This window comes from Carcharodon carcharias, chromosome 29 (assembly GCF_017639515.1).
Source record: "Carcharodon carcharias isolate sCarCar2 chromosome 29, sCarCar2.pri, whole genome shotgun sequence".
NCBI classification, from domain to species: Eukaryota; Metazoa; Chordata; class Chondrichthyes; order Lamniformes; family Lamnidae; genus Carcharodon; species Carcharodon carcharias.
In genome coordinates, this window is record NC_054495.1 from 11,888,867 (window position 1) to 12,033,045 (window position 144,179).

Here is a 144,179-nt window from a genome sequence, read left to right on the forward strand (position 1 = left end):
GCATCTGCGATTGCAATTGCGTTTTGAGTCGTGCGTCAAAACTTAATGCACAAGGAAGGTGCATGCACAACATGGCCAAACAGGTTGAGCATAAAACTCCAAATCTTTCCAAAACACGCCAATGCCTGGCAATGCGATCCAGGCCCAGGGTCAGCCATGCGAAACAAGGAAAGCTGGAACTTTTGCTATAACCATCCATAGTTCCAGAATATAGAATGCGAGTAATAGTGCATTTTGACAGAGCAACTCAAATTCCTGTGTGGAAAGTGACATAGCACCGTCCACTCTGTCCACATCCCTCACTGATTTATACATCTCAATTAAACCTGTTCCCCTGCAACCATTGCCTATCGAAACTTCGCTAAATGTTAAAATTATCTACTCCATGAAAACGTAAATCTCCCTCTTACCATTTCTTGCTGATATTGCCCTTCATCTAATGGAGCTGCAAGTTCCAGGAAAAAAAATCTCCTTGCTTTTATACTCTTAGTTTATGCACGAAATTTATGTTTTTCCGAGGATATATTTAGGTATTTAACCATATGGATCTCAAAGAACCCTAACGTTTGGCAAATTGCTCAACACATTCTCGGTAATATCATTGTTGTTAATATTTTCTTTTGAATTAGCAGGATATACTTAATTGCAATTGGTTACTATAGGCTTATTTCCAACACTGCTTTTGATAGTCCATGGAATTCCTGAACATTACTTTATAGGTGGACTATAATGGCGGAAGGGAAAATTTCTACCGTCCTGCTTTGAATGAAATAAATAGATAAAATTCCAACAGGCTGTAAAGCACGCGCAGATCTTCAATGGGCGAGTCTATTTATGATCAGCTGGAATCATAGCATTGGAAATAATTTGTAGCATAGAGGAAGGGCAATTCATCCCACTTCATCCATCCCAATGTTTACGGAGACTCCTTTCTGTTCAACCAACTGTACAAACATAACTTTCAATCACATATCAGAAGCACATGAAAAAAACACATTGCAGAAAAGATCAGACACTCAAGAATGCAGCAATCTGTAAAATCTCTGAGAGCAAACATATTCAAACCAACTTACCGACTCTTCGACCAAGTGTCATAGAGGGAATATGATAGTGGCTAAATTGGAAATCCGATAAATTAACAGCCCGCAAAACATTACAATGTGACCTCTTACCTTTCTGTTTCTGTCGTAGTTTTTCTTCTGTTAGCAATGGATTAAGAGGATATGTTAATGGAAGAGAAAGAAAGAAATTAATGGGATCTTACCACAAATGTTTAAGGGATATTTCTTATCACTTCAATGCTGCATTTTTGAACTACACTCTCTTACCTGTTCTTTCTCCATTTTCGAACTATTCAATTACTTATCCAAATACCTTTTAATATGTTCTATTAAATCTGCTTACATCAGCATTTCAGTTAGATCTTCTTAGGTTATACTGCTTATGTTTTAAAAGAAAATCTAACCTAGAAAATAAAAGTCTCACAACAAGGGGATGAAAGGGGACCTCACCAAGGTGAATGAGAGAATTAAACGCAAGCGGAAAATAAAAGCGTAGGAAAACCTGTCTTGTTACAGAAGGCGATGCTCAATGGAGAGGCTAGGTACATTCCAATGAAGAGTAGAAATTTATGGGCCTCCTTGGGTGACGATTCGGATAGAGAATATGATGAAATGAGTTAAGAGGATGTTGCATAATACATGTCAGGAAATATTCAGTCTTAACATGCACCAAATACAGTTGAAAAAAAGTAAGAGAAGAAAAAACTGGGACTTGGTCACCCCACGCTCCTACCCATACACTCGTCTTACCTCTCCTCCTGCCTAACCACTGTCCAAATTACGAACCTAATTAGATTACCCATCCCACATAACTACTGCCTCTACGCACCTACGCATTCTACATTATAATCTTCCAACCCACCGTAGTCACCAACCCACTTATCCACACCATCCCCCTACCCACTTAACCACAGAACTACCTCGCTCACCTCTCCACCCAACTACGCAAGCATTCACCACTCCACCATCCAACTATGCAAGCACCCAAATACCGATTCACTCACATGCAGACTGTTGTGATATCCCTTTAGGAGAATATGCAAATAACGTGCATGTGGCATAGGGGTAACATGATGTAAAACCGTGACCATAATTCTGTTAGTGCATAGTTCTGAGTTGCAGCCACTGCTGTCGCTGTGAGTAATGAAGTTTGCTGAGTCCATAGACTAGAGTAGTTGGTTAGGTATCTTGTAACACAGAAAGGATTTGGCACAATATGCCCTTTGTTCTTTGATTTTCGGAAAGCAGAGTCCCTTTTCAGAGAGTGCTTTACAAATCTGGGAATACCTGATTTGTGGGAGAACAGGATTGGCAATGAAAGGAAGTGACGAGTTTGTTCAGAGCCGTGTTGTGCATCGGTTTTCAATCGAGCAGGAAAGCTGGAAGACCATTGAAATATTCTTGGCTGCCATTCACATGAAGAGGTTAAAAAAACAAAGAGCAGGAAAAAAGCGGCATTTGAAAATGAATGGCAAAAGCCTGAACTACAGCCAGCAATGAGGGAGGAGGAAATATTATCACAGTCACTGCATTTCTGAACCCTCGGTGAAATAGAGAGGTCAGAAATAGCCTATGAGGCGTGACCACCTGTAAAGTACAGACAAAATCAGGAAGATGGTGACGAGATGTCCCAGGATGCTTGGGGAGGCCACAGATGTACAGTTGAATTTGGGCTATTTAAACAAGCGTTGGAATAATGTTTTTTTTTTAGGTTTATCCAGCACGTAACCCAATAAATAAAAACAAATAAAGGAAACTAAATAAGGATAACTGTTTGTAATGAGAGGTTGCAAATTGTTAACATTTTGCTCTTGCTTGCGGAGGACCAGAAAAACCCTGTGAAGCTGCTTACATGCTGGAGGACCAGCTTCATGTAAAAATGAATTTTGGAATACACAGATTAGAGTTGAGAGTTTAAAGACAACAGCTGCAATAATCGATTGATCAGCTTACCACCTACTAGGGTGAGGGCAAGAATTTTACCTTTTAGTAATTTGAATTGTTTAAACAGATATTGGAGCTAGATATAGCGTCAATGTGAATTGGACTCCCCCAGAAAGAGCATTATGAGAAAATAAAAGAATATAAACATGTTAACATGCTAAAAACCAACAGAAAATGTGACGCCTTTTTGGCTGGCGAAGGACACGTGCAAGCATTCGATGCACAGACCACTGTTGGTCCAGTAGCAAAGAAGCAGAATACAAGCAAGCCATGTAAGAAGCTTAGACTCCTGCACCTACTTGCATCCTGCCTTCCAAATTCTTCCCAAAGGTTTTGCTAGAATCAGCCACTGGGCTCTCAAATGCAGGAAATATGGTTGCTCAGTCGTGACCAGAGTTCGCAATAAAAAGAAAGCAAGCAAAAATTATTTGCAGCATTCTGAAAGAAGAACTATGGAGTGTCTGAGAGACTTACATAAGGAAACATCGAATCACCAACTTAGTGGCCAGGGTGAAGATGAACTTTGTAGATGCCTTCATCTAGAAAGCTAACAAGAAAGCCAAACTAATTACGAATAATGACACAGACCTTTTATTAATTTGGGACATTAGGAGTGAAATGCAATTAAGTGAGTCCACAGGCGAACCACAAGTAATCTTCCTGTTGCCAGGGGCAGCGTGGCTGTAGCAGGGTTAATGGTGTCCATGGAACTAAATGCTGTGATAATGAACGAGATCACCAATGCAAAATGTACGCAGGACATTGATACTGGGTCAGTTCATTAGGTACAAAATTATACCTAGGCAGGTTTGAAACTATGGGGAATTTCAGAAGTAATTCTGTTACACAGTTCAGGATAGATGCATTCCTGTCGATTGACCGTATTTGAAAATGCACTTTGCACTCAAAGGAGAAGGAACACAGGAACCTTAATGAAAGGGGGTGAAATGGCTTCAGCTCTCGAGTCAGCACACCGACGGGGGAAGCTCTGTCAATAGGATGGCTAATCCAGGTATGCTTGCCCCCAAGACGTCTAAACCTTGCTCTGAAGAGCTGGTCTTATAGGAATTGAATTCCAAATTCGAAGCACAAAACTTTATCCAAGGTGAGCATCAAAATCAGGCAATTGTTAGTTCATCTGGAAGAGGGACGCCAATAAATCTTTGCTTTCTGAAAACCTTTCCGAAAATGCTGCTTCCAGAGTTATATTTTTCTTATCCAAATTTAGGATCTCTTCCAGCAGCATGTGAAGAAATGTAGAGAAAATGTTACGGGATACCAATCAAAGGGCGATTATTTTGTGGTAATTGGCAAAATCGAAGCAGAGAATGGACAACATTTATGGTCAAGAACGATGGCAGCTTTACCTCGAAGTACACAGATTCAACAGCAAGAGAGGCCTGGTTGACAGAGGCAAGCTCCAAGGTGTAAAACACATGTCTCTATCGCTGGGCAGAGAAATTTCTTTTTAAGATTCATTTCAGGGATATGGGCATCGCTGGGTAGGCCAGCATTTATTGTCAAACCCTAATTGCTCTTGAGAAGGTGGTGGTGAGCTGCCTTCTTGATCTCTGAAGGTCATGCGGTGTAGATACATAGAAACATAGAAAATAAGACCAAGAGTAGGCCATTCGGCCCTTCGAGCCTGCTCCGTGGTTAATTCTGATCATGGCTGATCATCCAACTCAATAGACTGCTGCAGATTTCTCCCCATACCCTTTGTTCCCTTTTGCCAGAAGAACTATATCTAACCCCTTCTTGAAAACATACAATGTTTTGGTCAAAGCTACTTTCAGTGGTAAGGAATTCCGCAGGCTCACCACTGTCTGGGTGAAGACATTTCTCCTCATCTCAGTCTTAAATGGTCTATCCCATATCCTTAGAATGTGACCCTTCGTTCTGGACTCCCCCATCATCTGGAACATTCTTCCTGCATCTACCCTGTCTAGATATGTTAGCGTTTCATAGGTTTCTATTAAATCCCCTCTCATTCATCTGAACTCCAGCGAATATAATCCTAATCGACTCATTCTCTCCTCATATGTCAGTCCCGCCATCTCAAAAATCAAACTGGTAAACCTTCGCTGCACTCTCTCCATAGCAAATATATCCTTCCTCAGCATTAAGGAGATCAAACCTGCGCACAATATACTAGGTATGACCTCTGCAAGGCCCTGTAGAATTGCAGCAAGACATCCTTGTTCCTGTATTCGAATCCTCTGGCAATGAAGGGCAACATACCAAATGCCTTCTTTACCACCTGCTGCACCTGCATGCTTTCCTTCAGCGACTGGAGTACAAGGACAACCACGTATCGTTGCACATTCCCCTCTCTCAAATCATAGCCATTCAGATAATAATCTGCCTTCCTGATTTTGGTTCCAAAATGGATAATCTCTCATTTATCTACATTATACTGCAACTGCCATACAGTTGCCTATGCACTTAGCTGTCCAAATTATGCTGAAGCATCTCTGCATCTTCCTCACAGAAAATATCCAGTAGATTTGTCAAGCATGATTTCCTTTTCATAAATCCGTGATGACTCTCTCCGATTGTGCCACTGTTTTCCACGTGCTCAGCAATTCAATCTTTTATAATGGACTCTAGATTTTTCCCCACGTCAGGCTGACCGGTCTATAATTCCTTGCTTTCTCTCTGCCTCCCTTTTTAAATAGTGGGGTTACATTAGTTAAGCGCCAATCTGTAGGAATTATTCCAGAGTATATAGAATCTCGGAGGATGACCATCAACGCATCCACTATTTCTAGGGCCACTTCCTTAAGTGCACTAGGATGTAGATTATCAGGCCTTGGGGATTTATCGGCCTTCAGTCCCATTAATTTCCCTAACACCATTTTGTTACCAATATTGATTTCTTTCAGTTCCTCCCTCTCACTAAACTCTGTGTCCCCCAACGTTTCTGCAACATTATTAGTGTCCTTCTTTGTGAAGACAGAAGCAAAGTATGTATTTTTTTGGTCAGCCAAATCTTGTATTTATGTCCCTTGTTTCTGACTGTAATGGTTTAATATTAGTCTTCTCCAAATTTCTTCTCTTAACCTACCAATGGAAATGTTTACAGTCAGTTATAATGCTCCCTGCGGGGTTATTCTGGTAAACTATTTCCCCCTTCTGAATTAACCCCTTAGCCTTCCTTTGTTGAATTCTTAACTGCTCCCAATCCTCTCGCCTGTTGTTTTTAGTTGGCCAATTTGTGTGCCTCTCCCTTGCATCTAGTACTATCTCTAATATCCCTGATAATCCATGGTTTGGCCAACTTTCCTGTTTTACTTTGGCACCAGGCAGGAATAAACACTTGTTGCAGTTCACTCCTGCACTCTTTGAATGCTTGCCATTGCCTTTCCACCCTCATCCCTCTAAGTAACGTTTCCCAATCCATCATAGCCAACTCGTGCCTCATAACATTGAAGTTTCCATTATTAAGATTGAGGATGAAAGCCTCAGAATCAATTACGTCACACTCCATCTCGATAAGGAATTCTATCACCCTTAACAGTCAGCACGAATAATTTCCCAAATATATAACAACCAACACTCTAACTGCATCTTGAATATAACCAAGGATGAACCCGCAAAGTGGAAGCGTGCGAGACAATCAGAACTCTGCCAATACACACAATGTAAATGTTCCCATGAGTAAAGAACATTGGTATGATCCACATTGATTTGAGGAAAGTTGTACCGTTAGGAGATCCAGGACAGTCATTAAACCATACTTATATTGCAAGGACACTTAGAACCTCAAATGATAAACAGAGATGAGTCTTTTGTGTAATATGTTGTAGCAAACGCCCTGTATATATTTATTTACTCTTAATGTTTGCTCCATAATCCATTAAGAAGCAGATGTTAATAATATCTTAAACAGATACAAATGGTGCACACATGTATTCGAAGGACAATAAAGCAGCATGTAACCAGCAGCCTGTGTGGAAGTTTTTAATTCCACTGGGAATAATGGCGCTTGCAGAATCCATATAATAGGGTTGTTTGGTGAGATATCCAGCATTTAGCAACCAGTATTAATCACAACATCAGCTGCTTTGAGGTTGCATTAAAAGATTGCTGGTCGCGTGTGGCTTTGTATCCCGGTCTCTAGATTGCATGTGTACATCATTTGGATATGTAAACAAAATTAACATCACAACATTCCATATTTGCAGCCTTCGAATATATGAAACCTTCTTGCAGCTTACCAAACCTGTATGTTGATTGGTCACTTTGTGTAAGGAAACTCAACACTTTAACTCACTCGGCCATTCACCCATTCGCCCACACGTCCATTCCCTTATTCACTAACAATCCAAGACCAGACCTTTAAACTTACCACAGTCAGCTCGTGTCATATAAAGGGCGGTGCCCGATCTTTGTCCGAGTCTACTGGGCTCTGTCGGAGTTGGGACTTTGGACTGGGCATTTCTGTGGATGCAGCATGTCATGTCGGGGGAGTTTTCGAGTGCAGAGGAAATCCAACTACCGCTGCTGCTACTGTGAAGATCCGGGCTATTGATAATTGATATTGCTTCCATTTATATACTGAAGGTGTATGATGAAGTGTCACATTTGGGATTGTTAGCAACAACTGAAACTCATGGTATTCAGGACAATCCATTGGCTGGGCTAGAAAACGGGCTGAACGTTAAAAAGAACAGCGATGTTAAAATTGGCAACACGTGACGATTCATGCATTCACAAGCATCTTGCACGGCATAATGAGTAGACAGAAGGGCAATTTTGCTGGTGGCACGCAGTTTGCAAGTAAAATAAGCAACATGGATGGAGACATGAGATCAGAAATAGATGTTGATAATTAAAGTAAGTAGGAATATATCATCAAAGATTTTTCAGTGCATAGGCGTGAGGTAACCCACTTCCGATGAATAATGTATCATTTGCGGTACGTTTTAACTGGTTAACAACTTAAAAAATCTGGAATCCCAGTTGCCATATTGGCGCATATACATAGATCATTGAAAGGTCACCAGTAGTTGCGTAAAATTATCAACGAGACAAATGAAATATTTTTGTCTTGCTATCTGATTGGCAAGCTAATAAGGAGCTGAAAATCATACCCGAGCTATACAAGTTTCAGTTACAGCACAGTTGATTGATCTGGCCAGTTCTGAAAATAGCACTTTCAGAATGGCCTGTTGTATTGGGAGGGAGTTCAAAGTACGCTGAGCAGAATTATAGCTGGACTCCAAAGTTAGAGAATAGTTTCGAGGAACTGCTATTATATCCTCTGCAAATTAATAAGTTGAAGTTTGATTTGATCAAAGTTTCCAGATTTTCGGAAAGCTGATGGAGTAGATAGGCACAAATTAGTTTCCCTGGTTGGTGAGCGTAGGAGAAGGGTAGTTGGGTCAATAACAGAGTCGGACAGTTTCAAATTGAAATTAGGAAGCAATTCAGCATGCAGAGGTGTCTACGTTTTGTAATTTCTTTTGACAACGGCTTGGCTGCAGAGCGGGCAAAGAGAGTTTGATGACAGTTCACATGTGCTCGCACGGAAAGGTAGATTAAGGGTTGGGTCAAATGACCAATGCTCTTCGTTTTTATTACTTAATTATTCTTCTCACCTGCGTCTTGTAGGTTTTTATTCAAAGCTGTTATTTCTGTGATGAATAAATGAAAATAAAATCGATTGTTTGCATCTCAGCTGGAATTGTAAATGCATTACCTTATTCCTGCTGTAATATACCAATGTTTGCAAATTTGAAGAAGGCGCGGTGAATACATTGGCGACTGATGTCTGTAGACCTTTTCATTAGGAAGAGTTAATTATGTGAAGTGTGGTCCACCCAAGCCATGGAATTACAGTGGGATTCCCGTGTCACGCTTTTCCTGATGAGCTGCACTATTTCAAAAATAATACAGAACTAAACTAGGCAGAGCCAGGCCTACATTCATATTAAGCCATAAGCAAATGGAAGTAGCACCCATTTCCCCCATACTTCCTGAGTTGTGCTAACCAATCCGAGACAGGCAGCCCTCCAGTGCCATCAGCACGAGCTCTGGCAGGCTTGGCATTGCCACCATGCACCTTCACCAGGGATCCCCGCAGGAACCCTGCAGCAAGGGTAAGTCTGAACGAGATAGGGGTAGCGGATATTGACGACATGTATGAAGATTGCAACGCAGTACATACCCCCTCCCCTCCAACCTCCCCGCTAACAACCACCACCACCTCCACTTCCAGTGCCGATTCTCTCGATCTGATTTCCTGAAATCGATGGAGTGCCACACTCCCTTTAAGTTACAGTTAAACCCAATGGGTGTTTCTGGACGTCTTTGCAGAATGGCTATTTGCCTACCCACTGCTGGATGAAAACATGCCGTGGCAGCCTTGGAACATTAGATGGTTTTAGCTGACTACATAATGACCTCGATAGGACTTCACGTGGGAAGCCCTCCCTCCCTCTTTCCCTCCCAGAACTTGATGCGGTGTGTGGGGCGGGGGTAAATGGGAAGGCAAGGGATCACCAGATGCACTCTTCCATCTGATTATATAGCACTACACACCACCCAATCCTCCACCTCCATAAGGAGGGTACATTAAATTACAACCATGCTAATCACTGCACGTTATGTAGCCTCAGAATGGGAAGGCCGTAGGCTCAAATCCCACTCCCTCGATTCAACATCAATATTGATGATGAAACATCGTTCCATACTGAAGGAGTGAGAGACTGTCAGAAATGCCATATTTCAAATGGGTCACTAGGCCAAAGTCTCAACTACCTTAATTTCTATGGATACAAAGCCTAGCCCTACGAATTTACGTCACGGGAAATATTGTATCCTCATTGACTTTCATGGGACATTGCAGTGCATACTTGCGTGACAACCCTCCCTCACTTAAACAGTGACTACACTTCAAAAGCACTCTGATGCCAATCAGTCAGTTTGTAACCTGCTGAATTCATGGATCCCACCCCATGTAATAAAATAACTCTCTATCCCTCAAATGAAGTGAGACGACGAAAGGAGGCAGGACTCACATTCAGTAAATCAGTTGCTATGATTACATAAATTTACCTGAGTCTTTTTCCCGTGATTCCTCATCTGTAAGTTAAAAGAGGTTGGGTGGGGGGGGCGGGGGGGGGGGGGGGGGGGGGGGGGGGGGGGTGGGGGGAGGAGGTGATGTTGGGGTTGGGGGTTGGCGGGGCGGCAGGAATGAATGCAAGTATCAACGATTCGTTTTTGAATCGCAACATTGAAGTGGCAAAACAATGTAAGGCTCATCACAGAGACATCATCAAATACATTTTGATTATGGCCCACAGTGTTATTAGGATTGGCTTTCTCAGAATCTGCCTTTGGGTTTTGTCAGCACGAGCGGCTTAAACAGGAGATATTGGAAATAATGAGGGCCCAGTCACCACCTTCAAAATCCATTCGCCCCAGCATTGGCGCATAGTGGCAGGAGCGCGGATCATCTTTAAGATGACCCTGGAGAGGGTCACGAGAATGAGCCCAGGAATGAAAGGCTAAAAAAATGAGAAACGTTTGAGGACTCCTCGTCTATACTCGATGGAATTTAGAAGGATGAGGGAGATCTCATTGAAACTTACTGAATAATGAAAGGCCTGGATAGAGTGGACGTGGGGAAGATGATTCCATTAGCAGGAGAGACTAGGACTCGAGTGTTTAGCCTCACAGTAAAGGCAAGACCTTTTAGAAAAGAGATGAGGAGAAACGTCTTATGCCAGAGAGTTGTGAGTCTATGGAATTCATTGCCACAGAAGGATGTTGAGGCCAGGATATTGAATGCATTTAAGACCAAGATAGATAAGTTCTGGATTGATAAGGTGATCAAAGGTTATGGGAAGACGGTGGGAGAATGGAGTTGCGAAACTTATCAGCCATGATTGAATGGCAGAACGGAATTGATGCACCGAATGGCCTAATTTATGCTTTTATGTCTAATGATCTTATGGTCTTATGTAGTGCAGCATATCACCAATGTTCCTTTGACAGCATCTTCCAAACCCACGACCAAAACCAACCAGATGAATAAGGACAGCAGGCACCCACAAACAGCATCACCTGCAAGTACCTCTCCAAATCAAACATCATCCTCAGTTCGAACAGTATCGCTATTCCTTCACTGTGGCTGGGTCAATAAGGTGGAGGGTACTCCCTAAAACATTCTGGGTGCAGTTGCACCAATGGACTACAGCTGTTCAAAAAGGTGGCTTCCTACTCAAGGGCTATTAGGCATGGGTAATAAATTCTGGCCGAGCCAGGGATGCCTACATCCCATGAAAGAATAAGAAGAAAATAAAAATCTGATATTGGATGCATGAGAATGGGAGACGTGGAGTAGGGCAGAATTGAAGGTCAACCGAGACTGAGGATCAAATGAGATAAGTCCGGGAGTCGACAGCAGGTTTGCACTCGGACGTTTGCGGCATTTCAATATGTGGGCTGGCAGAAACGCTCGACTGATTATATGATAATTGCCGTAAATTAATGATGGGGGCGTGTTGTCGACCCCTGTTCCTCCAAATAAGTGATGGAGAGCCGAAAGGCCACTCTGAGTGGCTGCAGGCCATGACCGTAATAAGATCATGAGCAGCACACACAAGGTCTTCCAGGCACGGCACTGTGTCAGGTGTTCCATCAGATCAATCTCGTGGATTTACAAAGCAGAGAGAAGAATTATACATTTTCCTTTCTGGCCTGTGAAGTGTATTTATATTTTCCTAATCTTTGTAAAGCATGTCAATATTAACAATGGAAGAAATTTGAATATAATACGGCATTTCCCCCAACATTTGGCACTGAGGAATTGTACATTTTCTACCATTTTCCATATCGCTCTTTTCCAATGGAGCGAGCGGAGAGGTCTTCCAGATGGACCAAACAAGCCCCCAGATTAAGTGAAGCCGCGGTGGTGCCCCACAGCATGCACTTTCTGAGCAACGTGACCAGGTCATGTCAACTGCAGGCAAAAGGAGAGAAGCAACTAGATTCAAGCTAGATGGGAGGAAAAGACTGAAGAAGTCACCAGTGTGGTTGTGGCGAGAAGGAGTTAGTCGCAGTGCAACACAAAGCTGATTGACGTCATGATTTCGGCCAGGCTGCGTTGGTATCAGTATAATCATTCCTAGCCTCGTGTGCTAAAGGTCACGGTAGCGAATGCAGGAGATAACTGAAGTTTGCTGCACAGCAAATGCACCATGTTTCCACAGGAACAGACCTCACCTAGAACATTGTAAATTTCAAGAAATGGTCTTGTTATACACTGCTGGTTCGAAGGTTCATGGTGTGAAACATGACACTAAGCTACATTGAGGCTCCATCAACTTCACTCTGAATAACCAGCGTGATTAGGAAGTCATTCCCTGCTCTCCATAACATTGCATCTGTTAATGTCTTTCAGAAATGGTGCGCAGCATGCTGTGCTATCCCACTAAGATCTACTCAGGTTCTGTGACTGAGCCTGTTGTGAAGGCGTTCAGTTTCAATGTGACCTTCAATGGGACAGGCATCTGCTGGGCTTTAACCCTGTTGGATTAGATCGCATCTGCAAGGATGTCATAAAGTGAGGTTACAGTAGCCCGTGAAATCTCGCGCCTTCTCCAGCAGAGCAGAATCTCTGCCTTTGAATGCTTTGGGCAGCATAGGATCTTCTGCGCATCCATTGTGCATATGTAGGTTTCCCCTCCTCCCCTGTTGTCTTCCTTCAAGATTGCAGCACACTGGGCTGCCCTGTGTCCTTTTCTTCTTCACACCCTTCACGTGCACGTAATTCTCTCTCTTCTTCGGTAGATGTTATATCTCCAACTGAGACCATAATATCCACCCATCTCAGAGACTTCACAGCCCCGTTTAACGGAATGGAAGATGATCAACCATAAGATCACTGTTATTCACAGGAGAGTCCTCGTAATGAAACAATGTCCCAAAATGCCCCTCTCCTCAATCATATGAACAGTCCTGCAGCCAATAAAATATGACATTTTGGGATGGATTTCTACAGCCCTCTCGAGGCGGGGGCGGGGTTGGAAAATGCTGCGAGCTGTTCAAATGTCCATTGACCTCGATGTGAATGTAAAACCCTAGGAGTGTAAAATTCCATTCGTGGGGCTGAACAATACTGTGGGTATATGAAGGCGGATTCTACACCCGAAAGGTGGCGGCTTTTACAGCTTCTGGGCTCGCCACGCTTGCACGCCCAATAATAAACTCTGCTGTGAAATAGCGACAAAGGTGACTTATATAGATTATTTCTGCCTAAAAAGCGATGGAGTGTCGGGTGTTCAGTCTTGGAGGCTGCAGGCAGCTGGAACAACACAAATGTCAGCATTTTAAAGCTCCCCCTCCCACCTCACGGCATACTTCGCAGTGTCAGGTGACACATCGGATGATCACTTGAGTGTAGTTATTATGCAAAGTGAAGATTTGTGCATCAATCCGTCTGCTCAGGCAAGTCTATTTAAATTTTAGCTCAAATAAATGCAAAAGACTATGGATGCTGGAAATCATAAATAAAGACATAAAATGCTGGAAAAATTCTCAGCTGTGCTGGCGGCATCTGTGAAGGGACACAGTTAACGTTTCCAATTCGTATGCTCTTGCTCAGTGCAGAACAGATGTAGTATTGGCATGGGTTTTATATTGTTGAAAAAAGGTTGGGAAACAGGTGGAGCAAAGTAGAAGGTCAGGAATAGGTGGGAGCTCAGGAGAGATTTGACAAGGATCTCAGGATACAAGACAAAGGGAGTGGTAATGATAGGGTTAAAGACTAAGGAAGGTTCTGAGAGTGACATAGAGGTCAGACAGCGGAACGTGTTAATGGTGGAACAAGGATCTTGGCTCCCTTGTTATGTAAGATTCTGACACTTAAGAATGAGTTACTGACTGGCCTTGGTTGCTAGGTGGGCTGGGGTGGGGTGTGATCGGGGGGTGTGGGGTTGTGGGGGTCTGGTTGCGGTGGTTGTGGAGCGGGTGCAGCTGGAGTGTGGGGGGTGGGGTGGGAAGCTGGGGTGAAAGTATCAACATGGAGGGCAGAGTTCATGACCTGAAGTTGTTGAGATCAATGTTAAGTGCAGAAGGCTGCAAAATACCCATTCAGAAGATGAGGTGTTGTTCTTCCTGTTCCCCATAACAAACGAGAGGAACATCACGTCATCATCTGATTCGGCACTTCACAGGCTTCTGCACATAATAATGAGTTCAACAAACGCAGGCAATTAACTCTCGCATCCATGTTGATATTTTCCCAATCTCACTCCCTCCACAAGGTCACTCTGTAACTTGTTCTTATGTTTTGCTTTGAGAGAGCGGTGAGCCTTGCTCTGCTACCTCTTCATGCAAAGAATAACAAATGTCTGAGTCTTTAACTCTATCATCATCACGCCCTGATTCTTGTCCCCATTATAACTTTGTCAAATCTCTGCTGAGCTGCCCCTATCCCTGATCCATTATGTTGCTCCACCTGCTCCATCCCTTCTCTTCGTCAGTGTAAATCAATTACATTTCTACGTCTCGTCAGCTCTGAAGAAGAGTCATATAGACTCGAAACGATAACCCTTTTCCACTTTCCACAGATGGTGCCAGGCTTGCTGTGTATCCAACATCACTTCAGGTCTTCAGTTGAAACTTTAGCTACAATTTCACAGCTATGTCAAACTTCATAGGTGGCAGAAGCATTAACACTCAGCAAATTTCCACGCTTTTGGCATTGAGAAGTTGCACAGCTTTTGCATGCTGTGATGCATCGATATCTTCGCTATCAGAGTCAGGGAGGAGGCATTCTCCATTGGGCAAATCTGCCTCCAGATTCAATGAGGTCGCCTGTGGTTCCATACACGATGCAAAATATGATAGACACCACCATGTCATTCCAAACACTGGGAAGTGGAGGAAGACAAGGCAGTTTCGCTTTACCTGGGAGGAGGTGGCCAAAGAGTTTAAAAGTGTTGATGCCTTGAGGAGAGCTTGGTGCCAGTGCCAAGAAAGGCTCACTTACTCATAATGTCAGCTTCATGTAGATAGATCACTGCCTGTATACCATTGGTTGAGCATAAATTCGCCTGCACCTCCGCTGAGGATTTCTGGATTTCTCCTGATCCAGAGGGTCTGGGACTGCTCTGTCCCCTTCCCGAGGAACCATAGCTTCCTGAGCCGGACTATGTGCTCTTCTTCCTCTCATCCTTCTCCTCCTCCTTCTAATCCTTCTCTCCTCACTGGAAGCTATGCCTGTAAAAGAGACAGAGCTCCCATCTGTCTAAGACACTTTGCACCCGTCATCCCTATTGAGAAAAACGTTCCATGAAAAGTGCCGTCTGAATCCGAGGGGACTGCTCCTCATGAAAAATATCCACAAGGTTCCCGTGTCCACTCAATTTATCAGTCACTGCAGTCAATAGAATTTCAATTGCAAAGCTGAGTTTTTGGTTACAATTGCAGATCTAAAACCCGCCAAACAAGCTTGCCATGTAAAAAATGATGAAATCTCGACCTGTCCTAAATCGAGTCCTCGCCTCTTTCTGTTTATTGCAGTCAGATGGGAGCTAATTAGTTGAATTGCCTCTAATTTGATATTTAAATAGCTTGAGTGGCTTGCCGACTTCTTGTTCCCCCCACCTGCTGTATTCAGTGAAACTGGGGTGATGGCATCGTAAAATGAGCTCGAGGTCATCGCACCCAATAATGCGCTCCGCAAAGCCGGAAACTCTCCCAATTTTGCAGCGTAAAATTTAGCCGATGGTCTCAGCTGTACATTTAAAACTTGCCCTTTATCAAACTGAATTATCTGTCTGAATGCATATTATTGCATTCTGAATGTAATATAGCACCAAGGATTGCCCTTAGTTGTCCTCTGAATTGTAAGTTAATAACGCAGGGGTGGCATCGTAAATTGCTCCTGAAATCATGCACTCCATAGGCACTATTCTGGACAGGCACTATTCAGCCCCATGTGTCAGTGCTACGTTCATGGGATGAAGTGAAAGCAAAGGTAAGAATTGTAACATAACGCCCTCCCTTGTTGGGACAGAATGTAGACAGCCAAGTTCGGCGGAACTTCACTTGATTATCCTGCAATTTGGGCTAATGTCACGCTGTACATCACATCCTGTATTCTGTTTCATTGGTAAATTAATCACAAGCGACACATAAATGACGAGCCCTGTTTGGCTATTTCCCTCTGTTTGAGTTCGCTATTGATAAGTTGGAATAAAGTATCGACTATATTCAATGAATCATAAGGGAATGTTGAACTGGCAAATAAATATTCATGAAGATCAATGAGCGAATTTCTCATTTCATGGAAAAAGTCAGCAGGTCTAGCAGCATCGGTGGAGAAGAAAAGAGTTGACGTTTTGAGTCCTCATCACCCTTCAACAGAACTGTTTTGTTGAAGGGTCATGAGGACTCGAAATGTCAACTCTTTTCTTCTCCGCCAATGCTGCCAGACCTGCTGAGTTTTTCCAGGTAATTATGTTTTTGTTTTGGATTTCCAGCATCCGCAGTTTTCTGTTTTTATCTCATTTTATGGTTGCTTTCCATTACTTTTCAGTACAATTCGAAGCCTCGTATTGGGCCATGTCTTTTCTCACCGTCAAATTTTTCCCTTGCTTTGCATTCTGGAACAATAACAGCAGCCACAATAATTATAAGGTAAGTTATTCAACACATGTGTCATTTGAAATAGTGTCACTTTAGCACATTTAACCAATGCGACCGCTTCATTCCGATTAGTGAGTGAAGAGGTTCGAATTTAAAACAGTTCTCTGATAGAATGTATAACCAAGTCAGTATAAAAGAAAGAGAAGGCATTGATTGCAAAGGGAGAAGAATAAATCATGAAGGACAATATTTTTTAGATATGCTAGTACACCACTGAACGGCACATCGTATGGAATATTCTGCTTTCCTTTCATGTTCCATCGTTCTATTAGGGATACATTCAGGTTAGCATTCCGTAGCCAACTGCGTTCAATGCCCCGTAGAAGAAGGGCCGAGTAAAAATCTATCAGTCACATTTTGATTCCGATTGAACATTATTCAGAACACCGTTTTGGTGAATTTCAAGATTTTCACTATTTTTTATGCGATGAGGTGCTCTTTACTTCACCAACGAACAACCTAGCTCTGAATTTAACATTATAACCTGCCTTCCCAATATATTAAAATAGGCTATGCATGTGTGTGAACAGATTTGTAGATACACCTTATAAATTCAAGGATTAAGCCAAGGAGAGTGATTTTGGAGTGGTAGATTTCTATTAACTATGTAAATAGAGAAAAATAAAACTGTGGAATTAGGATGTTATGAGAATCGCACCGGTGAAGAAAAAAGTGAATAGATCTTCAGATAGACTTAATACCGAATGGGAGACAGGTTTATCATTGTCAGGTGACGAGATTTGAGATTTGAAGTGACCTTGTACATAAAGGAACTTACAAAATGAAAAGGAGTAAACGATTAGTTTCTGTGTAAATCAGGAACATATGAATAGGAAAACGGAGGTTTTTTGGGCTGCAAGAGGAACTCAAGGATGGAAGGGGAACAACTGAAAATTTACACCATAGCTGTTACCATAAAAACGATGACATTTTACCAAACAATCCTCATTCCTCCGGCTCAAAAATTAACACTGCTATCTTTAAGAGAAACACATATCGACCGGCTGGATCCTCTGATGCTGCTACCATTCTGCTCGAGCCGTCTTGTTCCATCAATATCATATTTCTGTATTTAGAATTCAAGTTTCCACGAATTGTACATCCTTACCATTTACTGTTTTTTCTGTGAATCAGTTCAGGAACATGGAAGGAGAGGTAAGTTTGCAGACTGTTCAATGCAACAGTGATCGTTATCAAAACTGTTGTCAGCATTTAAGCTAAACACAAGCATTGAGTGCAGCTCGCAATTAAGTATATAAAAGTAAATGATTTACTCCTGGAACCTGATCCTAAAATAATGAGATCATGGCTGTTCCGTTATCCAACATTATATTCCAGCTTTTGGTCCATACCCATTAATACCATGGATTGCCATGAAAAAATTCTATCAATTACAAGTAGAATCAAAACAGTTAGCCTGAATTGAATGGTCATTTCGGAAAAGGTGTTCCAAAATTCTACTATGTGTTCCGTGTAGAAATGTTCGCTAATGTCACTCCTGAAAGCTGTCCATTTATTTTTTCAATGGTTCCCGTAATGCAGTGGTAGCAGCTTAGCTTTATCAGCCTTTTCTGCCCTCCTTGATGTGTTCAATACCTAGGTGACATCAGACCTGGAGCAATTCAAAGTAACAGTAATTAACTGGGGGTTGAAACGACTTCAGTGATGCAAAAATGGATCTGGTCAAAAAAAATAATGATTCAAAGATTAGCAGGTGAAAATGTTATTATTTGATCGGTTGTTTTTAAATAATATGAGCTTTTTAAATAATATAGAGTACAGTCAACGTCTATTCCCTCGAAGGGGAAAGTTAGATCTAAATAGTCTAGATCTCCATGAGAAATGGAAAAAGTAGAGCTTAGGACGAATCAGAAAAAAAAAGATTAAAGCCGAGGTCAGGCGAAGGATACAGTTGAAAACTCGGCCGAATATAAAAAATTCAGAGGGAGGTTGGAAAAATATGAAAACAAAGAAGTAAAGCATAGGTATAAGAAGTGTTTGCCCGCTAACCTACAAGGTAAGCCAAGTTTCTTCCATTGACTAATAACGAATTATTTTTACCTGCCTTTATCCAGGACGAGGATGATTGGAAGTTTATTGTGAAGAAAATTATATTTCAGAGAACTGGAATGTTTTAAATCGATAAGGTACAATCTTTTGCTCAAATTGAACAAGGGCCCATGAACAGTTGAGATGATAAAAATTAAACTGAAGGAAGTAAAATGGTAATTACAGACGCAGGAGCAAAAAAATTGAAATCATCTTTTGACTCAGGGATAGTGCCAGCAAACTGAATAACTGCAAGTGATTTTTAAGTGAGCTGAAGGTCAGCTCAAATAATTAAACGATTGTCAGTTTAACCTCGATGTCAGAAATAATAATTCGTGCTTAAATTGATATTCACTTGGGAAAATGGGTGAATGAAGGGAAAATAACGTGGATTGTTAATGGTGAAATCGTGTTTCACTTACTTCGTTGAGGCTACTGATGAGGTGAAAAAATGTTGATGAGGGTAATGCTGTCAATGTGCTGTACATTGACTTCCAAAAGCCATTTGATAAAGTACACGACAAAAAACATGTGAGCTAAGTTAGAGCTCATTGCCTAAAGGGGACAGTAGTAACATGGATACGAAGTTTGAAAATAAACAATGTGCAGGTTTAGGGGGAGAATGGCGTTAGACAAAAGGATCAGAGTGGAGACCTTATAGAGCTGCCTGGAGCCCAAGCCATGCCTGTCGCGTTGAAAGTCAGGGTTGTGCTGAACTGAAGTAAGATTGCACATACTGACGTGGTGCCGACCGATGCCTAGGGCATGAGGACATTTCGTGTTTAGTGGCATTGGAACCAAATCTTCCTCACTACATCCACACTGTTGACCTCTTCAGCCACCTCCTTCCACGCAGAACGATTCTGGTTTGCCTCCTGCATTTGCCAAGTTGGTATGAGTTGTTGACACTATGCAGAACCTTGGCTCAGTCAACTAAACGTCTCACTATGGATTGTTGGGGTAATTGCAATTTACTGTCCATCAAATGTACCATAATCCCACCTTGACACAGCTGAACTGGACAATGGAATTGAGAATTCCAAGCAGCCGTCTATTACACGGCGAGTCATTGTCATTATTACCTTATGATGAAAGAACATCGGCTCTGCATATTGACACTGAACATCCTCCTTGAATTAGATATTATTGCCAGCCCTTTGGAAACTTGCATCTGTGAGCCACAGGACGTAATCTTGTGCAGCAGGGCAGGTTATCCACCACGGACTTCATAGCATGGCGGGAATAAACCTGCTGTGATAAGGTTCAGTTTCACTTTGGTCTTTTATGTGGCAGGCATGGGGTGGTTCCCAAAACATTTGGCGAATATCATTCTTGCGATCAACTCACACACTCATGTTATACTGGCTCTTCAAAGCCTGAGTTTTCTCCTGCACTTGTCGATAGCTAAAGCTCTGCCTGTATACTACTGGCACTTCTGCGCCTCCACCTAGTGTCTCTGGCTTCTTCCTGACCCGCAGACCTCATCTTACAAAGCCTCAGCAACCTGAGCCTTCCTGTATTCCTTTCTGCCTCTCACTCTTCTCCTCCTCTTCCGCATCCTTCTCTCCGCATTGAAAGCTGTGCCTGCAGCTGACAACAGAGTGTCGATCTGCCCCACCGAATCCACACCCCTCAGGCAATGGGCAGGGGAGAAAAAAAAAAGTGCTTCTGAACAGAGTACTCCTGATGAAAGGATCGGCAAAGGTTTCATATGTATATTCACATAAGAAGCATCTGCAGACAATGAACTGTTAACATCAAAGCTGTGATTTTCGTGTCAGCTGTAGTTTTAATACCCACCCTAATAAACTTGTCAATTAAAAAAAAAACGTATTTCCCATCTGCCATGAATCTCAGACTAAAGGTATATAGTTGGTTTCAGGATGTGCAAATGCCGCAAGTTTGCTCATTAATGATTTTAATTGTCTCATTAATTCCTGTTTGAATAATGCACACAGTTTTCCATCTTTTTGAGCCGCTAGCATATCCCATTAGCACAAACCAGCGTGGTGATGCCATAAGTGGCGCCCAACGTCATCACGCACAGTAATATGGTCCGAGAAGTGGTGAACGGTCATAATCTGTGCACGCATTATCCAGCCTACGTTTGATTGTTGTTTCCATAACGCCGGTGATGTTCCGACTTTTCAGTTCATCCGTTGCCACAGTATACAAATCTGGTGTGATGATGTCGGAAACACAGCCCGACATCACCATTCCCAGTAAATACATCCAGAAATGCGTGGGATGCTGCTGAGCTGGGAGTGGATTTTTCTGCCCCAGAGGTCGAAAGCCCCAGCGCTTCAGGCTGTCAAACCCACCTTCAGCACCCCAGCATTTTATTGAACCCAAAGAGCGAAAATCGCAAAACAAACCCGAACATTCTACTTCAGGTAAGGTGAAAGTAGGATCTTTTCCAAGACAGAGTAGCACGTCTCATCTTATTGTAAACTATATTACGAATGCCTCGATGTACCTTGTTTGCTCCCACTATGACGTCAGTGCATTGCAAGATATCTTTAGCGACATGTGCAATAGAATGATTAGATATCTCCCTCTATTTCATCTACGCATACAAGGATTTGTTGGAAGTTCCTGCAAACTCGGTCGTGTGTCTATTCACAGCCAAGGACTTGTTTACCGTTTGTGATGTTCTCATTCATTCCGAATACTGGTGCACCTGCTACATGACCTGTAAACCATGCACCATTTTACACATAGCCATCCTCAAGCATGCTCGATCTTAACCATAACAGATCTGACCAATATCAGAATGCACACGCAAAGCCAACCTCACTCCACCATATCTCATGTACACCCGATCTGATCAATACACTTACTGGTCTCTGATGCAGCAGACGCCAGATTCAATCAAATCCGCAATCAATATCACGCATTCCCAAAAGCAGCTCTTGGAGATGTCAGTGATGCATGATAAGGATCTTGCCATGAATAGAAAGTATCAGTTAGGATGAAAGTTTGGATAGGCTTGGATTGTTCATCTATGAACAAGGAAGGCTGATGGGAAATTTGATTGCGAGCCACAAAACAATCAGGTGCTTGAATATAGCGGATATGAGGGCCTATTTACCTTAGCAGGGAATTCAGTGACTAGGGGGTGAAGACTTACAATGATTTAGGGCAGTTATTAATTTTGCAGCTGAAACCAGTCAAAGCTTTGAAATTAACATTTCATTGAATGCAGAGATTTTTTATGTGAATGTATAGATGAAACATTTGCAGATTCTTTCATCGGGAGTACTCTCTTCAGAGTCTCGGGGTTATTTTGATTCATTTTTTGCCCCTGTCCATTGCATGGAGGAGAGATGTGGAAACAACTCTTTACCCAGTGAAGCTTTGGAACTCACCGCGAGAAAGGTAGTAGAGGCAGGAAACCTCATAGCAGTTAAACGTTGCATGGAAGTGCTTCTAAAGTGCTGCAAACTCCAGGGCTATGGATCAAATTCTGGAAGTGGGGTTAAGCTGGGTGGCATGTCCCTTCGGCCAGAACAGAAACAATGGTCCAAGTGGCCTGCTTCTGTGCCATAATATTCCATGACTCAACACTTAATGACTCCTACACGATTTCAGGCCCAACCAAATCGTTTTCACGCACTGTCTCACGATTAGAAAAAAAAACAACAGTCCTTAAATGTTCGCAGCAAAAGCTGTCCTAACTCCCTCCGAGCCTTACCCCTGTCCGCGCCTTCAAGCTAACACTCCTTAACCAATCATATAATTAAACCATAACTGATCCTTCTCAACGCCTGTCACACCCCTATTTCAACACACCCCTATATGTTAACACCCACTGTGTGGCTTCAACTGTATGGAACCCAGCTATATTGTACATCAACATTTCTTGAACTGAAACGTGCACAACAACAAATATTCCAGATCCAAACCCTGTTTAATGTTATTCATAAGTATGATGAGCAATACGGAATCCAATTCTATTCCAAACTTGCCATTGGCCTATTTCAGCTTTAATTTATCAACCCATAAGCCATTTCACCCATAACTAATCTCAGCCATATTTAATCTCCCTCATGACATTTCACATCCACGCATGCTGTCATGCTTTTCCACAAACAGTAACAATCAGTCTGACCCATCAATGAGATTTAGGATGTCCGGTCTCCTCTGAACTGGCCACGTCATTACAGGACATCATTTTTGCTGAAAACCTTAGCAACTCGAAATCGAAATCAAAGTGAAGTATCGCAGTTACAGCACTCACCGTAGTGGCTTTAACCACAAGATTAATTTAAAAAAAAATACTTAAAGTTACATATAAATCCAACTTCCGACCAATGTGTTCTCTAACTTTTGAAGAGTATTTTGCTCACCTAATTCTTGAATTTTGTTATTGAGGACCTTTATTTCTGAATAGCAGAACAAAACATAATTTATCGATCATATGGCAGTATTTGTTCTCGAAACCATCTTGGAAATTGTACAGTTTATGTGTGACTGTGTGTGTGGTGGGTGGAGGGGGGTGTTGTTCGCGGTGTGAAGGGGTGGGGGCGGGGTTGCGGAGATTGTATTGAACCAGAAGAGACACTCTCACAATAAAATGCAGACCATTTAGGGCTGAAATGAGGAAGGATTCTTCAATCAGAGTTTGGTGAATCTTTTGGTTTGTCTACCCTTGCAGAGGCTCATTTGTTGAATATGTTCGTGGTGGGGATTGATGGATTTTTAAATATATAAAAGGGATCAAGGAACACTGATGTAGCACAGGAACATGGCGTTGAATTATAAGATCAATCTTGATGTCATTGGATGCTGGAGCGGCCTCGAGAGGCTGGATGGATCTGACGTTGTTCCTGCTTCTTATCTTCTTGTGTAGTTGAAAAATAATCCTTGCTGTCACACACAAAAATGTCAACTATCCCATTGTCCTGGTCCGGCAACTTGATAATTCATGGAATATCCGATTCTAACAAATCTTTCAGGACCTCACGACGTTCAGAAGCATCGAATATATAAATTGATGATTGATTATACCCCAGTTTTCATTGCACGTTGACGAAGGATGCAGCTAATTTTCACTCAATTGGCTACCTGAAACAACAGCCTTTTTCATCCAGGTACACTGCCCCTCATTTATTTGTTGATGGGTACATATTAACAAAGGGCAGCACGCTGATCTACGCATGTCTTTATTAAAGCTAGATGAAAGAGGGGGATATTTTACATCCATCTGAGAGAGCAGGTAATCTGACATACTATGCACCGCGACAATGTAGCGATTCATCTGTATTGTTCCTGAAATTTACCTGAATCCTTTTGTTCCAGATCAGCTTCTGAAAGAGAAGGAAAGGAAAGGGTCTGTCACCCGTAACTTGCCATGATGCCAATGGACGTGTCTACCTCATGTGTCCCCTAGGCAAGTTTGGTGTCACTCAATGCAGTACCACTGGCTATTTCAGGTCAGGAAGACAAAGAATTGATCTTCAAAAAGTGACTGGACAAACTTTACCCATTATGACCTGCATTTGCCTGCTTTCCCATGCAATATCGTTAACTTTATGAAGTGGCATTCGTTGCATACAAATATTCAGAAATACCTGTTCTTTGCCAGTGCTGAGGCCACGGATGATGCTCTCTCCTCTCTCGCTCATGATGTTCGCATTATTTTGTATGCAAGTGCCATCCGCCTTAGCCAGGTCTTACTTCAATGCATCTATGTCATTCACCTAAACGATTGTTATGTTAGAACATTTATCATTTTAACGATGATATGAGGAGGAATTCAAACATTGGGTGAAAATCAATTCCTATTTGGCTTATTAGTGAATTAAACTGTTAAACTCCATAATAAGTGAAAATTCCTTCTTTAGATTTAATCTATACAACAATTACATTACTTCAAATAATACTGACAGTTCACCTTTCAGCATTCTCAATTCTAGAGTAACGAGGCCCAGCGTGTTCAGACTTTCCAGTTAGTTATAATCTCTCAGATACGTCTTCCCATTTAGCTTCACTGCACTTGCAGCACTGTCCATATCTCCTTTTTGTCATATGCAGAACGGGACTGTACAATTTACTCTAAGCCAGATTGACCAAGGGAACTGGAGATCACAACTGTCCCCAGGGCAGCGAGTGTGATTTGAGGAAGCCATATAGCGATCAGAACTACTCCCAGTTCACCACATGTGGACTGCCAAAGCATAAAGAAAGTAGAACCAAAAGAAAATCATCCTGCAAATGCTGTAAAGGCAGAATAATATTTGAAATACAAAAGCAGAAAATACTAAAAGCAGAAAAGAACGATAACACCAGCAAGTCAGGCAGAAAATGTGGGGAGAGAATATTAGTTAACCTTTCAAATCGGTGAACTTTGATAAATCTGTTGTAAACTAATGGTCCTGAAACTTTATCTGTGTTTCACTCTTCATTGATGATTCGTTACCAGGTGAATATTTCCAGCATTTTCTGCTTCTGCTAGGTATGAGGATTAGTTATATGCATAACACAATTGTGCTCTAACCAATGCACATGGAGACTAGGACGATATGTGGCTTTCGTTCAATATCACAAATAATAAATGGATTTCCTCTAGCTGAGAATGCTAAAGTCTAGAAACATGTATAGGCTCTTGGATAAGCAGAGATGCCCACCATTTCTACTTGGAGTATTCAGTCTCTAGTAAGAGTGATTTCTTCAGTGGTTTTGCTCCAATATTCCCTCAGGGTCACAGTTTACTCCAGTTTAACCAAATCATTTCTACCAGAAAACTGGCACCCAGGAAAGTCCGCCGTTCCTAATGTTACATTCCGAGAGCTGCAGAGTCAGCTACTACTTACTGCACTTCTTCTGAAAGTCCCCAATTTCTAAACAGAAAACAAAGGAAACGCGTGCTTTAGAAATTCAAGAGTCAACAATGACAAAATTACCGAAATACCTTGGCGACTTTACAGAAAAGCTGAATTGTCCCTCGCCAGAAAAGTGATGCTTAGATAATTGGCTTTTCCCATCATGCCTGCAAAACACAAGGTTGCAAATGCCTGGGATGGAGTTTATGCAAATGGTTTGCAGTAAGTCAGTATCATTTAACCTCTATTTTTGCTTATATTTCAATCATTCTTTTTATGGAAGTGCCAAAGCCAAAATTCGATTTTATTGTCCACACCCAATTAACGTCTTGAAAGTAGTGGCAATACGGCATCTTGAATAGTTGTAGTTAATATGGTGTAGGCACACCTTGAGTTTGTTAGGGTGGGAGATCCATCGTTTTGACTCAGCAACTGTGAAGGACAGATATACAGATGGCATGATCTGAAGAGAAAATTGTGGTCAGTAGCATGCCCATTGATCTACTGCCTTTTTATTCGTCATGGGAGTGTTTGCGAGTTCTGAATGTGCTATTGCACGAGGTTTGTCAAACAACTGCATTGTACATTGTATATGGTGCATGGTGCTACTCTGGTGTACTGGAGGTTGGGGCAGCGTCTGTTTACGATGTTAAAAACGGTGCATATGATTAGAGATTTTTTTGTGGATGGTGTTAAGGTCTTTTTCATTGTTGTTGAAGGTGCATTCAAGAAAGCAGGCACAGAGAACGCTATTACTTTCCTGAATTGTCCATTCTGAAGGACAGATAATCGCTGGCAGAATCTCCAAAAACTTTCATTGCAGCCACAAAATTTTTATGGCTAATCCAGTTAATTTTCTGGTCAATAGTGATGTTGATGGTAAGGGGCCATACAATAGGAATGACTTTAAATTTCAACAAGGGCGATTAGAACCTCTTTTGTTGAGGCTGGTCGTTTCCTGGCACTTTTGGTGCACAAAGGTTACTTGTCACTATTGAGCTGAAGTCCGAATGCTGTCCATTTTTGTTGCTTGTGAGCACCAGACGCTTCCGTATCCAATGAGCCCCCAATGCAACTGAGAGCTATGTAATTCTCACAAAACACCCGCAGTCCCTCATCTTATGTGAAAGTGAAGATGTTTGATGAAACAATTCAAGATGCTTGATGGTGGGGGACTAGTCAAAGGATCCCTATACAAATGACCTGAAGATGAGTCAATCGGCTTTTAACAACCACCAACATCTTCCTTTGTGCCAGGCATGACTGCAAACCATATGAGATTTTCCCATTCATTCCCATTGATTTCAATTATGCTCAGGGTCCTCATGCCACTTTCGGTCAGACTCTGCCCTGATTTCAAGGCAGGAAACATCACCACGACTCTGGAGATAATTTATTTTATCTATCTTTGTATCAGCATTGCTGTGAAATCTGGACCGGGGGGAAGTCAAAATGAAAATCACTGAGTAGTTAGTTCCTAATTGCACCTTGGTCACAGAGTCAGTGACATCATCTGTCAATTAGCTGATAACTGAGGCTAGACGATGGGATGGATTGGATTTGCCTTCTTTTGTGAACAAGGACATTTTATTTCCTACATTTTCAGACGTGCATCATTTTGGTTTAATAGCGTTAGCATTGTGTCAGGCCTGCTGCAAACCTAACACGACATCAAATCCGATGCTTGACAATTTGTAACCAGTATCCTGACAGAGTGCTTGTCATGGACTGATACAATGGTGCCAAATGACACTTAATCCCAGGATGGCCTTGAAAATATCTGGTACATATTGAGGGATAACTCCAGATTTCAATTTAGTAGCAATGTAGGGCCAAGGTTACGTGTTACCTTCCTGAAAGGCAACGTCCATTAAATTTGTTGATGTTGGAGTTCATGCATCCATGTTACTCCAGCAGTAAGTAGAAAACGATTAGTAACCATTTTTGCACCAACAAGATGTTGTCCAAGCGGTGATGTTGATGGGCCGCTCGCAACTTGTCATGTCTGTTACATAATTGAATTTATCTTTGATGGAACAATTAAGGACAATGCCAGAGGATAAAATTATACGCAGTTTATACGGTTCAGCTCAAATGGGCATCTGCGGAAATTTCGTAAAGTTTACTGGATGGAAACAGCTCGGTATGTCCCTCAGGTAAATGTCCTTTTCTCGGCCCAACATGAGTGCTCTCATACCCTAATTAATCTGAACCTATCAGATTGCCTTTCAGGCTCCTCCACGTTTCTTTAAAAAAACTTTCCCATTATAAGCAGCATTACTACTGACATCAACGGAGATCATTTGATCACTTTGTCCTTCGAAAAATAAAAGTGTGTATTTTTTCTTCAGTTTTCTAACAATGTCAGAAGGTATACCTAATCCATTACTTCCATTGTTGAAAATGTTAAAGACGCAAATAAGACTACACGAGAGGGCAATTAAATGTTTTGTTATGGGTTTGTAGTAACACAGTGGTCAAATCAGGTAAGGACAACCCACCTGTCTGCCAATGGGACATTTGTGGACCAAATGGATTTTACAAACGACAAAAAAGTATTTTTTTTTAGATTTCTTTAAATTTCTGCAATTGCCATTCTCATATTTGCAAATTATTAGCATAAACACTTCATTTTCTATCCAGTGTCATGACCACCAAGCTTCTGTTAGAGTTTGTCCATATCTTATTGAACAAACTAATGGCCTTGTTATATAAATGGGAACTATTGTGTTTAGTCCCACAACCAGAAACACCTAGAATCTAAGACTACACTATCGAGGCCAAATTGGAATTGTTCCCCTGCTAACAGTGACTAGATATCTTGAGAATACAAAGGTGAACAAGCTTTAAATGCTTAGCGCTCTGAAGCAGTTAATTGTTAAAGTAGTCACCTGTTTCTTTTCCTTTCAGCTTATCTTCTGTCAAGGAGTAAAATTATGTAAAATAAATAATTGAAATAATTTTGTGTTCTGTGGGCACTTTCTTCCAGAAGACAGACCGAAGGCAAAAGGGTCTCAAAATGATATCAAATGATATAAAAATGAAACATTTCACGAGGTTCATTACTATTCTAAGAATATGGCACACACGGCGCAAAACAACTGTCTTGTTTGGCGCTGCCAAATGATTGACGCCCCCAATTGCCATTTTTTGATCCATGCATTGTATTGAAAAATGTGGAAACAATGGTTTGCCTGGTGTCATAAAAGAAGGGTCGTTGTATATATTTTGTCCTCGCCACCATCCAAGATCGATTTCTTTCTGTACTCTAGCACTCTGGAAAGCACCATGAGAGAGAAAAAAAAAACTTAATGTATTGCTGATTAAGCCTCAGCAAGTGCAATGTGTCTAATTCAGCAGAGCAGCGTTTTGGAAGGATATGGAGGGGTTGAAAAGGATGCAGAGTAGTTTTAACGCAACGGCCTTAGGATGGAGTGATTTTAGGAATTTGAAGAGATAAAGAAAAGCTGTGACCATTCTCTTTACAGTGGAAAAGATTAAAAACATGAACATTTTTTCATAAAAAACATATATGAGCGGAATTTTATGCCAGTGGGATTTTGTGGTCCAATAGGAGTCAATGGGCTTCTGAAAGGCTCGCTGAGTTTTCCGGAAGTTCCTCCCTATGTTAATGGGCGAGGTCCTTTGGTCCATCATGGCTCTGCAGGCTTTAAAAAAAGCAGCTTAATCCCATGCATCCATAATGCATTAGGTCCCAGAACTTGAGGTGAACAATCAGATTATTTCGGGAGGGATGGATGAGGGATTGGGTGTTGAGGATGAGAGGCTGCGTGCTTGTGATCTGGTCTGGTGAGGATAGTGGTTAATATGAGATAAATGTTGAATATAATGATAGAATTTGAATACATTCGCCAGTGGTTCGATAACCAAGCTTCACAGAGATTAGCCAATTGGCCAATTAAACAGATAGGTGGGAATAAATTACGGTGCTGTAAAGTACCATGATTAGCTATGCAAGCCCGGCCATAAAAAGGCCATTGGAAGGAAATTCAATACTAACATTTCAAAGACCATTCGATAAATACTTGAAGGGGAAGACTATAGTCGTGTTTTTTATAGAAACTGCAATCATGTTTGAAGAGGTGGATAGCTCTCGCAATAAGTTGGCAAAGGCACTATGATCCCTCCTATGATAGGAAATTCTATATTTCTGGACTCGCGTTCACCGTTGGGTTGGGCCACTTCTTCCGTGCAAAATGCCCCAAATCATTTAATTTAATGTAATTTATTGACAAGTATCCAGTGTAAATTGTATCCAGTGCTGAATTAATTATTTACCATATTTTGTGCTGGTTTAAACATTCCTGTTAAATGCCCCATCCAAATCAAAGTGTATCCATTTGCCAGTTTACTCTCTTAGGTGGCTTTGACGATTTTACGAATAAAATTGTTTCTTTGTGGCGCAAATGCCTTATTGACACGTTTGAAAAGCTGTAGAGCAGGATTTTGATTTGAATGTCTAAGCAGCCAACATTTATCTTTCAATATCATTCTTTTTTCATGGTACATGGGCGTCGCTAGCAAGGCCATCATTTGTTGCCTATCCCTAATTGACCTTGAACTAAATGGATTGCAAGGCCACTTCAGGTGACAGTGAAGAGTCAATCACATTGCTGTGGGTCAGCAGTCAGATGTCGGTCAGGCCAGCCAAGAATGGTAGATTAATCTCCCTAAATGACCAGCTGAAGTTCAATGACAGCATATAACAGTTTTATGGTCTATCATTTTAAATTCTATTCTTATTTAATTATTGATTTTAAATTATGTTAGCCACTATTGGAGATTTGACCACAAGTTCCCAAGCAATAAGTGTGAGACGCCGTTTACAAACCAATAATAGCCCCACTACTCCATCTCAGACAACGTTCTTTAACAGATATTCTGCTCAGTTTCAGCTATTTGTTTGATTAGGGAGTTTGACTGATCATGCTCAGGAGAATGATTTTTTCTTTGGGATTATAGTCATAGAGGCGTGGAGTCATATCTGCAAAAAAACATATCAGACTAAGCACACTAATTCAATGGTCAGACACTTTTGAATTTGAATGTGTCATGCTTATTTTTTAGAATACAATATAGCTTCATTATTTAAGTTCCAGAATGCTGCTCGTTTATTCATGTCGATGACAACTTCTGCATTTGGTGGCATGCAATTTTTAAATATATTCGTACATGGGATTTGGGCGTCGCTGGATAGGCCAGAATTTATGGCTCATCCCTAAATGCCTCGCAATGATTTTGGGCTGGCAATTAAGTTAGAAAATCTGCAAAAAAGTAAAAACATAGAATATGCTGGTGGCTATTTGCTCCTTGATAGCCAAAGCAGCTTTTTTAGGCAAACAGGTTTATGTGAACACAGATAAAAAAAAAAAGTTTTATTTTTGCTCATGCTGTTGGAGTAATGTATGCCTATCTTTACTGGCAATAGCATGTTAAACAAAGAAATAACAAAAGCCTCACCTAATTCCTTTAAAGCCTCTTGGCATTTAAACAGCTCTGCAATATTATAAAAAATAATTTTCAGGATTTTTTGACATTTTAGAGAAAGTTGCTGCCTCTTATCGAAACTAAGACGCAGAATTTACAGAAAATAAAATGCATATTTTAGCTGAATGGATGCATAGCGGTGTTTGAGCCCCACAATATCCACCTCCACCCACCCTACATGCTCATAGGAACAGTTCCTTTTATCCTTTACATACTTTCTCTAGTGTTTATTTAAATGTGACTACACTATCCATTGCAACTATCATTTGTTCGAACGGGTTTCTCACTTTTCCACTCCGTGAGATGAATTTTTTGCTGAATTCCTTATTGACTATCTGTCGTCAATATTTTATTGCCGAGGAACCACATATTTCCTGGAGCTATTTCTTCTTGCGCTCTTCAGAGCAATTTTCAAGGATTCCAAATTGTGACGGGAACAGCAATTTACATTGGATGAAAGAGACTTCTGATCGGTTGGCAAGTGGATTCTCATTTCTGGACATGTTGCCATGGAGAATACACTAGTTAACAGACAAACAATTTAATGTCCAGCATTGTTTATGTTCAAATCAGTCAGGTTGACTCTGATTTTTCAAAGCGTTGCCCTGGGAAAAGGACCATTATCCTGGGAAATGAGCACTTTAGAATTTGGTATGTTTTTTTTTCAAATTTAAGTGCAAGTCGACAGCAAGTCCCACATTCCAGCAATTTTGTCCGCATTTTCTAGCATTCCCAATTTCTCTTTAGATGTCTGTGCTGAATTATGTTCCTGGTTTGTTGTAATCTTTGCGCTGTCCATGCTTCCATAATGCTGTTAGGTAGGATTTTCTGGAATTTTCATGCACCAGCGATGATAGAAATGTGATATACTTCGAAACAAGAATGGTGTGTGACTTGCAAAAGGCCTTGCGTGTATCAGCTCTATGTGTCTGCAGGTATTATTCTTCTTTGACATCGATGTTAAAGGTTTGGACCATGTAACTGAAGGAGCCTTGGCGAGATTATGCCGTGTATTTTGTAGATGGTACGAAATTCTGCAACTGAGCGGCGGTGTTAGAGCAACTGAATTTAGTTACAGGTCTGCTAAGGTGCAAGGAAAAGAGCTTTTCTTGTCTTAGATGGCGTCAAGTATTTAAGTGCTGTTGAAGCTATACGAATTCAGGCAATTGGAATGTATTCCATCACATGAATATTTTGAAATGCTTTACACGGGAGGAAGCCTTCAGGTGACTTATTTACCATGGAATTGCAATACTCTGACCTACACTTATAGCCACAATATTTTCGTGCCTTCTCTGGTTAATTTTATTGTCAAAAGCACTAGCCGAAGCATGATTTTGGTGGGGTATTCGGAGATGGAAATGCTGGTGAACATGAAGCGAAGAAGGTCATGACCTCTCAGGTAGGATATAAATATTTCTTGGCATTTGTAAAGCACGAACGTTAAGCTTACAGTCTGAATCCTGCAGATACTTAAAGTCATCTCACACTGCCAACATAATATTCTACAGTTTAATCTTGTGTTTACCCGACTTCCCTGTAAACATATCTTTTCCATTCGCCTGACCAAATCCTTACACAGCGAATTTCACATTGTCACCATTGTCTTAAGGAACTCCTTATAAATTGCACAGTGATTATCATATATTTTACTATGTTGCATTTTTTTTTTCGTGACAAAGAGGACTATTTTCTTACTTCTATCCTACGGAAATAAAAAATAAACAATGGTGTCCTTGCACATCATCACCAAGAGCAATTTCTTGCATGTTACTTTGTGAAGCTGTAGGCAAATTACAGTTTTAAAAATTGAAGCTATAAAAGACTAATAATGAAAAGTTAGTCACGTACTTCATTGTCAAAGAATAAGCATTAAAGTAGCTACCTGTCCCCTTCACTTTTAGCTTTTCTTCTGTTAAGGCACACAATATAAAGCAATTAAATTAACTTAATGGAAGGAAATTGTTGACAGCGCTGAGGATGCAGCAAATGCTGTGCTGGGACGTCGCCCTCATAATGCCTGATTGTGCAACAGATTAGTCTATGACATACTCTCTGGTTTAGACATTAGTGAGAATGCAGTGAGAGGACGGTTACAGGCATGAGGAACTTAAATTACGTGAGTAGGCTGGAAAAGGTTGGTTGTTCTCCCTGGATGTTTTGCTATATTGATTATTTCAAGTGATGTGGATCCTGTGCCAAGCGCAGGATTTGTTTCTGCATCCCTAATTCCCATTGAAATGACTTGCTAGGCTGTTTCCGAGAGCACTCACCAATCAACCACATTGATATGGGACTGGAGTCACATTTATGCAAAACATGGTAAGGATGAATGATTCCATTCCCTACAGTGCATTAAAGAGCCAGATCTTGTTTTTTTTTAAATGAGACCAGGCTTCAACTTCAGGATCTCTTAATTTAATTGAAATTCAACTAGCTTTCGTGATAGTACTTAGACACGCTCGCTGGGCATAATTCTGGAATTCTGTGTTATGAGTCTACTAGAATTAGAACGACGCCACAGGCTCCTTCCGAGAGAGGAGATGATTAAGTGACTTGAGGACAGTGTTCAAAATCATGAAGGGTCAGGACAGAGTAGATGGAGAGAAACTGTTGACAGTGTCAGAAGTATGCCTGAAATAAAGCAAATGGCTTTGAAATGATTGGTTAATTTATAAACAACGGCAAGGGGGAACACTATTTTTAAAGCAAATGTAGTTACAAACTGAAAGTAAATGCCTGCGAATAAAAAGGAGGCAAATTTAATCATGAACTGAACAAAAATGCCTGAAGATTGCCTGTGGAAAAAAAAACAAAAGCCAAAGTTCATGGCTCTTGCGTAAAGCCTGGGTAGTGGGACCAGGTGAGTTAGTGTACAGAAAGCTGACAAGAAAGTGATGGATCGATTGGTTCCTTACTGTGTTGTAATTATGCTACAATTCTATGATTTTATATAGATTTTTCCGTTTATCTTCAGTGGTCGCACAAAATAGGGTCGTTATTCATCCAGCCCGATATTCAGTTCCATGGAATTATTTACACCGAATATAGGAATGGTGGATTGAAGTGTTCTATTTATCACATGCGCTTGAATTCAGTGAAGTGTTCAGAAAGTTACTTCATTTCAGAAATTATTAGATAGGTCCTGACAGCGGTTCCCTCCAGAAATGTCTTATCTCTCGCTGCTACGTATTTTATATCATAGATTTCGAAATTCTACTTGGTGAAAATTATCTTCAGAAACAGGACGACATTCATCATTTTCTATTGAATTTCGATCCAAAGCTTTCAAATAATCTTTGAATCTTAGCTTTCTGTAGGGTGAAATATCATTACTTTTGGTTGAAACATCCACAGGCATGAACGTGTTCTACCCACCTAAGTCTTTTGCAATTTCCAGGCAGTGGCTTACTTCTGTAATATAAAGAAAGAAAGACAAGGTCAGCACTGTCATTTTGACGCAACTGCATTGGACTTAAGGTCTTTTATGTGGCGCTGCAAAATCTGTTATTTTTACTCGTTGAGATGAGGTCGCTTTGATTCATGTTATTTATTGAAATGGTGAACAGCAAATCAAAACGGGAAAGTGGAATTATTAGAGAGAGAGAGGGAGAGAGAGAGAGAGACCGAGAGAGAGAGAGAACTACAGAAGCCATCGTTAGCAACAAGGTATCAAAGCACTTCGGCAGATTGGAGCTATTAACAATAGTATGGGAAATTTGGCAATGGAAACGGTAGAATATTAAATCACAACCATAGAAAGTGAAAACAAAAACAGAATTAACTGGAAAAACTCAGCAGGTCTGGCAGCATCGGTGGAGAAGAAAAAAGTAGACGTTTCGAGTCCTCATGACCCTTCGACAGAACTTGAGTTCGAGTCCAAGAAAGAGTTGAAATATAAGCTGGTTTAAGGTGTGTGTGTAGGGGGCGTAGAAAGAGAGAGAGAGAGAAGTGGAGTGGGGGTGTGATTGTAGGCACAAACAAGAAGTGATAGAAGCAGATCATCAAAAGATGTAAACAATATTAGAACAAAAGAACACATAGGTGTTAAAGTTGGTGATAGTATCTAAACGAATGTGTTAATTAAGAATGGATGGTAGGGCATTCAAGGTATAGCTCTAGTGGGGGTGGGGAGATCATAAAGTATATTAAAAAAAATAAAAATAATGGAAATAGGTGGGAAAAGGAAAATCTATATAATTTATTGGAAAAAAAAGGAAGGGGGAAATAGAAACGGTGTGGGGATGGGGGAGGGAGCTCACGACCTAAAGTTGTTGAAATCAATATTCAGTCCGGAAGGCTGTAAAGTGCCTAGTCGGAAGATGAGGTGTTGTTTCTCCAATTTGCGTTGGGCTTCACTGGAACAATGCAGCAAGCCAAGGACAGGCATGTGGGCAAGAGAGCAGGGTGGAGTGTTAAAATGGCAAGCAACAGGGAGGTTTGGGTCATTCTTGCGGACAGACCACAGGTGTTCTGCAAAGAGGTCGCCCAGTTTACGTTTGGTATCTCCAATGTAGAGGAGACCACATTGGGAACAACAAATGCAGTAGACTAAGTTGGGGGAAATGCAAGTGAAATGCTGCTTCACTTGAAAGGAATGTTTGGGTCCTTGGACGGTGAGGAGAGAGGAAGTGAAGGGGCAGGTGTTGCATCTTTTGCGTGGGCATGGGGTGGTGCGATAGGCGGGGGTTGAGGAGAAGGGGGTGATGGAAGAGTGGACCAGGGTGTCCCGGAGGGAGCGATCCCTACGGAATGCCAATAGGGGGGACGAAAGGAAGGTGTGTTTGGTCGTGGCATCATGCTGGAGTTGGCGGAAATGGCGGAGGATGATACTTTGAATGCGGAGGCTTGTGGGGTGATAAGTGAGGACAAGGGGGACCCTATCATGTTTTTGGCAGGGAGGAGAAGGTGTGAGGGCGGATGTGTGGGAGATGGGCCGGACACGGTTGAGGGCCCTGTCAACGATCATGGGTGGAAAACCTCGGTTAAGGAAGAAGGAGGACATGTCAGAGGAACTGTTTTTGAAGGTAGCATCATCGGAACAGATGTGACGGAGGTGACAGAACTGAGAGAATGGGATGGAGTCCTTACAGGAAGCGGGTGTGATGAGCTGTAATCGAGATAGCTGTGGGAGTCGGTGGGTTTGTAATGGATATTTGTGGACAGTCTATCACCAGAGATTAAGACAGAGAGGTCAAGGAAGGGAAGGGAAGTGTCAGAGATGGACCACTTGAAAATGATGGAGGGGTGGAGATTGGAAGCAAAATTAATAATTTTTTCCAAGTCCCGACGAGAGCACGAAGCGGCACCGAAGTAATCATTGATGTACCGGAGAAAGAGTTGTGGAAGGGGGCCGGAGTAGGACTGGAACAAGGAATGTTCCACATACCCCATAAAGAGACAGGCATAACTGGGGCCCATGCGGGTACCCATAGCCACACTTTTTATTTGGAGGAAGTGAGAGGAATTGAAGGAGAAATTGTTCAGCGTGAGAACAAGTTCAGCCAGACGGAGGAGAGTAGTGGTGGATGGGGATTGTTCGGGCCTCTGTTCGAAGAAGAAGTTAAGGGCCCTCAGACCATCCTGGTGGGGGATGGAGGTGTAGAGGGTTTGGACGTCCATCGTGAAGAGGAAGCGGTTGGGGCCAGGGAACAGGAAATTTGTTGATGTGACGTAAGGTGCCAGAGGAATCATGGATGTAGGTGGGAAGGGACTGGACAAGAGGAGAGAGAAGGGAGTCAAGATAACGAGAAATGAGTTCTGTGGGGCAGGAGCAAGCTGAGACGATCGGTCTACCGGGGCAGTTCTGTTTATGGACTTTGGGTAGGAGATAGAAGCGGGCTGTCCGAGGTTGGGCGGCTATCAGGTTGGAAGCTGTGGGAGGGAGATCCCCAGAGGAGATGAGGTCAGTGACAGTTCTGGAAGCAATGGCTTGATGATCAGTGGTGGGGTCATGGTCCAGGGAGAGGTAGGAGGAAGTGTCTGCGAGTTGACGCTCAGCCTCCGCGAGGTAGAGGTCAGTGAGCCAGACAACAACAGCACCACCCTTGTCAGCGGGTTTGATGACAATGTCAGGGTTGGACCTGAGTGAATAGAGTGCAGTAAGTTCAGAGAGAGACAGGTTAGAATGGGTGAGAGGGGCAGAGAAATTGAGACGACTAATGTCGCGCCGACAGTTCTCAATGAAAAGATCAAGAGAAGGTAAGAATCCAAAGGGAAGGGTCCAGGTGGAGGGAGAATATTGGAGATGGGTAAAAGGATCCGTTGAACTGGGAGAGGACTCCTGCCCAAAGAAGTGAGCCTGGAGATGAAGACGGGGGAAGAAGAGTTCAGCATAATGCTGAGCCCGAAATTCATTGAGGTGAGGGCGTAAGGGTATGAAACTAAATCCTTTGCTGAGCACTGAACGTTCAGCAGCGGAGAGGGGAATGTCAGGGGGTATAGTGAATACACAGCTGGGGTTGGGATTGGAAGATGGGGTGGGGACGGAGGGACAGGCAGGGGTGGAGGGTCCTAGATGGGTGTTGGTGTCGATGAGCTGTTGGAGCTTGCATTCCTTAGCACTTGAGAGAAAGAGAAAAAGTTTCTTGTTGAGGCGTCGGATGAGCCGAAGGATAAAATGAAACTGGGGGCAAGTGCAGCTTTGAAAAAGGATATAGCGGTGCTGCTGGAGGGAGAGGTCGAGTGTGTTCATCTGGCGGCGCATGGCACTGAGTGTGGGTTTCTGAATGTGACGGGAACAGCAGTCCGTGAAACGTTTTATGTCCCGGAGATACATGTAGTCCTGGGTGGGTTCGAAACATGAGGGGTGGAATTTCAAATGAATTCCACGTGGGGTAAGTCAGAGATGGAGACAGTCACTGAGAAAGGAGATATGGCTGTGAAAGCGGGTTTTAGTAAACACCTTGTCAAACACCAGGAGGGAAATGGAAAGCAAGGAAGGTGAGCAAGGCAAAAGAGAAGATCGGAAATCTTGTCGCAGAAAAGAACAGAACTTCTTCAAGGAGGTAGGTATTTCTTGAAGAGCACTGGCAGTCAATTAAACACAGAGATAAAAAACTAAAAAACTGCGGATGCTGGAAATCCAAAACAAAAAGAAAAACAGAATTACCTGGAAAAATTCAGCAGGTCTGGCATCATCGGTGGAGAAGAAAAGAATTGACGTTTCGAGTCCTCATGACCCTTCGACAGAACTTGAGTTCGAGTCCAAGAAAGAGTTGAAATATAAGCTGGTTTAAGGTGTGTGTGTGGGGGGCGGAGTGAGACAGAGAGAGAGAGAAGTGGAGTGGGGGTGTGGTTGTAGGGACAAACAAGCAGTGATAGAAGCAGATCATCAAAAGATGTCAACAAGAATAGAACAAAGAAAATACATACTTGTTATCTAAGGATCATCCTCCACCATTTCCGCCAACATTGGAGAGACCAAAGGTAAACTGGGCGACTTATTTGCAGAACACCTGTGGTCTGTCCGCAAGAATGACCCAAACCTCCCTGTCGCTTGCCATTTTAACACTCCACCCTGCTCTCTTGCCCACATGTCTGTCCTTGGCTTGCTGCATTGTTCCAGTGAAGCCCAAAGCAAACTGGAGGAACAACCCCTTAACTTTCTACTAGGCACTTTACAACCTTCCATACTGAATATTGAATTCAACAACTTGAGGTCGTGAGCTCCCTCCCCCATCTCCACCCCCTTTCTGTTTCCCCCTTCCTTTCCTTTTCCTTTTCCTACCTATTTCCATTTTTTTTAGATTTTTAAAAAATCCTTTATGCTTCCCCACCCCCCACTAGAGTTATGCCTAGAGTGCCCTATCATCCATTCTTAATTAGCACATTTGTTTAGATAATATCACCAACTTTAACACCTATGTGTTCTTTTGTTCTATTGTTGTTGACATCTTTTGATGATCTGCTTCTATCACTGCTTCTTTGTCCATACAACCACACCCCCACTCCACTTCTCTCTCTCTCTCCCTCTCCGCCCCCAACACACACACCTTAAACCAGCTTATATTTCAACTCTTTCTTGGACTCGAACTCAAGTCCTGTTGAAGGGTCATGAGGACTCGAAACGTCAACTCTTTACTTCTCCACCGATGCTGCCAGACCTGCTGAGTTTTTCCAGGTAATTTTGTTTTTGTTTTTGTTTTGGATTTCCAGCATTTGCAGTTTTTTTTTGTTTTTACCATAGAAAGTAGACGTCCAAAAAATCTCGAATTGCTGGCAGTGGCGGAGCGGCAAAATTAAAGGGGAGAGAAGAACAGCGGCCGGTGAAAGCTGAGCGCTACATTTACGTCACCTTATTACACTATTAATCATTTTTAAAAAAATAGCTTAATGAACTGTACAGCAAGCCAAGACAAATCAGTTACGCAAAAGCGAAAACTAACTTGAAAATATATCCCATAGTGGCAGTCAGCGTTCAATTAATTGACCGACCTACAATAACGTTAAAATTTAATAGATGGGTATACCTGCACTTACAAACTCTAATTCATAAAATACATAAAATGTTGACGATAGAAGTAATAATATTTTCTTATTTTTGTAATGTTTGCATAAGAATTCTTATTTATTCTTTCATTGGATTTGGGTGTCACTGGCAAGGGCAAAATTTGTAGTCCATCTCTAATTGCCCTTGAACTGAATGGCTTGCTGGGTCATTTCACAGGGCAATGAAGAGCCAAACTCAACCCTGCATGCCTGGAGTAACGAGTAAGCCAGACTACATATTAATTACTTTTCAGTCCCTAAAGGGCATTGTAGCAGATGGGGTTTTTCCAACGATAGCTAAATGTTTCTTGCACATATTTACTGAAAACAATGTTATACTCTAGATTTATTTTTTGAATTGAAAATACAACAGTGACTATGGCGGGATTCTGACCCATTGCCCCAGAGCAATATCTTAGGCCTGCTGGCAACTGGTACATTGAAAGCACAGCTATACCACTACACTGTGCTCATCCCCAACCTGAACCCCCCACGTGTTTGTGACATCAGGTCAAATAAATGTAACCTCATTGGTGAGTAGTTGATGAGCCTTCCTTTACTGATATCATAAGTAGATCTGTGTGAAGTCAGTTAAAAGATGAATGAAAAAAGGATAGTCAGGAAATTTGTGTTCCATGTTTTGCACACATCCTCCATGTGGGAACTTTACGTCTGTTTTCATTTCTTGGATCAGTCAATTTGAAATGGATGTTCCATGGATAGCAGGTGTCTGGATGTGTTTGCTCTGCAACTTAAGGTCATGCAGCAGCGACTGAATGTGTGACAGCGAGGTAGCCACGGAAAGCAAGGCAGGTAGAGCAGTAATTCACTGAATGCATCGTGTTCCCCTTATGTGCAGTCCCAGTTAAACCTGGTTCAGCTGTACATTGCAGACAGGAAATAAACAGTTCAGGGGGGCCTGACATTAAGGGAACAAACTGGCGTACATGCACCTGGGGACTGTAAGGTGATATGTCAAACCCATGGCCAGTGTCAAGCATATCACCAAGCAGCTGTAAAACTCCTTATGGATGATAGCCAGGATTCGATGTTTATACAGGAATGGACGCCAGCGAATTAAAATGTGATGTGAACTAAGAGCAAAGTTTAAGAGAGACATGCAAAGAACCTTGGAGATAGTAAACTCTGGATTCATTGCCGTGGTGTGTGCCAGTGAGTATTGAAGTAATCGGATGAAAAAAAAAGAATTGATGGCAGAAAAAAGTTGTGCACGAACAAGATATTTAGATTTATGTGACACTAAAAGCATTTGTGGAAGGGAGGGACCAGTACAGGTCGAAAACACATGACATCAACGTGGAGCTGTCAGAAATGTTCACGTGGAGTGGCTTTCCAAAGTTGTTCAGGCGAATTTAAGCTAACTCAGCATGGTCATGGGAAACAGAGGAAAACACATGAGTGGATGAAAAATGTGCACAAAAATAGGGAGAAATGCTGCACTGGACTAAGTTCGACTCTCTTTTTCAGAATTCGGGATGATACAATTAGATCTAAATTTGTTTCACAGTGCATGAGTGTGAATGCCCTCATTATTGTGAATACAATTAGCGTGCTGCAGGCAAGATCAAACAAGGGCAAATTGCTGTGGTGATAATGGACACCTAGCTCAACCAGGGGCAGTTGGTAAATATTCCTGAATAAAAATTATTTCAAATTATTTCAATGGGTGTGGGCATAGCTGCCTGTGCTAACATTTTTAACTGTCCATCCATAATTCCCCTTGAGAAGCTGATGCCGAGCCACCTTCTTGGACTGTCAAAGTCCTTCTTGGACTGTCAAAGTCCATGTGGTGTAGGTGTACCAACAATTCTGTTAGGAAGGGGGTTTCCAGGTGTTTGACCCAGCGATATTGAATAAACAGGCAGTTCCAAGTTAGGATGGTGTGGAATTTGGAGTTGCCCGATTTGAAGATGCTCTCGAAGAACTATTATGATTTCCTGTAATGCAGAATGCAGATGACACAAATTGAAACCTCGGTGGGTCGATGCTGCAGAAAAAAGAATTTAGAAAGTGTATCCGTGTCGCTGTCCTTATTCAGGTGGTATGTGAAAGTAGACAATGTTGCTGTCGGTCCAGAATCACACGTAGGCCAGACCAGATAAGGTCATCAAGTGAACCAGATGTTTTTTTTTATGACAACGGTTCCATGGTCATCAGCAGACTTTCAATTCCAGGTTTTATTTTTTCTGCATCAAGCAGACTGACGTGTTGAGATTCGGACCCAGAGCATATCCATGGGTTCCTTTATTACTAGCCCAGTGACTATACCACTATACTGATTGGTCAGGAAAGGTCGGCTGCTGGAAAATGGGGGAAGGAGATAAATATTGACTTAACAGACTTTGGTGCGAGCTGATAATTTGGAAGGGTCCATGACACAATATATTTAGTTCGACAATAGTGGTAATGTTAGTTTTGTTGGCATCAAACTAAGTGGCAAGTATACAGGTCTAGAGTTGAAAGTAAATAGCAGTTATAGTGAGTGGAAACAGAATTGTCTATCAATGTTATCACTATAGACTGAGCTGCTAATAATGTAAAGGAAAAAGTGGAAAAAACTGTTTCTAAAGTGTTTCCCTGCCCAGCATCCCAGGGACCCTGGGTTCGAATCCTACCAAGGAGGGTGAAAAAATAAAAATCGAAAAGTTCTTACCTGGTCTGGCGTCTATATCACACCAGACCCACAGCAATGTGGTTGAATCTTAAATGTTCTCTCAACAAGGACAATTAGAGGTTGGCAATGAATGCAGGCCAAGAAAAAAAAAAATAAACAACCACAAGTTTTGCGGTAGCAAACAATCGACGGAAAAAATAAACAGTTTAGAAAAAATAGTTAATTATCAGGGACTGTAAATCACACTGAGGTGTGAACGATTTTCCCTCCGGAAAATTTGTATAGATGCTTAGCATTTAAAAATTCAGTTGAAGAAGGGTCGCATATAAGCAAGTAATGGTTCCTGTACATTCGAGGTGCATTTAGGACGAGAAAATTGTAGGACTAACAAATCCAGGGTTCATTGGATTGTGGAAAACATAGAATTTTGTGAAATATGCAGATAAATATATGACAGATGACAGGTTTAAAAGAAAATTGAGAATCAAGCTGATTGTAAATAATCCAGAGGGGAATTGGCACGAATGTAAGAACATCAAGAGACATCATTTAATGAAATAGGCACCAAATCCACAAGCGATTCGATAAATCTTCTTTGGCATAAACGTAGCAAGATGAACAACATGTGTGATTTAGGAAACCAATGAATTTTACTCTTTGAGGCAGTATGGAAGTATTGATGTAAATATAATCGCTACTGTGTACGTGGCTTTACCAGGACTGAAGGCACGGCCAAAGTGCTGGTGAAAAGTGAGACATGGAGACTTTAGTTGGGGATAACAATGATAAAGAAAAACAACATTAGAAGACTCTCGGTACTTAAAGTTGATATGCCATCAGGACTAGATCATTTGCATCTCAACGTACTGATAGAGTTAAGGGCGGAATTTGCCGAGGTGTTGGCCATAATTTTCCATTCTATTTCAGAAACAGAGTTACTTCAAAAGGACTGGTGTATTGAAAATGTTGCACGTCGAATTAAAAAGAAAATCTTGCGTAAGGATAAACCCACTAACTTCATGTCAGCCAGTTCAGCCTTGTTGGTAGCATTTATTAATGGTAATCCTGGACATACATGATCGTCACTTGGACAAACGCAGATTAATTGAGAAACATAAACACGTTTTCTTTATAAAGAACAGTCCGTGTATTAGAAATGCTATTAACGATTTTCCTAAAGTAATAAATATGATTGATAGGATTATGCTGTAGATGTGTCGTTGGTCGTTGTGGACATCCAAAAAAAAAACGTTGTGAGCAATGACGAATCCATTGGTGCCAAAGGAATTTCCCGAAATCTGCTGAGTGGTAGGAAGCAGAATAATGTTGCTGAAGAAAGAGACACCCTGCCAAGGTATCCGCCTTGCACTCAGGAGGGCAGATGCAAGAATGCCAAATTGCAAAGGGAGCAACAATATCTACTCTATGAGGAAATGTCACAGCTTAACAAGTCAAATTTGATTACTCGCAGTTTTAACGTAAATAATGTATACTGAAACATTTTACACCGCTCTTGTGTTTAATTCAAGATATGCACAATGTCTGGATATGTTCCTTTTGCTTACAGAGGGCAGCTCCCAGTTTCTGAATATATGCAACTTTTAGTTACTGTAAGGGAGCCGCATTGCATGTTTGAACAACAATACTAATTGGTTGTTAACGTAAACCTTAGCACAGTCGGTGTTCTACAACTGTGATTTCCAAATCACAGAATCACATCTAGAGTTGGAGATTATGTTCTGAGATTTGAAAGAACGGTTTGGCTGCGGAGATTCAGTACTCGGCTTATTAAAAATTGCCAAGTATACCAGCTGTTTGATACAATCCGTTATGCCATTGGAAGTAGATACATAGCTGGCATGTCACCGATACTTACATTCATATACAACACTCTGTTGCAGGTAGAACAGCCTTTAGCTAGGCGGCAGCATTCTGTCATCAGAGAAGAGGAGTAGCATTGCAATTGCATAGAAACGACTGGCAACATCTGTTGCTCATTTTATTTCCAGGCGCTTCACGCTTTCTGGTTAATTTGAAGAAGATTTCACATTTCTCATGGATGAAAGTGTTGGCCTTATGCACAATCATGAATGCACACTTTACATAAGGAGCAATGTGCGTTCGGAGTGGCCATGATCTCTTAGGATAGCTTTCCTGTGTCTCATTTTGGTGTCATATTTGCACACTGAGAAAATGGCTGGGGCCCTATTCACAAGATGGCTTTAAGAGGTGAATCGTATAGAGTGGAAGTATCCCAATTTGACCAGTGAAGGTAGGCTTACAGTATGTTCCATTTAATTAATGGGGCCAAATCATTTTACAGGGCGTGCTGCAGCAGAAGTTGACTTCCATACATTGAGGGAGATTTTAGAATAGGCAGTAAATTAGGAAAGGTGACATTGAGTCATGCATATAGATAAACTATATGGTACAACCTAAATTTGGAGATGGAGAGGTGGAGGGAACTAAATAACTCAAGCCTTAAGCTGATGAACTCAAGAAAATTCAGAGAGTAACGACCGGCTGCCAGACCAGAAAATTCAAGGCGCCCAGGCTAATTTTTTGGGAACAAACGTTTAAATCCCACCTCGGCAGCTGGCAGAACTAAAATACAATTAATATATTCTGGAATTGAAAGCTGGTCTCCTCAATGGTGTCAATGAAACAACCATGAATATTTACAACAGTGATATTGTAAATTTGATTTTGCTCATGAAAGCCCTTTAAAGAAGTTATAAAAGCAAAAAAAAAAAAACTGCGGATGCTGGAAATCCGAAACAAAAACAGAATTACCTGGATAAACTCATCAGGTCTGGCAGCATCGGCGGAGAAGAAAACAGTTGACGTTTTGGGTCCTCACGACCCTTCGGCAGAACTTGAGTGAGTCCAAGAAAGAGTTGAAATATAAGCTGGTTTAAGGTGTGTGTGTGTGTGTGTGTGTGTGTGTGTGTGTGGGGGGGGGGGGGGGGGGGGGGGGGGGGGGGGTGGGGGGGGGGGGGGTGTAGAGAGAGAGAGAGAGAGAGATGTGGAGGGGGTTGGTGTGGTTGTAGGGAGAAACAAGCAGTGATAGAAGCAGATCATCAAAAGATGTAACAAAAGAACACATAGGTATTCAAACACCAGGAGAGACATAGAAGGAAATGAAGGTGAGCAAGGCAAAAGAGAGATACAGAAACAATTTAACTGACTGCCACTGCTCTTCAAGAAATGCCTACCTCCTTGAAGAAGTTCTGTTCGTCTCTGCGACAAGATTTCCATATCTCTCTTTTGCCTTTCTCACCTTCATTGCTTTCCAAATCTCTCCTGGTGTTTGAACATCTATGTGTTACTTTGTTACATCTTTTGATGATCTGCTTCCAACACTGCTTGTTTGTCCCTACAACCACACCAACCCCCTCCATTTCTCTCTCTCTCTCTCTCTGCCCCCCCCCCCCACCCCGCCCCCCGCCACACACCTTAAACCAGCTTACATTTCAACTCTTTCTTGGACTCACTCAAGTTCTGGTGAAGGGTCATGAGGACTCGAAACGTCAAACCTTTAGAGAAGTTAACTTGCCAACCTTTCCTAATCATACCTACACGTGACTGTAGCTCCACAGTAATGCCATGTATTGTAAACCACCGTCAGAAATGTTCACTCCTGGGATAAGCAACAAATGTTGTCCCTGTCTGCGCCACCCACATCACATGAAAGATAAATAATAAAACATACGGACGTCAATAATGAGACTAAATAACAGGGATTGTCCAAGAGGTCAGAGTTTTCAAGCTTTGTGAGCTGGAAGAAGTTCTAAAGCCGCCGAAGTGCGGATCTGAACAGAAGAGTTAGACATTTAAAGTCGATATCAAGATGGGCAGTTAAAGGTTTGAGCATGTTCTTCCACACCACATGTTTTACTTTACATTTACAAGTTCAGTCTCAATAGCATGAACTCACTTACCTTTCTTCAGTTTTTCTGCAATGAGATCAGAAAGATGAAACAGGCATTTAGCGCGTGTTACAGAGTGTATTCGGGAAAGCCCAAATCTATCCTCCAATTTGATAAAGGTGCACAGCACTGGTAACTAAATTTCATTTTATCTTTCATTGATGTATTTATCTATGCCGCATTTGAAAGTTCGATTCAATCCCTCCGACAAGCATGCAGAAATATTTCAGACCCACCTCTCGCTGCCTAAAAAAAAAACACGTGAGTGCCTTTTGGTTCTTTAAGCTATCACCCCAGATCCGTATCCTCTGATTTTGCTGCCTCTGCAAATTGAAATAATGTTGTCACTCAACTTTGTCTCGGCACCTCACAACTTTGGACACCGTTGCCAAACTTGCTCTCTGTTTTGTCTTTTCCAAGAACAAAGTCCGCAATTTCTCAAGTGTATGCCCACCCCTTATTCCCGGGAGCACACTGGTAAATGGTTGTTCCATCCTCTCCAATCTGCAGATCCTTCCTAAAGCATGCAAATCGAATTGAACACAACAGCTCTTTTCCAAGCAGTTTTTAAAAATGTACGTTATTACTTCTTTACTTTTGTATTCGATGTATCATTTTAAACCTTGCATTTTTTTTTAACCAGGTTCTCTGCCTCCAAAAAATTGTTCACATGTAATAGAACTGTATTTTTCCCTAAACCTATTTATAAAGTGCACTTGATATCATATGGCCTAGTTAAAAAATGATTGTGAAATGACAAGTCGCTGATCATTTAGCTCTGAGAGGAGAGAAATATATTATCTGAACTTGTTGTGAAAATGTCAATTTTTCTGCCCGAAATGGTTGTGGATGCCCCATCCCATATTTACGAGTAGGATAGATTGAAGCTGTTGAGAGATTATTTCAGAGATCAGGGCAGAGGTAAGAAAAGTTGGATTGTAGCAGGAGATCAGCAATGATCATATTCAATGTCAGTGCTGGCCAGACGGACCATATGCTCAATTCTGTATAACATATGTTTTATGACCATTGTAATGGTGCAGAATAGAACACTCTGCTGACAGAATAGAGCATTTCAATTCAGCCAGATCTGCACACATGTTGGTTCCATGCCTAGGAACAACTTTTCAAAAGAGTAACAGATTTGGGGTCTCAATAACAATTGAGTTATTGGAGAGACTGGAGGGAATAGATGAAAACATATTTGTATTTACAGAATTGAGGGAAAGAGTGTCCTATTAGGGAATGGTGGAAATTGCTGTGCCATCAAGATAATTTTTTTCCTCAAATCTCTCGCTGTAATGGAGCACACCCAGAATAACTGCGCCCCCACCCATCCACCCACCAGCCACCATGCTAAATTGCACTATACCCAACTTCAATAATACTGGACCTCACCTATGCTAGAACACAACAACATCACCAGGCAATTGTATTATTATTTCAAAGGATTTCAGCCTCCCTGACAGCATTTATTGGCTACCTCTAATTGCCCTTCAGAAGGTTTTGGTCAGTCGTCTTCTTGAACCTGCCTATGTTTTCAGTTTTGTTCCCCTTATTTATGGAAGGATGTAAACGCATTGAATGTTGTTCAAATGACGTTTAGTAGATAGATACCTGGAATGAATGGCTTGTCTTATGAGGGAATTTTGGACAGGATGGGCTTGATTCCACTAGAGTTTAGAAGAGTGAGGAGCGATTTCATTGAAGTATACACGTTCCTGAACGGCCTTGATAAAGTGGGTGTGGAAAGTATGGTTCCTCTTGTGGGTGAGTCAAGAACTAGGGGGCACTGTGTTAAAATTAGTGTTCGCCTTTCTAGGACAGAGATGAGCATTTTCTTTTCTCTCAGAGAGATGTGCGACTTTGGAAGCCTTGGCCTCAGAAGGTGGTGGAATCGGGGCAATTGATTTTTTATTAACGCAGTGGTAAAGTGATTCTGGTTAGGCAAGAGAATCAAAAGTTATCAGGGTTAGATGGGAATGTGGAAGTGAAAAGGTAAGAACGTCAGCCATGATTTCATTGATTGGTGGAGGTAGCACAAAGGGCCAAATGACCTACAGCTGTTCCCATTTAATGTGTTCTTTTGTTCATGTGCTCATGCTCACCGTGCTGATAGGAATGGTGTTCCTGGATTTTATCATGGAAACAGTGAAGGGAAGACAATACAGTTCCAAGTCAGCCTGATAGTCGATTTGAAGGGAAGTTTGCAGCCGGTGGTGCTCTCATGCATCTAATAGACTTGCCCTCTGTGCGCATACGTCAACCGCTTGGAGGATGCTGTGAATGAGCCTTTGTGAGTTGCTGCAGTGCATCACTTAGAGCATACTTACTGCTGGGCTGGGGCAGAAGTGTATGTTTAAGTTCTTGATGTTTAACCAATCCAGTAGGTTACTTTGCCTTGTGGCGTCTCCAGCTTCTTTGTTGTTTTTGTTTGCAGCACTCATCCAGTCAAGTGGACATTGTATCATCACGCTCCTGACTTTTGCCAAATAGATGGGGGAAACACTTTGAGGAGCCAGGTAAGTTACTCGCCGTAGAATCTACTTTCTCTGGCAGCCTATTCATGCCACAGTCTTAATTTGGCTGGACAAGTTCACTTTGTGGTAAATAGAAACGCCGCGGGTGTGGGTCGTTGGTAAGAAAAATGCCAAATGTGCATTCCTTTCTTGTTGATTCCCTCATCAACTGCCACAGTCACAGTCTAGCAGATATGCCATGTAGGATTCACCCAGTTAGCTCATAATATTCTATCTTTCCACTCTTAGTGCTAGGCATTGAAGTTCACCACCTAGTGTGCTGCCTGACCCGTTGTCACCTTAACTGTTTCATCCAACTGGTGTTCATTAGGGAGGACTACGGATCAATTAGAGTTGGTTGGGGATTGATAGGTCGTACTCAGCAAGAAGTTTTCATGCCAATGTTTGGCCTGATGCCAATAAGTCGTTTTGGAGTCGGGAGTGAATGTCCACAACTCCCAGGGCATCTCCCTCCTGACTGTATATCACTGTTCCTCCACCATTGGTGAGAGTATCCCGTCGCTGGGCTATGAAACACTTCACGATGGTGATGATGGTGAATGGAATAATGTCTCTAATGTATGATTCGTTGAATATGACAACATCAGGCTTTTTCTTGACTAGCTTGTGGGGCAGCTGTCCCGATTTTTGCCCAAATCTCTAGGATGATTTTACAGGATCGAATGGTCTGTCTGTGCTGGTAATGGTTCCTGTGTCAAATCGATGCTGGGATGTCGACATAAGTTGTGTAGAGTGACTGAATGATTTTCTTTGAATGAAGGGCTTTTTTTTTGAGTTGACATCGTGTCTCATCGCACTCACCATCTGATGGGAAGAGAAGGTAAGTGATCTGGATACAAAAATTTGCCTGCCATAATCCAATTATTGACAGTTGTATTCTGATGCTGAATATAGTGATTATTCAAAAACAAATACTGACATTGAAAGAAGCCTTTGCCATAAACAAGATTGAAACTGAGTGAGATGCATTCACAGCCTTGTGCATGCATTTTCTGAAATGTTGGTTTGAAGCAAAATCTTACACATGAGGGGAGTGCACTGTGGGGAACTTTAGGGACCAGAGTCCAGATGTCACAGCGCAGAACAATGATTGGAAATTACCAATAGATAAAGGAAGTGGAAACCTGTGTAAGGTGCAATTCAGAGTGCATAGAAATATCATAATATTGCTTAGCAAGCCTGTAGGACAACTCTCCCAAAATTGAGGCAAGCCCACATGTGTTAATAACGAGGACCTTCCAGAGTTTACTGGGCTTGGTGTCTAACTTCATCTCCGCTGATCAGCTTGTGGCAACTGGACTGTCCGGTTTCATTGACTTTTGGCTTTGTAGCAAATTGAAACAGCTGTGTGGGTTGCTATGCCATTTTAGAGGGCACTGAAGAATCAATCAGATCGTTCTGTGCCTGGAGTCACAGTTATGTCAGACCAGGTAAGGATGGGCAGGTTTCGTTCCCTAACGGGTATTATTGAACTAGATTTTTATTTTACAACAATCAGCAATGATGCCTTGGGTCACTATCAATGAAAATAATTTATTTTCTGAATTATCAATTGAATTTAAAGCTGCTCTTGTATCACGTCAGTTCATGTTACCATAGCATTACACTGAGCATCCCTTTTTAATCAAAGCCCAGTGATATTACCATGGTGCCACTGCCTCTCCTTTTATATATCTTTCTTGAGTCCATTATCAACCAATAGTCAAAGTCACGCTAAACAACATCAACCATTGATAATGTCAACTTTGGCTGATCCCACACATACCGAATTCATTTACGTTCATCATGTCTGATGCCCAATTTGAAAGTCTTCATTCGCTCCCATATTATAATTCACACAAACTTGCCATTCCCTTTAATCAAAACTCAACCAATCCTAGTATCAAAAATATCAAAACGTACCCATTTGCACAAAACGTGGGGCCACATCCCACATATTTCACTGACGTGTAGCCTCACTATCCCTGAACTAATCCACAACCTGTTTCTTGCCTCATTGAATCGCTCCTTGGCCTCATGGCCATGTTTCATTACCTGTACCTTACCTCTCGCGTAGATATCTGACCATTAGCTGATATAAACCATCCTGAATGCAGCCATCAGTTTCCTCTTACATGATCGCCCCCTCAAATGCAGCCATTCTTGCCCATAGTCATTGATAATTTCATACATAATCGTCCCACCTTAGCAGCGCTAACACATATCTGTCCTCTCCCACAAAAGCCAACACAAATTATAGAACATATGCAAACATGAACACACCTGGCACAAGTGCATCAAGGCTACAAAAGCATAAGATAAAGGCTCTCACTCCCATTTCACCCTTACCTGATCTAACACAAAGTCGTTCCCATTTGTTTTAGTTTTCACCATAGCAGACTTCACCAGTAAAACTGCCTGTCAAGCAGATCGCATACCTAATCAGTGTTATCCATACTGGACCTGCTTCGTAATTGGTATTACCCACTTTGACAGCAGTTGTTTAAGATGGCGGCTGACCATCACTGTCTCAAGTGATATTAGGAACGAAGAATAAAAGTGCTGGCCAAGCCTCCATCCTTTCAAAGGATGTTAACATCCCCCATCCCCTAAAGATATCTCTTCAATGCACCGGTTAACAAAGACAGGACGACACCTATAACTGACTTCTCTTTGACTTATCGCTCTTGCACGTTGATCACCATCCCTAAATGATGGGTAAGTTATGCAGAGACGAACCCATTTCCTGATACTCTGTTCTCATAATCTATGCTACTTAATTTAATCTGTGTATTGTAATGTACTTCAGCATAATAAAGTATTGCTGATGCAAGAGGGAGGTGGTCAGATCTGTTTGTGTTCCACAAGAATGCGAATTTTCAAAAGCTCTTGACAATTTTCACTGCAGGGAAAAGTTTCAGATTGTCTGAGAAGTCTACTCTGATTGGCTGAGGTGCTGACGTGAGAAAGCAGGGGCAGGCCATAGGCTCAGGACGATACCAGTAATTCAATGATGGCACAGGTTTTGTACCATCTTTAGGTCGCAGAGAAGGGTCCCTGCTTGTGAATATACAACAACTGCATCACATATAAACGAACCACCATTGATTATTTGACTGATTGCCTTAGATCACTTATTTGTATTGCCATGTGTGCACTCAGGATTGTACAGTGAGTGTTATCACAATGGAAACAAATTGCATCTAACAGTGGACAATTTTTTTTCTGGTGGGGGTATGGTAAGTAGTGGATTGCAAGTGTGGCTTTGTCTGTAGTAAGTCTATTATGTAAAACTGATGGAACATGCTATGTAATTCGATCATCCAAACCTGGACACGTACAGCCTTTGCAACTGGCCTCTGAAATCCATTCATGAAATTGTGCAATCTGTATGAACGTCTTGATAGGCTAAAGTAGTAAGCACTCTCTTAGTGGAAAATGTCACTCAAACCAGAAAGAAACTGCATAGTAGCAGTCTCAAAATGGCATGGTTAAACTCTTCAGGTGTTTTGAGATACTTTGCATTTCCAATGTAATTTGAGGTAAACAACGTTATTTTGAGGTTAGAAGGTTGGACCATTTCCTATGATTCACATCGAAAAATGATCTGACCAGGGTAACCATTGCCCTGCAGGCTAGATTTGATGTAATCAATTTCAGTGTAAAATGTGAAAGGTGAGCAAATAGCTCAGGCCCCATTGACAAGATTATGGAGCGGGAAAATCGTATAATGTGTAAAACGATAAGAATCCCAGTTGGCATTTTGATCAGTTAAGGTAGGTTTCCTTTAGTTAAAACGGGAGATCCCCTTAGCAGGTTTCTCAACTAGTGCACCGAGGAAGTGGGAAATATTAGACCAATCTATCTCACACCTAAATTGGAGTGTGAGGTGAAGCATGTTAAGTTGTGTAAGGAAATCCTTATATGCAACTCCAGAATCAAAGGTCGTAAATGCAGTGTTAACATATTGGAAGCATGGATGACGTGAGACTGTAGAATTCATTACATTAAACAAAAACACATGTTTCAAGGAAATCACTGGCAATGTTAGCGAATGCAGAATCAAGAGGCTTCACAATTAATATCGGAATGCATGGTGTCAGTAAAAGTTGAACAACAGATTAAGTCACCCGTTTAATACTGGCACTATGCAATGGCTATGCAAGTGGCATTTTCCACAAAAAGGATGTTGCCGTAAGCCCAAACATCTATTTTTCTGACCGCACACCTGAGCACTGTCATGTATGCATTCAAGTGCTGGTGTGATGTCAAGTAGGCAGCCCATTATTTCCACAAGGACTGATCGGGTCAAGCAACATGTTCCTTCATTTGTCTGTAATATGCAAAGACCGGGCATACCCAGACCCTGCGTGCAAACACAAAGCACAATGTCTTCTTTACGTATGACTTAGCTATTGTGCAGCACTTGTTGAACAACCCAGAGTGCGCCAATGGCTACACCAACTACTGACTTAACGTAACCAATCATCCTTATAATGTGACTGTTTTAAATTTGCTAGAAAGAATCATGTATCCATACCAAACGTTCTATTCTATTCAAATACAAGGTATATGTGCAAGCCTTGGACATTTTTGTGATTACCCAGGAGCTTGGGAAGCCATAGGTTCCTGTTTCATTCTCCATGTCAATATTCGACAAATAATAGTTGATTTGCCAATCGATGAGCACCCCTTCCTCATGTAATACAGATTTGTGTGATAGTTTGAAATTTGTTACAATAATGTTCTGCTCTTAATTCATATTTTCTCACCCAATTCTAGTAGTTTGTTGTTGAGTTCTTCTATTTCTGAAAATCAATGGAATAAGAATTTTATACTTGATCATAAAGTAAGATTTCTCGCCAGCTCTTGTTATTTCACACATCTCTCTTGTTGCTAGCAGTCCCCTCAAACGTCTTATTTCATGTGATGAAAGCAAAATACTGCAAATGCTTGAAATAAGAGATAAAAACAGATAAAAAAAAGCTGGAAGAGTTCAACAGGTTTGGCAGCATCACTGGATGTATAAAGTTATCATTTTTCGGAGTCCGTGTGACTCCTCTTCAGGAGTGCTACAGAACTGACACCTAAATTAGCCTTCATTTATATCCTGTATTTCATTTCCAAAAGGATCTTTAGTGATATTGGATCATGCATGCAAATTAGACTGTTGGTAACTAGCAAATTTGCTCCCATTCTGATTGCGTGTGATATTTTATGCCCAACTAAGACTGGAAATCTCAGCAGATTCCAATACTGCCGCATCAGAGAGTGCAAAATCCATTCAGTATTGGAAAATGACAGAACCATCATAGAATATCTTTATCATTGGCATTGGCATCGGGGGTAGTTAAACACAGTCTCATCAGACAAATGTGAGTGTAAGAGCCAGAGTCCCAAGGTTGGCACATAATTATTTTGGTTAGTTATTTTGAAAATAATTGATCTTCATACAGTCAAAATCCAGTTTGCATTTCTGAAAAAAAAATGCTAGTTGTATTATGCAACAGACCTGCATCCTTTTTCTCGGTATCTTTTTCTGCAAGAAAGAGAAGAAAACATAACTGGACACCGCTGGTTTGATGTTATTATTAGACATGTGTGATATTACAGATTTGTTGTCCCAGCCCAAACCAGGCGAAGCCAAATTGCACTCAGGTAGGTTTTCACGTTAATTCTCAGTTTCAGGCAAGCCTCTAGAAAAACTTCTTTCCAGAGGGTAACCAGCCATCAATAGCTGCATCGATTATCAAGTGCTTCTCTTCCAATGTTACATTGTGGGTTATAACTGATTATTAGCGAGGCTGGTGTCCTGGATTTGCATAGGAGTTTCAGTTCAGAAAAGGGACATTCGTCGCACTTTCTCGATAATGATATAAAAGCAAACCACTGCGAATGCTGGAAGTCTGAAATAAATAAAAAATGATGGAACAGCTCAGCTGTTCGGGCAGCATCTGTGGAGAGCGTAAGAGAGTTCATGTTTTGGGTCCATGTGCCTCTGAAGAAGAGTCATACAGACTCGAAACATTAGCTCAGTTTATCTCTCCATCGATACTGCCAGTCCTGCTGCGATTCCCCAATACCTTCTATTTATGTTATGCGCGATGCTGATCTTAAGCTCCACAAAGTCGTATTCTTATGATACCATATCGATACATTTCAATATGATTTTGTATTCGTCTCGTCCTTGTTTACTATCTAGATTAGCCTTACAGGTTCCATGCTATTTGCCCCAGCCACATGAGGAAGTGATTTCAATATAATCGACAGTTCCTGAATGAAGATGTTCATTCTGTATTCCCTACCGATACATTAGTGAATATACTTTATTAATGACCATGTGTTTTTGACTCCATCACCAAGTAATTCGTAACGTTTAGCACCTATCCCAAATGAGGCCTCCCAATTTCTATGGAAAAATCCCCTTTATAATACTAGTTGTCCTGATAGTACCTCTCCACTTGATGTTAAACATGTTCCCATCATCGACAGTGTCGCTACTTTGATTGTAATGCTGTGACAAGATTTTATAGATTAACGCACGTGCGATCTAACCACAGTACACTGAGGCTCGATTGAAACACAAAGCCGAAGGGTGGTCTATCCAAGCTATACAGATACTCACATATTCTAAGCCTGATTTTTAAAAAAACGCTGTTCAGAGGCCAGAACAGAACGCAATATTCTTAGTATGACTTACTCTAGCAATGCATAGCGCAAAATTTAATGTGGGCAATAAATTAGCACCGTTGTTTGACCAGACTTCAACTTTAGGTTAAAACATGCAGAAAGGAGAAGGAGTGACGCCTATTGACGTTTCTGGCCTGAAGTTAGTGAAATCTCCTGCTCGTTGTAATCCCAAGAAGTATGTAAATCTACAATTTTCCCTATGCATAATGCATTTAGCCAGATATTAACACGGGAATACAGGATCAAGTAATTTAGAAACAAGTCATGCAAATTATGCTGCTACATTTGCTTGTCAGCTGGTACTTACTGTACTTCTGCTCCAATTGTTCAAATTCTAAGAAAAACGGCATTTTGATAGTTTTAGAAATGTAGGAAGATATATATTTAAATTTATTTCTAGGTTGAACAGAAAGTGAGTCTGTCTTTGCACCTCCTTTCCCCATCATAATTTAACACAAAAAAGAAACATTGGAGGTGTCAATACAATACTGTGTATTTGGTGGATGCTGCCAAGGAATTGGACAAGGTCTAGAGACTCCGAACACACTGGAGGTGTCATTGAGCCACAGAGTAATTTTGTTACATAAGGAAACTATTCGTCACATCGACTCTATGCCATCTAAATTCAGAGCAATTCACTCAGCGCACTTCCACCATCCGACACTCATAACCCTGCAAGTCTATTTCTCTCAATTGTCAGTCAGCTTTTCATTCAAAGAAGCCATTCTCTCCGCTACTACCTCAATCATAGGCAACACGTTGCAGGCCAGTATCAATAGCTGAGTTAAAAGGAAAATATTCTTCAGCAGATCCTCCCTATATCTCTTGCCCAAAATCTTATTTTGTATCCCCACACCCGAATAAGTAATTTTATTTTTTGATCTGCAATATTGAAACCTGTCAGAATCGTGTACATATCTGTAAAATCTACTGTCAGCTCCTTTCCCTACTTCGAGAATTATGCACTTTCTTCAGAGAAATTGAACTAAAGTACTTTATCGCTGTAGCTATTTTGGCAATTTAATGCAGCCGCTGAAGAATCCCCACATCCTTCTGAAGGTTCGGTGACGCATGCTAGATGTGACATATTAATCTCTCTTTCATTCATTCTAGGCCAGCATTTATTGCAGATCCCTAAGTGCCCTTGAGAAGCTGGTGGTGATCTGTCTTCTTGAACCGGTGCAGATCATGCAGAGTAAGTACACACAGAGTGCTTTTCAGGATGGTGTTCCACGATTTTGAGGCAACAACAGTGAACAAACGCCGATGAATTTTTAAGACATGATGTTGAGTGCTCTGGATGGGGAAATTCCAGGTTGTGGTGCTCTAATGTGTTTGCTACCTTTTCCCTCTGGATGGTATCTGTCATGCGCTTGGAAGCTGCTATCTTGGAGCCTGGGCAAGTTCCTGCTGTGCGTCATGTACTTGAAACACAATGCTTCTACCTTGTATCGGTGGTGGTGGTGTTGAATGTTATCGGTTGGGTGCTGGATTTTGTCAGTCTTCCTGAGTGTCATTGGAGCTACACTACTCCAGGCAGTTTAGAACCGATAACCCTTTATTAAGCTTTAGCATATTACTCCTACCTTTGTCCGCGATATTTTGATTTATGAATCGGAAGAACGCATTCTAAAAATCTTTTAGCCACTTTCAGCATGACCTATTGTTGTGTTTCACCGAAAAATGCACAAGCACCAATTTTCTGTTTATTCTGCTGGCAAGGTTACTTTCCCTTGCAGTTGATTGATATTCATCCTTAACGTCTGCCACAGGCCAACGTTTGGCATCACTGGAAAAAATATGTAGGCTGTCTTCAAATAACCATTCACATCACCCACCATCTATATCAATGTGGAAAAAGAAAATGAACCTCTTTGGTAAAGTGCAAACATCTACTGGCTCTCATTCATTAACTGAATATTTTCCACATGTCGGCTGTGTTCTTTTTTCCTGTGATTATTGTTTTCAAAACGTTCCCTTCCAGTGATAATAAATGGTGTCGCCCTTAGTTACTGAAATACCTTTTCACTCTTTCTTGCTTAAGCGCTTTTGCTGTGATAGTTGGCGGTATTGTAAAGCAGAGTGTCACGTCGTAAACACCGATAGGAAGTATCCATTAAGCATTATTGCCTTGCCCTCTGCCTCCAATTGTCACTCATAGGTCTGCCTCCTTACAAACTGCTAACGTCTGTATGCCTGTGAAGACGCATGTGCTCAATTTTAGGCTGATTGCTATTCTTTCCTCTTTTTCTCTGGTTGCAGTTTCATTGGCCAGTTCATTGCTACTCTCTACATGTTGTCTCTCTCCTTGCTCTCGCTTGAAAAACTCACATGGCATGTATCATTAAATCTCCTGTTTTAATTCTATTTTTCATCATATAGCTCTTCATGCAAGAGACATTTCATAGACCACTTTGTCTTTTGGTCTTTCTCGCATCTGCCCAGCCTATGCCAGGAAAATTTCACGGCATCAGGATTGGCCATTGTTCCTTTACAGTATTTTCCTTAATGTGCGTGTCATTGTTAGGGCTGTTATTCGCTGCACATTCCTAATTGCCTTTGAGCTGAATGGCTTGCTAAGGCAATTCAAAAGCCATTTAATAGTTAAACAAATTATTTTCGGCTTGCAGTCAATCCGGGTAATGATGGCAAATTTCCTTCCCTAAAGGAGATTCGTGATCCCAATGTTTCTTTTTGCACGACAGTGAATAACAGTTTCATGATTATAATTACAATACCCATCTATGCTATAGTTTGCTTCCTACCTCAGATTCTATTGATTGGTTTAAATTCTACAAGCTGCCATTTTGGATTTTGACATCAAGTCCCCAGAGCATCAATCTCGGTCTACAGACTACGTGTCCATTTACATCATCACCTGCTACAAATCAGTCATTTTTTTTGTTCTGTTCAGCCTTGGAAAGATCGCATCGCATTTCATTCCAACGTTTAATAATGTTTTGTGATGCGACCGTTAATGACAAGTCAAACATTTGTTTCTGATCCATAGTTGTCTTTGAGAATGTGGCGGCAAGCTGCTATCTTGAAACGCTGCAGTCTGTTTGATGCTGGTACATCCACAGTACCGGAACAGCTGGACTGCAACCACGGATAGTCCTGGAGCATCTGAATTTGTTTCGGCCAGCATGTCATCAGGGTTTATTGCTATTGCTTGGAATTCGGCTGTAAATTGATATTACGTGGAATGAAGCAAATTTGCTGAAGTCCTGTATTTGTGATATTGCAGACCTTAGGAAGAGACCAAGATGGGTCATCCACTTTGCACTTCTAACTGTCGATTGCTGCAAATGTTTTGGTATTGTCCACTCCAACACCTGCTGAACACTGCCATCAGTGTGTGCTCCGATTTTTGTGGAGCTTCCATCTTGAGTGATTTCCTGATGTTGCCACCATCTTTTACAACGGGATGTGGCAGGGCGGCCGAGCTAGGGCTTGATCCGTTGTCTGGCGGTACAGTTGCCATTGACTGTAATATTGATCCAGAGGTCCTCACGAGCTTCATAGTAACGTTAGACTGAGGGGTATTCCGGGCTATGAGGCTCCAGAGTGCTGGTCATACAATTCTGCCACTGCTAATTGCTGTCGTCGTTCCATGGTGCCCAAGTATGAGCAACCAGATGTGTACTGAATTTAGCCGATTTAGAAGTCAGATCCTGCTATAGAATACGTTGAATGTATCCTAGATTGAAGATATAACTTCTTATCAACAAACAATGTCCTCTTTTCACGCCTACAAGGGCACCAGTGAATGGTAAGGTGATAGTTAGTGGATTTTTTTCACCGTTTTTGGTTCCCTCACTACCTGACACAAGCCAAGATAAGTGCACACGTCATTCGGGTTTTAGCCAGCTCGGTCGTCAGTGGTGCTACCGAGCCACGCTTGGTGACCAACATTCTAGTGCACACACAGTGTATATTCTATGCCCTTGCTACCCTTACTGTCCAACAAACTGAATGTTTTAGGTGCTATATGTCAATACTCTATATATGCCGCCTCCTATGCAACTACCTATTTGGCCGTAAATTTCCCCATTCGTTCTTGTGAACTTGCCGACGAGCACTTTGTACCCAGTCCGAATGAAGTTCAACTCGCCCTTTTGGAATTGGTGTCTCCTGTCCCCGAACTCCTCCCAATGCCCAAGGATCAGCACCTCCTCCTCTATCATGCTAAAATCCTAGCTTTCTATTATATGTTATATGTATATTTTGGAGCACACAAAATTAGCTCTAAAAAATCGTTCACCTGTGTCTCCTGCTCCAATCATTTCCACCACCTTATGCAAATCTGATTTACCAGCCGCTTTGCTGCTTCCTCCAATCAGTTCCCTCCCCCGCTATTATTCAGCCATGGTGACAGCCTCTGCCTCAGTCTGTTCTGCTCTGCACCGTTCTGAAAAATCAACAGACCCTACTGTTGCCTTTGTCGTTGTTTCATTTGCTTCTAGGGTAAACTTAAGGTCAGTAGGTCAAGTGTTCGCAGCAGAACATTTCGGGAAGTGGTAGCCTGTTAAGTTTCCGATAACCACGAGAAGGAAAAGAGCAGCTATAATGAGTTTAGAATGATTAATTAAAGTAGGATAAATTTCAGTGGTGTACAAACAAGATTGCCTGAGATAAATTAGAATCAAAAATTGACAGACTTAGGTGTAGTTGAATGATTCATTTCAACGAAGGTGGAAGCAGGTAGAAAAGGCCAGTGTTTACTGGATGATTAAAGAAAGGAATGTGAAATGAGGAGAGGAAACGTTGTTTATGTTACAGGTTAGTTCAACAGTAACAATGAGAAATATTTTGTGCACAAAATACTCATTTGGAAATTGAAGTGAAAATAAAAAAGCAGCAAGGATAGAGTAGGGAGAGGGAATAGCTGATCACATGGAAAGGAACAGTCAATCTTCTGTGTGCATATCAATCGTAAGAGATGTTGGCAGCAGCTGCGGTGCCGAAAGGGGACACATTTGAAGAATTAAACATGAAGGTAGAGGACAATTCTGCCCAATAATTGAAGGTTTTTCAAATGTCTATTCAACTTAAGATACTGCCAATTGTGTGATGCAGCAGGTACCATTTGAATTGTTGGGCGGGGTGTAAATTGCTAAATGGGGATATTGAAAGACTGGATGCATTTGGCATCGAAAAGCCACAAGGACAGGTTGGGATGTATTTAAATATACAGAGGGAAGTAGTGGCGGAACCTCTAAAGGTTCTGGTCATTTTCTGCGACTGTTCTTCAGTACTGGATGACATTGGAGAACTGTGAATCCTGCCTCTTTTTTTCCAGTGAATGGTGTAACTCTATAACTACCAGCCGGCCCACTTAACTACAGTGATGGCTCATCTCCTTGGAACTGATAAGCCTGGACAAAAATTTTACGTAAACAATTGTGAATTGACACAGTTTGATATAAACAACAAGAGGCAATATAAATTAAAAGGAAACATTCGAAGGAAGTCGTTTATGGAGAGAGATCTGTGGCTATATATCTGCCAATTCTTGAAGTAGGCAGGGATGTTTTCAAATCGTGCTTTAAAAAGGCATGGGGTTCATAAATATAGGCATGCATTAAAATAAAGATGTAATTAGCTGTATTCTTAAGCAATTAAGTAATCTTAAGTAAGGATATACTTATCACAGAGGGGGCGAAATTAAGGTCCAGCAAACTGATCCCTGGCTTGCCGTTTTTTTTTCCTGTGAGGAGTTATTGAGGAGACAGGTATATTCTCTGGAGTTTAAAAGGATGTGAGGTGACCATATTGAAGCATACAACATTAGTAAAGGTCTCGAAAGGGTAGATGCAGAAACGGTGATACCCCTACCTGGGGTGTCTGTGATCAGGACCACAGTTGCTGAATGAGGGGTACGGCATCTAGGATTGAAATTACGATTCATTTCTACACGCATTGGGTGATTAACCATTGGAATTCTGTACCCCAGAGGGCTCTTAGGACTCCCTCGTTCAGTATATTTCAGCCAGGCATTTGCCGATTTGTAGCTATTAAATATACCGAGGGATATAGAGATATTGTTGGAAAATAGCATTGTAGTAGTTTGAAGTATCAGCTTAAGGGGAAGAATGGCCTACTGCTTCTTCTATTTGAATTGTTACTATGCGTGTGTATCTGTGCCACGCTCAGGGAAGAGTGTGAAGCTTTTGTAAATGTTGCAGTATAAATTTACGAGAATGATTCACGGGATGAACAAGTTGATTTTCATCGATGGACCTAGTAATTTGGGTTGGTTTTCCGCAGGGAAGGGACGGATGAGAAGAAACTTATTTGAAGAATTCAAAGTTATGTTGGAGCTAGACAGGACAAAGAATAAAAATATATTTTTACCATTACTGTTAGTGTCAGAAATCGGAGGGGTCTGATTGGAGATGATCGGCAAATGAAACAACGGTTTCATGAGCATTTTTAATCCATCGATTGGTTAATATCGATAATGAGGTGTCTGATATTTGTTTGTTGCATATTCAAAATTTGTTTTCAGAACTCTTAATCTTTCAGAGAATCAACATATACACATCAGAACAAAAAAAATATTCAATGCTCCAAAGATTTTCACATTATTTACACCACAAATTCAAAAAAACAAAGCCAAAAGAAATCTAATTGTTTAAATATCTCATTGTATTTTTCTGGATAAGTAAATCTGTTTTTACTGAGAGAAGTGATCGTACTTTTAACCACGCCATTCATTTGTTTTAGTGCATCGCAGGTAAGAGCAGCAACACAGTCAGCATTTATAGCCATCACTCAATTGAAATTGTGAATGATTGCAGGAGTCTCTACATACGATGAATAACAGGGACATTCAGAAGCAGTTCTCTATAATTCTAAGCATCTCCAGAAGGTGCTGGGGTCCGCTGAGTGCACAATCCCTAAGTAATCAGCATATTGTTGAGAACTTCCATTTTCCCGCTGTTAGTGTTGCTGCTAAAAACCAAGAAAAGTCACCACTTCTTGAATATTGTGAAACTGAGTTTCCAGCAGTATTTTAATTCTGAAATTACGGATTTACACATTCATAAAACTAGGACAAAAAATAATTTGTAGAATTCCATATGTGTCCAAGGTTAGGTGGTGGCGTTGTAGCATTGCCTTTGTGCTGACAATGGAAAGGCTCAGGGGAATGCTCTGGGGCCCACGGTTCAGCATTTGAATTCAACTAAATGCTGAAGTTAAACATTTATTGATGACCATGAAACCATTGTCGCATGTCCTAAAAACACAACTTGTTCATGAATGCCCTTTAGGGAAGTATATCTGCCGCCCTCACCTACACTGGCAGACATTTGACTCCTGATCTGCAGTAATGTGCTTGACTCTTAAATGCCCTCTGAAATGGCCTATTAAGCCACTCAGTTGTATCAAACCTATATAAAGTTAATAAAAATTATATAAATCGATCTATGCACCGGTACTGACGACGGCAAACCCATCCCAGTCGAACTTGCAAAGTCCTCCTTAGCAACATCTGGTGGCTTGTGCTAAAATTGAGAGAGCTGTCTTACAGACTGGCCAAGTGACAACCTGACATAGTCATACTCACGGAATCATTCATGACAGATCATGTCCCAAACATCACCATCATCATCCATTGTTATGTCCAGCCCGACCAAAATGACGTACCCAGCAGATGTGGGAACATATGAGGCAGTATTCAACTGCGAAGGAGTTGCCCTGGGAGTTCTCAACATCGAATCTGGCCACCATGAATTCTCATGCCGTCAACTCAAATATGGACAAGGAAAACTCCTATTGATTGCCACATAACGCCCACCACCACCAACCCTACACCATGCTCCACCACTCCTCAGCTGATGAATCAATACTCCTCATTGTTGAATACGACTTGGCTTCATAACTGACGTTAGCAATGGCACAGAATGTACCCTGTTGGCGGACTTCAACGTCTATCACCCAGAGTGGCTCGGTAGCACCACAACAAACAGAGCACACTGAGCCCTAAAGGACATATTTTTTAGACTGGGTCTGCGGCTGGTGGTGATGGAACGAACAAGAGGGGGAAAACATACCTGATCTCATCCTCACCAAATTGGTTGTAACATATGCGTCTGTCCATCTCAGAATCGGAAGGAGTGACCACCGCACAGCTCTTGTAGAGACAGAGTCCTGTCTTAATGTTGAGGGCACCCTCCATTGTATTACGTGGGACTCTCACAGTGATAAGATGGATCGATTTGAACATACGTAGCAACTCAAGGCAGCACATCCATGAGGCTTTGTGGGATTCAGAAGCAGCAGAATTATACTCAACCACAATCGATAAACTCTAGGCCTGGCATATGATCCACTCAACCATTACCACCAGCCCAGCAGGACAACTCTGGTTCAATGATTTAAGCAGGAGGGCATGTCAGGTGCAGCAGCAGGCATGCCGATAAATGAGGCATCAACCTGCCGAAGAAACAACTTTGGCAGGTCTACTTTCGTGCAAAACAGCATAAGCAGCAAGTGATAGACAGAACTAAGCAAGCCCACAACCAAGGGATCTGATCTGAGATCTGCAGTCCTGCGACATCCAATAGGGAATGATGGTGGACACATAAACAGTTCATTGGAGGATGGTCTCCACAACTATTCCAATCCTCAATGAAGGAGTAGCTGAGCATATCAGTACGAAATATAAGAGTGAAGCATTTGCAACAATTTTCACGCAGAAGTGCTGAGTAGGTGATCCATCTCGGCCTCCTCCAGGGGTGTGCAGCATCAGAGGTGCCAGTCTTCATCCAAATCGATGAATTTACGTGATATCATGAAATGGCTGAAAGCATTAGATACTGCAAACACCATTGGCACTGACGACATTCCAGCAATAGTACTGAAGGCTTCGGCTACAGAACATGGCACATACTTAGCCAAGCTATTAAAGTACAGTCACAGCACAGGCATTTCCTGACAACGTGTTATATTGCCCAGGTATATCCTCGACATAAAATCAGACAAATATAGCCCGCCCAATTAACAAACTTTCTGTTTTCTCTCGAAAATTAGTAACGTGAAGGAAGGTGCAAACAACAGTGCTATCAAGCAGAAGCAGCTTATTAATAATCTGTTCACTGACGCTCTGCCAGGGCCAGTCAGGCCCTGACTTCGGTACAAACGCGATTTCAAACAAGAATATACCTGAATGCCAGAGCTGAGTTCAGAATGGCTGTCCTTGACATCAAGGCATCACTTGACTGTTTGTCCTAAGGCATCAAGGAGTCCTAGCATATCTCGCCCCAATGGAAATCGGTGGGATAACTCTCTGCCATAATTCTATGGAAGGTTCATTTCAAGAACCGATTAATCGGCCCAGCAGTACTTATTTCTTTCGTTCACTCCACATGAACCTGCTACTCTCATCCTTCACCCTAGGGAAGTCCGTATAAGCAATGTTTTTTTTTTCGCCCTGATGCACTTATAAAGCTTGCCTTGTTGGAAACGATTACCTTTATCTTTGTCAGCAAGAAATTCCTCTGTTAAATAGAAAAAAAAAGATTATGCATTTATATTGCTTAGTGTCCGTTTGAGTAAATTTATTACCGAACAAATTACCTTGTCATTCGGCTGCTGTCAGATAACTAGGCATGTAGGGTTATAAATAGGTTTCACATTGCTGCATTGAGTCATGGTCGCTCCAAGCCAACAGTGCACGGTGGTGGTGAGGGTGGTGGCCTTTATTCTTGCCCGGTAGAGGTAAACAATTCCACAAGGTGCATCCATCCTACGATTCATATGATATCCAGTGGCATTGAAAGCTGTGTAAGAAGCCCCTAAGAATATTTTCTTCCCTCTGCACTGCACTGCTTTGTTTCACTGATTTTAAACCATAATTTTCTATCTTTTTATGAAAGCTCTCGTATGTTATGTTTTTTTACCTCCGTGGTGAAATGTCCTGGTGTGGGTTTTCCTTCTTCATAAAAACAATATTCAGCAGAAATGTTTAATGTGCCAACCAGCCAGCTAATGTGGGAGACACAAAATAAAACATTTAGGCCGAATTGGTAGGGAGCAGGCTAAGGGGTGAAGATTCAATGGAGTGTATCGAGTCCAAGACAACAGACATGAGTCTCAAGGCATCACGATGTCCCTGCTTAGCCAGACACCCGCACGGGAAATTTGCCAAGTTGATAAAGATTCTGGAGTAAAAAGCCACATGCCATTGGAGATCCTAAGATAATGAACTGACTCAGCCAGGCAGTCAATCATGTTGCATATTTCACAACTGGACAAGGTAAATCAAATCGAGTAAATAATTCTTTAAAATAATGCGCTGTTTCAGGAAAGTATAATAAAGGATTCCCTGAGCACTTAGCAGGTGGAAATATATGGGGGTTAGCCTCCTGCAGCAGATAAATCTGCATGGACAGACTAGCTGGAAGCTTGCAAAATTGTGCAACAATACTCCAGAGATGTTGTGTTGCAACATAACAGCTGTGAGACTGCTATGTGTCAGCTTTTCATAAAGATGAACACTATATAAAAACAGACACAGATACTTCGAATAATTCAGCGTTAAGAGTGAAAGGGTTAATTGGTTCAGATGCCAGAAATCTTACAAATTGAATATCTTCCTGGGCCTATAACAGACGGACAATTATATATGCTCCAGTATTGTACTGCCATCCAAAATCAATTTCTAATTAGCAGTCATTCGCCGAATACAGCATTCTGGGCAATTAATTTGCGAAGCCGCATTGTATCCAAGTTCTGCGGCCTGTCTTTCAGAACTATGTCAAGGATTTCGAAAGGGAGATCGGAGAAGAGATTTCACTTGACACTTCCGACGATGAGGGATGTACATCATGAATCGAGACTAGGGACAACTGGGGCTGTTCTCCTTCCTCGGAGTGTGTGGACGACGATAGAAGAAAATCATTGCAAGCTTGTGAAGAGTCTTGAGACAGTAAATATTGCCACGACTGTAAGTGACAAGAGGCAGATATATAAGCTGAGAGGCAAAAGAAAACAAAACATGTGGGGAAATTAGGATAATTGTGTTGGCCTGTGGGTCAGTTTGCAGGACAGTGAGTAAATCGATAGGGCTTTAGAGTAATTGCATAACTCATAGAGGCAACAAGCACTGCTGAATTTATCGAATTACTTCACACTCCACTTGATGATTGCATGGTGTCAATGTTAACTTTGCACATTGAAAGTTTAATGATGCACAACTTTGTAGTGATATTGGTAAGGTCTTGTTAATTCTGAGTCTCAGAAAGAATAATTAGTTTATCTTTGATAACAACTATTTCCAAGAGACACCAAAAACATTCTCCACCTGCACCCTTTAAATCTGCTTGGCATTTTTTCAACTCTGGAACAAAGAAAGTGCAACTCTTTGACGTTTAGCTTTCAATAGCATTTTATAACTGCTGTCCATCATTATTACATAGTCCCTACAGCACCTTTCACCTTATATATCCTGCTGTTCAATGCAATCTATATGCTCCACATCATTGTCATTTCTGTTTATTTTTTTATGCTTATTAGAATAATGCCCTTTAACATACTTCCTTATCGAACTAATGACTGCTGAAAAGAACCCTTTGCTATTCCACTCAATCACTCGAACTGCTAACGATTTCCATAGTCGCAGAACAATTTGATAAAAGGAAGTATGGTCTTATCTCTTATTGTGTTCATCGATGAATATATTATATGCATATTTATGCCCCCTTGTGCTGCATTTATGCTTTAGCTAGGGAAAGACTTCATATCATCCTTTCCCTACTAACATTTGCAATATATATTTTGAATAAGCAATTCTGAAAGAAAAAACGTATTTAGACAAAATAGGAGATATAAAAGAACATGATAAACAATTGCTCAATTTTTGGTGCCTTAACACGACGAATTACTACCTGTTTCCTTTACTTTGAGTTTGACTTCTATTAGAGGGTGGAAGGTAAACCATAAATGTATGATATTAATCGAATAACTCGTTATGTGGCAAGAATTTATTGCCAATTTATGCTGTCAATCAGGTTAAAACAAGAAGATTGCAAACATACTGGTATCACAATAAGTTTGCGGTAATGTAAAACAGGTCTGATGAAGTTTCTGGTATATTGCGGGATTTTTTTGGAGGATAAATTTTTTAACTACAATAAGAATATGAGGGCCTGAATTTGACACTTGGCGAATGCATTACGCCTGGCCCAGGAGCAAACTTAAAATCTGTTCCAGGCCTGGACTCAACTTCCAACACGATTTCACTCTGGGTGGACATTATAAAGGTTCAATGGTAGGAAGAGCCCGGTTGGAGCCAATTGGTTGCCATGTCTAATGGCGATACGTTGGGTAATTTAAAAGGGGCAGAGACAGACAAGAGACGCTTTCCAGCTTTGGAATTGTTTGACAAGTCTTTTTTTTTTTAACAGCAATGAAACCTGCAGCTCTGGGCACGAGAGGCAGGAGGGTAAATCCTGCGGACACTCTGCTCCAGAATTCTCGCTTGGTAATCCTGCTGGAGGGGGTCAGTTTCAGGCGGGATATCCTCATCCCTTGGAATGGCAAGATGAAGCCACTGCAGCTTATCAGAAAGCATGGGTGGAGGTGGCAGCCCGGGTCAGTGGCAGTGATGCTGTGCAGTGCACATTGGAGCAGTGATGCAAAAGGTTCAATAAAATTCTGCGCTCGCTAAGAGCGAGCAACGAGTTGGCATGAATCTCTGTGGAGCAGTGTTAACGGATGCCCCCCCCGCCCCCCCCCCCCCCCCCCCCCCACCCCCGGGCGTGCTCAGGGGTATAATACTCTGAGTGGCAACTGTAAATGAGATCGGCGTCGGCCTAGGTGTTGAGCTCTGGCTGCTTGGTCTGATTACATTGAGGGTTGAGGGCCACAAACCGGAAGTGCCCTGCAAGGTGTTCCTCAGGTGGTGTTGGTCAGGCTGCAATGGCACTACAAGCAGAGAGCGGACTACGCAATGTTCCTCTCTCCTTTCATGAGAAGGACAACATCAAGAGGTCAAGGTCAGGTGGAGCTGCCTGAACCATACACATACTGATGAGGAATGAGGTGCATGGCTTATTGGTGGAGTGCAGGCACACAGCTCGTTCAACGTGCCATGGAGATGCAGGGGTGTCTGACGAAAGTTGGGTGCAATGAGCAGATGTGACAGTTTTGGAGCGCCGAAACATTGGTGTGATGTTTCTTTTGGAATGGAAATCTCAAAACTGGAGCCCCCATTGTTCATTGAAAGAAGACGGCACAATGAAGCAGCTCCACATTGTCTCACCAGCCCACATTTTCTGCACATTAACAGTGTGATGACGAATACTGGTTCCTTGTAGTTTTTCTGCCCTAGCATTGCCATCCAGCAAACAATTGCAAGACTCTGATGAGCAACACTTGATGCAGGAAGACCAAGTTGTTTCAGATGCACCTCCTCTCTACATCAGGCACCAGTGCAGATACCAACACCTCAGTGTTCATTAGATCATCGGCTATAATGTCGGTGCACTGTGACGACGGTACAACAGACTAGCATGAGAAACAGGCAGAGGCAGAGAGTGTCCATGGTGCTGGAAGAGGACTACTAGAGACCAGGAGCATGCTGAGTCTGAGGATCTGTAGTCATCCATTAGGCAGCAAATGATGGATGTCCAGCGGGATGCGCAGGATAATCTGATAGACATTCCAGGGGGTTTGCATCCCATCATCTTTTTCATGGTGGAGTACAGTCGGAGCATGAGTACTGCATTTACCCTCAGCACAGAATGCACTGTCTTCTCCATTGAAAGAGTGACAACTTCATTTGACAGCCGGCTCCAGGAACAGAATCAAAGGCTCCCTGTGTGTCTGACCGGACTGCAAGCACTCAAACAGGCAATGATCTCGGTAGGTCACTGCCCGTGTGATAGTTAGGTGACACACCTGATATCTCTCATAGGCTGCTGTCCATTAAATGGCAGACAGAGAAGTCCAGACTAACCTCACTTTGTTGGGCGAGCTGTTTTTCATCTCCGCGGTCTCCGCTTATAGCGTTATGAATAATGCAATCATCTCCTCTGACTCCCTACCAGCAATCATGGCATCTGATGAGGCCGCCATGACTGAGGAGTGCTCCCTCCCAGACGTGTCGTGCACAGTGCTGCAACGTCCGCATGCTGGCCTTCAAAGAGGCTGCCAGTGATGTGGCGTGGGTGGGGGTGGCCAGTTTGGGCCAGGGGTGGGGGTGTGTGGTGGATTTTTGGGGTCACCAAGATGCAACACTCACAAAGGTAAGGCACAAGTGTGACTTCTTACAGACAATCTTCCCTTCTGCCATGTTTTGTTACTTTGTTTATTCGTGTAATAATTAACACCTTACATAACGATGTTAATTTTATTTGACTGCCAACATTTTATGAAATTTGATTTTGTTTTAATGACCTGAGTATGCTTCTTTTGTATGTGTAGTGCACGGCAGTGACTCAAACTGGATGCGAGTGGTTCAAATCTTTCATGTACGAGTACAGAGTGGGCTTTGGGTTCATTAGAATGGGAGATTTGATCCATTTGATAAGGAGATGGCACGTCTGGCATTAGGTGCTAGCAATGCCAAAGCAGCCTAGCTGAAGGAGCGTTGAACCACGGTCTTCCTGAAGTTTCCAGAGGGCCTCCCTCACCATGTTCATCCCCGGGACCCTCAGCTGACCCGCTGCTGGATTCATCATCCGCAGCCGGTGCGGCTGCCTCAAAATCCTCTCCCTCTTGTGGTTCCCCCTTGCCAAAACCAGGCTGTTGAGAGCACCGCACACAAGGACTATCAGAGACACGTTCTCTGGAAGGTATTCTCCTGCTTCCCCTGAAAGTTGCCGGCATGTAAAGCTCATCTTCAGCAGACCTATGGCCCTCAATAAAATTGCACTTGTGCAGTCAAGTCTCCTACTCTACCTCTACCCTGCCTCTCTCCATGTATGCAGAGAGGTGTTATAAGCAATTTTGTTTCAATGGATAGGCCTGGTCACCCAGCTTCCATTAATGCAGTCGATCAGCAGCTCTGAACAGCCTTGGCACTTGTGAGTGTTCGTGGACGCATTCACCTTGGAAGCTACCTGAGCACCTTGCAAAAAATTGCAGAATCCGTGTCCTGTAGTCAGAAATTACCTGGACGTCCATGGAGTGGAAACCCTTCCTGTTAACGATAGTGCATGGCTCATGCACTGGCGCCTTGACGGCCAGAGGTGTGCAGTCGAGGTCACCCTGTATGTAGGGGAACTCAACAATCGCAGTTACACCTCTGACTAGCTCAGCCCGCTTGGCCTCGAACGTCCAGCAAGGAATAAATCTCATGGTACGCCTGAACAATTTATCAGTTACTGGGTTCAAGGAACTTGGGACAGTTGATTGGGAGAGCCACAAAGATCGCCCACTGACTCATGGAAAGAACGGGAGGCTTTGTGCCATTGTGGCTTTCGGAGCCACTTGCAATGAATGGCCCAAAAAGCAGTTGGAGGTGATCTCTGAGGAAATCATTTGATATAGAGAGGTCACATAAGGGCTGAGAAGCGGAGCCTCCTTTAGCCCTGAATCCCTGTGATGTGAAGGCCACTGAATCACTGCCTTTGCACCCTGGCAGCAGGATATTGGATTCTTCTGCGGTCTCCTCCAGTTTGAATAGCCTGCTGGCCTTTCGTTCCCTATGCCTGTGCCTCCCCTCCCTCAGACTGCTCCTGTGGACACTGCCTACAGATGCAGGTCCTCCTGTCACGTCTGCCCTGTCCTAGCTCCTCTTGGACGTCCCAGCAGTGGAGCTATCCCCAATACCAGAGAAACAGCAGGTTGCCTGGGGACTGGAAAGATCCAGACGGTATAAAACCTCCAGAAACCTTGGAGACACCAATGAGTCATGAACTGAAGGCAAGCAATGCAAAGAATGAAGCTGAACACGTTGATAAAACTATCAATTTCACTAACGAAACAACAGCAAATTATCTCCTGATCTCCTCACTGCCCACAATGACAATGCTCCAGGCTCTTTCAATCCCGCCCTTGGTGGGCAATTAGTTAAAAGCCAGCAGTCTGCCTGCCCATTTTGCCTTGCGACATCAGCAAAACCCTATAGGCCATGCAAATTGGTGGGCAATCGGCTTTTTAATGGCCTAAATAGGTGGTTAATATTAATTGGTCCTTTAATTGGCCTGAATATTATTTGCGTGCGCAATGATGTTGGAACACAAGCACAACATCATTTTGCGCAATTTCATGTACGATGGGATCAGACCAGCAGCCGACCTCATACCATACATTTCAAGCCAAGATGTAGGATCAGGGGCAAGCCAGTCAGACTCCGTCCTTCAATGATATCATCTCTGATCTAATTCAACACTATTTTCCCACACTCAAACTTCACCCTTCATGTTTGAATATGTATAAATCTATCGAACTCAGTCTAGAACATACTGACCGACTGGGGCTGCAGAGCTCTCTGGGGCAGAGCAATCAAAAGATTCACCACCCTCTGAATGATGAAATTCCTCCTCTTCTCATTTCTAAATGTTCTACCTCTTATTCTGCGACCACCTCACTTGGTTCAAGACTCCCCAGTGAGGCCAGGAGAAACATTTTTCCTACGTTTACCCGGTCGTGGCTTCTAAGAATGTTGTACGTTTGAAGGAGATTAGATCTCGGAATTCTAAACTCCATAGATTTAACGTCAAAATCACTTAATCTTTCCTTGTAAAAAAAATCGCTCCGACACAGAAATTCATCTGCTGAAACTTTGTTCATTCCCTTTATGGCAAGTATATATGAGTTTAGGTAAGGAGACGAAAACTGCACAGAATTTTCGAGCTGTGGCCTCATGAAGGCTCAATACAATTACAGCAAGAAACATTTCCTCTGGCAAACAAATACTCTTGTAACAAACGATTGTACAACTGTTGCTGTGCATGCAAATTAGCCTTAACTGACTCACGAATAAAGACACATCAGTCATTTTGAAGATCAACTGTTCCCAGGCTCCCACCATTTAAGATATGCTCTTTGGTGCCGTTTTCCCAATCAAACTCGATAGCCTCACATTTCTTAACATTGTATTCAATCGTCTATTTTTTGCCTCCCCACTTAGCCTCTCCAAATCCTCTCGTAGCCTCTACACATTCTCCTCACAGCTCACTAGCCTACCTCGTCTTGTATCATCTGAAAACTAGGAAGCATTACATGTAATCCCAACGTCCAAATGATCAATATACTTCGTAAGTAACTGTGGCTGAATCACTGATCCGCACGAAAACATATTAATCACAACCTGACAACTTGAAAATTATATTTTTAGTCCACCGCTCTGCTTTCTCCCACTTAACTCGTCCTCAGTATGCAACAGCATATTCTCCACATAGCATGTTCTGTAATCTGGTTTGATAACCTTTTGTGTCAGACCTTAGCAAAAGCTCTCTGAAACATAAACTGTTGGTTGAATTCCTTATTATATGCAGCCTGAACTCTGATTGGTTGAAGGGTTATACCTCAAAGGAAAATATATATGCGTGCAACACGATTTGTGTACCTGCATCATTTCGAGCTTCCAGGCAACCTTTCAGATCTGCAATGCAAGTTAGGGATTTTCACAGCATTTAAGCTTTAAAAGCAATATACTACCTCATATCTTCAGCAATTCAAAATTTCACTTTCTTATGATAAAAGTTGAGATACGATTGGAAAGCAATCGTGTTCTGTCATATTGTTTACCAAATTGAAGGGATATCAAACTTACTTGTTTACGCAAAGATATTTCCACAGAGCTGACAGCAGAGGCTTAGACACAGTTACTAAACCTTGAGGTAATAAATAGGAAAACGGCAAATTATTCTGTGTTTTTTATCTGAGTAAAGCAAGTGTACCCACGGGAAAACTTGAGAGCAAAACTTGACCTTGCATCCACAAAATTGCCAAGGACGATTGATCAAAAGGTGAGACAAAGAGACTGTATTTATATTTATGTATTCATTCATGGAATGTTAACTTGGGTGGATCGGCCATTATTTCTTGCTGATCAGTAAATGCACTTTAGAATTTTATGGGGAGCTGCCTCCTTGGCTTGTTGCTATCCATGCTTTGAAGTTACTTACAGTGCTGTTATGATGGGAGTTCCAAAATTTTGACCAAGCAACATCGAAGGAAGGGCTGTAAAGTTTAAAGTCAACATGAATTGTGACTTGGTGGAGAATTTGCAGGTGATGGATTTTGTTGCATCTGATACACTTGCCCTTCTAGATGGTTGATGTCACGGGTGCGGAAGGCGCTGTCGAAAGAGCCTTGGTTAGTTCATCTCATGAATGCTATAGATAGCACACTGTCCTGCCACTAAGAATCGGTCCAGGACAACGTGATTCCATTCACGATGCGAATGGAATGCGAGTCAAGGGGCTGTTTTGCTCTGGATCGATTTCCCTGCATCTTTTGTGATGTTGGAACCTCACTTAACAAGGCAAGGAGAAGTGTGTTAAACCACACTCTTGATTTGCATCCTTTTTGAAGATTTTGGGGACTCAGCAGTTTATTTACTCTGTGCATATGTCGAAACATCTGAACTCCTCCTGCAGCCATAGTATTTATATGAGTGGTCCAGTTCTGTTTATGGTCGAGGATCACTCCGAGGGCGTTTATATTTTTTGGTAAGTCATACTAATCCATTGGACGTCGAGGGGACATCGCCTGGTACTTTTGTGGCATGAATGTTTACCACTTATCAGCGAAAGCCTGGATTTTTTCCAAGCATGACTTCATATGTTCAAAGGTTGAGGTAGTGCTGAAAAGGTGTGAATGATACCGAACATTGTGCAATCTTCCTCAAATATCCTCACTTTTGTTTTTATGTTGAAAGAAAGGTCATTGATGGAGCAGCTGAAGATCATTGTGCAGAGGACACAAAACTTAGGAACTCCCGCAGAGATGCCCTGGAACCGAGATGATTGACCACCGACAACCGCAATATATCTTCATTTGTGCAAGTTATGACTTGACCCAGTGGACTATTTAACCTCGATTCCCATGGTTTTCCGTATTGCTAGGCCACCATGGTGCCACATTCGATGCGATTCTGCCTGGATGTCGCTGAATCCTGTCTCATTTCAACTTTTGAGTGGAGGTCATCTCGCCCTTGTTTGGACCAAGTTTGTAATGAGGTCAGGAAATGTATTTCTCTGGTGAAACTAAACTGAGCATCAGGGACTAGGCCGTTACTCCATAAATGTCATTTGATACCATTGTGATCGATCTCTTTCGTCAATTTGTTGATGATTGAATGTTAGAAGATGTTGTGGTAAATGACTGGCTTGGAATTGCCCTGCTTTATGTGGTAGGACATCCCTTGCCAGTTTTGCATGTGTTCAGGTAGATGCCAGTGTTTTAGCAGAAAGATAAAGCTTGAATTTAGGTGTGTCTAGTTCTGAAATCGAAGTCTTCTGGAATGTTGTCAGGAACCGTAGTCTTTGCAGTAACCAGTGCTGTCAGACATTACTAGATATCACGTGGTTAGAAGTGCATGGCCAAGACTGGTCAAAAGGCTAGGGCTCAGTGCTCGCCACAACCCTCATCTACATGTATACACGTGATCTACTGACAACGAAGTCTCTAAACTTAACCCATGCTGATGATGTGTGTCCTGTTCACCCAAGCTCCATCCTTCTGCATTTTTGACTGGAACCTTAGCAAACACTTACCATGTTGAATGTCTACTGTAGCACATGGCCTCTCACGTCAAATCCTAGTTAATCTAAATCAAGTGCCTTCTGCTCCACAATATCAATGCCCCTAAATTGTATATTTACATTTGTGCCCCTGGACTAAAGCATGTTCCCAAGCTGCTTGAGAAAGACTCTAAACAGGGCTTTATCATTTTGGACCATCTGAAGAAAGCAGGAGAAAGAATTAGAAGCAGAATTAATCCACTAACATGAATTCTCAGATCTAAGTGGAGTGCTGCTGCTAGAGGAAACCGGACAGCACTACTTGCCCTGCCACACTGTGCAGCAGAGTACTGCACATCTGTTTGAGAAACCTCTTCCGCTCACACACAGACAGTTTATGACACTGAATTCAATGCAACAATGAACATCATAACTGGAACCCTCCCTTAACAACACCTGCAACCCATCCCACCATCTTGCACATCCCGCACTGACACGCACACAACCACTTGCTTTTGTTGATGGAATATGAAACACGAGAAGTCACCAACAAGGTTCTTGTGCCATTCAGAAAAGATAAGAAGTGAAAAGAATGTTATTGTGTAGGTTTATTAATGAAAGATGTCATTAGGACTGCTGTGGGAGATTACGGTGGCTGGAAAGAGCAAGATGTATAATTTATTCTGACGCTGAAAAGTAGTAGTAAAGTGTATATGTCAACATTGGGGTAAGTTAATAGATACCCTAGCTGAGGTTACACGGTAGTACAGGGTGTGCAGGATGAAATAAATGATACATACAGGAAAGCTACCACAATGCTCATGGAGGAGTTTCATCTAAACATATTTTGGGTGAAGCAGACTTGCAGATGCTCTCCTGAAGCATTACTTTAGAAAGTGTATTCAGGACAATTCCTTAGAGCAAATACGTCCTAGGGGCAGCAAGGGAGCAGGCTATCCTGGACCTGGTGATGAGTAATGACACAAGGTTAATCAAAATCCTCATTGTCAAGGGCCCTGTAGGTGACAGCGATCATGGCACAATAGGATTTCATGGCCAGTTTGCAGGGGGAATATGTGAGTTAAGATTAGTGTTGTGAACAGGAATAAAGGTAACTAGAAGAATATGAAACCAAATCTAACTAACCTGAAGTCAGAAACTATGTGTAAAAGGTAGCACAGACTTTTAAGGAGGCATTTAATAGCTCACAGGAAAAAAAAAATATCCAATGTGAAATAAATAATCTCTGAGAAGGAATAATGATGCAAGGCTGCATAAGCAAGTTAAAGATAGTATCAAACTGAAAAAAGTAAAACATTTCAAAGATTACTATTTCGCCTGATGATTGGTCTACTATTGTGAATCAGGTAAAAAATACACTTATGCAAAATAAAGAAAGAAAACAAATAAGGAGGCAGACATAGACAGTTGGTGAAAGCTATTGAAACAGAGAGTAAGTGTATCTCCAAGTATATATATTTGAAAAGTGTAACTGAAAATAATCTTCGTCATTTAGAGAGAGATAATCTGGAGAACTGATAATGGTAAACATGGAAATGGCATGGGAGATCGGCAGACATTTTGTGCGTACATTCATGCAGAAGGTTATGGGAACTTTCAAAATATAACTGAAAATCAACAGGTGAACGGGAGGGAGCAAATGAAAGTAATCACCATTACTAGGGAAAAACATGTTGGAAAATCTGTTCGATCTTAAGGCTGATAGGTTCCCATGGGCAGATTGCTTGATCCCTCGGGTAGTGAAAGAAATGTCTGAAGTGATCTTAGGTGTGTTCATTATAGTCTTCCAAAATCCCCTTGTTTATTCAAGGGCTCCACGGCATTGGGTAAAAGCTAATGTAATGCTGTTCTTCAAGATAGTGGGGGATAGAAACCTGGAAAGTTATCCTAACACTGTCAGAGTGAAATTGGTGGAATTCATCGTTAAAGAGGTTATAGAAAGATAAATATGACTTCCGAATTTAATCAGGTATTGTGAAAATAATTTTGCGAAAGGGGAACCGTGTTGAACTACATTATTGAAGTTGTATGAGGTCGTAACAAACAAGGTGGACAAAAGAAAAGTGTGGATTTGGTGTACTTGCATTTCCAGAAGGCATTTATTAAAGTGCACCTCAAAGGTTGCTGGACAAGGTACACGTACCTGGAATGTGGAGTGTCACATCAGCATGGATCAAGGATTGGTGTGCAGACAGGAAGTAAAAGGGGTAATTCCATCGTATTTGGGTTCGCAGACAAGAAAAAAAAGAGTGAATGCCAGAGGCATTACTTTAGGATCCGCTATCATTTACATGTTAGATGAATGTTTTGGATGAGGGTAACGAATGAATGGTGATAAATTTGCAACTGTTACCAAGATGGGTGAGAAAAAAAAATTCCACATGAACTAGAGAGTTTGCAAAGGGACAAAGGCTTTTAAAATGAGTGGACAAAACCGTGGTAGATGAGTATAATGTGGAAAAATGTGAACTTTTACACTTTGTCAGGAAGAGTAGAAAATAATATAAAAAATAAATTGCGAGAGATTGCAGAACTCGGTGACACAAAGGGATTCGAGGAACCTGCGATGCGAATCACAAAAAAAATCATTATAATGCAATTACAGCAAGTAATTCGGAGGGCAAATGCAATGTTGGCATTTATTGCAAGGAGAATTCAGTACATCAATATGGGCGTTTAGTGCATCTGATGAGGCCACATCTGGAATGTTGTTTCGAGTTTTGGCCTTAATTGAAGAGGCAAATATCATTGCATTAGATTCAGTTCAGATAATGTTCACCCGAGTCATTTCTGTGATGAGGGGCTGATCTTAAGAAGAACCGTTGAACAAGATTGGGCTTTACCGATAGGGGTTAAAACAACTCAAACGCGATCATGTAAGATCCCAAGTGGACTAGTTAAAGTACATAGCAGGAGGAATGTTTACAATTGTGGGAGAGACTAGGAGCAGGAAGCACCGTTTAAGAATAAGAGGTCTATAATTTAAGACGGAAATGAGGAGCAATTCTTTCCCTCAAAGTGTGTTTAGTGGTGGAAATTTCTTCCAAAGTAAGCAATGGAGACTGAGTTACTGTATTTATGCAAATGCAGTTAGAAAGAATTTTGGTAGACAAGGGCATAATGTGTTAAATTGTCGGACAGCAAAGTTGAATTGTGATGATAATGCAATCTGCCATGATGTTAGTGAATTGCGCAAAACACCGAAGAGCTTGAAAACCTACTCCTGCTGCTCATGCACCTGTTTGAGAAGCTATCTGTCGATCTTGGGGCCTTAAGTTCCATAACAAAGGTTCTTCTTGCTAATCAGGTTTAGCACAGGCCAGGACACTTGTTCAGTCCTACCTCTACATTACACGCACATTATGCTGTTCTGTATAGAGGCACAAAATGCTGCACCTTTCTGAGAATACACCGTCTAGAAATTTAGTTGCAGACTAATCAGCGAAATAAACAGCAAATGAGCAGCATATCGCTTAAATTCGTGGAAATGCATTCACCAATAGCAAACAAATTAGCTGCATAGATTTTGTTCAATAATGGCACCTGGGGTGCTTGGAACCTCACGAAGTGACCAAAACGGGTCAGCCATTCGGCAATTCTGGAAGATGTTGGATAATGCTACAGTCTTGTCTTTTGCACTGTTGTAGTTGGATCCCAAACACTGAGGATGGAATGATTGTGGAGCCTCCATCTCCAGCCGTTAAGTTAATTGCCCAGCATCATTAATGTTTCTCTGTGAGAGGATTTCGGAGCGTAGTTCTGATATGTTGCTTCCATCCCTCAACTGTGTCTATCGCATCTTGCTTCAGTTGGAGTGCAGGCAAGCACTCGTGGCTCGTAACTTCACCAGGTGGGCAACTCATTATTAGGTACGCATGGTGCTACTTCGGCCAGGTCTTCCTGCACTCATCATTGAACCTGGGTTGCTCCCATCACCTGATACTAATGTTAGAATAGGGTATATGGTGTGTAAAGGGTAAGATAGGGTGTCTGAATAGAACTTTGATGCCCCACTACACCTTTTGTGGCCCGCTTTGAGTTGCTTCATGTATTGGTAATCTATCCAATTTAACACAGTGACAATGCCACTTAGCATATTCGAGGATACCATCAGTATGCAAACTGTGCTTTGTCTCGATGAATGTGAGATGGTTATTCCTACCAATACAGTGATAGGCAGATGTATCTGCGATAGATTGATGAGAAAGCGGTCAAGTAGGTTTTTTTGCTGTTGTTGATTTACTAAATTTCTCTGTAGGCACAATGTAACCTCACTATTCTTTTGGATTCGGCCATCTTGGTCAGTAACGCAGCCAAGTCCCCGCCCAAAGTGCATTCGGTGTTCTTGCCACACTCAGTGCTTCTTCATTGGGGTTCACAACGGATGAGCTGAGATTCATCAGCTAACGGAGAGCTGAAGGAGTAGCTGGTGGCAATCAGCAAGATGCATCTTTTGCCATGTTTCACTTGATGTTATTGAACTTTCTGGGGACAGGAATCAATATTGAGGTCTCCCAGTGCAACTACCTCTACACTGTATGCCACTATGCCACCTGCTGCTGGCTCAGGCCATATTCAGCCATCGTGATGGTGGTATCTGGGGCATTGTCTTTAACAGATGCTTCGGTGGAATGACTGTGTTGAGCTGTTTTTTGACCTTAGGCTCTGAGGTATCTCTCCCAACATTAGCACAACACACAAATGCCAGTGTGGGGGACTCAGGAGTCGATATAAATGCGTGTGCCATTGCCATTCCCGATATCCAGATCGATGTGAAGTTGTGCTGGTAGACTGTATGGTGAAATGGATCGACAATTTTAAAACAAGGTTATGTTCTCTTTGGTTACATCTTATGCCTCACTACATTGCTCCTGGAATTTCAACGACTGCAGGTAATTGAGGCACAAATGTCTCCTTGCCCAAATCTGTTTGAAGTCACATATATTATGATAATGAATGTAGCAAAGGCAAAATAATTAAATATGTGCATGGACATTATGCCTTTATCGTAATCAAAATTTGACATTAAGCAAGATAAAGCATTGTAATGACAAACTGTTAATTATATTCTCTTAAACGTAATTTTGAAGTAGTGATTTAAAAGAGGAGAGATGTAGTGAAAGAAATGTTCAGGGATGACATTCCAGAGAAATAGCACAGAAGAAGGTTTGCACAGGCTCTTAAAGCGATCAAACGAAGTGCAATCTTGGAAGTGCAAGAGGTCAGAGTGGCAGGGATGCAATCACCCAGGCGTAATAGCCTGGAAGTTTTAGCCTATTTAGCGATTATGAGGACAAGAATGGATTAGGACACATGGACGTCGGATGTTGTTGTCAATCTCAACATTGATGGTCCTTCCGCTTTTTCAGTTCAAAAACTTCTGGTGAATTACTGCCATGAACTGTTGCAGTCCGTGTGGCAAAGACACATCCATGGTGCCGTTCGCTCATAACTCTTTGCTATTAAGGCAGTGACGAGGAAGGATCAGTGATGCATTTCAAATCAGCACGGTTCATGACCTCAGAAGGGAAGTGCAAGTGGTTGTTCCCAATTGCTTGCTGCCCTTTTTATTCTAGATTGAAAAAATGGCGGTTTTGGAAGGTGTTGTAGAGGCCTCCTGGCGGGTTGCCTTGGTTCATCTCGTATATGCAACGTATTGCAGCCACAAGGAGCTGGTGCCAGAGGGAATCAATATTCCAAGGTGATGATCGAGATTTGGTTCAAACCGGCTGTTCTTTCCTCTGTTATGTCAAAATGATTCAGCAGTGCTAAACTGGTGCTTATACACTGGAGCATGCATTTGCACATTGTAATACTAAATTATCCTTTGGAGATGTTGGGCAGGCATTGGGTATGTATGAGTTCAGCTACGCATTGTCGCATTCCCAGCCAGTGAACATTTAAGTTTATTGTCAATGGTAACCCTCATTTGCCTGGATCAATAACAATACAAATCCATTTTTACCAGAACTTCATTTTTTTTTTGACTCTGTGAATTTCAGGTTCCAAAATAAGCATCCACCTACCATTCTTTACTTTTTCTGTAAAGCAGAATGATGATAGATAGCCATGAATTGATGGTGTACAGGATCGTTAGTTAAGAGCAGGAAACTAATTTGCACTTACACCACCATTGCTGAGTATGGGTAACTAATAACTAACTCAGAATATGGAACATATAGTGGTTTGGTAGAAAAACAAAACTGGAGTTTTACTGTGAAAAGACGCATGTTGACAATGCTTTCCATTTTGCAGTCAACAGGAGAATTTACAAGAAGACAAAAATGTAAAGGGCACAAAAATTCACACTGCTTTAGAAGAGAGTTGGGATTTATTGCCAAATAGTCTATGTTTGGTCGAAATGTTGTCACGAACAATACACTAGCAAGTGACTGTTAACTGCCAAGTTTTGTTTATATTCAAACCACGGAGGTCAACTCTGATTTGTCAAGGACTTGTCCTGGGGAATCAGCTAGGGAATTACTGCCCCCGAATTGGTTTTTAATTGAATAATGCACAACATGTATTCAGCTCATTTGATCTGCTAATGGCTAGAGGCTATATATATTCTAAGCAGCACCTTGGCGTTTGCAGACAAAAGAAGAATGGACACACATTGCACCTTTTAAAACAAATGGAAGTTTAGGAGAGATTCAATGGATTCTCTGGAGCAAAATTTCTGGAGACAACAGATACGTCCTTCACTATGAACAGAACGAACAATGTTTGTGCCATCTACAAATTTCCAAGTCATCACTCCCACATTTAAGGCCAAATCATTTATATATACGCCAAACAACAAGGGTCCCAAACCTCATCCTTGTAGAAAGCAATTTGAAACAATGTTCCATTAGTAAAAATAAAAATAATAAACATTCATCGCTGATTACAATTTGCTTACTGTTGGACCAAAAGGGAAAAAAAAACACCTTCCCCTGTAAACAATGATATTTCACTTTTTGACCACTCTGACACGTGGGACCATGCCAAATGCCTTATTACATTCCAGGTAGACAACATCCACTACACTACCCTTAAGGATCCTCCGAGGTATTAACATTCAAAAGTTCGGTTCAGCTAATAAGGTAAAATGCCCCCTAACAGAACCATGTGGAATATCACTGATCAATCCAAAAGTTTCTAAGTGACAGTTTATCCTGTTTCTTAGGATTCTAACCAATAAATTGCCTGACACCAAAGTCAGGCTCACTGGCCAATATTTATTTGGCTTGTCCACCACGCCATTTATAAATAATAGTTCAACATTCACCAATGCCCAAACCTCTGCTACCTCACCCCTATCGAATTAGGAATGGAAATTGACCCCGAGAGCGTCAGGCATCTCCTCACTGGTAGCCTATAACAGCCTAGCGTACACTCAACAGAACGCTGGTAATTTATACACTTTCCACGATGCCAATCTCTCCAGTACACCATCTCTCATTATACTTATTTTATCTAAAACTTCCCACGCCTCTTTCAATGGAATGTCTGCATCACCATTCTCCTGAGAGATGGAAGAGGACAATAAATCATTGAGGACCCTGCTTACAACTTGCAAATCAATGCATTAGTTGTAATGTACATCTCTGATGGCCCCTACACTTTCCATAGTTATTTTCTTGCTCATAGTGCTCTGGTGAAATATCTTTGTTTTTTTTTCGATGCTACCTGTAAATGCTTTTTTTTTCCACCCTTCCTTAAAATAAGTATGTTATTTTGTTACTTCATCCCTGTCCTTTCAATACTCCTCTAGATTTTCTAAAGTATTCAGTTTTCGATGCCTGTCACAATGTAACATTTCCTTCTTCATTTTGCACTGTTTGCATCTGGATAACCAGGTGGGCCTCTAGATTTGGTGGTGCCACCCTTTTCCTTTCTGGGAACATGTCTACGCTGTGCCCATAGAATCTCGCATTTGAGCCCAATCCACTGATTTGACACTGTTTTACTTTTGAGTGGTTATATCCGGTCCACTTTTGCCAGTTTAGCTCACAGCTTTATAAAAATTGCCCTTCCCCAATTAAGGTTTATACTCCTGTTCCGTCTTTTCCCTTTTCCATAGTGATGCTAAATCATGACACTCAAAATGGTCCTCCACTGCCAATTCATCCACTTGCCCAGCTTCAGGCCCTAAGATAAAATCAAAAATTGTGAATCGTCCTTTGGGCGTGTTAAGTGGTAGCTTTGAAAAAGTTAACTTGAATATAATAATAGTGTGCTCTTTGTTTTCTTCACAATGTTCGTATCCCAATTGATATTTGGGTATTGAAGTCTCCAAAGATTACCGCCCATTGTTTTTCACATAGAAATTTGCCATATGCTAACTCTTCTATTTGGGGTCTACAGTACGTTTCGGGCAGTGGGGCATTTTTGTTTTTATTTCTGAAGTCACCCATGTGGTCTCAGTTGATATTTAATTGACTATTATCCTTCTCAGAGCCTTTAACCAATAATGCTACCCGCAAACTTTTGTCCCATTCTTTATCCTGCCTGAAATGTGCACACAAAGAGATAGCGAGATGCCATCTCTGCCCATATTAATCCAAATTTTCGAAAACGCGATTAAATCATGCTCTCATGTGTCGCTCTGTGCCCGACCAATCAGAGTCTGCTTGCCAATCAATCAACATTTTTTCACACAGTATAAATGGTTGTTGCTTTTACAATTTAGTCATGTATGAATCGCCCTCATCAGTGCAAGATGACAAGTTTTGTCAGCTTGAATCTTTATTTTTGCAATATGGAACACTTTGAACAAGATATGAAATATTGTTCTTTTGTTGTTTGTCGATGCATGATGTCCATTCATTTGGAAAACAAGAAAATACGTTGAGAAGTTCCTCCTTACCTCTCAATCGAGCTTAAAGTCAGAAGAACACACTTGCTGCACTAGAAATCAATTAACGTTTCTCGCCATACTTGCATCAGTTTACCACATTTATCCAAATTTTGCCAGACAAAACCTTTTTGATTTCAAAATTGTATACACTGAGAAGTGCTCCAGCACGAAGCTTGAACTGCAGTTCCCAAATGGCTAACATTCAACAATTGTTTTTTTTTAACACAGTGCCAACGGGAGGAACCTAAAATCTTTGTTACTTATCAGCGCCACCTGTCAATGTTACTCTCTTTTGCAAACAGAGCATTATCAGTAATTAACAAAGTTAGAAATCATAATCGACATCGTGGGATATAGACTAGCATTGAGCGTAAAACCCTGATGTGATGGCGTCAAGAATGCTATAATACTCCATCCTTTTGGAGTGTGATGCCTCTTGATTTTCTTCAACAGTGCAAAACGAGTAATCAATACTGCTTTGGTAAACATTTTGCATTGTAGATAAAGAAGTTCAAAGTGGCACCGATAATAAAGGAGCTACCGATTGCCTGTGTGTGCCATTTAGCATTATCAGATGTACACAATTATAAATTTAAAATGGCATGGCAGGTGGGCTTTTCTGGCTTGGCCAGCATTTATTACCCAGCCTTGTTTCCTCTGACAAGGTGGTTCTGAACTGCCCACTTTAAAAGCTGCAGTCCTTGTGGTGTAGGTATACCCAGAATGCTTTTGGGGAGGTGGTTCCAGGATTTTTTCCCAGTCATAGTGAAGGAGCGGCAATATATTCCACGAGTCAGGATGGTGAGTGCCTTGGAGGTGGGATTCCAGTTCGTGTTGTTCCCTTGTATCTGCTTCCCCTGCCCTTCTAGATTGTAGTGGTTATGGGTTTGTATGATGCGGCCAAAGGATCCGCTGTCCAGCTGCCATTATGTTTTGCTCCAGCACCAAAGATGAATTTCTATAAAATACAATGAAGTAAGTGCAGCATTTTTATGTGCAATTTATTTAATGCACCACTAATTATTTCCCACGTTGGTATTATGAACAGTGATTACTATTGCCAAGGAGATTTATGCACGTTGCCTATTTCAAGGCTAAATATCATTGCAACTTTTCCACTTGCACAATATAATTCTGCTTCAGGGATTGTGCACGATCTTTCAAACCCTGTCCGATTGAATGCAATGCAGGATATTTAGATAGCAAAAGTGGTTTTCTGACCTAACTCTTTCAAGCCGTTTTGACAGTCGCTTAGCTCTGCAATGTAGAGGAGGAACACTGATTATATTTCAGCTTCAAAAGGTATTTTGCTCTATTTATTTCCCCTACCACTAATCCTTTCTAATGCATGGCAGTACATGTTAAAATTGTCTAATTTTCCGATCAGGAGAAGTTATGTTACATAGTCCACATGTTGGCTCAGTGAAATGTTAATTCATCACACCTGCCTACAGTGACGTGTATACCCACAGATGTGACTTAACGTGTCATGTATGTTTTCCTATTATAAATCTCCCTATTTGAAGCTAGGTTAGTTAATGTTGCATATGGCTCCTCTGGAGCTTGAATGCTGTCATATTGCATTTGCAACGCATCGCCAGATGCTTTTCAGTAAATGTTATGCAACTCTATGTTGTATGCCTAATTGATACTTCATTTGGAACTGTAAAGTAAATTCACTATTTTCTGGCGAATCATAGTGTGGGAAAGGGTGATGATTGACTTCACTCTGATGCGGAAGACATGCTACATACTTACGTCATGAACTTTCAGGCAAGCATGGTACTTTATAATGTGAACGTAACGTGGTTGTGTTTACAATCTGATCGATGGTGTAACAGGAACTGCTGATTGCCAAGTCGCTGCTATTTATACACATTGGCTAACATGCTGTTATCTTGCAATCAATGGGTGGTAAAATTGATTTATATCAAAACAAGGCACGGATATTAGTATCACTCATTTCAAACTCTGGTGCAAACAAAAACTAAACGCTGAATGTGCAGGCAAGAAAAAAAGCGACATTCGACTAAATGAGTTAAAGGCAGCAATTAAAACACATTAGAACTACCTTCCACCCGAGGTCAAACCAGCTCGTGAGAAAAACATCCGATTGGAATTCAGCTCATGTGATTTTGTTTTAAACTGTCCCTTAAATTCAACTTGCCAGGATGTGATAGCGAATTACAGATCATGGACACTCTTAAGGGTTCTTTGGAGACAGTATTACATTTCTATTTATCGCTCTTTAGTTTAGAAATTTCCCACAGGTGGCAAGAGTTTCACTATATCTATGAATCGCAATGTCTACAATACGGTTGTAGTAAGCAATTAGGAAATATAAGAGAATGCTATCGTTTATTCTGAGGACAATTGAATTCAAAATTACAGCGCTTAAGCTTCAGTTGTATAGATCACTGGTCAGACTACATCTGGAATACAATTTATTGTAATGATCTACTTAAAAAAAATGCTCTAGAAAGGCTTCCGAGAAGGTTTGCTAGACTAACAGCAGGAATGGGCGGTTCTTTCTAAGAGGAAAGTTTGGAGAGTCCATTCCAGCTAGAATTTAGAAGAGGAATGCATGGCTTGATTGAAGCAGGTGAGATGATTAATTACATTGACAGGATGAATTTGGTGTGGAAGTTTCCCGTCGTGGCAGAATCTAGAACTAAGGTTCACTTTTATAAACAAGAGTCACCGATTTAAGACAAGAGATTAGGCTTTCCCCCCTCTCTTTTAGAGAGTCGTGAGTATTTGCAACTCTCTTCCTCTAAGGTCGGTGGAAGCAGAATCTTTAAAACTTTTTATCGTGAGAGATTGATGAATTATTGCTAAGCAAGGGGTGAAATGGTATCGGGGTAGCTGTGAATGTGGAGGTTACAATCAGATCAACCATGGTCTTAATGAATTGTGGAGCAAGCTCGAGGGGACGACTGACCTTCCCCTGCTTCTAATTCAAATGTTGGTACGTTTGCCCAGCCAAGGGAGGAGGCAACCTTTAACGTTGACATGACCTTCCTAAGGTATTTTGTGCAATTCATTTTTCTAAAAGACTTTAGCAAGCGACTATCACACATTTACCCATTTGCGTCTTAATGCAGTGAATTGTATATCCAATTACCTTTCTCCTTTCCTTTGAGTTTTTCTTCTGTTATGATAAACCAGAAACAATTGGAAATAATCAAAGCATTTTTCCTGTGGGGCGATTTCTTCTTATTTGTTTTGAAATTGTCGGCTAGGCAGCAATATGCACATTACCAAAAATAGTTGGCGGTTTCTAACCCGCCTGCTCAGTCACTTTACCAAAATTGAATTTCCACCCAGTAATCTTGACACGTTGAAGCTTTATTGAAAATATCAAAACTTAGGGCTCAATTGGCATGTTTTCCACTAGAGAATCTAAACTTCGATGGCAAGATCGAAGATATACTCGGTTAAATGTGCAGCATCGAGATTACAGTCGCTTGTGATTTCTGACATTCCACTTCATGGTTATATAACGCTTCGTGGAACCAAGTAGCAATTGCTCCTTGAAGGGGAGATAGGCAAAAATCGGACGTGTTTCAAAAAACACTTCTCTCACCAAACACTTTCAGAGATTCTTCGCACTTGCTCAGATCTGCAATTCAGACAAGCAACATCCTTAGTGCTCTCGCAAAAATGACTACCTCTGCACTCATGTTCAAATTTAATTCTCAGCGCTCAGGTTAAAATGAGCTTTTCTAAACAATCCTTATTAAGAAATAAAGGAATGCAGCTTTCTGTTGTGAATAACCTGCATTGTGCCAAATTATTCACTGAATGAGATAATCAATTATTGGAAAAGTCCACATTGAGAGCTAAATGGATAATATTATATCATGCCATTTCATGGTTGATTGACTAATTGCAGTATTGCTTACATTAATTATCACTTCTGTCGTTCTAATATAGTCCAGTTATACAGAATACTTCACTATTACCGAGGCCGCCAAAAAGTTGAAGCTGCGAGTGAATGCTGGAGTTATAGATAATACAAAATAAGGCCATGTGAAAATCTTGGCCCCACATTACAGGAAATATGTGATTGTGCTGGAGGGGCGAGAGAGTGTGTTTCCTAAACATTTCACTGATTATAACGTTTTGCTTATGAGTAAAGATTACATTGGCTAATTTTCCTCAGAAAAGATTAGACTCAGTGGTGGTCGAATTCAAATTCAGCACTTTACGATGGCTTCTGATGTGGAGCAGATGAAGGCTCTATTCCCATTCGTAATGCATTCAGAAATAGAGGGCATACATTTATCATGTGAGGTACAAGAATTCGGAGGTATTCAAGGGGACTTTGTCACCTCGAAAGCCAGGTGGATTTAGGCTTCATTATGTGAAAGAGAAGACGAAACATCAACTCTCACAATGCCAGGGACGTAGTTAGAAATGTATTTGAAGTATGCAGTTCATTGGAATCAAGAGGGGACAGATGGCAATCCAGATATTGAAACACTGCAAAAGGTGTTCGAGCCCGTTCTGGACATTTTATGGAGTATCAATACAATATACACATCTACCGTTTTAATTAATTTCAAAATGAAACTGAAAGCTGGAATTTGTAAAGGTTACAATAAAATATCACTGATTGCTTTAAAAATCCATCTGATTCACTCGTTTCTTTAATGAAACAATGTCTGCTGTGAATACCTCGTTTGGATTGCGTACAACTCCAACACCACAGAGATATGATTTAATATTGAATGCCCTCTTAATTGGCTCATTACGCCATTCAGTTGCCGAAGAAAACAAAAAATAATAAAAACAGGCGCACTGCACACCATCGACGTCGGTGTCATAACATGAAATGTCACACAGAGCCATCCCGGTCCTGCAGAATCCTATTTGCTAGCATGTCACGTGTTGGGACAAAATGGGGAGTGGTGTTTCACAGGACAGCCCAGCAAATTACTCAATAGCCATAATCCTGGGATAATATTATGCAGCCAATGTAACAGACCACAGCGTCAACATCCCTTGACCTACCCTGTTCTACTTCCTGGACAGATGGGCCAGATTTGTTGGCTGGCTGGTACATAGTCTTGAAGAGATGCCTCTGGGTGTCCTGAAAATTTACTCCAGGTCCAATAACGACACATGCTATCTGGTCGAATATGTGCAAGATAACATTCTGCTGATTGTGACCATTAAAGTCTCTAAGATAATGCATTAACATTCATCCATATTGAAAAGCACTTGAAAGAAGCACTCACAAGGGTAAAATGGCACACGATGTTCTTGGTGGTGGACAACGCCCTCCGTCACAAAAAATCGGCTTGGCAACACCACTACCACCACAGCTGGCCTAGCCCTCGGCTTTGTTCTCACCAATCTGCATGTCTCAAATGCATCTGCCCTGTATTATTGATAGGAGTAGTCATTCCAACGTGTTGTTAGCAAGTCACGCATATAATAAGATGTCAACCCTATTAAGATGTGACACAGGCCTATCAGCATACAAATATCAGAAGCGACCATCAATAGGCAGAGCTAATCAATCCCACTACCAACATATGGGATGAAAGTACCAGAGTCCTGTCTCATCTACTCGTGAGTCGTCCTTTGCAACTCAATACCTAACTGGAGGAGCATATATAATTATATAGATATATTTGGCATCCAATGCAGACACAGTTCATCAAAACGCCTTATCCTTTCTTTGGATTCCTCTGATTTTTGGACTGATATGTTTTGAGTACCTTCACAGGAGTAGGTTGGAAGAAATTTACATTGAAAATTACATACTGGATATTAGGAATTGTGACAAAATCTTCGGTCAATGAGTTAGATGTTAAGGCATGCCTTAAAGGTAGAGCGAAATGTGCAGATGTATTGAGAATTTGGTGTAGGTAATAGCTAACCGTTTAGTAATGCAGTTAATACTGAGTTGAAGGATCTGGACGATGTAAAATATATCAAACATGAAGGAATTTAGAGTTTTGAGAAACGTATTTTTTGCCCTGTTATGAATTAGTATTGACCATATAAGTCATTGGTTCAACTATAACAGTAATGTGACTGCAAGGGCCACCCAGATGCAATGAACGCTGCAGGGAATAAGGCTGCTCCTGCCTCCCCAAAACCTGTCCACCACTTTCATGAAACAACAAGAGTGTGGTCGCATTTTACCAGTTGATTAGATGCATGCAGCTCAAACATCACTAATGAATCTCGACACAATAGAAGGCCAAGCACATCCCGTGCCCACTTTCCATATCTCCACCCTATCCACCTGTTTAAATATTATTACTGGTATTCAGTTGTGACACAGTGACAACATTGTGTATGATCTGAAAGATGCACTGCAACAACCCGCCAACTTTCTTTCAGGAACATCTTAAAAAGCTGGAATTCTACCAAAAGTAAAACAAGGACAGCAGATTCCCGAGTACATCAAAAGCATCATATCCGCACCCAAACCTCACACCAACCTGACTTGCAACTTTATCGCCACCCCTTTGCTGTCACTCACTCCATATCTTGGTACTTCCAGCTGATGGCACTATGCATGTACCAAGGCCACAACTGGGCTTCATTGGTTAGAGAAGCTCACCATCGCCTCCTCGAGGTATTTAATGATGGGGAAAAAATGTAGGCATTTCTAGCGATGCTCCCAAACGAAAAGCGAATTAACTTATAAACATAATGCAGGTGAAAACCCCAGAAGGAAGGTGTGGATTTGACCGCAAGAATGATATTCTTCAAGCTGAAAGCAAAAACATTGCAGATTCTGGAAACCTGAAGTTAAAACAATAAAAATGCTTGCAAGACTCAGCAGGTCTAGCAGCATCTGTGATGAGAAAACTGGAGTAAATTTTTCGAGTTCGTATGACTCTTCTTCAGTTATATCCTACAATTGGGCATCAAGGTAATATGTTTTGCAGGCAATTTTCAACTCTAAGACCTTAAGCCTGTAAGGCAGAAGAGCAACAGCTATCCACACATTCACGCGATCCTGCCTGCCACTCCATGATAGAGTGGATGATTTTCTGGTCAAGTCAGAATTCCTCCCAATCCCATTAGTCCCAGATTCCCTTAGTGGCCAAAAATCTATCGGTAGCAGCCTTTACTATACTAAACGTTCGAACAGCCACTCGGTATGGCTGAGAATTCCAGCAAAATCATATTCTCCAGGGAAAGTAACCTCTCCTCATCCCCGTACCCCTTATCCTGACACTCCGAGCTCTTTATTTATCCTGTCCTAGAAGGAACACAGCTTAGTGACATCTATAATTTCAAAGAATTTTTAAAAAGTACTTCATCTCTCATCTTCCACATTCAAGACAATGAATGTTTATTGTGCCTATTCTGTCCTCAGAGACAGAGTTTATTGTCCGAGCAATAATCCATGAAAAGATTTGTAGCAGCCCTTTGCACTTTAGGAATCAAATACATAAAACTACACGGGCCACCTGGCGTGGTCTGTGCAGAATCCTGAAGGTGGGATTTCTGGCCGCACCCTTTGCCGGAATCTGCCTATCCTGCCGGAAGTCAATGGACTTTTGGCTGGTCCACCACATTACCCGCTGTGGGCCACGCTCCCGGTGGGGTTGGGGGGGGGGGGGCGGGGTGGTGGGGTTTGGGGGGGGGGAGAGAGATACTAAATTCCTGTAATTGCAGATAGGCTTCTTTGTTTTTGAACCTTTCTTTGAGCTATAAAGACGGACATGCCAATTTTTTTTAATTGCTTGCCACACTTGCTTGTTTTCCTTCTTCCCTTTTGCATACAAAGATTAAAAAATTCCTAAGAACACCTGCATTCACCAGACTTGTATACGTTTCTTGGGTGTGGGAGGCAGTATCAAATAACAAGAATATTCTTACCCTTCAATGCTTTTTCTGTGGATGAAGATTATAAATTAAATTTAAAGTGTGCAGAATCTACAGTAGATGCTTAAAGCTTAATCCCCGAGAATTAAAGAAGCTGGATTCAACCTTTGGAAGGAAAAGGAAACTAAAAAATCAACCTGTGGACGCCAAGGCAGGAATATTTCAGGTGGGACCTAGGGACACCGCAACATACAGAAAGCCAGACCTTTCAAAGGCAGGGATTCTTCGATTGCAAGGCACGTATAGACTGTGATCGAACATCTATGTGTGTGAATACATCATGTCAGGTCAGCTCTTCAAATTTGAAACAGGCCAAAAACAATAATCCGAGACGAAATTGACGATGAAACAAAACTGGAAAAGAGAGAACCTGAAAAAAGTAACAGCTAAAACAAAATTACTATAAAATCGTTAGCCCATATTTAAATCAAAAGCCGTAGAAAGAGTAGGTGTTCCCTTTGATGTACAATCAGAGGCACACGGCAAGGTTGGAGGACATTGGCAGATTGGCAAGAGTACTGTAGAATGTTGGGTAGTATGGATTTCCTGATTATTGATTGGGAAAATGTACCGGCCATGGTAATTATCCTTGGACTGGATAAGTTGCCTGGTCGGAGGGCAATCACCCCAATTTTTAGGGAAAGCTGGAGTGAGCTATTGCACTGGCTTGCTATTGTCTTCCACTATTCTCTTGATGTGGACACGTTTCCAGCGGGCTAAGGGTGCGAGAGCATTTCTCAAAACTAAATTGGGGCTTCGTGTGATATAAGCCCATTATTCACATTGATCAAATTTGGCCTAAGAATAAAAAGGAAAAAGAGAAAAAAAAATGTTCTAAACTTTTGTTACTCAAACTCGGTGATGTAGGACAACATGGCTTTCCCCGCTGTTTTATTGATGAATAACGTCAAGATTGAAATTTTGGATCAAGATGCAAAATTTGCCACTGGTAGCATTTTGGAAATGTAGCAAAGAGTGTGTTTGATATCAAGTGACAGCAATATGTCATTGATACATTAACTAAAAGGAGGGATTGGGGGGGGGGGGGGGGCGCAATGGGTGATGGAATTTTATAATTTTAATTGTGTGATGATGCTTTCCATTCAACGGGATTTAGTAAGGCAAATTATGTATAACGCCTGATTTTGAAAGGGTATGAAGGGCTGAGAGACCTGGTGAATTGCTACATCTATCATTGGCGATTGAAGGTCTTGAAAGCAGTTCAAAAATCACGCGTGATTTTCATCTTCATCAATAGCTGTATTGAATTCAAAGGCAGCCAAAGTATCCTGAGCCGATTAATCTCCAGTTAGGTAACAACTAGAGCATCAGAATAACGGATTAAAATATTCGGAACGTGCTTCAAATGGAGAAGAGGAGATGTAGCATATATATATATATATATATATTTATTCAGCAATAAAAGGCATTAAGCAGTAATGCAAAATTAGACTCTGATGTTCTCTTGGAAGCAAAGGAGCCGGAAGAGGCATCTAATAGATGACAGCAAGGTTTAATAGACATTTGGGTGAGTTAGCAAATAAAACGTGGTCCTGTTGGGTGATCATGCAAGGGCTGCGGGCGCAGATGAAGGTTTTGGAGGTCCTGGGCCGAATCATCTCGTTTTCTGCCATACTACTCCACTACTGCAAGCCTCAGGCCAAGATGATACTGTTCATAGTACAATGTTTGTTTTTATTATTTGTCGGGGCTTGGGCGTTGCTGGCCATCAGGATTGACCCAGTGCTGCCCCCTCGAACCACTGCAGTCCATGTGTTGCAGGAACACTCACAGTGCAGCTGGAATTGGGTTCCAAGATGTAAGCACGATGGAAGTAAAGGAAGGGCGACATAGCTCAATGTTAGAGGCAATGTGCAGAGCAATGTTGATACCTAAGGATGGCGTGTGACTTGCATATAGCGGTGTAACACTATTAACAGTCATTCTTCCTGATGTACATCCTTGTCGAGCAAAGATGTTTTCTTTGCTAACTTATCCAAACGTGTATTAATCTTGCTGACATCTTTTAGAGGCCACTTCCAACTCCTTTGCTCCAAAGAGGATAAGGCCAGCCTTCAATTTTGCATTGCTGATTAATGCCTTTCTCGCTGAATAAAAAATGGTTCATCTCCTCTTCCCCTTTCGAAACAGTTTCTGAATTTTGAATCTTTATTTTGATGCACAAGTTGTTACGTAACTAGAAATATATCAGCTCAGCAAAACTTGCCTCCTTTGATACTCAGTGCAACTATTTATGAATAAATAATAATCAATAAATTAAGTAATAAAGGACAATAAATAGTGATGTGCTTTTGCAATGCCATGGCAATGTTACCTACAATGGACATAAACGTACCATGGTACAAGTTAAAGCGCATGAATGATGGCTAATTTTTGCAATTCATGAAATCTGGCTAAAACATGCAGTGGCAAAAGTGTAGATCTTCTTTGATGCATTTGCACACAGCGAGTCTGAGCGAACAACATTCGTTTGTAACTGTGGGATCAATGACTATGGAAAATGCGTGCTTTAAAAGCAGGCAGGGGGGTGGGGGGGCGGTGGACGGCGGGTGGTTGTTGGCTATAAAATTACATTGTTCGACAAAAGCTGAATCTAAATATATATTTTCACGGCTGAGGAAGGCAGCGGCAGTCATCAAATTGACCGCCAATTATGCACCCTTCCATATCTTCGAGATTGAAAATTTCGATGCAAACATATATTATGGATTGCCGCACTAGGTAGAAAGGAGGGCTTATATTTCTATATCCCGTTTTACATACATCTGAGTATTGTAAAGCCAATGAGGTGCATTTCCTGGTCTCATCACTCATAAGCGCTCTCAGCCTTGCCCTTTTTCAACATCACCAGTCTGCATTCAAACCTGGTATCATCTAGAAGATGCACCATCTACAAATATCTGGCTCAAGTACATTATCATCAAATGCGAATCACGTTTAATTGTTGTTAGTCATGAAGGGAATGTTGAATTCTGGAACCAGAATACATCTGATGCATACGCGATCTGACAATGTGGATTTCATCTAAAACTGCTCTTGTACAAAGAAATGAGGCTCATGAGAAGATGCTGCCATGGTGACAATGTTACAAGACTTGTAACCCATAGTCCCAGTGCAATGCGTGGAGACATGGGTTCAAGCATGGCAGTTGTAAAATATAACTTCAATTAATTGATCTGGAATTGAAAGTTCCTCTCTGTAACGGGACATATAATCAGTTTCACTGTTTCAGTTCAGGGAAGCATATCTCCTGTAATTGGCTGTGGTTATGTATTGCAAAATGGCCCTTTCAAAGGCAATTAGGATAGACAACAAAAGAGGGCCTTTTTTGGCCACGAACACATCTCATGAGATAGTCATCAAAATAATCTTTTTCTCCATCAAGAGCCGATCACACACACACATTGAAATGCATATTTAATTTCAGCAAAGCCCAATCGATTCCCACCAGATCTACTTTATTTCTGACTTAGATCAGTAGCACCCACCGTAAAACACATCTAAGCTTACCGATATACAACACCACCTTCTCCACCCAACCTCGAAACCAACCTCCCACACAAACCAAGTGGCACTAATACATGTTCTCACCATACATGAGTTGATAATATCTGATCTCACACCGGGTAAATCTGACTTCTACTGGACATCACCATGATTGGCACCGCTGGCCCTTTCTCTGACATTAACGGTGACATGAAAGTACATAACGTTAGACTAGATTTCCCAGTAGCCTTTGTCTAAACATCCCACTTGCCATGAGGAAAGCAAAAAAAAGTCAGAATGAACCCCACAAACGAGCCATGTTTCCACATATTTTTCTTTTCATTACTCACCTAATTCTTGAATTTTCTTGCCGAAATCTTGCATTTTTGTAAAATAAACAAGTGGAATGTCATTTACGCAATCAAATATCAATATTTCCCCTCAGATTTCGCCTCAATTACGTTGTAATTACTGTTGGCATGCTGACACATCAACTATTATTGTTTCATTTCAGTTGTAGTTCCTGGCACCTTTTCAGGACAAACGACATCACCTGGCCCACATTTGGAAATGCATTCAAGTTAATAATGCAGAAAATGCACGAGTTGTTTTACACAGAGCGAGCTCCTAATAACCTGAAAGCGATATTATACCATTAGTCTCCTTGCACTGATTCTTCAGAGGGATACAGTGCTGAGACAACATGGGGCCAATTCATTTCATGTTATTTTATTTTCGGATATTTTGGCCATTCGCTGCTTATGGCAATGCCAGAGGATAGTTGAACAATTGCAGTTTAATACTTCACATGGAGGTTTCAACCATCTACTGGGCAGTATAGCCACGTAAACGTTCACTCGGAGTGGTTGATGAGGTGTTATGCCGAGGCCTCTGATCCAGAAGTAAGTTGCAAGAAACTCCTAGGCAACAAGTGAGTGTTCTGGACAATGTGTCCGCTGTCAGTAAATTCAACTATTTCCCTTACATGTGGCAAGTAAAAAATGCAATGCAAACGAAATAATGCACATTTGATGTTGTACTTTACCCTCTTCTTTTTGGTCAAGATCAGCTTCTGCAAGAGTTACAGGAATAGGTCATCCACCGGCCTGTTATTGACACATGACGTTACTGGAGCACATACTGTAGTTGAGTTGTTATATTCATTAGTAGAAGAGCACTTTACTTGCGGCAGGGCGGGTTGTGACAGTCCATATAATGGGCATTTTTGGGCAGGACCTTCAAGCAAGGAGCAATTGGGACTCCCATGTCTAGACTACAAGGGTTTTGAGTCCAGGACCATATTAGCGTTGAGGGAGGAGGGGTGGGGTGATGGGGAGTGGTGTCAGAGTGAGTAGGAGTGACAAGAAGGTGCTAAAAGGGATAACATTTTTGCAATATATGCGTTATATATTTACATAGAATTATTAGCAAAAAATAAGCAGGATGGTCAGCTCAAATCCACCATAGCAGTGTTAAGGAATCAGATGGGCCTACTTCTGCCAGTCTCTATTTAACCCTATGAATAATTCGGTTTATATGTTTCTGTGTGTCATTCTCCCTTTACATGTCTGTATGTTATCAGGTGCTACTGTTGCCTGCAGTGAGAAAGTTCATGTTTGAGCCACTCAATAAGTGAAGGTTCATTTTTTGTAGCACATATTTAATCTGTTACGGACTATCATATTTACTGACCGTTTACACCCCCTTTCCCACCCGCTGCCATGAGTGCAATAATATTCACTATGCCGACTCTTAGGTACTTCAAAACAGTCTCAGTTCTAGTAGGACTTTAAATGCTTACTGCATTTTTCCCGAGGGCTTTATTACTCTATTTATGTTCCCAGAATTGTATATTCAAGACATTACTGCAAAACGTCAGGTGGGATATATGAAACCAGAAGCAATCTACTTTTTTTATGATCTGCCTTCCTTCTTATACGGCTATGCAAATGTAAGCCTGGAAAAGTAAAATGTCCATCACCAAATTTACCCAGCCAAGTTGCTGATCCCTTTCTGTGCTTGTCAAGCGAGGGCCAACACAGAGATGACATTTAAATGGAACGCGTTTATTGGTAGGATAGTGTTCTAAAATCTCTGCAGGGTCAATTACGTCGATTATAAATAATCTGCAAGTTGAGCGAGTGCATCATGGGAGGCTGGGGAGGAATAACTTATCTTGCCACTCAACCCCTTTATCTGCAAAACAACAGTAACTCAGCATTCCAATTTAAAGGAAGACGGGCGTCATTTGCACAGCATGTTTAGCATATCTCAGAACATCTCTTGGCGATTTACAATAAATATTTCACTTGCAGCCGCTGTTTCGATGAAGTAACAGCGGATTTGAATGGAGAAGATTTCAAACTTTTGGCAAAGCATTGACCTCTGTCGGACTGCAAACTGAGTAACATCTTGAAATCTATGCAAGAACTTCCGAATGTGAAACTTGGTACCATTGTTTCGGAGATGGTTCTTGCGGGATTTTTAGCCCACGATTCCTGAATTACAAGGGGAGGCCAGCACAAAAAAGCATGCCCTGGAAGTCGAAATAATTCGGCAGAAATAAATATAAATCACCAGAGTAGCCAATACTTACTGCACTTTTTCTGTAGGTCATAGAGCTCTAAGGAAAAGTAAAGCATGAAGACTTTTCTTTTCGACAAAATACAATGTTTAACAGGATAAAAGTGCAATTATTACATTGGGCTTTGTGCAGAAAGGGTCCATAAATTAACGCCGCGATGATACATTAGATGGGCGATGATTTTTACAATTCTCCCTGCAGTCCTGTTGGAATGAGCAGGTTTATATCATTTCATTTGGTTTTATTCAAATGACGGAACAAATTGCAAATGATTGCAACTTATTGCACAGCAAACTTGTTTTGTGTACACGGCTGCTGTTTCAGTCATGAATTTACTTAACTAACTCTAAAGAGTGATTTGCATTAAAAATAGAAACAGTAGTAGATTATTCGGCGTTGTTTAAATATGAATTAGATTATTTAATTTACAGCAGTTATCGTTAGGATGTACATCACAGAAAGAGATATTTCAGGCAATCAAGCGCTAAAACTTCACTTGAAATTCCTCTTCATTTCATCATCTAAATATATCTTTGAAAGCCTCCATCATATTTTCACTGATATATTTATCTGGCTTCCTCTTGAATGCATCTATGCTATTCACTTAGGTAAAGACGAGTTTTTTTCCGGGATTCCCGATGTATTTCTTGGTTCCACATAACATTAGCATGTTAAATTAAATCCCTGCAGAAACTAAGTCTTGTGATTGTTTTTTTTTTAACTTCCTTACCAGCGACAAAACTTTTAGCGATTGCTAGTTTTGTAGATACGCTCCACTACTTTCCTCATTCCTACCTAGACTTTCACCTTTCAAAAAAAAATATGCTTCCAACCAGAACGTAATGTCTTACACACATCTGTATTCGAGTTCATTTTCAATTGTTCGTCCTTTCTCCATGTATAGCAATATCTTCATTCAATTTCTTGCAATGCGCCTCTGTTTCGACATTCTCCACATTTTACTGAACGCCACAAATTTAGAAATGGAGTTTCTGACTCCACAATCAAAGTCGTTAACAGGAATATTAAATAGCAGTAGAGCAAGCAAATATCCTTTCGGAAAACCATGTTCATCTTCTGCCAATCTGAATAAACCACCTTTACTCTCAGTTTCTGTTTTACATCTTGAAGCTAGTGAAGCATTCCATCCCGTTACTTGTCACCTCACTCCACATTATCGCATCTCATTCAGTGATGCACACTGGAAAAGCTTATTCAAGACCATTAGAAAAAACTGGGCACTGCATCACCATTACTTCCACCCATGTGTACACACCTATATATCCACAAGTTATATGTGTTTCTGTGTGTGTCTGCATGTGTAAATCATGTTAGCTATGAGATTTCCTCTTCTACAACCTTATTGAATAGCTATCCATTACTTTCCTGACCCAATTTTAAGAAGACTGGCCTATAACTACAAGAGGATGCTTTGCCCCTTTCTTGAATATGGAAATTACAACAAATTTCCACCAGAATTCCTGTCTTACAGCTTTTTCTTACAAGCTATGAAATATGTGTAATATTTCCATTTCTATATCTTCTTCAGAATCTTTTAGTGTATGTAGACGCCATGGATCTGGGGCAGGGGTTATATCCCCTGTTGTTGTTTGGTCGATTGAAATAACTGTTTTTATTTTAAATGCACCTATCCCATTTCTCCTCTCACCATTCAATGTTAACGCCAATATTAAAAATAAGGTGTCTCCAGTTTGAGGCGAACATGGTAAGATTTTGTGCTTGCATCTTAGCCCATTGTGTGTATTTGGATCTCTCTCCACCAGCGAATGCTGGAAGCAGTGCGGTTGATTATTATGTTTTCAAGAAAGAAGTAGACAGATCATTGACGAACAACTGGCTGAAAGGATTTCATGGATAGGCGAGAATGTGTACTTGAGGACGCAGCCATACTTATCATCATCCTATTGAAAGTGGGAGCGAGATCGAAGGGCCTAATCATGCTCTTAACTCGTACGTTCGTATAGCATATTTCTTTTGTTACCTGTTAAATTTTCTCTCTATCTTTTAAGCGCACTACCCCTATCACAGCCTTTTTTTGAAGAGCCTGTAAAAAGTTTTGTTGGTTTAATACTCGTTAATAACATGATTTTATAGCTTCTCTTTGACGTCTTAATTGCTTTTTCGACAATCCTCCTATTTCTTGATATTCTCTCTTATGCATTTTTATGCTTTTTATGTACTTATCATTGTTCTCTTTCCTAATTGACAGTTCCTTTCCGTTGTCTTCATGCAACTTTCATGTCTCTTAAATGTTTGATTTCTTCTCTCCTTGGTGAATATATATTCCTGCGCTCTGTTGAATTGTTTTTTTTTAATTTTCCCATTGACCATCCACGATGCACTTCACCAATTTGTTGCTTGTCATTTTCAGAAGTTGTAATCGACCCCCTAAAAATCTCATGATCTCCACCCTTTAAACCTCGCTTTTGATATATTTATGACCTTCCCTGTCATCTTCTTAAACATCATTGTGGTAATTAATGCCGAGCTGTTTTCTCATTTTTTTAACGACTTTCTTTATCCTGGTTCGATTCCTCATTAAAAGGTTGATACAAAATCCTTACTCGTTTTTTTCTTTGAGAAAGTCGGCAAGAAAAGGTCGACCTGCACTTTGTAGGAATTCTAAATTCTTCATCCTTTAGCGATTCTTCTGTTAAATTATTATCAAGTAAATTGAAATTCGTCATACTGTTTTTTTTTATTTTCTTAAACTCAGTTGCCTTGTTTGTCAACATTTTTCTCACCCCAAATCCAGAACACGAAGTGGATTTCAGACAGGACATTATTGTGTCACGGAACATTTCTTATCTTTTATTTCCAGGTACAAACATTCAAAATGTCTGCTATCGATAGCAGTGTCTTTTTTCAAAATAGAATGTAATCTCAAAAAGCCACAGCTAATATAGGTAGCATTTGGCCCCACTCTATCCTTTCAACATAGAACAGACACTACAAGGTAAATTTTCAGGCTGCATTGCCCCGTAGGCATAATTCAGTAATCCTGGCTATGCCTGATTCCGCCCGACGATTGATGGCCTAAAGCTGCCTTGTACTATTTCAAATTCCTCAGCATGCATTTAAACTCATTTTTATTTTGAGTTCTGTTCATGTTATGTTTATCCTATCTTTTTTTTAGATTAGTGTTTTTAAGCTCCACCTGTTCGCCAGAGCAGAACTCGTGGAATGGAGAGGCATATTGCAGACAAAATATATTGCAGAAGAAAAAGGCATGAGCTGACACATTTTGTTCGGTAGAGCAATGGGATGTAACAAAATCGAAAGTGTAACAAATCAAAAGGTCAGCGCAAAGTAGTGATAAAGGCGTATATGTGAACATAACGCTTAAACAGCCAGACGTATTGATCAAATTTTAAAGAAAGTATAGGGATCCTGAGTTTAAGAAAGAGAGGCTTTGAGAACAGAATCAAGAATGTTGCAATGAATTATTGTGAAACATTGGTTCTGCTTCAACTTCTCTGCCAAAATGATTTCATTCTCATCCGCGATTTTCAATGATCGTATACTATTGCTTCAACCTCTCCGTGATGTAGCAAATTCCACTTGTTTCACTGTGTGAAAAAACGTTCGCTACAACCACCATAGGGTGCATTAGTGGTGATTTTGCTTTTAAGTACGCTGCCTCACTTCCCTTGTAAGCCGAAGAATTTTATTTACTTTTACACGACCAAACTTCTTCATCGGTCTGATGAGCTATCAGGACAAGAACATCACTGTCTGCTTTGTGCACAAATGAAACAGAGTCGACTCATTCGTTGCCATTGGTTACGATCTCAAAGTTCCCATTTAATCATTGTACTTTTTTCCAGCTCTGAAGTGCACATGTTCTTCTTCGACATCGAACTATTAACTCTGTACAGTTTTGAACCAAGTTTCTTCTCACAATTAAAATCAATTCCATTATTTCTAAATTCTAACCCACTTGCATACAAAGGTGTCGTATACGATGCTCCCCGAGCAAAGCATGCATGTCAAATTTGGCTCGTTGGGCCCAATTTCCTATTGCTGTGCAGCAAACCTCATGCAATTCAATATAATGAATATATACAGAAAATTACTACAGTCATTCAAATAACTTCCACAGCTATAAAGGACATTCCAGTGAAAGAGATGCCTTGGTTTTAAAGTGATAGTTTATTATTTTTGTGCCAAATCCCTCGATGGCCTCAGCCATCGTTAGGTCTCTAGTCTCTTTCTGCACCTGAGCTCACTGACATATAATTCTGTTCATTTGATGCACCCCAATTTTAATTGCGACAATACGGCAACACTGAATTCAGCTACTGCATCTCGGAATCAATTAACCTTTCAGAATCGATGCCCCTCTACAGGTCTTTCTACATTTGATATGCCTCTTAATGCCTAACTCAATGATCAAACTTTTCGCCAAGCGTTCAAATTTAGCCTTATGCGGAACTGCATCAATTCTTGCCTTCCTACATCAGTCTGATGCACTTGCCGACGTTCTGTTATGTTAACCATGCAAAATATGTGGAAGTTGATTTCGTGGTTCATGCTAGTTAGATGGTTGGTTTCAGAGTTCGTATTCCATAATTCCGTAGAAAGTTGATATCCTGTATTCTTCTGTGTAGAGAAAAACATATAAACTCCCTAAAAAGCTGACAGCAGGAGGACATCTAACTTTGGAAGCTAACGTAAAACGTGTGATATGCAACTTCTGCCCGTTCAATACCCTGTAGGATCACTTGTTACAATCAGGAAAGCATAAATCAGCCGAGTGCCTATTGAGCAGTAATTTTAGTAATAACCATTTTAAACCGCACAAAATTGAATCATCATACTACATTTTTAGAGCCAAAAGAGGCCATTATGCAGGCATTCCACACATTGGCATTTATATTTTACACAGCACACCATCTTCTCTACTTCATTTCACGCTATTAAGATCATCTGCACTTTAGTTTTCTCACATGCATTTAGCTAGCTTCCCTTCCAACATTCTGCTATACAGCTAGAGGTTGGATATTCTCCGTATAAAGATAAAGTTCATGACTTCCATATTGGATACATACCATGCTACATTATATGTTTTTCTGTACAAATCCCCTAGGTTTGGTGTCTCCCACGAATCATCTTCTCCACATATATTCTGCCAAACTCCTTCTTGCGGGATTGCTCAACTGATAGCTTTTACAATAATTTATAATAATTTGCTTTGGGGAATGGTTGAAAGTATCAATTATCACATACAAAACTAATTTTCATCTCTTTAACACAAGAAGTACTTAAGTTCAGTACCTTTTTCTATCGCTTTTAGGTTCTCTTCTGTCGAAGGGTGAAAGATAAAATCACTGATTCTAAAATGATTGAAGCCCCTCACAGGTTGGATTTTTTTTATTTAGTGAACATTGGTTGTAACTAAGATGGTCCTTAGCTTCAATGTTGCAAGCATGTCGCCATTATCATTATCATAATGTGCAAGCATAAATTTAAGTAGAGCATTGTGCTTCTTCATTGACATCACAACCACAGCCATTCCAAAGCCTTTCACAATGACAAACATTTTAAACGTAACCACAATCGTAATGTGAAGGATGAGCAGGTGTGTGTGGTCGAGGGAGACAATCGTAATGTATGAGATGCAGCAGCCAATTAGGCACCACCTCCCCCTACCAGCCAAGCCACCCAGCATTCCCAACGACCAGCCACAAAAATGCAATGTTGGAAATGCCTGATAAGCAGCTTTTATTTTGTTGGAAAACCATACATACTAGCTATGATACTTCCGTGCTTTTAGAAAATTGTGCCATCTGACATTTTCTGTCTGATGGAGAGCCTCACTGACCTGAAACTTCAACGTTTGTTCCAATTTCCAGAAATATTGCCACGACCTGCTGAGTATTTCCAAGAGATTCTACATTCATTTCCGACCTCTGCCTGGCCTGGTCCCACCCAGCTCCAATCATAAACAAACAAAGTATGTTTCTCAGTCTTGCCTAACACCAAGCAAACAGGATGTAACTCCTAGCTGATCTCAATCCCATATGCGATGTAACCATTATAAAACTCAGTTTTACCAACATTGAACATACAATACATTAACAATGCTCAATTCCTTTTCTCCATCCTGAAGCAAACACAATAACCTCTGTACTCAAAAGTATCCATTCCGAACCTCAACTATTACAAAATTCACTGACACCATCTCTCGGGAAAAGTTGATTCCACACGACCTTAATTCACATTGGTGTGACGGCATCCATACCCTACATTATCGCTAGCGTAACTTGCCACTTCTCCAACTCAACACTATCTGATCTCATTTATATCAGCTCATACGCATCCATATCGCATATGTTTGACCTCATTCAAATTAGGCCTCACACAAAAAATATGCTTCCTATGCCATCCAGCACCAACAGATGTTGCACACTTATTGACTACACCCCAAAGATACACGAAATCGCACATAGCTGACTCAAGCCTATGCAGCCTGATCATACTGGATCTCTAAAATAATTCCATAGAGTAAGACCGATGTCCTGCTTCCTCAAGCTCAACTGCATTCGAGCTCACTGATAACTGGTTTTACACATAAAGGCCACCACCTATAATTTACAAAATAAATACAGGATGTAAATCATCACGGATCACACGTAGAAGCAGGCTCAAACATAGCCAAACAAGCCCATTTCCCAATTCAGCCAGAGCCGGCCACACAAAGTGCGGATTTCTCCCTCCACCGACTCAGCTACAGTCAGCCTCCTCAAGCCTACCTCATTCAGAACAGACCCCAACCATGGTCTCAGCCAGAGTGGTCCTTACCTGTAGATACACGTGCATAGAGCTGACAAATCCGAACGTGTCTCTGGCCGAACTCTCCACCATCACTTAATTGTTGTGGCCGACCGCAACAACACACGGCCTTTATTCTACTAAATCTCACATATTCCTAATCTCACCAATCGAGATCTTATCTTATGAATGATCATCTTTGTAATGTGACACCATTTCAGGAAGATGCTTAAAATCTGCATGCTGCAATCCTGCTGGCGTTTACTCAATCATTCACTTTTCCAGAACCACATCATCCAGTTTAGGGTCGCGGGGAGTCAGAGGCTATCCGCTGCTGTGAGTTAATTTCTATAATTTCCACATAAAACTCCAATTCTTTTCCTCTTACGTCACTGATTTTCTGAATTTTAAATATTTACTCACCGCATTTTTGAAGTTTAATCTGGAGATAATATATTTCTGAAAATGAGCATAGGAACATTTTGTCAATCACGTTCATTTGGTTTTCTCCAAAAAAAATGTCACTACAGCATTCACTGCTGCCGGAACAAATCCAGCTCAAAGAGATTCATCAGCAAATCTTCAGAAACTGAACAATTTTTCCATGAATTCAGAAAATCTCAATGAAATTTTCTTCCCATATTGGACTCTTGAGAATTGTAGTTGTTGCTGTAATGTAGGAAATGAAGCTGCAATTCCCACAAACATAAATTGAACAGTAAACATGAGTTCTGTATAATTCACTGTTGATTGCGTGTCAGTCATACCAATACATTGTATCCAACCCTTAAATGTGTACGAAATAAACCTTGGTGAGTGGGGAAGTATTGTATTCCTTTAACAGCTCGCCTTAGACATGACACACCTGCCAGTTCACCACTCTTATACTATTGGCGACCAGTGTGTCAGCCAAGACTTACTGATCAGGATTTCGAGCTACATTTGAAATCACGAGATCCAAGCTCAAATAGAGAGTTTTACAGCCTGTGCCAACACTGGTACGACAAGGTCAGTGCAGAATAAAACATGGTGTTTACCTGAATCTTTGTCCCAAAGATCTCCCTCTGCAAAAGAGGAAAACAAAATTGCATTTCGATAGTGCCTTTCATGAATTTATGGTTTCCAAAATGCTTTGTCACCAATGTCATTCTTCTGAACTAATGTTGTAATGCAGGAGAAATTGCAACCAGTTTGCAGAGCATAGGCTCCCACAGGCAATAATAAAATGTAGCCGAGTCACCATTTTTTTTACATTGATGGAGGATTAATTTTTGGACATGGAAACTTCGAGAGCTTCCCTTATTCCCCCAGCAGAACCATAGGATCAAATTAAGAAAAAAATCCCACCAATTCGAAGGAGAGACAGTGACTCAGCGAAAGATGTCCATCAAAATGCTTCAATTTCAATACTGCAGTCCTCTGTCGCCGGTGCACTGGGGTCTCAGACTAAATCTTTCTGCTCAAGTTAGTAGGGAGGAGGAATATTCGCTCTTCGATAGGTTATCAAATTAAGCCATTATTGCAAAGCCCATTTTAGACTGCCTGTTACAGTAAAAAAGAGCAATTAAATTCAAATTAAGCATTATGTATTTTAGTGCTCTTCGTTAAATCATTAATGCAGTGGATGTTGACAAATGTCTTTCTGATAGGGGATCTTCAAATAACTCCTGCCCCATGCTATATGGTTGGCCCCATTTTTGTTGAATTCTCCTGTTTATTGTTTCTTAGATTTAAATCCATTTTGTAGCATGGAATCAGGCCTTCATCCCCTCTAGTCACTGCAGCTGTTCTTATGTTCCACACGAGCCCCTCCAGCTTCAACAAACCAAGTCACAATGTCATTCAACATCTTTATCTCTCATACACCTGACATTGCATGAACATTTGTGTTTAAATTAGTGCACCTTGCAGTTCTGATTCTGCGTTATAAATATTCAGTGAGTGGATATATCCTCTGAATTTCCCAATAATGCTTAGTGACTTCATTTCATTTAGAGTCTCAAGTTCTGGACTCCATTTGAAAACCCTTAATAATTGTAATGACTCCTGTCACCGCACCATTCAGACTTCATTTTTCTAGACAGACACGCCAATCTTTCAGAAATTGTAAATCGCTCGGTTCAAATATCATGTTTCCATGTCTTCTCTGGGACCTCTGTTTTGTTATGTGTACGCATAATCTTGAAACTGGAAACAACATCGATATGTACATATGATCCAAAATCATCAAAGGGGGAAACAAATAATGTAATCGATGTTTCGTTTAAGCAAATTGCACAAATAGTAGCACTCTGCACGCACTGCATGTAAAGTCTGTCAGAGATATATGGACTGCAAAACTGAACTGAACAATTTGAGTTTTTTTTTCTATTTGGAGTTCATATCTGGGCTTGGAACTTAAAAAACAGGCTGACGAAAGTAAACTTCCATAAGAAATCAACCAGAACACTATTGGCTTGACAGTATTAACTGGCCTATCCAGGTCCCCTTATAAACGGCAGAAGGAACTGCAAGTATATTGCTCATTTTACAAACACGGAATTTTCCAAAGTACGTGTTAGGCATTGTAGAATTTAAAAGTATGTTGCTATGCATGAGTAACAAAATCTGATTTAGTTATCGCATTCGCAAATCAGCCGGACAGTGACCGAATAGCCAGTATCTTCTCCTTCTTTAATTGATTTATGTGAGCTAGGCTTCGCTGGTGTGAACATCAGTTACTGCCCATCCTTAATTTTCCTTAAGGAGGAATTGGCAATTGCATCTGAAGTAGGTCCTTCCATGGTGCTGTTAGCGAGGGAGTTCCAGCATTTCGATCCTACGACAGTGAAGGAATCACAATATATTTAATGTCAGGATGATGATTGGCTTATCGAGGAACTTTAAAGTGGTGTTGTTCCCAGATACCTGCTGCCCTTCTGCTTCTAGACGGCAGCAAACACTGGTTTGGAAGGTGCTGCCAAAGGAGCCTTGTTGAGCTCCTGAAGTGCATTTTGTAGATATTATTCACTGATGCCACTGTCCGTCAGCGGTGGATGGAGTGAATGTGTGTGCATGGGATGCAAATCAAGTGGGCTGATTTGCCATGGGTGTTGTCAAGGTTTTGAATGTTGTTGGAGCTACACGCAGCCAAGCAACTGAGGAGTATTCAATCACAAAGATGTATTGAGCCTTGTAGATTGTTGATAGCCTTTCGGGGCTTAGGGATAAATTAAAATTTGCAATGTCCCCAGACCCTGATCTGCTCTTGTAGCCATTGCCATTGATTTTCATAAGGTGGTGGTTTTATAATGTCTTGATAAAGGTGGTCATTGCCTGGCACTGTTCTTGCTGCATGTGGAAATTGAGTGCTTCATTATTTAAGGTGTCGTGAATTCTTCTGTTATTTGTTTGGTCATCAGCTAATACCCCCAAATTCTGAACTTATGATGGAAGGAAGTTTCTTGAAAAAGCATCTGAGAATGATTTAGCCTACAGCACTACACTGAGGAACTCCTGCAGTGATGCCCTTTAACTCTTGGTCATTGACCTCCAACAACAGCAACAATCATGCTTCCTGCTAGGTATGACTTCCACCAATGCAAATTTCTCCCCACTTTTTCCCATTGACTCCAATTTTGCTAGGGTTCCTTGTTGGAATAATCGGGCAAATTCTACCTTGATATCAAGGACAAACACTCTCACGTCACGACTGGACATCAGCTATTTTGTGCACGTTGAAACCAAGTCTGTGATGAGGTCAGAAACTAAGGGACACTAGCAGAACCCAACCTGAGCAATGAGCAGCTAATTGCTGAGCAATTGCCACGTGATAGCATATCCTGACAGTTTCCTCACTTCACTGATGATTGGTAGTATACTGATGGGACGAAAATTGGCTGGTTTGGATCTGCCCCGCTTTGTTTGCACAAGGCATACAAGGGCAAGTGACTAAATTGCCAGGTAGATGCCAGTGTTGGAGACGTACATGAACAGCCTGGACAAAGGCACAAAAGAGGTCATGAGCACATCCTCAATACTATTGCTGGAATATTGCCAGTGCACCTAGACTTTGCAGCATCCAGTTCCTTCAGCCATTTCATAATATCACGTGGAGTGAATCGAATAAGCTGAAGGCTGGCATCTGCAATTCCGGGAATCTCTGGAGGGGGACAACATGGGTCACCCACTAGACATTTATTGCAAATGTTTAAGCCTTATATTTTGCCCCAATGCTTGGCACGCTATCATGAAGAAGCATGGAGTCTTTAGTGGACATTGTATTATGTAATTGCCCACCACAAGTAACAACTGGACCTGACCGCACTGCAGAGCTTAGATATGTTCCATTGTTTGTGCAATGGCTTAGCTCTTTATATCACGTGCTGCTTATGATGTCTGGCACGCACATGGATCTGCGATGTCACTTCACCCGGTTGCCACTTCGTTTATAGGCATGCCTGGTGCTGCTCCTGGAATGCCCACTTGCACTCTTCATTGAAAAAGGCTGGATACCCAGGCTGGCTGGTAATTGAAGACTGTAGGATATGCCGGGCCATGTGGTTAAACATTGTGATTGAGTACAGTTCTGCTTATGCGGATGGACCACATAGTCTCGTGGCTAACTCAGCTTGTTGTGCTTGATCTGTTCCAAATTTATGCTCTTTGGCACGGTGTGAGTGCAACACCACACATTGCGTGGTATCCCCAATGGCTCCACGACGACTGTGCGGTTGTCACTGCTACCCATGCTGTCATGGACACACGCCCCTGCAGCAGGCATGTTCCTGATGATGAGGCTAAGTATGGATCCCCCTCTTGTTTGCTCCCTCACCAGCTGCCAGAGACCGTGCCTACCACCCATTTCGCTTCGCACTCGTCTCTTCCGGTCTACAGTGGTGCTACAAAGCCATTTTTGGTGTTGCTGATTAAAGTGAATTCTCTACCATTGCCGCCCTCAATGCTTCTCCAAGTGACGTTTAACATGGGGGAGTACTGATTCATCAGCTGCAAGGATGGTTGTGAAATGTGGTACGTGGTAATCAGCAGGAGGTTTCCTTGCTCATGTTCGGCTTGATGTCATGTGACTTCATGGTGTCCGAAGTCGGTGTTAAGTGTCCACATGGCAGCTCCATCCACTCCCTAGCTCCGCCATCTCGGCTGGGCCTTTCCACTACTGGCCCTGTTATGCCTTTGACAAGGACAGTGAATCCCTGATTATAAATATGACTGTTGTTTGACTGGCCTTTTGGATATCTCCCCCAATGTTGGCACCAGCCCCCAGTTGTTAGTAAAGCTATGTTAAAACGGTGGACAGAGCTGAATTTGTCACTATTTTACACGGTGACCACTTCAATCCTGATTTGTCTCTCTAGTATCGGCCCTTATCTAATTTTCTGCCGCAATTCTGATACAACTCAGTGACCATGTCTGATGGCAAGTACCGGCCACATGGTGGGTTTGGGGCCACATGCCCGGAGTGACATATGCCCCATGGCTGGTAGAACCCATGCGGCATTCTCCAGATCCAAGCAGTCGTTCCTGATTTTCCACACTATAACTGTCTGCCTGTCGAGTTAATCAGCCCATGTGCCAGTTCAAATTCAATTTCAAATTACTGAATGAATAATATTTCACCAACTTGCTAGATGGTGAGTTACAGAATATGGGCTCTAATTAACAAAGGTCCTCCTCCTCCATTGTATGTTTTTTAATATATAGTTGCATTCGTCCATGGCATTTATTTTTCGCTTGCAAAGCCAACGGAGAAAAACTTTCTAATCACCCATGCACAATGCGGAAAACTGTGTCCTCCTCATCCCTGTACCTTAAGCATATCAGAACGGGATCTCTTTTTCTCCTTTACCTAAACTTGATATTAAGTTATAGATGTCCTCTCTGCTTTCTATGCTCGAAGGAAAACAAACGTTTGTCCACCAATCTTCCATGGTCGTTAAATTCACTTCTACATTGGAACCATTCTATCATTTCTCTTCAGAAACCCCTCAATGTTCAGTCGCTCCTTCTGAATATATGTTGATAGCTGGATGGAACAATGTTCACTCTGCCATAACCAAAGAATCTTTTGTGCTGTATGCCTCCACATAATAAGCCCAATAATCCGAATAACTTGCTAGCTATATTTATAATATTTCAAGACAACTTTAAAAACATTTCTGCTCCTCCTCTGTTGCATACTAACGAATCATTTCAATAAGGGTATTTGGCCTCCTCTATCGGTTTGCCAACATGCAACACTTCAGAGTTATATGCACAATTTTCAATCCGCCACTTGATGCCGATGCTGCTCGACTATTTATGTCTTGCTGCAGTTGCGTGCTATCGACCTGTTTGCTGCACATCCATGCAATGTAAAATAAAGAAATGTTAAATAATTGTGTCTGTCTGTCTGTCTTTCTTTCTTTCTTTCTACCTATCTGTCTCATTTACTATCTAATCAGCTGTATAACATATAGAGAGTGAGGGAGGGAGAGAGACGGAGAGAGGGAGCCAGAGATATAGATAGAAAGACCTTCCGAGCCAGTGCCGGATCTCCCTATTAATTTTATTTCATCCCACTCTTCTACTGTTCCAAGTATCACTCCTCCGAAATAGCTCTCTTCTTGATATGAATATTTAATACCCTGTTGAAAAAGTCTATAGAACATTCTTCCACGACACCATTAGCAGTTTAATCTAAATGCTAACCACTCGCTGAAAAGAACATGTCGCCCTCATGGCACATCTGTTTATGATCTCAATTACCTTAACTCAGTCTGTACTGATTTTCGACTGTTCCTGCCAATGGAGCAACTCTCCCGTGTTTAGTCTGTCCTGGATCCTAATGACTATGTTCACCTCTATCAGATAGTTGCTTAACATTCTGATCAACAATGTGAAGAACACCTGTCCAAACTAGCCAAGTAATGGCAGCTCCTCATCCCTGGAATTAATTTAAAAAATTACTTTTGCATGCTCTATAATGCCTACACATTTTCCTGGAAAATGCTGTCAAGAATTGGAAACAATTTTCTAGTTGAGGCCCGCCCAGTATTTTATACCTTTATTGAAACCTACTAGTCTTTGTGCTATATGACCCTCTTATTAAGTTTTGTGAGCAGTTTTGTTTTTTTAACGACCATTCAAACTGCCTTGTCACTATGAGCAAATTGTGCGCATTGACAACCAGGGGTAAATACCCTGAAACCCATTTAGATGTTGACGCTTTCTCATGCAGTGCCTCGCCTAGTACTTCCCAACAAAATGATGTGATCGCACTTTTCTGCGTTAGACATCATCTTTCAATTGTCTGTCCGATCCATCTGCCAAGCTAAAGCTGGTGATATAATGACTACTCTGATTGAACTGTTTCGGCACAGATACTTGTTCCGCCCGACTCACAAGGGACCCCAAGACCACAGAAACACCCTTGTTATGTGAGATTTAATTAAGGGGTAAGTAGTCACCAGGACATGTGTTGAAAACTTCCCTTCATTTCTTTCAAGTGCGGCATTGGGTGATTAACGTCCAAGTCCGAGGGAAGACCTCGCCTCGTTTAATGGACTAAACGGCTACACGGCACTTCATGCAATACTTTGCTGCCTGAGAGCTGCACTGTCGTGTCAGCATCTGCGCCTGCGCTCAACTGCTAACTCTGGACTTGAATACGCAACCTTCTGACCACAAGTTGGAAGTTCTGTCTAATGATTCACAGTTAAAAGCTGCGAGGACAAAAAGTTGTTGCACCTTTACGGAAGAAGGTAACACCACAATTTCCTTTCGCACATCTTCTCCCATGCCTTGGGGATGTGCTTTAATGCCTTCACTCGATTAGATTTTGACACCCAAGGCACACGATTTTTTCCAGCAATAAGTTATTTCCGCAGTATGGGCTTTATAATCAATCGGGAAATCCACACCTTGGTGGATGCTGGCTCATGGAATACTCACTGCACTTCTGCTGAATGTCATTCAATTCTAACACAGAAAGAAAGGTTTACAAGGATCATGGCATCATTATAGTTATCAGTTGCATTTCCTCGTCAAGAGTACAGAAGATTGCCATTTTATATCCCGACATTCCCAGAAAGCAATCAATATGGCCCGGTAATCCTGTTAACAATCGTGTCTGGAACCTACAGGGCTGTTAGTGAATGAGCTTGAATAGACGAATGCAACTGGAAATATTTGACGCCCCTCCACTAACTGCAATTTATTGGTGACGTACTTCTGCTTTTCAGAAATGACACTGGCATGGTTTCATTCGTAAATTTTCTTTTCTGGACAACTTAAAACCCGTGTAAACCTAGAACTTTTCCGGTGTAATTCGTCGCACTTTGTTTAATTAGGCAAAATGCTTTTGTGCGTGTCGATGTTGTTTAAATAGCTTCTATATGCAGATTTGAGATACTCCACTTCAATATTCTGCTAAGAATGATCAGTGTGATTTGTTATTTAGTGCATGAAATGTACAATGGTTGCTAAAGAGCATTCCCTAAAGCTCGTACTCCATTCAGCTCGTTGGCTGACAGAGAATGCGCCGAGAAATTTTAATCACACATGGCCCCTGAAATGACTGCAAATCACCTGAGGGAACACAGTGTCGATATTTACAAATCAACATGTATCCTTCCGAGGTCAGGACCCAAACCCAAACATGTCCTCAAAGGAAGGCATCGACAGGTAATAGAATTTAAACCAGATTGCAAGCGTTAGTTAAACTTGCTTGGCAATGCACAGGAGACATTAATCTTACGTTGACAATGCTGAACTAAAATTTTCTTGGGGATGACAAATATTTAAAAGGTGATAATCAAGTCGATAGACCTTTCGTGGGATCTCGATGGATAACTGCCCTTGGCCTTAAAAAAATGCAGTGAAATTCTGTATACCAAACGATCGTGCATGAGCGAATTCCACATTCTAATCGTTTTCTGGATGAATACTTTCCTCCTGAGTGTTTGTTTCTATTAATGATACAGTCCTATCTTACTCGCTCTCAATTTTGGCTGCGACCTCAAGGTGAAAGATTTTCTCCACATATAGCCCATTAACAAATTCAACCGATCTTCCGATTAATAATGCTAAATGCTATTTGAGAGATGTTAATCATGAAACAAACAGTCGATTGATATGTTCTAAAGACATTAATATCTGTCTTTTTAAAACAGTGAATCCTTAAACTGGCTACCTTTTTCTTTGCCTTTCATCTTTGTTTCTGTCAAGGCATGACGTTAACAGTAAGATTGTAGAATCATTGAAACAGTTGACGTTTTATATGATAAGGCAATAGTTTGCAGGTGGATTGAAATTTTTAATTGTTGCTATATCAAGGCATGCTGCTGCGTGTAGAACTGTGCACACAACAGAATAATGTAGTTGATGCTACATATTGAGGCAAATAATGATCCTGGACTGTAGTGCAAAACTGACCCGATCACAACGGCTGTCCGTTCCATGCCCAGCCAGACGACCAGCTCAGGTAACAGAACCACACATTAGTCGGGATCAATAATTGACGGAGAACTCACTGCTGAAGATGTGTATCTAACCAATACGTCATCTCTCAGTGCAGCTTATCAACGATTGCGGTTTAATATGCACCACTTTAGGATACTGTATTCAAATTTGATGCACTGCATTTTGCAATGATTCGCAAATCATGTTGGGAGCACAGGGAAGATTTAATTGACAGTACCAGGGGCGTCAGGTAATTAGACAGCAGAGTGAAGCTGAGATTTTTCTGATCATGACAAGAAAGTTAATGGACCCTATGATAATGAAGCCCATTATGATAAGACCATCATTCTTAAGAAATTAAGTAAGAATAAATGGATTCCGCGTCCAGGACGACCAGCAACAAAGAAACACTGATTTATGGTTATTCATAGACAAATCATAGGGTGGGGAGGAGGGGCTTCGCGGGGAGCAACACCTTAATGTGCAGAACAAGCATTTGGAAGGTTGTGAAATGATTTCTGGAACGCAGATAATGAGAGAGAGAGAGAGAGATAGTGATAGAGAGATGGAGAGGGATAAAACTATTTCATATAGCAGTTAAAGGCATGGTGGAGGTTTGCCTTCTTTTTTGGCAGAGCAAATATATGATGCAGGCAAAATCAACATCTGTATATTTAAAACTGCTGATCGGCATTTCTGTATTCTATGTGCGGGCTAGGAATTGTAGGAATATTTTGTGCAGCGGCTATTTTACACAAATACCAAATATATTTCCCACCTGAATCCTTTAAAGACACTTGGCACATTAGAATCTCTGAAAGGGTGAGATGTGAGAGTTTCACCATCATTTAAATTTCACCACGTTTCGCCCTCTACCTCCCATCCACCCTCCTGACTTACAATACAGAATTTACAGTGCAGTTATTTTTTTTTGACAAAGTAGATCATGTCCTTCCTTGCGCTCCATAATTCGACATACTGCATCTCATATTACCCATATGTACACCCGCTCACTTCCTCCTGAAGTGCCTTCTTAACCTACACAAAAAATAATGGCAGAATATTTCACTCAGCTGATCCTTGTATCATATTCGTAAAATTCGAGGTCTAATTTGGGCCGCCATTTCAAACCGCATTTTAGCGAAGAGCAGAGTGCTGGGATTGCAGTAGCAATAAGCACAAGGCTGGCATCGGGAACCTTACTTGAGTACAGATTGTGCAATAACATACAGAGACATCACATTGAATCTCCCCGAGATGGTCCTCCAATAGCTGCATGGCATGCTTTAGGATATTTTACTTGAGTATTATACATGCTTAAAAAATAAGACATCGTATAATTCCATCATATAACGGCGTGTTAAGTTTCAATTAGTAACATGCACCGTGCTTTGGTTTGCAGATTAACTTGCACAACAGTGCAATCAAAAGCTTTTGCAGATTTTTTTTTCTGCCAGACTTTGCCAAGTTCTTCGCGTTAACAATTGTTCAATTACCTTATTTAAGTAGATACACTGTGCTTCTCCATGGTTAGTCACGTCACCGATCAACTATAGAGGGCGCTCTGTATTTTTTCATTGCCAGTGAGTTGCATTTACAAAATATATTTAAGTCTATGGAATTCGATAGCGAGAGGGTAGGCCGACGCACATAAATTAGAGGAATATATCTGTCCGTCCAATCAAGTGTCCCATTCCTAATCCTACCCTTCACCAAAACAACTTACGACATCTGTTATTTATTTCCTAGTTTTCAGGTAACTTGCATTCAGAGGGTGTTGGTGATCATGGATTTCCACTGGATGTGGCCACGATTATGCTTGGCAAAGTACGACAGTCAATTGACGTTGCTTCCTGATGGCTGGCTGGCAAGCATCTCTCCCATTCTTAGCACCTGCTGCCAGGCACATTGGAACACTTTAGAAGATGGTAACCAATACAGCCGGCCACCTTATGAAACCAGCTTCAACAGCGAGCAAGTCCTGAAATGAGACTTGAAGGCGGAGCTTCTGGCCGAAAGTTGTGACACCGCAACGGCGTCAGATGAACTCCTTCATAAACTCTAATAGCAAACAAATCATTCTTAACCAACGCAAATGTTTTATTTCCAAATTCTCTGTGCTAGCGAGAACATCGTTGTTACCACGACATTTTTTTAAGGAGCATTACGTGAATTGCTTATTCTGTTAATTAGTTCACATGCTATTTATTGCCTTCCAACTTTGTGTGACACAGCATCCGAAAATGTGCCCTAATAACTCGAAAACATGGAACCCTTATATAGGGTTCTTCTGCTGCCAACCCTTAGGGTACATTCTAGCAATCTGCTTCGTAAAAAAAAAACTTAAAACATTCATGAGAAAACAAAACAATTCATGTAAAGAAGCAATCAGCCATTGTCAATCTGGTTTTTTTTGAAGAACAATATGAAAGATCAGTTACCTTTTTCTTTTGCGTTGAGTTTTTCTTCTGTTCGGGATTACATGATAAACAAACCAAAAATTATAAGATTAAACAACATTTTTCACGAGGGGGGAGTTTCGTTATTGCTTAGAACACTTTGCAAACGTGGTACCAATTCGATAAAGTTAACAATATTCATCATTCCGTTAGTGTGCAGGATAAAGCAAGAATTTTGACAAAAAGCGCCAATAATAATGTCGCATGGAGCATCAGAAATTCATCCTGCCCACTATCGGATGGTCGGCCTATTTTGCTTCCTGTCCAGCATTTGTTTTTATTGAAATCAACAGAAGCGTATGAGGGCCTATCGCCAAACAATGGGTGCCTGAATTGATGACTTCACATTTTGAAGAATATAAACGCATTTGCTTAATGGTCCAAAATAATAAGGCATGTTATCGAAAGCGACACCAGGAATGTTTTGCTCACCAAGGTCTTTTCCAGCTTGTTGACAGTCGCTTAGCTCTGTAATTCATAACATGGATTTTCCACACTGAAGTGTCAACAAAAACCATGCCGTTTTCCCCTTCCAATCTCTCCACATGGTATGCATCAACGACCTAAACATGAGTGTCCAGGGCAAAACTTTCACATTTTCAGTTTTCAGATTTTACAGGGCTATGAATTGCAAGGAAGATGGTTAAATACATAAAACGGACGCAGATGGACTGGTGGAAAAGAAGCAACTATTGCAGGTAAAATTAACAGTGAGAGGCACGAAGAAATTCATTTTGGTAGGAGGGGGTAATGAACAACTTGTGATAGCATTCCAAATGGGATTGAAGCTTCTGATGTGGCTTTGGAAGTAAAAGAGGACAAATGGTTGCAAGATGCAGGGCTGAATGAAAGCGCCGTCACTTTGGCAGATGAAATCCTCGGCTTTATAAAGAGATGAATAGGCAGCCAAAGAATGGAAGTTATAGTAAACCTGTTTAACCGCTAGTTCGATTTCAACTCGGGAATTGTATCATATTTTGGAAATCATAGTTAAGGGACTAGTGAAGACGTTTGAGAGGGTAGAGACTGTATTCATGGGAATATTTCCAGAGATGATTGTTTCTTCTAGGAGGAAAAGTGGAGAATTTAGAGCGGTTGTGCACAAATAAACTAATGATTGAAAGGAGATTCGATGGGGCTTCTCAAATTCACGACAGGGCCTGGACATGTTAGGCAGTCCTAGACTGTTCCCATCTTGAATGGTCAAGAACCGGAAGTCATTGAGTTAAGGTCCAGTGAAAGGGAACCAAGGGGACATGGGGAAAAATAAATGTGCAGCACATCATTAGGTTCTTAAATGCAATGTCTAAGAATGAACTCGGCGAAGGGACAATCGTGGCTTTTAATCGGAGGCTGGGTAATTATTTGAATAGTAAGCAAGTTTGCATGCATTGCACGTGAAGGTCTGGAGCATGGGAAAATCCGAGATAATCACCCAGAGATGCGCTTCTGTCGGGAAGATCCCGATGGCCTCTTTCTGTGCTGTAACCGATCTGTGACAAGCTACATTCTTTGGTTATGTTACAAATGTTTAACTTCTCTTCGGGAAACATGGTTTTCTCCCAAATGATTAACTGTACTTAAGAACCCGCAAGTAGTATCCTGCGACCAACTGATTCCTCAGCTCTGTCAGTGGAACTTTGCTGGTAGAGATTGAAAGTAGACTGTTGACAGGAAAGAGCAATTAGCGTGGATATAGTGACTTACTCCAGGAAAAGACTAAAATTGTTTCCACGCAAACAGTTTCACAAAACTGGAGGTGATGCAACATGTGGCCACATTGGGACATGTGATTAATTGATTGCAGATAATGTTATTACTGGCTATGCTTCGCTAGCCAAGACGATTATCTTCCATGAGCCTGAGATGGCTGATGAGACAGATTCGGGACCTGCAGACTTCATGCACCATTGGCTTGTTGGGTGCCAGTTCGTGTATCAATAATTCGAGTCACGCTGTTTTTCTTTGACCCCTCCTGCTTTTCCGAATCATTTTTTAGTTGTTCATTTTCAAAGTGCTGGTGTCCTTCCTATAGTGCCTGGTGCCATTTGGCTTAATCTATAAACGGTGTTCACCGAGATGTCCATGTGAATAATTCATTTTCTTCATGTTGCTTTTCAGCACATCCCTTAACAGCGTCCTCCGCCCTCCTCTGGTGTGTCTGTCCTTGCTAATCTTGGAGAACAGTACCTGTTTTGGGAGTTTGATAAATGAGAGCTGACATTGTCCGCATCTCTGCCCTCCCACTTATATGCAATTTCTTTTGCAGCCACTTTTAATGGTATGAACCAAGTGCCTTAGGTGCCTCCTGGAACTTTTTCATCTTGCAGCTTCGGCCTTGCAGAGTAAGGTGGGAATCAGGCCCACATAACAGATCAAGAGTTTCCTGTCAGTTTTGGTGTTGCGACCTTCAAATGCTCGCTTTCTCAATTGACCAAATGCAGTGCAAGCATACGTCAAGTGATCGTTTTGATACAACACAAAAATGTGCCCTCCATCATTCGCTGGACACCTGATGTCATGGTAGATGTACTCAGAAAGAAAGATGCCCGTGTGGGCGAAATGTTAGGATGTAGAAACCGTTTCACACCACCTTCCACGCCTGTCTTTAGAGAACGACACCTCGGTCCAATGGCAGGAAACTAAAACGTTTGGAGGTTTGGTTCTGTTGCAGTTTTGTTGGCCAGAAGAGCCATTGTGTTGCTGCAGATGCCGTGTATTTCCCTGTTTGTTCTGAGGACATGTAAGCCAGCGCATCATCCACTGAGTATTTCTAAGGTTCCTAGCAGGCCGTCCCAATAACAGAAGTGCCAAAGGGCGTAACGAACCACACTGCATTTCACCATGTTTTGAACAAAAGAATAATTATTGGCCAGAATCCGGGGTGAGGACGAGGGATGGACTTTGGAAACCACACAGGAAATATATGAATATTAAAGGAGTACGGAAAGTTTGAGGTGCAAGATTTAGCAAAAATAATTCAGAGCCTTGGGACATATTGCAGAAGCCAAAACACGCTATTGGTAAGGGGAAGGAACAGAGTGATCAGAAAGAGGCCAGCGTGGTGGGAACACAAAACTTGCAGCCAATTGTAAGGCCACAGGATTCTCAAGGCAATATGGAAGGGTGAGGCCACAGAGGGATTTACATATAGCAATGACAATTTAAAAGTTACTTTAAATTGGAATGTGTAATCACTGCGAATCCATCTTTTCTCATGTTTCTTTTCACCCATTTAAACGTTCAGTTGCTCGAGCATATTTCCACTTACCTTTCTTTAATTCCTCTGTGAAACAAATCAAGAATAAATAACAAAATGAACGAATGCTTGACCTACCGCAGAAAAGTTTTCACTGAAAATCAAACTATTCTGCAGGTGGCCGACAGTGCAGAGCAAACATAACTCTCCTTGAGCACGTGGAACACACTGGAAATGTATGAAACAACTCATGGAAAGTTTACAACAGCCATTTATTGGCTGCTAACTGGCAACCTGCTACCTTTCTTTTTGCTCAAACAAGAATGAGTGGTGAAGTTTTCCTCTTCACTTCGCAGTGGCGCTATCGGCGGGAAATGAACAACATGAAGCAAGGAGATAAGGTAAATGAAGCCACATTCCTAAGATTGCATAATCGTTCTTTTGATCATCCTCTCCGTGAAAAGGATCAATGTCTTTTTTTTTAATCTTGAAGCCAACAACAATTGAAATTGGCAAAATGTGACGGCGAGTGCTGATTCCATATCACATAGGTCAACCAGTCACATTAACCAAGCTCTACACGATGAATTTCAATTTGTGGTAGCCAGGCAAAATGTGCAATTTCGTAGAGAGGGAAGATTATATACCCACCACAAATAATTAATTCCATTGTAGTCAGTGCAACTGAATACACACGTGACCCTACATAAGTCTGTTTATTGAATGCCAGCAACTGTTGCTCCAACGCAGGCCATTTTTTATCCAAGATATGATCTACGTTAATCATTCTGAACAATGAGAAATCCATAAAGTCACTTGCCAAGCTTCTGACCGAGCTTTGCACGAAAACAATGATTGACATTTCTGCTCCCCATACAGAACAAATCTGTCATTGCTTTAAAGTTCACCATCTTTTAAAAAAAACATTAGTGTTCCAGGATCGTTCTTTCTCGCTGTGCTTTAGAAACACTTGGAGCTTTGCTTGATTTAAGAATTAAACAAACGGTCTGGAAATTCAGCAGACATCAAAACTGATTGGCTCACCTAAATATTTTATGGTATCTTGGCAGGAGCCTAACTCTGCAAGACGGAGAGGAACAATATGAATCTTTAAGTCCATCAGGTGTGTGTTTTATCAGTCTTCCAGGTTCTCTTAAAAAGTAACGCTTTTGGAAGAGGTCACATCCTGGCTCATGTTTACTCGACTCCAGAGTCTCCTGGGGGCCTTCACGCGATATGAGCCTTCCTCGAATTTGGCTGAAGAGGATAATATACTTTGACAGATAACAACGAAGAAGGCAGAAACATACATCAGTATCGAACAAATAGTAATAGAGCCACAGCAACAGGTTGAGAAATATTATGAAAAGTTTCGAGGCTGACCACTCTGAGGCACAGTTTTTAGGGAGTGTCTTAAACGTGTATAGGTGGGGACTGGGAAAGTACTAAATCGGACATTTGGGAAGCAAATTACTTGGATTAAAAATGATTTTTGAGCTCTGGAATGTTACACAGATGGGGAAGGGGGAGTCACAAAGGGACGTGAAAAATGGAAATAACACTATATTCGACATCAGGCAAGATACTCGACGGGATATTGGCCCTATTCCAACACGGATGAAATTTTAGGGCAACCTATTTATCTTGCATTAAAGTTGAGTTTCTGTAACATACGTATACTTACTCTTCTTTATCTTTTCTGTGAATTGGTAAAAGAAATATAAGCAATAGAAAAGTTATCGGATATGCAATGTCACTCAGCATAAAAAGGTGATCTCCAATTCGGTATCAGACATCCCAAAGCAAACTTTACAACTCTGTATTCCTTTTACTGTTGATCATTGACTGGTCGCTCCTGTTATTGATATCCTAACAAAAGTAAAGCTTAAGGTCTTTACTCTTCATTTACTGTGCTTTTTTTTTCCCCCTAAAGAAAAGTGTTTTCAGCAGTCTGGATAAGCGAGTAAAACTCTGAGATTCTTGTGACTGGAACTAGGTATTCATAATTCTCAATCCAATGGAGCTGGTACAGACTTTGTCTAAGTGTATTTTTGACAAAGGACAAATGGTGATGTCGCCCCTTAACAACGTAAAAACATAACAAAATTAGCAGAATTAGGCCGTTTGACCCCTCTAATCTTCCCCTCAATTCCACAAGAATATAACTAATCTGGTTGTGCCTTAAATCCCCTTCCCTGAATTAACTCCATAACCAGCTGTGAAGTAGAGCCGTATGGACTCAAAACGTTAGCCCCCCTTTCTCTCTCCACAGATGCTGCCAGACCAGCTACGCTTTACCAGAATTTTCTGTTTCATGTCTGATTCCCAACCTCAGCAGTTCTTTTTTTTGCTTTTACTTCATTATCATCCCCATAGGAATTAATTGCCTTGTAGGTTAAGATGCCACAGCCTACACTGTCGCCTGCAGTATTGACTTGCAGTATTAACGACTCAGTGAAAGAAAAACTCTGTCTTTATTTGAAGATACATTATTTTGAAAGTGCGTCTGCTAAATCTTGATTCTCCTTCGAGCAATTCTCTGAGACATGGGTTCAAGCATGGCAGTTTGTAGAATTTAAATTCAATTAATTAATGAGGAATTGAAAGCTCCTCCCGGCAACGGGACATATAATCAATTCCGCCGTTTCAGTTCAGGGAAGCATATCTCCTCTAATTGGCAATGTTTATCTATTGCAAGAGGGCCATTTCAAAGGCAGTTAGGATAGGCAAGAAAGGAGGGACTTTTAGCCTCGCCCACATCTCATGAGAAAGTCATCAAAATAAAACTTAACCCCGGAAAGAGCTGACCACACACACATGTTGAAAAGCAAATTACATTTCAGCAAAGCCCGATCGATCACAAACAGATCTAATTTATTTCTGACTTAGATCAGTAGCACTCGCCATCAAACAAATGTAAGATTATCAAGAGACAACACCGCCTTCTCCACCCATCCTCAAAACCGATCTCCCACACAAACCGAGTGGCACTAAGACTTGTTCTCACCATACACGAGTTGATAATATCTGATCTCAAAGCGGGTTAATCTGACTTCTACTGGACATTGCCATGATTGGAACCGCTGGCCCTTTCTCTGATATTGATAGTGACATGAAGGTATTTAATGTTAGACTAGGTTTCCTATTAACCTTTTTCTAAACATTCCAAATGCCATGAGGAAAGCAAACAAAATTTCAGAATGAACCCCAAAAACGAGCAATGTTTCCACATCTTTTTTTTCCATTACTCACCTAATTCTTCATTTTTCTTGGCGAATTCTAGCATTTTTGTAAAATAAACAAGTGGAATGTCATTTTAGCAATCAAATATCACTATTTCCCCTCAGACGTCGCCACAATTACGTTGCCATTGCTGTTGGCATGCTGGCACATCAACCATTCTTGCTTAATTTTAGGTGTGTGTGACAATTGTTGTGGTGCCCGTCACATTCTCAGGACATGCAACTTTGCCTGACCCACATTTGGAAATGCATTCCAGCTAATAATACAGAAAATGCAAGAGCTATTTTACACAGATCGAGCTCCGAAAAGACTGAAAGCGATATTTTCCCGATAATTTCCTTGGAATGATTCTTCCGAGGAACACAGTGCTGAGACACAGTTACTTTATTATGAGGATATTTTGGCCGTCCGCTGCTTATAACAATGCTACAATATAGTTGAATGATTACGGTTTAATACTTCACCTGAAAGTTTCAACATTCGACTGGGCATTATAGCCATGTAAACATTCACGCGGAGTGGTAGCAGAAGTTTTATGCTGAGGCCTCATATGCAGAACTAGGTTGCAACAACCTCCCAAGTAACAAGTGAGTGTTCAGGACACTGTGTCTACTGTCATCAAGTTCAACTATTTCCCTTGCATGCGGCCAATAGGAAATACAATTGAAACGAAATACAGCACGTTTGATGATTGTACTTTACCCTCTTCATTTTGGTCGAGATCAGCTTCTGTAAGAATTACAGGAATGGTTCAACCGCTGGCCTGTTATAGACACTATTGGAGTGCATACTGTGGCTGAGTTGTCATATTCATTAGTAGAAGATGATTTCAATCGCTGCAGGGCGAGTTGTGACAGTCCAAGTAATGCGTATTTTTGGGCAGGACCTTTAAGAAAGGAACAATTGGCACTCCTCTGTCAGGCCTTGAAGAGACTTGTGTCCAGGACCACATTAGGCTTAAAGGAGGAGGGTTGGGGTGATGGGCGGTTGTGTCTGAGTGAGTGGGAGTGACAAAACGTTGATAAAAGGGATAACATTTCTGCATTTTTTGGTTCTAGAGTTACGTAGAATTAGTAACAATAACTAAGCAGGACAGTCAGCTCAATTCCACGATATCAGTGTTAAGGTATCAGATGAGCGTCCTTCTGCCAGTCTCTATCCCTATGAATAATTTGGCTTATATATTTCTGTGCATCATTCTCCCTTTACATGTGTGTATGTTATCAGGCGCGACTGTTGCCTGCAGTGAGAAAATTCATGTTTGAGCCACTCAGTAAGTGAAGGTGCATTTATGTAACCCATGTTTGATCTGTTACGGACTATCATATTCATTGACTGTTTACGCCCCCTTCTCACCCACTACCATGAGTGCAATAATATTCACTATGCCCACTCGTAAGAACATCAAAGCCGTCTCAGTTCTGAGAGGAATTTTAATGCTTATTGCATTTTCTCCGATAGCTCTGTTACTCTATTTATGTCACCTGAAGTGTACATTCAAGACATTCTTGCAATCGGTCAGGTGGGATATGTGAAATAAGCAGGAATCTACTTTTTACGATCTGCCTTCCGTCTTATATGGCTATGCAAATGTATGTCTTCAAAAATTAAATGTCCATCTCCAAACTTAACCCGCCAAGTCACTGATCCCTTTCAATGCTTGTCCAGCGAGGGCCAACACAGAGAGGTCATTTAAATGGGACGTGTTTGTTGTAGGTTAGTGGTCTAAAATCTCTGCAGGGTCAATCTCGTCGAGTATAAATAATCTGCAAGTTGAACAAGTGCATCGTGAGAGGCAGGGGAGAAATCCAGCATCTTTCCACTGAACCTCTGTATCTGCAAAACAACTGCACTTCAGCATTCCAATTTAAAGGAAGACGAGCGTCAATTGCACAGCATGTTTAACCTCTCTCATAACATCTCTTGGTGATTTACAGTAAATTTTTCAATTAGAGCAGCTGTTTCGATGATGTAACAGCGGATTTGAACGGAGAAGATTTCAGCTTTTGGCAAAGCATTGACCTCTGTCGGTCTGTAAACCGAGTAACATCTTGATCTCAGTGCAAGAACTTCCGAATGTGAAACTTGGTACAATTGCTTCGGAGCTGGTTCTTGGGGGATTTTTAGCCCACGATTCCAGAATTACAACGGGAGGCCAGCACAAAAATACATGTTCAGGAAGTCGAAATAACTAGGCAGAAATAAATAATAAATCACCGCAGTAGCCAATACTTACTGCACTTTTGCTGTAGGTCATAGAGATCTAAGGAAAAGTAAAGCATGAAGACATTTTTTTTTTCTGACAAAACACAATGTTTAACCGGATAAAAGTGAAATTATTACATCGGGCTTTGTGCAGAAAGGCTCTATAAATTAACGCTGCAATGACACATTACATGGGCGATGTATTTTTCAATTCTCCCAGCAGTCCCGTTGGAATGAGCAGGATTATGTCAGTTCATCTGGTTTTATTCAAATGACGGAACAAATTGCCAACCGTTGTAACTTTTTGCAGAGATAACTTTCTTGGTTTGCACAGCTGCTATTTCAGTCATTAATTTAATTACCTAACTCTACACAGTTACATACATTAAAAATAGAAACAGTAGTCGATTCATCTGCCTTGTTTAAATATGAATTAGATTATTTAATTTACTGCACTTATGGTTAGGATGTAAATCACAGAAAGAGATATTTCAGTCCATCAAGCGCTAAAGCTTCACTTGAAATTCCTTCTTTATTTCCTCTCCTAAATTTATCATTGGAAGCCTCTATCATCTTCTCACTGATATATTTATCCAGCTTCCCCATGAATGCATCTATACTATTCACTTCGGTAAACACGAGTTTTTGCGGGATTGCCAATGTATTTCAGCACCTGAAATTACATCCCTGCAGAAACTAAGTCTCGTGATTGTTTTGTTTTTGTGAACTTCCTCACCAGCGACGAATCTTTTAGGGATTGCTGCTTTTGTAGACCGGGACCCCTAATTTCTTGAATCTTGGCTAGACATTCACGTTTCCGGAAAAAAAAAAGTTTACTTCCTACCAAAACGTAATGCCTTACACAAATCTGTATTCGACTTCATTTTCAATTGTTCGGCCTTTCTCGAAATTTAACAATGTCTTCATCAATTTGTTGTAATGCACCTCTGTTTTGACATTCTCTCCATTTTGGTGAACGCCACAAATTTACAAATGGAGTTTCTGACTCCACAATCAAAGTTGTTAAAAGGAATATTAAATAGCAGTAGAGCCAGCAAAAATCATTGCGGAGAACCACGTTCACCTTCTGCCACTCTGAATAACCCACCTTTACTCTCAGTCTCTGTTTTACATCTTGAAGCCAGTGAAGCATTCCATCCCGTCTCTTGTCTCCTTACTCCACATTATCGCATCTAATTCATTGATGCACACTGGAAAAGCTTATTCAAGAGCATTTGAAAAACTGGACACTGCACCACCATTATTTCCAACCATGTGTTTACACATATATATCGGCATGTTATATGGGTTTCTGTGTGTGTCTGCGTGTGTGAATCATATTAACCATGATAGTTGTTCTTCTATTACATTATTGAATAGGTATTCCATTATTTTCCCACCCAAATTTTAAGAAGATAATTACAGGAAGATGTTTTGGCCCTTTCTTGAATATGGAAATTACAACCAATTTCCACGAGAATTCCGGTGTTACAGCTTTTTCTTACAAGCTATGAAATATGCATAATATCTTATATATCTTCTTCAGAATCTTTTAAAGTATGTAGATGCCATGGATCGGGTCAGGAATTATATTGTCTGTTGTTGTTCGGTCGATTTAAGTATTTTAAACACACCCAAACCATTTGTCCTCTCACCATTCTGTGTTAACGCCAATATTAAAAATAAGGTGTCTCCAGTTTGAGGCGGACATGGGAAGATTTTGTGCTTGCATCTTAGACCATTGTTTGTATTACAATCTCTCTCCACCAGCGAATACTGGAAGCAGGGACGGTGATTATTAGCTTTTCAGGAAAGAGGTAGACAGATGATTTACGAACAACTGGATGAAAGGATTTCCTGGATAAGGCGAGAATGTGTACTTGAGGACACAGCCATATTTATCATCATCCTATTGAAATACGGAACGAAATCGAGGGGCCTAATCGTTCTCCTAACTTGTACATTCAAATTTCCTTTGTTATTTGTTACATTTTGCTTTCTATTTTGTAATCAAACTATCCCTATCGCAGCCTTTTTTCTTGAAGAGCCTGTAAAATATTTTGTTGGTTTTATGATAGTTAATAATATGATTTTATGGCTTCGCTTTGACATCTTAACTGCTTTTTCGACCATGCTCCTAGTTTCCTGATATTGTCTCTTATGCATTTTATGCTCTTTATGTAATTACCATATTTCTCTTTCCTAATTGACTGTTGTTTTCTTTTGTCTTCAGGCAAAATTCATGTCTCACAAATGTTTGATTTCTTCTCTCCTTCTTGCTGAATATATATCCCTGCGCTCTGTTGATTTTTTTTTTATTTTCCCATTGTCCTTCCAAATTGCTCTTCACAAATGTGTTGCTTATGTCATTTTCAGAAGTTCTAAAAGACCCCCTAAAAATCACGTGATCTCCAGCCTTAAAACTTCTCTTTTGATATAATTATTACCTTCCCTGTCCCCATCTTAAATATAATTACGGTAATTAATGCCGAGCTGGTTTCTCGTATTTCTTTTTTTAAACGACCTTCTTTATCCTGGTTCAATTCCTCATTAAAAGTTCGACACAAATTCCTTACTGGCTTGTTTCTTTCAAGTAGTTGGCGAGAAAAGGGCGACCTGCACTTTGTAGTAATTCTAAATTATTCTTCCTTTAGCAACTCTTCTGTTTAATTATTATTAAGACAATTCAATCTTTTCAAATTGTTACTTTATTTTCCTGAACTCAGTTGCCTTGTTTGTCAACATTTTTCTCACCCCACTTCCAGACCACGAAGTGGACTTCAGACGGAACATGGTTGTGTCACAGAACATGTCTTATCTTTTATTTCCAAGTACAAATATGCAAAATGTCTGCTATTGATAGCAGTATCTTTTTTCAAAATAGAATGTAATCTCAAAAATGCACAGATAATAGAGATAGCATTTGGCCCCAATTTATGCTTTTGACATAAAGCATAGACTACAAGGTTAATGCCCAGTAGGCATGACTCAGTAATCCTGACTATGCCTGATTCCGCCCCACGACTGTAGGCCTAAAGCTGCCTTGTACTATTTCACATTACTGTGCATGCGTTTTACCTCATTTTTAATATGAGTTCCGTTCATGTTATGTTTATCCTATTTTTTTTTTTAGATTTTTTTTTCTTCAGCTCCACCTGTTCGCCAGAGTACAACTCGGGGCAGGGAGAGGCATATTGCAGATGAAATCTATTTCAGAAGAAAAAGGCATGTGGTGACACATTTGTTCGGCAGAGCAATTGAATGTAACAAAATCGAAAGTGTAACAAATCAAAATTTCAGAGCAACGTAGCGATATAGGTATATATGTGAACATATCATTTAAACGGCCAGAAATATTGATGAATTTTTAATGAAAATGTATGGGATCCTGAGATTAAAAAAGAGAGGCATTGAGAACAAAATCAAAGATGTTGCAATAAGTTATTATAAAGCATTGGTTCTGCCTCAGCTGGAGCATTGTGTCCAATGATGTGACTGTCATGAAGTTATTAATATAGACATTATTATTGGAAAAAAAAATCTTTTAAAATAGAGGTTTAGTTTGTGGGTGTGTCTTAATTGGATTAAAGCCTGCTAGTCTGGGCGCTTTGCTGTGTACTAGTTATGATATGTAAATAGCCTTTATTAGCATTCTTTGATGGTGTATTCAAGAAGTGAGGTGAAAACTACCACCTAGCCAGCAGACACCTAGCAATATGTGTATATTCGTAATACAACTCATTCTATGGAGGGTGTTTTATTGTTAAATGTTGGACTTCAAAGAGCCTGGTGATTCAATAAGAAAGTACATGCAAAGAACGATGCTAGGAATAACTTGAGCAGTTTCGTGTGTGTAGAGCAGAGGCAATGTTAGATCAAAAGCAGTTGAAAGTCTCCAACTGTCTCCACAGCTAAGTTATGGGGGGTACGTAAGGAGGCTATAAAGCGATATTGATAGGTAAGTGACTGTGCAAAGAGCAGGCAAATAGATTATAAAGTAGGAAAAGGCAAAATTGTCCTTTTTGGCAGGGATAATGGAAAATAAGCATATTATATAAATAGTGAGAAGTTGCAGAACTCTGAAATTCGGGAGAAACTGGGTGTCTTAATGTATGAACCACAAAAGGCTAGTATGCAGGAATAGCAATCAGTTAAGAAAGCTGTAGAATTGTATCTTTCATTGGGATGCGAATTGTCTCAAAAGCAGGGAGCTTATCCTTTATTTCTATAGGGCACTGGTGAGCCCACATCTGGAGTGCCGTGTACATTATTGGCCTGCTTATTTCAGTAAATGTGTAAATGCGTTAGAAACAGTTAAGAGAAGGTCCACTAGGCCAATCCCAGGAATTGTCGGGTTGTCTTATGATGGAAGGTTGGACAGGATCGACTTGTATCCAATTGTGCTAAGGAGGGTAGGAGGTGGCTTTAACAAAATATTAAAGATCCCGAAGGGTATGCACAGAGGGGATGTGGAGAGGATGTTCCTCTTGTGGGAGAATCAAGAGCTAGGGGTTACCATTTAAAAATAAGGTGTCGCTCATTTTAAACAGAGTTGAGAAGATATTTTTTTCTCAGAAGGCCGAGAGTCTTTGGAACTGTCTTTCTCAAACGGCAGTGGTAGCAGGGTCTTTTGCTATTGTAAAGGCAGAGCCAGGTAGATTCATGAAAAAAACAAGGGGGTGAAAGGTTATCATGGGTAGGCAGGAGATTACAGACCGATCAGCCTTAATCTTACTGAATGGTGGAGCAAGCTTGAAGGGACGACTGCATTAACCATGTGCTTAGTTTGTTTGTTTTTATATTAACTATTGCAGAAGTGTCAAGAACAAGCGAATATAAAATTAGGATGCATAGAACGGCAACAGGACGTATAATTATTTGCAATACAACAATGGTTAAGATCTGCAATGCAGTGCCTGAGAATTTAGTCGAGGTTGATTCAATAATGGCTTTCAAACTGAAATTAGCTAATCATCCAAAGAGATGAAAGTACTGGGCAACAAGGAAAGGAGAGTGGGGCTTGGAAGAGATGCGTTGGCAGACAGCCGACACAATTAGCTGAATGTCCCTAATTTCTCTGCAAAAATGATTTCATTCTCCACAATGATTTTAAACAATCGTATAGTATTGCTTCAACTTCTCCTTTGTGTAGCAAACTCCACTGTGTCATTGTTCACTGTGTAAAAAAAGTTCTCTAAAACAATGATAGAGTACATTAGTGGTGATTTTGCTTTGATATACGCTGTCTCACTTCCCTTGCAAGTCGAAGAATTTTCTTTACGTTTATATGACCAAACTTCCTCGTTGGTCCGATGAGCTGTCAGGACAACCACATTATTGTCTGCTTTGTGCACAACTGAAACAAGGCTGCTCATTCGCTGCCATCGTTTACAATATGAAAGCTTCCATTTCATCATTGTATGTTTTTTCCAGCTTCTGTAGTGCATATGTTCTTCTTCAATATCGAACTGTTAACTCTGGACGATTTTGAACCAAGTTTCTTCGCACAATTAACATCAATTCCATTATTTCTAAATTCTAACTCACTTGCAATCCGACACCATCGGATACGATGCTCCCCGAGCAGAGAATGCATCTCAAATTTGGCAAAGTGGGCCAAATTTCCTGTTGCAGTGCCGGAAACCTCATGCAATTCAATATAATGAATACATACAGAAAATTACTTTCAGTCATTCAAGTAACCTCCACAGCTATATAGGACATTCCAGTGAAAGAGATGCCTTGGTTTTAAAGAGATAATTTATTATTTTTGTTCCAAATCCCTCGATGGCCTCAGCCATCGTTAGCTCTGTAATTTCTTTCTGCACCTGAGCTCAACAACATATAATTCTGGCCATTTGATGTACTCCGATTTTAATTGCAACAATATTGCAACACTGAATTCAGCTAGTGCATCAGGGTATCAATAAACCTTTCTGAATCGATGCCCCTCTACACGTCTTTCCACGGTTGAGATGCCTCTTAATGCCTAATTCAATGACCAAGCTTTATGGCAAGCGTTCAAGTGTATCCTTATGCGGAGCTGCATCAATTGTTAACTGACTATGACAATTTGATGCACGTGCCAACGTTCTGTAATGTTAACCGTGCTATATATGTGGACGTTGTTTTTTTTGTGATTCCTCTTAGTTAGAAGGTTGGATTCAGAGTTCTTATTCCAACATTCTCTAGAAAGTTGATATCCTGTATTCTTCTGTGTTGAGAAAAAAATATAATCTTCCTAAAAAGCTAACAGCAGGAGGAAGTCTAACTTTGGAAGCTAACGTAAAACGGGTGATATGCAACTTCTGCCCGTTCAATACCCTGTAGGATGACCTGACACATTCAGGGGAAGCATAAATCAGCTAAATGCCTATTGAGGGGTAAATGTAGTAACACTCGTTTTAAACCGTGCAAAATAGAAACATTATACTGCATTTTCAGAGCAAAAAGAGGCCATTATGCATCGATTCCACCCATTCGCATTTAAATTTCACCCGGTATTCCATCTACCCTACTTCATGTCACGCCGTTAAGATCATCTTCTCTTTCTCTTTATCATGTGTATTTATCTAGCTTCCCTTCCATACATTGTGCTATACAGCTAGAGGTTTGACATTCTCCGTATAAAGATAAAGTTCATTACGTCCATATTGGATATATACAATAATACGTTATATGTTTTACTGTATGAATCCCCTAGGTTTGGTGTCTCCCACGAATCATCTTCTCCACAAATATTCTGCCAAATTCCTTCATGTGGAGTGGCTCAGTTGATAGCTTTTGCATTAATTTATAATAAATCGCTTTGGAGAACGTCTGAAATAATTAATTATCACATACAAAACTAATTGGCATCTCTTTAGCTCAAGTAGTACTTAAGTTCAGTACCTTTTTCTATCGCTTTCAGGTTCTCTTCTGTCGAAGGTTGAAAGATAAAAAAACTGATTCTAAAATAATTGAAGCCCTTCACAATTAGGATTTTATTTTATTTAGTGAATTTTGATTGCAGCTACGATGGTCCTTAGCTTCAATGTTGCAAGCATGTCGCCATTATCATTATCATAGTTTGCAATTATTATTTTAAGTAGAGCATAGTGCTTGTCATTGACGTCACAACCACAGCCATTCCAAAGCGTTTTGCAATGACAAACACTTTAATCCTAACCACAATCATAATGTCTGAGATGCAGCAGCCAATTAGCAACCACTTCCACCTACCGGCCAACGCGCCCACCGTCCCCAACGACCACCCACAAAAACACATTGTTACCAAGGTCTGATAACCTGCTTTTATTTTGTTGGATAACCATGTGACCCTTTCTGTCTGCTGGAAAGGCTCATCGAGCTGAAACTTGAATGTTTGTTCCATTCTCAGAAATATTGCCACGACTTGCTGAGTATTCCCAGCAGATTCTACGTTCATTCCGATATCTGCCCAGCCTGGTCCCACCCAGGTCCAATCAGAAACAAAAAAAGTCTGTTTGTCACTCGTGCCTAACACCAAACAAACAGGATGTAACTCCTAACTGATCTCAATCCCATATGCGATGTAATCATTGTAAAAATCAGTTTACTGACATCGAACATACAATACATTAACAATGCCCAATTCCTTGTCTCTATCCTGAAGCAAACTCGATACCCTCTGAACTCAAACGTACCCATTCTGAACCTCGACTATTACTAAATTCACTGACACCATCTCTCGGGAAAAGTTGATTCCACACGACCATAATTCTCATTGGTGTGACCGCATCCATACCCTACACTATCATTAGCTTAAACTGCCACTTCTCCAGCTCAACACTATCTGATCTCATTTATATCAGCTCATACTGATGCATATTGCTTATGCTTGACGTCATTCAAATTAGGCCTCACACAAAAATTATGCCTCCTACGCCATTCCGTACCAACCAATTTTGCACACTTAATGACTACACCTCAAGGATACACAAAATTGCACAGAGCTGACTCAAGCCTATGCAGCCTGATCATACTGGATCTCTAAGATGATTCCATAGAGTAAGACCGATGTCCTGCTTCCTCAAGCTCAACTGCATTCGTACTCGCAAATACCCGGTTTGATGCATAAAGGCCAGCACCTATAATTTACATTGTAAATACACGATATGAATCATCATGGATCACATGTAGAAGCTGGCTGAAACATTGTCCAACTCGCCCATTTCCTAATTCAGCCAGAGCCGGCCACACGAAAATTGGATTTCTCCCTTCACTGACTCAGCTATAGTCAGCCTCCTCATGCCTACCTCACTCAGAACAGACCCCATCTATAGCTGGTCTCTGCCTGAGAGGTCCTTAATTGTAGATACACATGCACAGAGCTGACAAGTCCGAATGTATCTCTGGCCGAACTCACTTCATTGCCCTGGCCGACCGCAACAACCCACGGCCTTAACTCTACAAAATCTTACATATTCCTAATCTCACCGATCGAGCTTTTATCCTACGAATGATCATCGTTAAAATGTAACCACCATTTCAGGAAGATCCTTAAGATCTGCATGGTGAAATCCTGCCAGTGCTTATTCAAACACTCACTTTTCCAGAACCACTTCATCCAGATCAGGGTTGCGTGTAGTTGGAGGCTATCCATGTCCGTGAGTTCATTTCTATAATTTCCACATAAAACTCCAATTCTTTTACTCTTAGGTCACTGGTTTTCTGAATTTTAAATATTTACTCACCGCATTTTTGAAGTTTAATCTGGAGATAATTTATTTCTGAAAATGAGCATAGGAACATTTTATCAATCACTTTCATTTGGTTTTCTGGAAAAAAAAAATGTCATTACAGCATTCACTGCTGCTGGAACAGATCCAGCTCAAAGAGACTCGTCAGCAAATCTTCAGAATCTGAACAATCAAGAACCTTGATTTATATCATTTCATCCATGAATTCAGAAAATCTCATTGAAATTTTCCTCCCATCATGGACTCTTGAGAATTGTAATTGTTGCTGTAATGTACGAAATGAAGCAGCAATTCCCACAAATATAACTTGAAGAGTAAACTTGAATTCTGTATGAGTTACTGTTAATTAAGTGTCAATCATACCAATTCATTGGAGACAACCCTTAAATGTGTACGAAATAAGCTTTGGTGAGTGGGGAAATATTGTCTTCCTTTAACATCTCGCCTTAGAGGTGAAACATCCGACAGTTCAGCATTCTTACACTATTGGCGACCAACATTGTCAGCCATGTCTTAGTGATCAGGTTTTGCACTGCATTTGTAACCACGAGATCCAAGCTCATATTGAGAGTTTTACAGGCTGAGCCAGCACTGCTCCGAGCAGGGTAGTGCAAAGTAAAATATGCTGTTTACCTGAATCCTTGTCCCAAAGATCTATTTCTGCAAGAGAGGAAAGCAAAATTTGCATTTTGACACCGCCTATCATGACTTTAAGGCTTCCAAAAATGCTGTGCAACCAATATCATTCTTCTGAATTATTGCTGCAATGCAGAAGAAATTCCAACCATTTTGTGCACCATAGGATCCCACAGTCAATAATAAGATGTAGCCGAGTCACCATTTTTTTTGACATTGATGGAGGATTAAATTTTGGATAGCGCAACTTCGATAGCTTCCCTTACTCCCCCTGCAGAAGCTAAGGATTGAATTAAGAAAAAAATCCCCCAATACACAGGACAGACAGTGACTCAACTAAAGGTGTCCATCAAAATGCTTCAATTCCAATACTGCATTCCTCTACTGTGGGCGGTGCACTGGGGTCTCAGACTAAATCTTTCTGCTCAAGTTTGTAGGGAGGAGGAATATTCGATCTTCGATAGTTTGTCAATTTAAGACATTATTGCAAAGCCCATTTTAGACGGCCTGTTACAGATAAACTGAGCAACTAAATTCAAATTAAGACTTGGTTAAATCTTTATTGCGCTGGATGTTGCCAAATGTCTTTCTGATAAGGTATCTTCAAGTAACTCCTAATCCATGCTATATGGTTGGCCCCGTTTTTGTTGAATTCTTCAGTTTGTTGTTTCTTAGATTTAAATCCATTTTATAGCATGGAATCAGGCCTTCATTCCATCTTGTCACTGCAACTGTTCTTATGTTCCACACGAGCCCCTCTGGCTTCAACGAACCCAATCACAATGTCATTCATCATCTTTGTCTCTCATTCACTTGCCATTACATGCAAATTTGGCTTTAAGTTAGTGCACCTTGCAGTACTGAATAAGCATTATAAATATACTGTGAGTGGATATATCCGCTGAATTTCCCAGTAATGCTTAGTGACTTCATTTCATTTAGAGGGTCAAGTTCTGGACTCAATCGGAAAATCTTGCCTAATTGTAACAACCTCTGTCAGCTCACCATTCACACTTCAGTTTTCGAGATAGCCATGTAAATCTTTCAGAAAATGGGTATCGCTCGGTTCTAATGTCATGTTTCCATGTCTTCTCTGGGACCTCTGTTTTGTTATGTTTGTGCATAATCTTGAAACCGGAAACAAAATCGATATCTAAGTCTGATCAGAAATCATCAACGGGAGAAACAAGTAACATAATTGATGTTTCATTTAAGCAAATTGCACAAATATTAGCACTGTGCACGCACTGCAGGTAAAGGCTGTCAGAATTATTTGGACTGCAAAACTTAACTGCTCAATTTGATTTTTTTTTCTCTATTTGGAGTTCATAACTGGGCATGGAACTTAAAAAAACGCCTGACAAAAGAAATTTTCCAGAAGAAAGCAATCAGAGAACTATTGGCTTGACAGTATTAACTGGCCTATCCACTTCCCCTTACAAAGGGCAGAAGGAATTGCAAATATATTGCTCATTTTACAAACACAAAGTTTTCCAAAGTACGAGAAAGGAAATGTAGTATTTAGGAGTGTGTTGCTATGCATGAGAAACAGCATGTGATTTCCTTATAGCTTTTGCAAGTCATCCTGACAGTGCCTGGATAGCCTGTATTTGTCCTTCTTTAATTGATTCAGATGACCTCGATGTCACTTATGTGAACATCATTTACCGCCTATTCCTAATTGTCCTTAAGAATGAGTTGGTAATTGGTTTCTTGAAGCGCTACAGTCTATCTGAAGTAGATCCTTCCATGGTGCTGTTAGCGAGGGAGTTGCATCATTTTGATCCTACGACAGTGAAGGAATCACAATATATTTCAAGTCAGGATGATGAGTGGCTTGTCGTGGAGCTTAAAAGTGCTGCAGAGCTTAGATCTGCTCCATTAGTTGTGCAATGGCTTAGCTCTGTCTATCACATGCTGCTTCTGATGTCTGGCATGCACGTGGATCTGCTATGTTGCTTCACCCGGTTGCCACTTCGTTTTTAGGCAAGCCTGGTGCTGCTCCTGGAATGCCCCCTTGCAATCTTCATTGAACCAGGCTGGCAATTAAAGACTGTAGGATACACCGGCCCATGAGGTTAAACATTGTGATTGAGTACAGTTCTGCTTCTGCGGATGGACCACATAGCCTCGTGGCTAACTCAGCTTGACATACTTGATCTGTTCCTAATTTATGCTCTTTTCCACGGTGGTTGTGTGGCACCACATGTTGGAATGTATCCCCAATAGCTCCACAACGAGTGTGCGGTGATCACTGCTACCACTACTTTCATGGACACACACCCCTGCAGCAGACAGGTTTCTGAAGATGAGGCCAGGTATGGATCCCCATCTTGTTTGTCCCCTCACCAGGAGCCAGAGACCCTGCCTAGCACCTCTGTCCATTCGCACTCGTCTCGCTCGGTCTACAGTGGTGCTACAAAGCCATTTTTGGTGTTGGTGTTTGAAGTGAATTGTCCACCATTGCCGCCATCAATGTTTCTCCAAGTGATGATTAACATGGAAGAGAACTGATTCATCAGCTGCAAGGGTGGGTGTGGAATTTGGTACGAGGTAATCAGCAGAAGGTTTCATTGCCCATGTTTGGCTTGATGTCATGTGACTTCAGGGGTTCCAGAGTCTGTGTTAATGTGCCCATTGCAGCTCCATCCACAGTCCCTAGCGCCGCCATCTTGCTGGGCCTGTCGAAAACTGGCCCTCTCATGCATTTGAAAGGAACGCTGATTATAACTATTACTGTTGTTTGTCTGGCCTGTTGGATTTCTCTCCCACTGTTTGCACCAGCCCCCAGTTGTTAGTAAAGTTATCTTCACAGGGCGGACAGGGCTGGATTTGCCATTGTTTGACATGATGACTACTGCAATCCTGATTTGTCTCTCCAGTTTCGGCCCTTATGCAATTTTCTGCCACACTTTTAATACAACTCAGTGACCATTTCTGTTGGCAAGTAACAGGCACATGGTGGGTTTGGAGCCACATATCTGGAGTGACAGATGGCCTATGGCTGGTAAAACTCCATATCCGAGCAGCCATTCTTGATTTTCTACACTATAACTTTCTGCCTGTCGATTTAATCAGCCCATGCGCCAGTTTAAATTCATTTTCAAATTTCTGAATGAGTAACATTTCACCAACTTGCTAGATGGTGGGTTACACAACATGGGCTCTAATTAACAAAGGTCCTCCACCTCCATTCATTTTTTTATTAATCTCTAGTTGCATTCGTCCATGGCATGTAAGTTACGCTTGCAAAGCCAACAGAGCCGATACTTTCTAATCGCCGATGCACAAAGCGGAAAACAGTGTCCTCCAAAACACTGTTCCTTAAGTGTATCAGAACTGAATCTATTTTTCTCCTTTACCTAAACTTGACATTAACTTATAGAGCTTCTCTCAGCCTTCTATGTGCTAAGGAAAACAAACGTTTGTCCAGCAATCTTACATGGTCTTTAAATTCACTTATTCATGGAACCATTCTGCCAATTCCCTTCAGCAACCTCTTAATGATCAGTCGCTCCTTCTGAATATATGTTCATAACCGGATGCAACAGCGTCAAGTTTCGAAAGGTTATGCACAATTTTCTAATTTTGTGTTGAATGCCTCCACATAATAAACACAATAATCCGAATAACTTGCCAGCTACACGTATAATATTTCAAGACAATTTTTAAAAAAATTCTGCTCCTTATCTATTTTGTTGCGCACTAAAGAATCATGCTAATAAGGCTATTTGCCCTCCTCTATCAGTTTTGCCAACATAAATCACTTCAGAGTTATATGCATCATTTTCAATCCGGCACTTGATGCCTATGATGCTCGACTATTTATGTATTGCTGCAGTCGCTTGCTATCAACCTGTTTGTTTGCTGCACATCCATGCTTTGTGTCATTCGGAAATCTTAATGAATTGTCCTATACTGTCAGGCCCAATTGAAATCTATCTATCTGTCAAACTATCTATCTAAATATCTACTTATCTATGTATGTATGTATGTATCTATTTAATTATCCATCTATCTATCTATTTCTATATCTGTCAATCTATCTATCTATCTATATATATATATAGATAGATAGATAGATAGATTGATATATATATATATATACATATATGTCTCGTTTTCTATCTAATCAGCTGTATAACATATAGAGAGGGAGAGAGAGAGAGAGAGAGAGAGCGAGAGAGGGAGCCAGACAGATAGAAAGTCCTGCCAACACATCGAGCCAGTGCCAAAACTCTCTATTGAATTTTATTTCATCCCACTGTCCCGCTGTTACAAGTAACACTCCTCCGAAGTAAATCTCTTCTTGATATGAATATTTAATACCCTTTTAAAAACATCTATAGAACATACCTCTATGACACCGTTAACATTGTAATCTTAATGCTAAGCACTCGCTGGAAAAGAAAATGTTTCCCACATGTCACCACTGCTTATGATGTCAATTACCTTAACTCGGTCTCTACTGATTTTCGATTGTTCCTGCCAACGGTGCAACTCTACCATGTTTACTCTCTCCTGGATCCGAATGATTATGTTCATCTCTATCGGATAGTAGCTTAATATTTTGATCAACAAGGTGACGAACAACTGTCCAAACTACCCACCTAAGTGCATTTCCTCATCCCTGGAACTAATTTTCAAAATTACTTTTGCACACTCTATAATGCCTACACATTTTCCTTGAGAATGTTGTCCAGATTTGGAAACAATTCTCTAACTGACGCCCGCCCTATATTCTATACATTTATTGTAAACTACATGTGTTTGTGCTATATGACACTCTTTATTTAGTTTTGGAATGGTTTTGTTTTTTTAACTGTCCATTCAACCTGCGTTGTTAACCTGAGCAATGTCTGCACATTGACATCCAGGGGTAAATACCCTAAAAGCCATTTAGATTTTGAGACTTTCTCTTGCATTGCCTCGCCTCGTCCTTCCAACCAAAATGATGTGATCTCAATTTTCTGCGTAAGACGTCATCTGTCAATTGTCCGTCCGATCCATCTGTCAACCTAAAGCTAGTGATATAATGACCACTCTGACTGAACTGTTTCGGCACAGAAACTTGTTCCGCCCGACTCACCAGGGACCCCAGGATGACTGAAACAGCCTTGTTATGTGAGATTTAATTAACGGGTAAATATTCACCAGGACATCGGTTGAAAGCTTCCCTTCATTTATTTCAACTATGGCATTGGGTCATTTACGTCCAAATTCGATGGCAGACCTCGCCTAGTTTTATGGACTAAACGGCTACATGGCACTTCATGCAAGATATTGCTGCCTGAGGGCTGCACTGATCTGTCAGCATCTGCACCTGCGCTCAACTTCTAACTCTGGACTTGAATTCGCAAGCTTCTGATCACAAGTCAGAAGTTCTGTCTACTGAGTCACAGCTAAAAAGCTGGAAGCTGTGGGGACATAACATTCAGCGCTGCTTTAGGGAAGAAGGTAACACCGCAATTTCCTTTCACAAATTTTCTCCCATGCCTTGGGGATGTGCTTTAATGCCTTCACTCGATTACATTTTGTCCCCCAAGGCACACAATCCGTCCAGGGCTAGGTTCTTTCCGCAGTACGTGCTGTATAGTCAATCAGGAAATCCACACATTAGTGGGGGCTGGCTCATGGAATACTCACTGCATTTCTGCTCAATGTCATTCAATTCTAAGACAGAAAGAAAGCATCTGGTTTATAAGGATCATGACATTATCAAGGTTATCAGTTGCATTTCCTAGTTCAGATTACAGAAGAGCTCCATTTTGTATCCTGACATTCCCTGACAGCAATCAAAATGGCCCAGAAATCCACTTAATAATCGTGTCTTGAACTTACGCTGCTGTTGGAGACTGAGCTTGAATAGGTGAATGCAGCTGGAAATATTTGACACACCTCCACTAACTGCATTTTATTGGTGACGTACTTCTGCTTTTTAGAAGAGACATTGACATGGTTTCATTCATCAATTTTCTTTGTTGGACAACTTAATAGCCGTGTTCACCTAGAAATGTTTCGGTGTCATTCGCCGTGCCTTTGTTTAATTAGGCAAGATGTTTTAGTATGCATCAATGTTGTTTAAATAGCTTCTTTATGCAGATTTGAGAGACTCCGCTTTAATATTCTGCTAAGAATGAACAGTTTGGTTTATTAGTTAGTGCATGAAATGTACAGCTTTTGATAAACAGCATTCCTTAATGCTCGCACTCCATTCAGTTCTTTGGTTGACAGAGAAGGCGCCGAGCAATTTCAATCACACATGGACCCTGAAAGGACTGCAAACCACCTGAGGGAACACAGTCTGGATATTTACAGATCAACATGTATCCTTCCGAAGTCAGGGCCCAAACCCGAACACGTCCTCAAGGGAAGGCATCGCCATTTTTTTTGGAAGTAATAGTCTTTAAGCCAGACTGCAAGCACGAGGTAAACTTGCTTGACAATTCACAGGAGCCATTAATCTGAAGTTGACAATGCTGAACTAAAATTTTCGTAGGATCGACACAACATTTACTCTGTGATAATCAAGTGGATAGACCTTTCGTGGGATCTCGTTGGATAACTGTCCTCGGCCTTAAAAAAAATGCAGCGAAATTCTGTGTAACAAATGATCACGCAGCAGCGAATTCCTCATTCTAATCGTTTTCTCGATCAATACTTTCCTCCTGAGTGTGAGGTTGGATTAATGCTAAACTCCTATCTTAATCGCTCTCAATTTTGGCTGCGACCACAAACTGAAAGATTTTCTCCTAATTTAGCCCATTACAAAATTAAACCTTTCTTCTGATTAAAAATACTGAATGCTATTTGAGAGAAGTCAATCATGAAACAAACGGCGGCTAGATATGTTCCTAAGACGTTAATGTCTTTTATAACAGCGAATCATTAAACTGGCTACCTTTTTCTTTGTCTTTCAGCTTTGTTTCTGTCAAGGCATGACATTAACAGGAAGATTGCGGAATCATTGAAACAGTTGACGTTTTATATGATAAGACAGTAGTTTGCAGGTGGATTGAAATGTTTAACCGTTGCTATGTCAAGGCATGCTGCTGCGTGCAGAACTCTGCACACAACACAATAATATAGATGATGCGACATATTGAGGCATATAATGATCCTGGACTGTAGCCTGAAACTGACCTTATCGCAATGGCCGTCCATTCCACGCCCAGCCAGATGCCCAACTCAGGTAACAGAATCACACATTAGTCGAGAACAATAATTGGCAGAGTACTCACTGCTGAAGATATGTATCTAACGAATACGTCGACACTCAGTGCATCATTTCAACATTTGTTATTTAATATGCACCACTTTAGCATATTGTAATCAAATTTGATGCACCGCGCTTGGCAATGATTCGCAAATTCTGTTGGGAGCACAGGGAAGATTTAATCGACAGTACCAGGGGCGTCATGTATATAGACAGCAGGGGACAGTTGAGATTTTTCTGATCAAGGCAAGAAGGTTAATGGACCCTATGATAATGGCGCCCGATATGATGAGACCATCATTCTTGCGAAATTAAATAACAGTAAATTGTTCCCTGTCCAGGACGACCAGCAACAAAGAAACACAGATTTTACGTTATTCATAGACAAATCATAGGGTGGGGCGGAGGGGGTTGGCGGGAAGCAACACCTTAATGTGCAGAACAAGCGTTTGGAAGGTGGTGTGAAAAGATTTCTGGAACGCAGACAATGAGAGAGAGAGAGATGGAGAGGGATAAGATCCTTTCATATAACAGTTACAGGCAAGGTGGTGCGTTGCCCTCTTTCTATGCTGGGCAAGTATGTGATGTAGGCAAAATCTATATCTGTACATTTAAAATTACTGATTGGCATTTCTGTATTCTACGTGTGGGCTAGGAATTGCAGGAATATTTTGTGCAGCACCTATTTTACACAAATACAAAGTATATTTCCTACCTGAATCCTTTAAATACACTTGGCAAGTTAGAATCTCTAAAATATGAGAGTTTCACCATTATTTCAATTTCAGCACGTTTCTCCCTCTCCCTCGCACCCACACTCCCGACTTACTATGCAAAATTTACAGTACAGTTCAATGTATTCTACAAAGTGGATTATGTCCTTCCATGAGCTCCATACTTTTACATACTGCATCTCATATTACCCATATGTACTCCAGCTTGCTTCCTCCTGAAGCACCTACTTAACTTTCCCATAAATATGGCAGAATATTTCCCTCAGCTGATCCTTGTATCATATTGATAAAAATACAAAGTCTAGTTTGAGCCGCCATTTTTTACTGCATTTTACGGAAGAGCAGAGTCCCAGCGTTGCAGTAACAATAACCACAAAGCTGACATCGGTAACCTTACTTGAGTACAGATTATGCAATAAGATGCAGAGACATCATATTGAATCTCCCCGAGACGGTGATCCAATATTTGCATGGCATGCTTTCGGATATTTTACTTGCATATTATAATGCTTAAAAAATAAGACATCGCATAATTCCATCTTTAAGGGCACGGTAAGTCTCAATTAGTAACATGCACCGTGCTTCTGTTTGCAGATTAACTTGCACAACTGTGGAATCAAATGCTTTTGCAGATTTTCATTTTCTGCGGGACTTTACTACGTTCTTCCCCTTAACAATTGTTCAATTACATCATTTAAGTAGATACACGGTGCTACTCCCTGGTTAGGCACGTCACTGATCAACTATAAGGGGCGTTCTGTGTTTTTACCTTGCCAATTTGGAGTGAGCTGCTTTTCCAAAAAAATATTTAAATCTATGGAATTCGATACCAAGAGGATAATCCGACCCATATACATTAGATGAAAATTTGTGTGCATCCAATCAAGTTCCCATGCCTAAGCCTATCCTCCACCAGAACAACTTACCACATACATTATTTCATTTCTAGTTTTCAGGTAACTTGCATTCAGAGGGTGTTGGTTATCATGGATTTCCACTGGATATGGCCATGCTTATGCTTGGCAAAGCACGACAGTGATTTGACGTTGCTTTCTGCAGTCTGGCTGGCCAGCATCTCTCCCAATCCCAGGCGGATTGGAACGTTTTACAAGATGGTACCCAATACAGCCGGCCACCTTAAGGAAACAGCTTTAACAGCGAGCAAGTCCTGAACTGAGACTTGAACGTGGAGCTTCTGGTTGAAAGTTGTAACACCACAATGGCGTCACAAGAACTCCTTCATAAAGTCTATCAGTAAACCTATCACTCTTAACCTCCACATACATTTAATTTCCAAATTCACTGTTCTAACAATGTTAACAGAACATTATTTAAGGAGCTTTAATTGAATTACCTATTAAGTTAATTAGTTCATATGTTATTTATTGCCTTCCAACTTTGTGTGACACAGCATCTGAAAATGTGCACTCGGAACTTGAAAACATGGAAACCTTCTAGAGGATTCTTCTGCTGCCAAACCTTAGGGTACATCCTAGCAATCTGCTTAGTAAAAAAAAAACTTAAAACATTCATAAGAAAACAAAACAATTCATCTAAAGAAGCAATCAGCCATTGTCAATCCCTGGCTTTTTGAAGAAAAATATCTCAGATTAGGTACCTTTTTCTTTTGCGTTGAGTTTTTCTTCTGTTCAGGATTACATGATAAACAAACCAAAAATTCTAAGATTAAGAAACATTTTTCACAAGCGGGGGAGGTTCGCTATTGGTTAGAACACTTTGCCAACCTGGTAACAAATCAA